At 40.7% G+C, this 144,179-nt stretch overlaps 4 protein-coding genes and 1 long non-coding RNA gene across 6 annotated transcripts in view; 4 read left to right on the plus strand and 1 right to left on the minus strand.

The window, feature by feature from the left end:
* Nucleotides 1-19,348: 19,348 nt before the first annotated feature.
* On the minus strand, nucleotides 19,349-84,617 carry tnk1 (tyrosine kinase, non-receptor, 1). Of its 2 annotated transcripts, none has more exons than XM_062066188.1 (14): nucleotides 84,320-84,617; nucleotides 61,688-61,862; nucleotides 60,687-60,754; nucleotides 55,815-56,006; nucleotides 49,084-49,236; nucleotides 48,739-49,016; nucleotides 44,007-44,133; nucleotides 43,770-43,916; nucleotides 43,600-43,694; nucleotides 43,281-43,526; nucleotides 43,136-43,203; nucleotides 28,297-28,787; nucleotides 28,128-28,223; nucleotides 19,349-20,180 (listed from the first exon to the last, which is right to left on the minus strand). In XM_062066188.1, the coding sequence occupies exons 2-14, from the start codon at nucleotides 61,842-61,844 to the stop codon at nucleotides 20,004-20,006; spliced, it is 2,295 nt and encodes a 764-aa protein (XP_061922172.1). In that variant the 5' UTR covers nucleotides 61,845-61,862; nucleotides 84,320-84,617; the 3' UTR covers nucleotides 19,349-20,003. The 2 variants fall into 2 exon arrangements, with proteins under 2 accessions (XP_061922172.1, XP_061922171.1); XM_062066187.1 differs by having other exon boundaries at nucleotides 19,350-20,180; nucleotides 61,688-61,866.
* Nucleotides 19,694-46,922, plus strand: LOC133662302 (uncharacterized). Its single transcript, XR_009828090.1, has 3 exons — nucleotides 19,694-20,183; nucleotides 43,297-43,365; nucleotides 46,599-46,922. It is a non-coding gene; the product is annotated as an uncharacterized LOC133662302 (long non-coding RNA).
* A 10,958-nt stretch (nucleotides 84,618-95,575) lies between the features above and the next one.
* trmt44 (tRNA methyltransferase 44 homolog) lies at nucleotides 95,576-117,222 on the plus strand. The gene is given in 12 exon segments (XM_062066189.1): nucleotides 95,576-95,960; nucleotides 95,962-96,149; nucleotides 96,216-96,333; nucleotides 98,240-98,459; nucleotides 102,115-102,183; nucleotides 102,252-102,359; nucleotides 103,669-103,740; nucleotides 105,424-105,530; nucleotides 105,633-105,816; nucleotides 110,343-110,625; nucleotides 115,522-115,638; nucleotides 115,703-117,222. Coding segments are annotated over 12 exon segments (1,818 nt in total). The 5' UTR covers nucleotides 95,576-95,838; the 3' UTR covers nucleotides 115,933-117,222.
* A 7,675-nt stretch (nucleotides 117,223-124,897) lies between these two features.
* On the plus strand, nucleotides 124,898-130,133 carry gpr78b (G protein-coupled receptor 78b). Its single transcript, XM_062067044.1, has 3 exons — nucleotides 124,898-125,562; nucleotides 127,425-127,538; nucleotides 129,899-130,133. The coding sequence occupies exons 1-3, from the start codon at nucleotides 124,898-124,900 to the stop codon at nucleotides 130,131-130,133; spliced, it is 1,014 nt and encodes a 337-aa protein (XP_061923028.1).
* Nucleotides 130,134-142,187: 12,054 nt separating this feature from the next.
* The window catches only part of LOC133662304 (carboxypeptidase Z-like), a 71,803-nt gene continuing 69,811 nt past the window's right edge, over nucleotides 142,188-144,179 (plus strand). Inside the window, exons 1-2 of the mRNA XM_062066190.1 lie at nucleotides 142,188-142,408; nucleotides 143,059-143,088. Coding sequence (XP_061922174.1) covers nucleotides 142,231-142,408; nucleotides 143,059-143,088 — 208 coding nt within the window. The 5' untranslated portion in view covers nucleotides 142,188-142,230. The remainder of the gene's footprint in view (nucleotides 142,409-143,058; nucleotides 143,089-144,179) is intronic.

Genomic DNA, 144,179 nt, shown 5'->3' on the forward strand with positions numbered 1-144,179 from the left:
ACCGTTATTTAGCAGGTGTCAGAAGGACGTGCAAATTAACGGACAGTTCAACGCACCGGTGCAGGATCAGTGCTGGCGCTGTGAAAGACGATGAACAAACGAGAATCCTTTTTGGTGGGCGGTCAGAAGGAAAAAAAAAAGACATTTACGATTCTCAACTTATTCAAGACAAAGCCACAAGCCAGGAAGAAAACGAGGATTTGTATCGGGGATGCCTTTGAAAGATGGAGACGACTGAAGGCTGAGAAGATTTTTTTCATCTGACACTAAACTTGCTAATTTCCTCCTTGATAGGTAAGTCAGGCATTTACATTTTCTTATTACTTGTAACAAATGGAAATGGACATTTGGTATGTAAACTATATTGTCCAATACAGTATATGATATTGTCTAACAAAGCTAGTATGTTCATGCAATGAATGCTTAGCATGCTAGCCCGGTCAGTGACACATCGACATACAGGCTAACGGGGGAAATATATGCCCGTTAGCCTGTATGTCGATGTGTCATCCAACCATACTTGCCTACCTTGAGACCTCCGAATTCGGGAGATTGGGGGGGGTTAAGGGGGGAGGAGTATACTTATAGCCAGAATTCACTGATATTTAAAGTATTTCTTATATATATATATATATATATATATATATATATATATATATATATATATATATATATATATATATATATATGTATATATATATATATATATGTATATATATATATATATATATATATATATATATATATATATATATATATATATATATATATATATATATATATATATATATATATATATATATATATATATATGTATATATATATATACATATATATATGTATATATGTATATATATATATATATATATATATATATATATATATATATGTATATATATATATATATATATATATATGTATATATATATATATATATATATATATATATATATATATATATATATATATATATATATATATATAGTACAGTACACAGTAATGAAAACACAGTTGTTCTACTAACTGTACTGTACTTGCTGCTTACTTAAAAAAAGCAAAAACACTTATCTTTCACTATTTGAGTAGCCTTTGTTCTGCCATTTGAGTACTGGCGAGCGATCTCTGAACCTGGAACATATCCTTCACGGATTTGTTGAAAACATCCGCAAATGAGAACGGGATGTTGCTTGCAATGTGGCCCATAATACTGTGTTGCCGCCGCATTGTGCTTCTCTGACCGTTCATGAGTGACAATATCCATTCGGCCATCGTGTTATGGCTTATAGATAAACCTATGGATAACGGAGACATATATAATAGTCTCTTTTTCAGGTGAGAGAGGACGCTAAAGTCTGTGCCTTTCAGGCACACCCCCAATATTGTTTGTCCGGCTGAAAATTTTGGACATTACTACTTGCCGTAGTTTTGAAGCAATGCATGATGGGAATCCGGATGTTGTGTGTCAGTGTATTAATGTGCCGGCTGGAATAAACACACGCTGAGAAATAGCTCCGTGCCTGCCTACTTTATGGGTTATAGATAAACCTATGGATAGCGGAGACATATATAATAGTCTCCTTTTCAGGTGAGAGAGGACGCTGAAGGCAGTGCCTTTAAGGCACGCCCCCAATATTGTTGTCCGGCTGGAAATCAGGAGAAATTTGGGAGAATGGTTGTCCCGAGAGATTTTCGGGAGCACTGAAATTCGGGAGTCTCCCGGAAAATTCGGGAGGGTTGGCAAGTATGCATCCAACTGACAGGTGGGGATGATGTTCGTTAAGAAATGATCATGTTCTAGCCCATTATCGAATCCTCTTATCGAATCTCTTATTGAATCTAGATAGGTTGAGTTCCAAAAGTCATAGATGTTATATGACTGGGCCGGCACGCCGTTTATATGGAGGAAAAAATATGCTGTGCCTTATTTATGCATTAAATACAGAAATAGCACCTGTAACTGACACGGCGCCTTTTAATACGGTGTGCCCTATGGTCGCGAAAATACGGTATAGTGGCTTCGATAATGGGAACCGGTTCTCAAAAAGGGATTCGAATCCATGGAATCGGTTCTTTTCTTATCGAACAATCGGGAGAACCGGTTTCAAACATCATCCCTACTGACAGGGCAAAATATATTTTCGACAAATAAAACCTACATGGAAATGGGTAGTGTCAGTAGCTATTTCCATCTCAATAGCTGATACGCTGAGGAAATGGGTTCCAACATTACCACGACTGTCATCATGGCAATGTGAAACGTATGGAGACAGCCAAATCACATGGTAAAATAATTCGTCATTCGTGTAGCCTATAGGCATACCTTGGTAAAATGTCTCCTCTTTAGTTTTGGGCGTACATTAGGCTGCTCTACTTATTTTCACCATTATAACCATTGCTATCGTTGGTTGTAGTTGGTTTTAGTCGGTTTTAGTCTTTGTTTTCTGTTAGTACTGACAATAACAATATGATTGCCATTTCTTGTGATATTGTACACTGCAGAAACTGAAATCTAAGTAAGATTAAATATCTCAAATACGGGTGATATTTACTTATTTTCTGTCTGATAAGATAATTCTTCTCACTAAGCAGGTTTTATGTTAGAGTGTTTTACTTGTTTTAAGGGTTTTGGTCCTTAATTATCTCAGTAAGATATTACAGCTTGTTGCTGAGATTTGAATCAGAATCAGAATCAGAATCAGAATAGTTTTATTGCCATTGTTTGAGAACGGGTTAACAAACTAGGAATTTTTCTTGGTGCAATCGTGCAACATAAAACACATATAACATATTTGGTAATAAAAAGAGCTGTAACTGAGCTATCAGATCTTGTTATAGACTTAGAAGGAATTCAAGGAATTCAAGGAGCTACTGTTAGGAGTTATTGTTCATGTGCCTGATGGCCGAGGGGCAAAAACTGTTCAGGTGGCGGGAGGTGTGGGTCTGGATGGAGCGTAGTCTCCTGCCTGAGGGGAGAGGGGAGGATAGTTTGTGTCCAGGGTGAGAAGAGTCAGCTGTGATCCGACCCACACGCCTCCTGGTCCTGGAGGAGAACAAGTCTTGGAGGGATGGGAGCTTGCAGCCAATCACCTTCTCAGCAGCACGTACGATGCGCTGCAGTCGATGCTTATCCTGGACTGTGGCGCCGGGGAACCACACGGTGATGGAGGAGGTCAGGATGGACTCTATGATGGCTGAGTAAAACTGCACCAGCATCTGGGTCGGCACCGTAAGTTTCCTCAGCTGCCGCAGGAAGTACATCCTCTGCTGGGCCTTCTTGATGAGGGAGCTGATGGTCGGCTCCCACTTGAGGTCTTGGGTGATGGTAGTGCCCAAAAAACGGAAGGAGTCCACAATGGAGACGGGGGTGGGAGAGTCAATCAGGGTGAGGGGGGATGGTGGGGCTGTGACTTTCCTGAAGTCCATGATCATCTCCACTGTTTTCTGGCCGTTCAGCTCCAGGTTGTTGAGGCTGCACCAGGGCGCCAGCCGGTCCACCTCTCTCCTGTAGGCGGACTCATTGCCATCCGAGATGAGCCCGATGAGGGTGGTGTCATCCGCAAACTTGAGCAGTTTTACGGACTGGTGACTGGAGGTGCAGCAGTTTGTATACAGGGAGAAGAGCCAGGGGGAGAGTACACAGCCCTGAGGACTACCAGTGTTCGTGGTTCAACTGCCCGAGACAATCTTCCCCAGCCGCACGTGCTGTCTTCAGTCTGTCAGGAAGTCATTGATCCAACTGCAGAGGGAGTCGGGCACGCTGAGCTGGTAGAGCTTGTCTTGTAGCAGTCCAGGGAGGGTGTTGTTGAAGGCAGAGCTGAAGTCCACAAACAGGATCCTAGCGTAGGTTCCTGGGGAGTCCAGATGCTCCAGGATGAAGTGGAGGACCAGGTTCACTGCATCATCCATAGACTTGTTGGCTCTGTAGGCGAACTGCAGTGGGTCCAGGAGGGGGGCGGTGATGTCCTTGAAGTGGGGCAGGACCAAGCGCTCAAAAGACTTCATGACCACAGACGTCAGCGCAACCGGCCTGTAGTCATTTAGTCCTGTGATCCGTGCTTTCTTGGGAACAGGGACAATGGTGGAGGTCTTAAAGCAGGACGGCATGCGGCATAGCTCCAGAGAGGTGTTAAAAATGTCAGTGAAGACAGGAGCCAGCTGAGCCGCACAGTGTCTGAGAGTGGAGGGGGAGACACCATCCGGCCCGGGGGCCTTCCGTGTATTCAGCTTCAAGAACTGCCGGCGTACATCCTCTTCTCGGATGGAGAGGGCCTTTACAGTCCTATGATGTTCTTGGAGTCCTGTGATGTCCTTGGAGTCCTTTAACTCCTTTAATGAAAAGCTGGCATTGGTGGGGAGGGTGATGGTGGGGGGAGCATGGCTTTTATGAGCTGAAGGCCGTTCATGACGACAGTAATGTGTGTTGAGACCTTGTGCGAGAGTCCGGTCATTCAGGGCCTGGGGGGTTTTGGGCTTATAGTTCGTAAGGGCCCTTAGCCCTCTCCAAACGGCCGCAGAATCATTGGAGCGGAACTGTTCCTGTAGACGGTTTGAGTACACAGATTTAGCTTTCTCCACTTCCCTGTTGAAGTGGTACTTCGCTTCTTTGTAGGTACTTCGGTCCCTGCTTCTCCACGCAGTCTCCTTCTTCTTGCGCAGCTGTCGGAGCTTGGGTGTGAACCAGGGCTTGTCGTCGTTATAACAAGCCCTGGTGCACGTTGGAATGATGCGCGCCTCATTGAACCGTATGTATGAGGTCACAGTGTCCGTATACCAGAGGTGTGGACTCGAGTCACATGACTTGGACTCGAGTCAGACTCGAGTCATAAATTTGATGACTTTAGACTCGACTTGACAAAATGTAAAGAGACTTGCAACTCGACTTTGACTTTAACATCAATGACTTGTGACTTCACTTGGACTTGAGGCTTTTGACTTGACATGACTTGCTACTTTCCCCAAAACCCAAAGCTTAAAAAGTTATTTGGGAGCGCTCCGTATCTTTCATTGTCTACGTCTGTGTCTATAAGCGTGTGTGCTGCTTGTCAGCTGGTGTGCTGTCAGTACAATAGCCAATCAAATTAGATCTACGTTGTTTTCATCACACAGCTCTCATCCAATCAAATTGCAGGACAACCACCGAACATGAGTTGTCAAACAACGCGGCAGTGAGAAACAATTATGCCAAAGTTGGTTTCGTTCGGGTATAAAAACTACGACTTGGTCAACAAAAAACTAATTGCCGTATGCAAATCACGCAGTTCGAATATTACAGACGGAGACGCAACAACTTCCAACTTCGTTCGACATTTGAAGTTGCACAAAGAAGGGTAAGTTTTGAATGTAAGATAACGTTTATTGGCTAAGTAACATGACTTTTATTTGCTGTGTAGTTAAATCAGTGAGGCTGTAAACTCACTGCTAACGTTATAACCATAGACATCTTATAAGGGTACGCAGCATTGAGCGCTACTGCCTATTGGCACAGACGAGACGCGGCACCGCCATCTTGGAGTGGTGATCCGCTCCACTCAGTGCAATTCATTTGGCAGGAGCAATGAACTGTCAGCGAATTTAATTCATCTTACCTCACTGAATACCACTGATTTTCACGCGGTTTTTTTTGTCAAACGTGTAGCTATGATAACGGACACATGCTTTGGCGTTTTTATTATTTATAGTTTGCTTAACAGTAATATAATATTCTTATACGCTATAAATGACCAGACGTCCGAGATCAAAACTGGGAATATAATCCCAGAGAAGGGGGAAAAAAACGGTCAGCTATTTTTAAGTTGAAGAAACAATATGATTAGGTTATCTATACATGCGTATATCCTACATAAACAATGTATGAATACATTAGATATCTATATATCTTAGGGACCTATAGACTGCAGCAGCAGAGAGTTTATTCTGTCTTGACACTTTGTATTGATATTTTCTATTACATTGTTCCCTTAAATGATAATGTTTACAGTGATTGTTTTATATGTATTTTTTATGTATGTCGCTTTGGATAAAAGCGTCTGCCAAATACTTAAACATATATAAACACCGAAAAGTCTTTATATCAGCTAAAACCACCAATCTGTTATACTGGATTCAGAATAAAACCAAATGCTGTCTTACCCAACAATGTTAGTATTTGAATATTGTTACTTGAAGACTTATTCCTGGTTACAATTATACTGTTAAGAAAGTATTGTCTTATATTTAGCCTAAAATGAGAATGCATCATAATCAGTGGCGGCTGGTGAATTTTGTTTTAGGTGGGGCTGAAAGTTTGTAAACCAAACCCCTGTAGTGGGGTCATCTCCCCCGGAAGATTTCTTTGTGATTTTCACATACAAATATTGAAGATCTTTGCTCCTTCTCAACTCTGTGGTTATATTATTTTCATAAAATACAACCAATAGTATGTTAATGTTTGTTTTTGCAAATGTGTTTATTCTGTAAAGGAATGAGTTAAATGTTTAAAATTGTTTAAACTATTAAAACGACTGGTTAATAGTGCTATTATGAATTGCAATGTCAGCACTATTTTTTTCCCTGCAATTTCAAATGCACTTGTTTTAATAAATAAATACAGCGTTTTAAAAGCATACACAATCTGTGTAAAAATATTAGTCTGTGGTTAAAAGGACTTGAAAGGACTCGAAACTCAAAATGCAGGACTTGGGACTTGACTTGAGACTTTCTAGTCTTGACTTTGGACTTGACTCGGGACTTGCCTGTCTTGACTCGGGACTTGACTCGAGACTTGAGGGCAAAGACTTGAGACTTACTTGTGACTTGCAAAGCAATGACTTGGTCCCACCTCTGCCGTATACTCGTCCAGATTGTCCGTGGCCGCTCCAATTGCCTCCCAGTCTGTCGTCTCCCAACATGCACGAAGCTCGTCCACAGACTCGGCAGTGAAACACTTAATGGTCCTCATAACAGGTATAGCTAGTTTCAGTCTCTGTCTGTATGAAGGGATTAAGTGCACCATCACGTGATCTGATAGTCCAAGAGCAATGTGCGGGACTGCATGATATGCCTTGCTTAATGTAGTGTAGCAGTGATCCAAAGTGTTCTCCTCTCTGGTCGGGCATTTAATAAACTGCCTATACTTTGGTAATTCCTGGCTCAAATTTCCCTTGTTAAAGTCACCAAGCACGATAACAAGAGAGTCCGGAAAAGACCGTTCCACATGTTGTAATGGCCATAGGGGTCCATCGATATATATATATATAATAAATTGCCAGTCACAGTTAACTTGTGCTCAGCTGAGAAAATAAATATATATATATACTTATTATGTCATCCATTTACTTATTATAAACTGTTACAGGCGTATTTAATAATCGTGTTAATATTAAATATGTACGTAAATAATATGTGGGGATATAAAAGGCATCCGGTTCTATCAGACCGGGCGGAAGCGGAAAGTGACGTCACTAACCACCTGGAGCACCTGTCAGACGCAGTGTTTTTTGCCACGGAGCCACTTCTTGGAATAATCTGCCTTTTTGACTTTTTTGGTGTGCTTTCCATTGGCCTGTGGAGAACCGGGAGAACAGGGACTCTTTCCAGGAGGACTTTGAGTTGGATGCGCAGTCTCGGTACCGTGAGTACACTGCTGCGGCTTTCAAACATTCATCGCTTGCCCGTACGTGCATGTCACGTACGTAACTTTTGGGACTTTGGGGAAATATATGTGTTGTATGAACTTTGGGCTGTGGGATTTAGTGTGTTGTGTAGGTGTTTGATTTATATTGGCGGGTTATATGGACGGGAGGGGGGAGTTGTTTGCTATGCGGGATTAATTTGTGGCATATTAAATATAAACCTGATCGTTTTGTGGCTAATAGTTATACATGTCTTGTGTTTATTTAATATATTAATCATTCCCAGCTGAATATCAGGTGCCACCCGTGACTCCTTAATTGCGTAGTGGCAAAGACACCCGGGGAACTTGGGTGCGTTTGTTACAATGTAAGATCTGTCCTGCAAGCGTGCACTGAGCGTCACGCACGTCCGCGCCGGGTGGGATGTAAACAGCCACCAGAATGAATGAAACAATCTCCCGCGGTGAGTAAAAGGGCTTACAGTGAATGAAAATATATTCCTGAGAAGGAGAGCAGTGTTTGGATATCAGTTGCTGTTGATAAAGAAGCAGAATCCACCGCCTCTTTTTTTGCCCGAGCGCGCCGCGTCTCTGTCCTCGCGGAGAAGATGAAAGCCCTCCAGTTGCACCGCGCTGTCCGGGACACATGCGCTCAGCCACGTCTCCGTGAAGCACAACACACAAGATGAGGAAAAGTCCTTGTTCCTTCTCATCAGCAACGCTAGCTCGTCCATCTTGTTGGCAAGTGAGCGGACGTTGGAGAGAAAGATGCCTGGTAGAGGCGTGCGTAATCCCCGTCCGCGGAGACGGACAAGGGCGCCCGCACGCTTCCCTCTTCGGTGCGGTCTCCCTCTTTTGATCACAGAATGGACCAAATCCGCAGCTGACGCAGATTGCTGAGATTTGATGACCTATATTGAGTAAAACATGCTTGAAACTAGAATATTAACTGTTGCAAAGCTGTGTTATCAACACTCACAAGTATAAAACTACTTTTTTTTAAAGTAATAATTTCTTATTTCAAGCATGAAATAAAAAAATCATGACTTTGACACAATTGTGTCTCATAATTAAAACAGATGGCAGCCAAATGGAATTTGCTGTTTTATTTTCAATGAAACAATAGAAAATACGTCCTCATATAGTAGTACAGTTGGCACAGTACAGTAAACTGACAGTTAATATTTAAACATTTATGTGACATTTCTAACAATTTTGAACAGAAATAGTTCATGCACATTCAGATGAATTCTTCAAAATTACAATGAAACATTTTTTGGCCGGGGTATATATATGTATATATGCGCACTAATTAACTGAAAGATCACGCACTTGGCGTGATGATGTCATGTTATCGATGGAAAAATGCATTTTTAGACCATATGATTTGCCTGAGTGGCTAGGAGACCCCGAGAGTAACAAGCGGTTGCCTTGTTGCCTTTCCATTAAGAACAATAAATTAGTTATTAGTATAAGTTTGCTGATTTCAAGAAATGTAATGCCTAGTGCATATCATTATGTCAAGATAATGGCACTAGCATTTACTTAATTTAAGAATATTTTTCAACATATTGAGCAAAAAGGTCTCTTTTTTTTTCTACCAAGAAAAGTGCACTTGTTATTAGTGAGAATGTACTTATTTTAAGGTATTTTGGGGTTCATTGAGGTTAGCTCATTTTACTTGTTTTGGAAAGTCTTGACAAGCAAAAAATTTTCTTGTTCTACTGGCAGATAATTTTGCTTAGTTCAAATAAAATACCCCTAATTTTTTTTTTCTTCTTGTTTTTGAACACTGACTTTTTGCAGTGTGCACCAGGCATGACGTACTTCTTCCTGAAAATAGCCTAATCTCTGTGTAAAATGTGTTGGTTAGAGATTTGTTATTGACAAAACGCTAGTCTATTCAGCTATTATGGTCCCAGCACCTCAACCCCTGGTAAGAGGCAGTGGAAGTTTGAAGTTCTTTGGAGTAGCCCAGTCCATCGAGCTGGGTTCGGCTGCATATCTGGCAACCTCAGTCAGGGAGAGAGGGAAGGGACTACAGAATTGTGACCCTGATTGCAGTACCATTTCTGGCCACAATATTACATATGGCAACTTTAAGTAAGATTTAAGTGTCCCTCGGGAAGTCCTGTGGGGAGTGCTCAGAGAGTATGGGGTATCGGACTGTCTGATTGTGGCGGTCCGCTCCCTGTATGATCAGTGCCAGAGTTTGGTCCGCATTGCCGGCAGCAAGTCGGACACGTTTCCAGTGAGGGTTGGACTCCGCCAAGGCTGCCCTTTGTCACCGATTCTGTTCATAACTTTTATGGACAGAATTTCTAGGCGCAGTCAAGGCGTTGAGGGGATCTGGTTTGGTGGCTGCAGGATTAGGTCTCTGCTTTTTGCAGATGATGTGGTCCTGATGGCTTCATCTGGCCAGGATCTTCAGCTCTCGCTGGATCGGTTCGCAGCTGAGTGTGAAGCGACTGGGATGAGAATCATCACCTCCAAGTCCGAATCCATGGTTCTCGCCCGGAAAAGGGTGGAGTGTGTTGCGTTGACCAGCATTCCTCCAATGGGGAATTCAAATGGCTAGTCTCTCCCAGATTCTTTTTATGGCAATACGCTGATGTTTATATTCAATCTCCAGGCAATAGTTGGTATTTTGTAGTTTATTCTCAAAGCTTGGAGGACAAACCTGAGACCAACCCAGCACCCAAGCGTTCCCTAGCCCGGTCCAGATCGGTCTAGCTCGGTCTAGCTCAAACCCCCGGAAGTCCCGTGATCTTCCGTCTGTCCCTCGCCCCCACTCTCTTTGTTTAGACTACTCCGAGTTATCTCTACTCTGACACATTCCAATCTAGAAGGCCAACACCTTACTATGAGACTCAAAAGAAGGAAGAATACTAGCTATTCTTTATATGACTATAGGAGTTTAGAAAGAAGTAACACTTAAATATGGATATGCTTCCAACAAGTCCCCCTTTAAGATCTTCTAATAAGATCTTTATTACTTGTACAAAACTTATAAAGCACGCCCCACATTAAAGTAGGTGTTTCCAAGGGGTGTTAATTTGGTGAGTGGGGTCACCAGTCTAACCATAGCACAAAGCCCAACGGCTGACGTCGGGATTCTAATGTACAATCTGTGCTTCCCACAACACCAGAATAAGTCAGCTCGTGCCTAAGGGCCTATCCTAGAGCCATCTATCAGTGTGGTGCACCAGTAACGGTTGATGTCACCCAATTTGTTGGGGGACGGAGAGGGTCCTGTAATTTGAAAACGCGTGTAATTCAGCTTTTGGGCCACAAATGGAAGAAGTCGGGTGGCATTGTCAACAGAAGGGTACACATGTCAGTCAACTTAAAAGGGGCGGGGTAAGTGTGGGAAAAGGGACGTCCAGCGGAAGAAGCAACACAGTCACCCAGGTTTTGGCATCCACCTGAGCCACAGGTTGTCTGCACCCGCTCCTAAGGTCAAAGGTCAAAGTTACCAGGCCTTCGGTGGTGATGTCATTAGCACGCACGGATGTGGGCCTTTGAAACACCACCGAGGTGGGGTGGTACTTTAGGTGCTACAGAGGGTGTAGAGGTAGCTAACGCCCTCTCAAGAACATTAATTTTAATAATTCCTTTAGCGTCTGTATCAGTCAGGTCAAGCCCCAAAACAACATAAAAGGGACGATGGGCACAACTTACCAGAATATGTTGTCTGCATCCGACACCAATGGTTCAGGGTTGAGTCGTAACAAATATAGAGGTTATTACCACGGTAATAGCTATTGTGTCCCCCGTAATTAATCACACTGCACAGGTCAAAAAATAAGTCTTGCTATCCCCTTTGACCCAGTCTATTTAAAATCCGCTGTATGTTCTTAGACACTTGTCAGTCACTGTCGTCAGGAAGGATGAACTGAGACACAAAGACAGTAGAACACGCCCAAGCACCAGTCCGTCAGGGAACACTAGTCGGGTGTAACATCCTGCCTTTCGTCTATCAATATCAGAGTAATTTAGGTAACAAAACGGGGATAAACATCAAACTTTTCACTTAATGTAACGACACATACAGTTATGCTGAAAACAAGCAAGTAAAACTAAGAAACATTTAGCATACTGGATTGGTCTCACACAAGGATATACAATATAGAAGTTGAAAAGAGTAATGTAGGTAGAAAATCTCTCTCGTCTCCTGGGCTGTGGGGCAGATGATGTGGCGATGTCAGCAATGACATCCGCTGGTAATCTGTCAGGTTCTTCAGCTGTAGTGCAGAGGGAGAGGTGGTACCAGGTGTCCCCTCCACCAGCCAGTCGAAGGGCGTGGGACGTCCGTTCTACGACCTAGAAGGGACCAGTCCACCTGGGCTCCGTCCACTTGCGTTTGATGACCTTGATCTTGACCCTCTCAGCGGGCGGAAGGGAATCTTTACAGAAGAACTGTGTAAAATACCATTTTGATTTTACGCTGAGTCCTCCTTCCATGGGGGGCTGCTGGTCCTGTGAATGGCTGACCTGTATGCAGCTCATAGGGTGAAAAACTCAAAGGGCGGTAAAACAGTTTTATTCACGGACCTTCGAATGATCATTAACGCTAATTGCAACATGTCAATCCAATTCAATTTGGTCTGTGCACAGATTTTAGCCAATTAGTTTTTAATGTTCTGGTCCATCCTTTCAACCTTACCTTGGGACTCAGGATGGTACCCCAAACCTGTGTTCTAGTCCGAAAGCCTTTTCGACCAAGGCTAAGTGAGTATTTTTAAAAAAAATTGTTGGCGTTGTCTGACCTAATCTTTTTGGGGAAACCATGTCGGGGTACTAGGTCATTCACAAGTCATTTAATTACTGATATTGCATCCTCTTTTGAGGTTGTTGTTGATTCCGGCCAACCACTGTGATTGTCAACACAAGTCAGTACGTACCTTTTCCCTTGTACCGTATTGATCATATCAGTGAAATCAAAGACTATACATGGTTCACCCTCACCTCCTCCATATTCTAAATTTGATCTACTAAACTACTATTGATGTGTAAAATCGTTATTTTCAAATTAAAATTAGTTATAAGTTCTTACCCACGGTAAAAACGTTAAAACTATGGAATGTGTCAGAGTCGGATGATTGTCGATTTTGTTCCAAGGAGTCTGTATCCACCCTCACTCACCCCCTTCTGTTTCTGAAAAAAAGGACTGTGTTAGTCATGCTATCACTTTCAGAAACATCTAAGAAAAAGGTCAGCTAATAGTCAAGTAGCGGAGGACAGGTCATGTTTGAGGTCAATGATTGTCTCTTCAGCCTCTATGGTCCACTGGGGGGTGGTGTTAGGGTAGGGGACCCCTTAGCAATATCACAATTAACTCAAACTCATCTGAACCCTAACTTTTATGTAACTTATTCAATATGGTGAAAGTAACAAAATATGCTTATATTTATATTGTCACCAATACTAGAAAAATACTACCCTTATGGCGGATGCTTTAGCAATAGTATTTTGAAATTTTACCACACCTGGTGGCCCCAATAATTCATTAAGTCAAGCTCATGTTGTAGAAAGTTGAATGATGCAGACACGTTTGTTACTGAATACTTTCTATCAGACTTCTGTCTTGACGACTATGTGTATGTAATGAGCAACTATAATTATTTGATATGCTTAAATGTGTAATGTGTCGTTTTAGCTCAGCTGTTGTGTAGCTGCTAGCTCCTCGTAGCCTACAGGTGTCTAAAGTGCAGCCCATAGTAATGTGTTTAACATAACCATGGGCTAAACCTAAACAATTGAAAATGTGGTATTTGGGTGTCGGTGTAATGTTTGGCAGCTACGCCGTGTCTTGTCATTGGACCTAAGTTCTTTGGTTTTGTAGGCGAGACAGAGAGCAAGGGAACAATGTGGGACACTATTGTGTCCATCTTAGACCATGCTAGCTGTTGCAAAGATAGGTCAACATGAGCAGCCACACCTTGGGTTCCAACATATATAAATAATCATAACATATTGCGAGTCGGGTGGCAGAACACACGGAAGCATCTCAGTCAGTCAGGGTTTTCACTGTTAGAGCAGTTGGATGTCAGCCATTCCTGTTGTTTCAGGCTGTGGTATGAGCTCCTGGAGGAGCCTTGGTAGTGGTGTCGCAGCTTGGTGGTTGAGCCGTCAGGTAACACCAGGAAGGTTCAATCTGTGCGATATTGAATGTCAGGGTACAGTCTGTAAGGGAGGTCATTACCAATTAGGCAGGGTGTGTGCAGGTCAATCACGAAGGGGTGCTTTAGTGTGTGTCCAGCAATCTGAACCGGAAGTGGTTTGGTGACAGGCAACCTTCTTGTGACCCCAGCGAAGCCTTCGACCTTTAAAGAGGAAGCACACAGTTTCTTTGGTACCTCTGCATTCAGAATCGAATGGGTGGCGCCAGTGTCAATCACGAACTGATAACATTGTCCGTTGACACTCATGTCCAGCAGGGGGCCAGTCTGTATCTCCTGCTGGGGCTCCTGCGGTGGGTATGCTTTGCCACGCCGGTATGATGTTCTGGCTGCAAACCGGGGCCTGTCTCGTTCAGAGGAGTTAGGACATTCACGTTGCCAGTGACCCGGCAGGTCGCAGATGTAACAGTTTCCACCCCGGACTGGCTTTGAATTATTGTGTTGTCCACCACCGGAGTCCAAACGTCTGGTCTCACGTCTGTTGAGGATTCTTTCCTCCACCTGTTGGAACTCAAAAGCAAGGTCACCCACAGCTGAATATACCCTATCTGATTTTTGACCTTTTGGTTCTTTTGACTTTTTATCTTCGGCGATCTGTAATTTAAGTAGTTGCTTCCTTGTTGCTCTGTCATTAGCCCTATTTTGCATGGATTGAATAAAATGTCCCTGCCATATGTTGTTTTTGGCACCGTGTATATCAGGGTTAACTTTGTCCAAAGTGTTTGGCCAAAGGTTCCCTCCCGGAGGTACAGGTGGGAAAGCAAGGTCAACAATGGCTTGCATGTATGCATCGGCAAGAGACTTATATTGTAGTATGTCCAAAGTGTTAATGTCATGTGTCAAAAATGTCTGCCGGAGAAAATGGTCAGACGTGTACAAGGGGTTAATTTTCGGAGGCAGGATTAATCTTAGAGGGGGCGTGTTAATACCTCCTTCTCTTGTCACTGGAGTAGGGGGCGGTGGCTTAGTCAAAGTCTGGGCGGGTCGTTTGAATTGTCTTGCGCATGCGCGGCAGACAAAAAACAATCAGTCTCTTCTGACATATTTGTCCCATTAATCATCGGTTCTTTTGCTGCATTTCGTTTTTCCACGTAATCCCCGCTTACTTTTATCATACGCCAAACTCTTAAATTCTCGAGCACCAACCTTGCTCCTTTTACTCTATCTCTGCGCGTTCCATTTTCACCAGCGCACACACACACACACACAAACTAGCACTCCCGCACACACACACACGAGCACGCGTAAGCACTCCCGCACACACACACTCACACTCAGCAGCACACTCTCTGCGTTTCACTTTACCATAAAACTTCCAGTTACTTTTTTATTTATTTTTTATTTTATTTTACCAGATGTTTGAGTTCACGACTTTGAGTATTGTAAACTCCCTCTTAACCCTTTCAAGGAACGTTCTCCTTTTTTTTTCTCTACCTGCTAGTTCCATTGTCGACAACCGTCCATTCAATTGATCATTACACAGTAATGATTAATCACATTCCTCCCCCGCTGCCATCACATTTCTGTTTTTCACACTCCAAGGCCATGTGTCTATATTTTCTTAATTCTAGTGCCCTTATCGCACTGGGATCTTCCAACCCGGGAGTCTTTATTGTACCTTTTACAAATGGCCTCCAGCCTTTTCCGTACGTTTCAGTGCCCTATTATCGTCACTGGGATCTTGCAACCCGTACTCATTAAGGGACGACCAAATTCCCAGGGTAAGCTACACCCAACTATTAGTTCACTCGTCAATGAAACTGCCCGTCACGGTAATCGAGACACAATGGCCTGAGTTGACCACTTATTTACAATTTTAATGCAATGGCAGGCTCGGCAAAAATGCAATCAATCTATCAAAATCACTAATCTGTGCCTGGGATTAAAAAACAGTGTTTGACTTACAGACTTCAGGACAGACTCCTAACGCAGATTTTATCTAAAAAGAAAGGTTCTGCTTACCTTGAATTGGCCAATTGAGTCTGTCCAGAAGATTGCAAGAAGTCATCAATCAACAGCGTGCCATCCCGGACGAGCCCCCAAATTGTTGCGTTGACCAGCATTCCTCCAATGGGGAATTCAAATTGCTAGTCTCTCCCAGATTCTTTTTATGGCAATACGCTGATGTTTATATTCAATCTCCAGGCAATAGTTGGTATTTTGTAGTTTATTCTCAAAGCTTAGAGGACAAACCTGAGACCAACCCAGCACCCAAGCGTTCCCTAGCCCGATCCAGATCGGTCTAGCTTGGTCTAGCTCAAACCCCCGGAAGTCCCGTGATCTTCCGTCTGTCCCTCGCCCCCACTCTCTTTGTTTAGACTACTCCGAGTTATCTCTACTCTGACACATTCCAATCTAGAAGGCCAACACCTTACTATGAGACTCAAAAGAAGGAAGAATACTAGCTATTCTTTATATGACTATAGGAGTTTAGAAAGAAGTAACACTTAAATATGGATATGCTTCCAACAAGTGCCATCTCCGGGTTGCGGAGGAGATCCTGCCCCAAGTGGAGGAGTTCAAGTACCTCGGAGTCTTGTTCACGAGTAAGGGAAGAGTGGATCGTGAGATCGACAGGCGGATCGGTGCGGCGTCTTCAGTAATGCGGACGCTGTATCGATCCGTTGTGGTGAAGAAGGAGCTGAGCCGGAAGGCAAAGCTCTCAATTTACCCGTCGATCTACGTTCCCATCCTCACCTATGGTCATGAGCTTTGGGTTATGACCGAAAGGACAAGATCACGGGTACAAGCGGCCGAAATGAGTTTCCTCCGCCGGGTGGCGGGGCTCTCCCTTAGAGATAGGGTGAGAAGCTCTGCCATCCGGGGGGAGCTCAAAGTAAAGCCGCTGCTCCTCCACATCGAGAGGAGCCAGATGAGGTGGTTCGGGCATCTGGTCAGGATGCCACCCGAACGCCTCCCTAGGGAGGTGTTTAGGGCACGTCCGACCGGTAGGAGGCCACGGGGAAGACCCAGGACACGTTGGGAAGACTATGTCTCCCGGCTGGCCTGGGAATGCCTCGGGATCCCCCGGGAGGAGCTGGACGAAGTGGCTGGGGAGAGGGAAGTCTGGGCTTCCCTGCTTAAGCTGCTGCCCCCGCGACCCGACCTCGGATAAGCGGAAGAAGATGGATGGATGGATTAAGTGTTCGCTTGTCGTCACCACGCGCTTCAGAGGTGACGTCGCCCTCAACTGGTCTAGGCGACAACAGCAATAACTCTTTTCTCGACCAACCTCGTGTTGGGAGGCAAGGCAAGGATGGAGACAATAAACTTACCCTCAAAGTGCTAAACAAGAAATACAAACTACAAAAATAATAAAAAGATAGCTTACTGTACGATGTCTGCTCGCACTGGGATGACTGACACACTGATGACATCTATTAAACAGACGAGAAGCAAGGAATCATGCAGAGACAGAGTTCAATTTGGCTCAATGAGGAGACACGTGCCTCGGGCTGTATTCTAGTTACAGATCCAAACTACGTTCTAAAAGTCCAGCCCGCATGCTTCCTCTATTTATTTGGGAGGTCCCTGTTACATTACTGAAGCTGTCGCTGAGGTAAGGGGGTAATCCAGACAACTCCAGTTAGACACAATATATGATTATACAAAAATGCAAATGTGTTGACGCTGGTGATATCGCCTTGTCTCTGCTCTGTCTGCGTCACGGCGGTGTTCGGCTTTGGCAGTCAGCAGGCCGTTCCTGGACACAAACACTGATACCAGACTGGCTTGCCAGCTTTGCACAGACAAAGAAAATTACCACTTCAGCACAATTGACAATAATTATAGCAACGGCCCTTAAGCATAAAAGTTGTGTGATAATATATACATAATTATTTTAACACTGACAGGATGTCCATGTCTTCCTGTTTATATGAAGAATTAATCATGATCCACACAAAGGGTTAACAAGGAAAAGTCTCCCTGCATACACTGTTTTCGGTTGTGTGTTTGTCTCCATCTCTGGGTATAAATTGAATGTCACAGATGACCAACTTCTAGATGTATGGCTAAATCCTCCTAATATCCAGATGAGAGGCATGATTTATAATCTAATATGACTTTGACGAGCCGAGATAATGCAGGAAGGAACTGAGGGAGTCAAAAAACGAAACAAACATGATACGGGCAACGGATCATTACACTTTTCTTTTTGTTTTTTTTTTAAATCAATTTTGTCCTGCATTGTTAAATGTTAGAGTATCAAATTTGATCAAAAGAACGATGAGAACGGCCCTGCGATGAGGTGGCGACTTGTCCAGGGTGTACCCCGCCTTCCGCCCGATTGTAGCTGAGATAGGCTTCAGCGCCCCCCGCGACCCCGAAGGGAATAAGCAGTAGAAAATGGATGGATGGATGGAACGGAGGGTTGTGATATTCACTAACAAACTAATGACTGGCTAATTAACATCAACGACAGAATTGGGACGTTAGTTGGGATTTATGTTAGCTTGACATGACAAATAAATATTTACTAGAGATGTCCGATAATATTGGACTGCCGATATTATCGGCCGATAAATGCTTTAAAATGTAATATCGGAAATTATTGGTATCGGTTTCAAAAAGTAAAATATATGACTTTTTAAAACGCCGCTGTACAGAGTGGTACACGGACGCAGGGAGAAGTACAGAGCGCCAATAAACCTTAAAGGCACTGCCTTTGCGTGCCGGCCCAATCACATAATATCTACGGCTTATCACAACACACACAAGTGAATGCACTACATACTTGGTCAACAGCCATACAGGTCACACTGAGGGTGGCCCTATAAACTTTAACACTATTACAAATATGCGCCACACTGTGAACCCACACCAAACAAGAATGACATACACATTTCGGGAGAACATCCGCACCGTAACACAACATAAACCCAACAGAAAAAATACCCAGAACCCCTTGCAGCACTAACTCTTCCGGGATGCTACAATATACACCCCCCGCGACTGCCTACCCCCCGCCCCCAACCCCGCCCACCTCAACCTGCTAATGCTCTCCCAGGGAGAGCATGTCCCAAATTCCAAGCTGCTGTTTTGAGGCATGTTACAAAAAAGAATGCACTTTGTGACTTCAATAATAAAAATATGGCAGTGCCATGTTGGCATTTTTTTCCATAACTTGAGTTGATTTATTTTGGAAAATCTTGTTACATTGTTTAATGCATCCAGCGGGGCATCACAACAAAATTAGGCATAATGTGTTAATTCCACGACTGTATGTATCGGTATCGGTTGGTATCGGAATCGGTAATTAAGAGTTGGACAATATCGGAATATCGCATATCGGCAAAAAAGCCATTATCGGACATCTCTAATATTTACATCTCGCTCTTTAAACATTATCGGACATCTCTAATATTTACATCTCGCTCTTTAAACTGAGGCGGAAACCGTGGCAGCTTTGCACACACACACACCTACACACACACACACACACACACACACACACACACACACACACACACACACACACACACACACACACACACACACACACACACACACACACACACACACACACACACACACACACAGACGAGGTGAGTAAGTGACCGAGGCTGTGACCAAACTCTGTGATTTATTTCACTGTGACAGAAAATAAACATTTACATTTAAAATTGCAGTCGAAACTTCCCGCTAGGAACTCGGAAATTCCGACTACAAATGGAATGCACCAAAAAAACTCCAGACGGCAACATGATCTGCACATCCGCGAACCGTTGCAATTCCCGCTTTGTGAGGGTCTCGTTTGTCACTAGCAGGTGTTCACAAAGAAAAAGTGGCCAAGAGGATTGGAAAGTGGCTAACACTGTGTTTATGCATAGGATCTGTGTGTCATGGTCACACAAGCTGCTTCACTTACATAGAAATTCCTATCAATGTTGTAATTTTACAAGAATATGTCGTGATTCAAGAGAATATTCAGTTGTATTCTTGCAAGAAATAAATTTTATTTTTTTTCAGTAATGTATGAAAGATCTTTTGGAACGCATTTATTGCAAGGAAAAAATTGGAATTGTACAAAACTCATCAGTCGATCAGATGAATTTATTGAACCTAATATTTACAACCAGTATGACATAAAATATAGCAAGCCAACAACAATATAAAAAAGTACCGTCTTTATAAATGTGTCCGATAAATTGTCATCATCCATCTTTATGTTGTCTTTTTTTCAGCGGCGCAAGTTGTCTTTCTTTTTGTTCTTACACTCGTCTCTCTGAGATGACAGTCGTTCGATCCCTCTCTCCGGAAGCGGATCGGTCGTCGCGCGACCACCGGATCAGGTAGCGGCTGGCCATCTGAAGGTTCCACTGGTACCTGGAGAGGATCCTTAGGCAGTCCTCTCGGGAACAAAGACTCAGTGAGTACAGCTGCTCCAACTGGTGAGTCGAGAGATGACACAAAATGAGACGTGAAGCGTTTTTGAGCCTTCAAATATTGTGGATCGATCATGTTTGTCTCAGTTTAATGTCTTGCACATTGAATTTGGACCTCATTGTTGGTCACATTTGACCCTTGGTGCTAGCTGGTAGGTTCCAAGTCAACCACAATTGTGGAATGTTGCTCAACTCCTCCTCATTGGCATGTTGCTGAATATTGGCAAGAACCGATTTTCTTGGTGTGCCACACTGATGTTCGTGTTATTGGGTTTCTTTTATCTATACATGGTAGTGCGCAATATGTAGTGTTTATTACTCATTTTTTGTTTTTTATTACTTTTTACCTCTGCTTACGTAAAAACCTGCACTGCAACAACGTAATGCCCCCATTGTGGGAGAAATTAAACTCTGAGAACACCTTGGACCACAAGGAGTCATATGATTATAATTTTTATTCTAAATGTAAAACACTTCCTTGTGGTCTAAAAAACATGTAATGGTGGTTCTTTGGTCAAAATGTTGCATAGATGATGTTTTACAGATCATCTTCAAGCAGCTTTCTAACAGTCGCTTGAGGATGCGCCGTTTTGTGGGCGGTCTTATTTATGTGGCTCACCTTCGGCAGCGTCTTCTCCCCGTCATCTTTGTTGTAGCGGTGTAGCGTGCAAGGACGGGGGTGGAAGAAGTGTCAAAAGATGGAGCTAACTGTTTTAATGACATTCAGACTTTACTTCAATCAATAACGGAGCAGCATCTCCTCATCTGTGGCTCACTAGTGCAACAACAACGCCGGAAATGTGTCCCGTGAAAAACCGTCCGACCGGAACTCTCTAATAACTAAAGTTCCTTGGGTGAATAATGTAAACTCACTTCACCGGTATGTTTTACCGCTTTCATGGCGAGTTTACTGACAGATATAAGTAAGAACTAGGGTTGGGCGATATATCGATTATACTCGATATATTGCGGGTTTGTCTCTGTGCGATATAGAAAATGACTATATCGTGATATTCGAGTATACGTTCTCAGGCAGTTGCTTTTAGCTGCAGGCATTACACGACAGGCGTTTCTCACTCTTTCTTGTCTCTCCTTCTCACAGAGACATAAAACAAGCGCACCTTCTTACATACGTCACATACTGTCACGCGTGCAACGTCACACGCCCTCGCGGAACAGAGAGGTAGCGGCATGGTAACGTTAGCTGTGATGCTAGTGGTGCGGTGCGAGTGTTAATACGAGAGAGAGAAGGTGCGAATCTGGTAACAAATGAAGGAAGAATTAATTCCCAAGAAAAACAGCACGGGGTCCATCGTCTGGCGGTGGTTTGGCTTCAAGCGGCAATATGTTGACCAATTATGCGGCAAAAGCGTTGCTACAAAAAGTAGCACCACTGCTAATTTGTAGCATGACTTGAAAAGTCCGCGACTGCGGATGTTGTGGATCGGTGGAGGGAATACTTCGAAGACCTCCTCAATCCCACCGACACGTCTTCCTATGAGGAAGCAGTGCCTGGGGAACCTGTGGTGGGCTCTCCTATTTCTGGGGCTGAGGTTGCTGAGGTAGTTAAAAAGCTCCTCGATGGCAAGGCCCCAGGGGTGGATGAGATCCGCCCGGAGTTCCTTAAGGCTCTGGATGCTGTGGGGCTGTCTTAGTTGACAAGACTCTGCAGCATCGCGTGGACATCGGGGGCGGTACCTCTGGATTGGCAGACCGGGGTGGTGGTTCCTCTCTTTAAGAAGGGGAACTGGAGGGTGTGTTCCAACTATCGTTGGATCACACTCCTCAGCCTTCCCGGTAAGGTCTATTCGGGTGTACTGGAGAGGAGGCTACGCCGGATAGTCGAACATCGGATTCAGGAGGAACAGTGTGGTTTTCGTCCTGGTCGTGGAACTGTGGACCAGCTCTATACTCTCGGCAGGGTCCTTGAGGGTGCATGGGAGTTTGCCCAACCAGTCTACATGTGCTTTGTGGACTTGGAGAAGGCATTCGACCGTGTCCCTCTGGAAGTCCTGTGTCAGAGTTTGGTCCGCATTGCCGGCAGTAAGTCGGACACGTTTCCAGTGAGGGTTGGACTCCGCCAAGGCTGCCCTTTGTCACCGATTCTGTTCATAACTTTTATGGACAGAATTTCTAGGCGCAGTCAAGGCGTTGAGGGGATCCGGTTTGGTGGCTGCAGGATTAGGTCTCTGCTTTTTGCAGATGATGTGGTCCTGATGGCTTCATCTGGCCAGGATTTTTAGCTCTCACTGGATCGGTTCGCAGCCGAGTGTGAAGCGACTGGGATGAGAATCAGCACCTCCAAGTCAGAGTCCATGGTTCTCGCCCGGAAAAGGGTGGAGTGCCATCTCCGGGTTGGGGAGGAGACCCTGCCCCAAGTGGAGGAGTTCAAGTACCTAGGAGTCTTGTTCACGAGTGAGGGAAAAATGGATCGTGAGATTGACAGGCGGATCGGTGCGGCGTCTTCAGTAATGCGGACGCTGTATCGGTCCGTTTTGGTGAAGAAGGAGCTGAGCCGGAAGGCAAAGCTCTCAATTTACCGGTCGATCTACGTTCCCATCCTCACCTATGGTCATGAGCTTTGGGTTATGACCGAAAGGACAAGATCACGGGTATAAGCGGCCAAAATGAGTTTCCTCCGCCGGGTGGCGGGGCTCTCCCTTAGAGATAGGGTGAGAAGCTCTGCCATCCGGGGGGAGCTCAAAGTAAAGCCACTGCTCCTCCACATCGAGAGGAGCCAGATGAGGTGGTTCGGGCATCTGGTCAGGATGCCACCCGAACGCCTCCCTCGGGAGGTGTTTAGGGCACGTCCAACCGGTAGGAGGCCACGGGGAAGACCCAGGACACGTTGGGAAGACTATGTCTCCCGGCTGGCCTGGGAACGCCTCGGGATCTCCCGGGAGGAGCTGGACGAAGTGGCTGGGGAAGAGGGAAGTCTGGGCTTCCCTGCTTAGGCTGCTGCCCCCGCGACCCGACCTCGGATAAGCGGAAGAAGATGGATGGATGGATGGATGGACTTGAAAAGTCACCCGCTAGAGAATGAAGAGTGCTTGAAACTCCGCATGTCAACATGTCTGTTCGGTGCCACACCAACAAAATGCCCAAGCAACCATTTCCCGATCAACACCGTATGAAACAAATGGTCAACAACCGAAGGAGATAACGTCCGCAGGAACCTACCACATAGCGAAGGACATACACTATTTGATTTCCTATTATGCAGCTCATTTTTATTTGACACTTATTGAAATATCTTGTGTGACATCATGCAGAAAAGTGCACTTTATTTGTTTTTAACTATTGTAGTGGCGTTCTGTACAAAAAGGCCATGTCATGATACACGATATATATCTCGATATTTTGCCTTAGTCTTGAATGAACACATGATGGATATAATCACAGTATGATGATTCTATATGTCTACATTAAAATATTCTTCTTCATACTGCATTAAAGGCCTACTGAAATGATTTTTTTTTATTTAAATGGGAATAGCAGATCCATTCTATGTGTCATACTTGATCATTTCGCGATATTGCCATATTTTTGCTGAAAGGATTTAATAGAGAAAATCGACGATAAAGTTCGCAACTTTTGCTCGCTGATAAAAAAAAGCCTTGCCTGTACCGGAAGTAGCGTGACGTCACAGGAGCTAGTATTCCTCACAATTCCCCATTGTTTACAATGGAGCGAGAGAGATTCGGACCGAGAAAGTGACGATTACTCCATTAATTTGAGCGAGGATGAAAGATTCGTAAATGAGGAACGTTACAGTGAAGGACTTGAGAGGCAGTGATGGACGTATCTTTTTTCGCTCTGACCGTAACTTAGGTACAAGCTGGCTCATTGGATTCCACACTCTCTCCTTTTTCTATTGTGGATCACGGATTTGTATTTTAAACCACCTCGGATACTATATCCTCTTGAAAATGAGAGTCGAGCACGCGAAATGGACATTTAAAGTGACTTTTATCTCCAAGACAATACATCGGTGACACACTTAGCTACTGAGCTAACGTGATAGCATCGTTCTCAAATGAAGATAGAAACAAAATAAATAAACCCCTGACTGGAAGGATAGACAGAAGACCAACAATAATATTAAACCATGTACATGTAACTACACGGTTACAAATTCTCAGCCTGGTAAGGCTTAACTATGCTGTTGCTAACGACGCTAAGGCTAATTTAGCAACTTAGCAACCGGACCTCACAGAACTATGTACTCTCTCCTTTTTCTATTGTGGATCACGGATTTGTATTTTAAACCACCTCGGATACTATATCCTCTTGAAAATGAGAGTCGAGCATGCGAAATGGACATTTAAAGTGACTTTTATCTCCAAAACAATACATCGGTGACACACTTAGCTAATGAGCTAACGTGATAGCATCGTTCTCAAATGAAGATAGAAACAAAATAAATAAACCCCTCACTGGAAGGATAGACAGAAGACCAACAATAATATTAAACCATGTACATGTAACTACACGGTTAAAAATTCTCAGCCTGGTAAGGCTTAACTATGCTGTTGCTAATGACGCTAAGGCTAATTTAGCAACTTAGCAACCGGACCTCACAGAACTATGTACTCTCTCCTTTTTCTATTGTGGATCACGGATTTGTATTTTAAACCACCTCGGATACTATATCCTCTTGAAAATGAGAGTCGAGCATGCGAAATGGACATTTAAAGTGACTTTTATCTCCAAGACAATACATCGGTGACACACTTAGCTACTGAGCTAACGTGATAGCATCGTTCTCAAATGAAGATAGAAACAAAATAAATAAACCCCTGACTGGAAGGATAGACAGAAGACCAAAAATACTATTAAACCATGTACATGTAACTACACGGTTAAAAATTCTCCGCCTGGTAAGGCTTAAAAATGCTGTTGCTAACAACGCTAAGGCTAATTTAGCAACTTAGCAACCGGACCTCACAGAACTATGATAAAACATTAGCGCTCCACCTACGCCAGCCAGCACTCATCTTCCCATCAACAGCCATGCTCACCTGCATTCCAGCGATCAACGGCGCGACGAAGGACTTCATCCGTGGGTTTGGCGGCAAGCATCGGCTAGGCGTAGTAAGTAGTCCTTGTTGTGTTGCTGTAAGTATTGTACTTAGACGCTAAGACACCGATCGATCCCACCTACAACGTTCTTCTTTGCAGCCTCCATTGTTCATTAAACAAATTGCAAAAGATTCACCAACACAGATGTCCAGAATACAGTGGAATTTTGTCGAAGAAAACAAGAGGCTTTTCTATCGGGTCTGATGGGGTCCAACCACTTCCGTTGCTTTTGTGACGTCACGCGCATAAATCATATCCAAAGGAGTTTTTCAACCGGAAGTGTGGCGGGAATTTTAAAATTGCACTTTATAAGTTAACCCGGCCGTATTGGCATGTGTTGCAATGTTAAGATTTCATCATTGATATATAAACTATCAGACTGCGTGGTCGGTAGTAGTGGCTTTCAGTAGGCCTTTAATATATGCTCATTTTAAACTTTCATGCAGAGAGGGAAATCACAACTAAGTCAATTTACCAAAACTGTATTTATTAAACAGTTATTAAGCAGTGGCACAAACATTCATGTCATTTCCAAAACAGAAAGTGCAAGATTGTCAGAGACATTTTAAAACAAGCTATTAGTGCACTTTTGTGCATGATGTCACTAAGATGACATATCAAAACAACACTAAATTAAAGTGCACTTTTTGTACAGAACGCCACTACAATAGTTAAAAACAAATAAAGTGCACATTTGTGCATGATGTCACACAAGATATTTCAATAACTGTCAAATAAAAATTAGCTGCATAATAGGAAATCAAATAGTGTATGTCCTTCACTATGTGGTAGGTTCCTGCGGACGTTATCTCCTTCTGTTGTTGATTTTTTTTTTCATACGGTGTTGATCTGGAAATAGTTGCTTCAGCATTTTGTTGGTGTGGCACCGGCCGGAGATGTTGACACGCAGGGTTTCAAGCACTCTTCATTCTCTAGCGCAGGGGTGGGCAATTAATTTTTACCGGGGGCCGCATGAGCTACCCGAGCACTGCTGGAGGGCCACATCGACAATATTTCAATTAAATTTTGCTCAATATTATTTTTGATATATACCGTAAGATAAATAATAATAATAATAATAATAATAATAGTAATACTTCAACATAGTGTGTGTAACAGCATTCCATGACTAATATATATAAATTAACATTAATAATAAATGACAGTAAAATAAGCACACGTATGACTGAGGAGTCATAGTGTAACTTTGTGTGGTGTTTGAGTTGTCTGACTTTTTGTGTGGCCTTAAACGCACCAGTGGTTCAGTGCTATGCGTGTTGGTGACAGATGACAAGTTGCTTTTGGCCTGGTTTGTACGGCAGAAAATGACTAGTTTTTCGAGATAGAATTGTTTTACTCATGTTTTTGGTGTGGTTATGTCCGAATATAAACAGTTTTGTTCAATAAAGTGATCGATATAATTCCTGTCCTCGAAGCATCTCGATAGACGTTACAATAATTGAACGGTGTTCAATTGAACGGTGTTGACGAACACCATTAGGGCCGCTTGTTGTCACTGTCACTCAAAGTTGCATTGCAAAATTACATAGAATAAATATGTTTATTTTGTTTAGAATTCAGATGGGATTTGATTTGGTGCGCGGCATATACTTGCTGCGCGCAGCGGACGCTTGAGCAGTGCGCAATTGCGCAGGCACGCACCTTAGGTGAGGGGACGTTGCTTTGCAGTTCATGTGTTGTTGAAAACACGGCATTCCTCATCAACTTTTCTCTTTTTAGCGTCTCGGGTGTAAACCGTGCATCACTTGTCGCTGCATGTGCACCTTCACTCGTAGGTTACACACGGACACACGCCCATAAATAATACTTTTCAAAATAAAAGCAGCACAGTTGTATTGCGCGCAGGACATAGATGTTTTTTCAACTTTATTTTGTAATTGCAGTTGTTCACATTCACTCACAATCACGCATACGTCCACACGGAAGTAATACAAATAACGATTTTCAAAACAAAAGCAGCACCGTTGTATTGCACACTCGACATAGATACTTTTTTACATTTATTTTGTAATTTATAATTGGCCTCACGCGGGCCGGACAGGGACGCACAAAGGGCCGGATGCGGCCCGCGGGCCGCAGAATGCCCAGGTCTGCTCTAGCGGGTGACTTTTCAAATGATGCTACATTAGCAGTGGTGCTACTTTTTGCAACAACGCTTTTGCCGCATAAATGTTCAACATATTCCCGCTTGAAGCCAAACCACCACCAGACAATGGATCCCGTGCTGTTTTTCTTGGGAATTAATTCTTCCTCCATTTGTTACCAGATTCGCACTTTCTCTCTCTCATATTACCACCCGCACCCCACTGTTAGCATCACAGCTAACGTTAAGGGAGCGTGTGACTTTGCACATGTGACGTATGTAAGAAGGTGAGCTTGTTTTATGTCTCTGTAAGAAAGAGAGACAAGAAAGAGTGGGAAACGCATGCAGTGTAATGCCCGCAACAAAAAGCAACTGCGTAAGAACGTATACTCGAATATCACGATATAGTCAATTTCTATATCGCAGAGACAAACCCGCGATATATCGAGTATATCACCCAGCCCTACTTGCAGGTCACAAGTAAGTGTCCAATCACAGGAGGCGTTAATTTCATTGCCTTGTGGCAACCTCGGTCTACTGTCAACAACTCTCGATCTGATAGTATATCACAACTGTATGTGCCCAGTTCGCCGACACTCTGCAGACCCCTGCCTTAGGGACTTATTCTAAGGGAGTGCAACATTTCAATAAAAGACCAGTGGCACTCAAAATGAAACATGGCGCAAAAGACGGCAATGTTTTGTATCTTTATTTGGGTTTTGTTGCGTAGGAGGCTAACAGCATCAATGATGTGGTAGTCTTACCTTGAGGTGCTGTTCAGCTCGCATTGGGTTCCACTCAGTACGTTGTAGAGCATTTCGAACCTCCTCAATGGTCACTCCATGAACGGAATCCATAACCTAAATCCAGAAAGACGGAGTCTCAATCCGCTCTAATTGCAGGAGAAACGTCTAGAACAGTTTCGTTCCTCACCTGCGAGACGAGGTTGTCTCGCGTGTACTGGGCGTAGGATGGCTTCTCCCGCTCTCTAACCCGTTCTCTGCCGTCCACGTGGTCGTCCAGTTGTGGGGTGGACCGTGCCATTTGAGACATTTTGCCCAGGTTGGGGTTTCCGGCGCTGGGCGGGGGTGGGGGTGGTGGTGGGTAATGAGGTAGAAGCGGCGGGTCTGAAGAAGAGGAGGCAACCAGCACCACCTGAGGAGGCCAAGAGGAACCCTGGTGCGACCCCGGGTGGGCCGTAGGTCGTTTCTGATTCTTCCAGTTGAGTCGCTTGTAATTGGGAGGCGGCGGTCTGGGAGGCGGTTGAATGCTGGCTTCGCTGAAGCGGCGGGTGTCCTGCTGCACCACCACGCTGCGGGCCGTCGGCACAAACGGTCGGCCCTGGTGGTCCGCTTTGGCCGAACCTATCGGCCGGGAACGTGACTCGTGGCCGTTTAAGACCGACTCCAGGCTTCGTGAAAATCCTAAAGACAACGTAAAGAAATTTACTCAATAGAAAAAGACGCCCTGTATTATGGAACCACCCTTACAGCTGGCTCCCAATTGAAGGACTTATTTTCTTGTTTTTTTAAGAATATTCCACTACTATTCTTTGTGTACACACCACATCACAAGATTCTTTGCTAAAATTACTAGCATTGAGAAGAGCATGTGCGGCAGTATAATAAAAAGTGACGCAAAAATCCACACATGGATCTGAGAAGAATTGGAGTCATGAACAGAATATGACCCGTTGTCAACCCACGACTCAAAAGTGACCCTGTGGGAGAATAGAGCTTCATCTTGACTTGTGTGGTCTTCTGTCCTGTGTGGTTAGGGTCAGGGTTATAAATTTTGATGTCTATTTTACTGTTTTAATTGGTTTCACCCTTTAAAATCGTTTTTAATCATATTTATTTTTTATATTGTCTCTGTATTGGTTTTCTATTCATTTATTCTTTGTTTTTATTCAGTCATTGGTGTAGCATAATATTGTTTTTAATATTGTTTTTAATATAGTTAATATTGTTTTTAATATTGTTTTTAACATGGCTGTGCAGCACTTTGGAAACATTCTTGTTGTGTAAATGTGCTATATAAATAAAGTGGATTGGATTGGATTCATCTTAGGTCTTGACTAGAGATGTCCGATAATGGCTTTTTTTACCGATATTCCGATATTGTACAACTCTTAATTACCGATATCAACCGATACCGATATATACAGTTGTGGAATTAACACATTATTATGCCTAATTTTGTTGTGATGCCCCGCTGGATGCATTAAACAATGTAACAAGGTTTTCCAAAATAAATCAACTCAAGTTATGGAAAAAAATGCCAACATGGCACTGCCATATTTATTACTGAAGTCACAAAGTGCATTATTTTTTTTAACATGCCTCAAAACAGCAGCTTGGAATTTGGGGCATGCTCTCCCTGAGAGAGCATGAGGAGGTTGAGGTGGGCGGGGTTGGGGTTTGGTGGTAGGGGGTAGCGGGGGGTGTATATAGTAGTGTCCCGGAAGAGTTAGTGCTGCAAGGGGTTCTGGGGGTTTGTTCTGTTGTGTTTATGTTGTGTTACGGTGCGGATATTCTCCCGAAATGTGTTTGTCATTCTTTGGTGTGGGTTCACAGTGTGGCGCATATTTGTAACAGTGTTAAAGTTGTTTATACGGCTACCCTCAGTGTGATCTGTATGGTTGTTGACCAAGTATGCCTTGCATTTACTTGTGAGAGTGTGAAAAGCCGTAGATATTAAGTGACAGGGCCGGCACGCAAAGGCAGTGCCTTTAAGGTTTATTGGCGCTCTGTACTTCTCCCTACGTCCGTGTACACAGCGGCGTTTGAAAAAGTCATGAATTTTACTTTTTGAAACCGATACCGATAATTTCCGATATTACATTTTAAAGCATTTATCGGCCGATAATATCGGCAGTCCGATATTATTACATTATCCCTAGTCTTGACAATTAATCAAATGTTGTTTTCGATTTCGATTATGGCTTATAACGATTATGAAAATATAATAATCGGAAAAAAATAACACGCCACAAATGCAAATTCCGTAGCTTGTAACGTGGAAACGCATGATGAGTGAATCAGTGAAAGAAAGGGCATGTCTACTACAAGTTTAGGATCTTGCTACTTATTTGACACAGCCTTAAGGTGCCTCGTCAACAGTGTTCTGGTAATTACTTTAAAAAAGTCATTAGTTATAGTTACTTATTACTCTGCCAAAAAAGTATTTGAATTAGTAACGGAGTTACTCCTAAATACATTTAATTAATTACTAGGAGACATGCACCTGGGGATAGGTTGGTTGGCAACACTAAATGGTGGGTGAATGTTGTGTTGGCTCTTCCAAGAGGTGCACACTTGTCAAGGGTGTACCCCAACTTCCGTCCGAATGCAGCAGGGATAGGCTCCAGCATCCCCGAGAGGGACAAGCAGTAGAAAATGGATGGGTGGATGGAACGTAACTAATACGTTACTTGTGTTACCGCTGGTTAATAGAGATTGAATGTGCTTCGATAGCTGTCATATCTCCTCGTCAACAAACGGGGTATTGTTTGGATGGCAAGTTTGTCACTTCAATCATTGATTTGTTGTTCAATATTTCCACTGCGTATGTTGTTGTCTGCTTTGTCACAGTGTGATGGTACCTCTTCCTGTTAGATATCAAGTTCATTTTAGTGCGGTGCTGCTTGTTGCTTTCACGAGTAAACATATATTTCCTGCATTGAACTTAAGAAGCTGTCTTATTGTCGACATAAAACCACATCAAAAGTAGTGTGCCACATTACATCAAGATATCGCTAATGGCGTTGTAACGGACCTATAATTAATTCATTAGATTACTCGTTACTAGTAAGAGTAACAGTGTTACTAACCGCGGACAAAGTCACATAATTAGCCAATAAAACGGAATCCGCTGTTAAATACAGGATATCAGGGAAATTTACATAAATGTGAGTGAAATGCTGTCATTGTGAGGAGAAGGACATTTTTGGTTGGGAAAATAATGTGTCCCTGTCCCACAGTGGAGACGGCCACTTAAAACAGAGACTAAACTATAAAGCTAAAGCTAGCAAGAACAATCCATACACCCAAGACATATCTCATCGGCTTGTGTTGTTGTGAACGACATCATTCGTGTGCTGTGACCTGGATGTGCAAAAAAATGTTAACATTTCATAAAACAAATTGCAATCACAGAAAAAACAATAGACGATACATTTTAGAATCTCAGGAAGCACAAAAACAAAAGCTGAAACAACTTACAATTTCAGAAAACAAATGAACAAAAGACGAAACACTTTACAATTTTAGAAAATACAAAAACAAAAAAACGTAAAATTTCAGCATACACAAAAACAAGCAATTTACAATTTCATACACTGGAAAGGGAATGTCCCAAAATTCGAGATTGACAACTAAATCAGCCAATAATTGTGTTCATGTCCGCACAGCTCTAATGAAGTCAAGACTCAGCGGCTGTGACAAAATGATTGGCTGATTTAGTTGTCAATATGTAATTTTGGAATTCCCTTTTCCGGTTTCGGCTTGTGTTTTTCTGAAATTGTAAAGTGTTAATTTGTTTTCTAAGATTGTAAAGTGTTTGTTTTTTTGTCAATTTGTTTTCTGAAATTAAAAATAGTATTTTGTTTTTGTGTTTTCTGTAATTGTAACTTGCTTCATGAAATGTTAAAGTGTTTCGCACTTCCAGGCCACCGTACTCATAGATGTAACAACAAGGTACGAACAGCAGTGGCAACTTGAGAGGCGCTCTCTCTTTTTTTCAGAGCCTCAAGTCTCCTTATTACTGGTGAAGCTGAGAACAACAGCATATCACACTTCCTCCCTTCACAATAATAGCGCAGTGCGCCACATTCGGTCTGACTGTGCTAACAAATGAAGGTTTCAAAAAAGTACTTTACACAAGCATAATGTGCAATTTAAGCAATACAATTTCATATGCTTTGACCTAAAATACTGGTCACAATTGTATTGCACCAATAAATATTTTTGCATTTAACCAACAAACATTTTGACACAAAAAGCACAAATTCTATGGTGGTAAAATAGGTGTAAATGTTAAAAAACGGAATTTAAAACCATTAAAAACAGAAAAAACAAGTTTTATTGTTATTTAAATGTATTGTTATTACTCTTATTATTTTACTTGTTGTGGGTTATTTGTTACTTAATAATATCCGTCCATCCATCCATTTTCTACCGCTTATTCCCTTCGGGGTCGCGGGGGGCGCTGGAGCCTATCTCAGCTACAATCGGGCGGAAGGCAGGGTACACCCTGGACAAGTCGCCACCTCATCGCAGGGCCAACACAGATAGACAGACAACATTCACACTCACATTCACACACTAGGGCCAATTTAGTGTTGCCAATCAACCTATCCCCAGGTGCATGTCTTTGGAGGTGGGAGGAAGCCGGAGTACCTGGAGGGAACCCACCGTTTAAAAAAACCCCCAACTATATTTAAAATTGAGTTTTGGTGGTGCAATAGATACTTTTTTTTAACGTTTTCAAATTAATGAATTATTATGTAATTAATCGTGATTACAATATCATTCAAAATAATCGGGATTATTATTTTTGCCATAATCGTCCAGCCCAAAACTCTGTCAATAAAAAAGGCCATCATTTGTTGTTGTCCTGCTGCCCATGTGACCAACGACAACTGATACACTTGGCCAAGACTTTCCTGATGGCAACACTGGCAGAGAATCCAATAGCGTTGCTGCAACCTTGCCAGCGCATAGTTCCTGCCACCATGGCCAACCTCCTGATGAATGTGTTGTATGATGAGGTTAGAGACATGCAGGTCTTTTTTAGGTATTATATCTCAGAGTTTAGACTCCATGGGCATGGCAGCCTTGCTCGGTCGTCTTCCAACTCTCAAAACTCCCTCCTCCAGTGTGGGATTGATATTATATCATGACTGTTTCCTTTCACCCACTCTCTCTTCTAGAGGCAAGCTCGTTAATCTGGGAACTTTTTCCTTTGACAGCTCCTAATTATGTTCTGTTCTGCTTCTCTAATCTATTTTACTGAGAGACAACCATACACAAAATAGCCTCCTGTTCTGAAGCACAGAGGTTATCAACATAAACATTTTGCATGATGATTTCAAACACCCATTGGCTAAAGAGCTCTTTGTTATCGTCGGTACATCTCCAGAATTCAAAATTAGCACGGTTTAGGGATAATGTCATCCCAAACAAATGGACGACCATCCTGTACTCTTTCATAACTTTAGTGAAGTCCATATTGGGCTACCAGAGAAAGCGTAGCAGGTCCGTATCTTAATTCTGCACCCAGACCTGGTGGAACATAGCCTCAATGTCAGACATCAGAACAGCGGGCTCCTTCCTGAACCTAGTCAAGACACCAATCAGCATGCTTGTGAGGTCAGGTTCTTGTAGGAGATGCACATTGAGCGGTGCATATTTGAATGACGCCCCACAATCAAATGCAACACAAATCCTTATTTCCTGGGGATGGTATACCCTGTGATGAAAGATGTACCAAACCTTGCTGTCACTGCGCTCCAGATCTGACTGTGGCACTCTCTCAGCATATCCATTGGCAATCAGCTTTTTCATGAATGCAGTGTAGTCTTTGGGGAACAGTGTGTACCTGATGAACTTCCTTTTCAAGCTGAATGTGCGTTGCACAGCAATTTTGCGGCTGTTTTGTGGACCATTTCCAGAAACATGTGGTCCTCCTTTGACAGCCCTGGTTGCTCATCCTGAATATGATCAGGTAAACCTGCCTTGAACTGTCGATTCTAGAGCTCGTCAAGTGTGACAGCAGAAATTCTGTTTACTGAAAGGCCAAACTGACACACTGTCATTTACTGTTCAGCCAAGCATTGTCTTCAGGGCATATGGTCCTGGTGAATTCCAGAGGCACCAAAGCTCCTGGCTGATTCATACAATTCAGAATCTTCACAGACATGTCTGTATCTGGCAGCAGTGTTAATTTTGTTGACTAAAATGTTTTGTCTTTGTTATCATCAACGACCTATTTTACCATGACTAAAATAGAACGATAACAAATCACAACAAATGCTCGTTGAAAAAGCAATGACAAAATTCACAATTCAACAAAAATGTTGACAGAGACGAAATCCAATCATATTTAATTTTGTATTTAGGCGGGTGGATGAGGTATCCAACCACAGTTGCATGTCAGAGAGGGGCAGAGGGTAAATCACAAAGGGGATCCAATCAGAGCTACTGGTTTTGTAAGGCACAGTGTTTTGATTTTTCACGGGGAAAACAGGAATGTATTGTTACACACCTCGATAAAGGTCCAACTTGAAGCGTCGTCTGCAGCTGCTATCAGGACATCTGCGCAACAGAGTAAGTAGGCCGAAGCGACTATTTCGAAATTACTGATACTGTACTGAATTACGGTTACTGTTAAAAATGGTAGAGCCGGAGCAAGACTGATTACTCTACCACTACATTTGTTGTAGCATGTTGAAGAGGTTCATTTAGCCTACTAATGTGTATTTATAAATGGTTGATTTATATAGGCTAGTAAGGTAAAGTTTTGTACCTGACAAGTTTCGGCTATCTTGCTTCTGCAGCCTTCATCAGAGGTGTCACGTGATGTTAGCGTGACGTCATCTGTGACGTGTTATATGATGAAGGCTACAGAAGCAAGATAGCCGAAACTTGTCAGGTACAAAACTTTACCTTACTATCCTATATAAATCAACCATTTATAAATATTTGTTGTAGCAGCTGTAGGCCAACTCGGCCACTAATTTAATAAGCAAGATAACTGTACAGCGCACACAATGTCCTCGGCACACTGTTCAGCTATTAATTGCACAACCTGACAACCTAAAAGACCAAATTTCTAATTTTTCAAGCTAACACACAAAGAAAGACAGGTATGCGAGATACGTTTTAGATTTATAACACTGGTTGTGGTTTTTAAACAAGACCTTGGCCAAGATGCCAATCGTGCACTCAGTGTAGTTGTACACAATATAGAATAAAAATAATTTGTTTCGTCAAATGTTCGTTTTAGTCATAAATTATTCAACATTTGAAAAAAGGCTTAATTTCAGCTAAAATAATAACACAGTGACGTTAGTGTGAAATGGACTTATTGATATATTCATGTAGTGTAGGTCTTCTTGTGAATTTAATTTTTGAGATGCTCTGTAATGATGAAAGCGGTTTCAAGACAATTAAAAAAAAACCACAACCATTCAAATTTTTAAGGTCGTTGCTTCAAGATTCCCCTCGAGGACAGTGCAGCGGAGATGGAACAAACTCCTTCCTTGTCAACAACACCTGGAGAGATGAACTCTGTTCCTTTGCCATCGCCTGCAGAGCAACTCCAGGCCTACAGACTTAACACACACACATGGATACATATGCCCACATACCCCCACCCCACGCTTTTGCCAGCGCTTAAACCCCCTAAGGGCGATGGACGGCTGGAGCAGCGCTAAAAGAGATGCAGCTTCGCCACCGGAGGGCACCCCCACTCCCCTCTTGTTGCAAGTCTTGTGGTTTCTGTGTCGTAACATGTTTATTTGTGCTTACCAGCTATCAATTTTTTCCCCCCCATAGGAGCCCTGCCCGGTTTTTGCTGACTAAGTGACTATCCTGAGCAACTTCGTCGGCGAGAGGCTGAATAGGGGATAAAAAATACCTAGCCCTACACGCTGGCTGTCGTTGCGTCAGTGAACACTGCTCCAAAGTATTTCCTTTTTAGTAGGTTTATTATTATAAATGTGAAAAGAAGAACATACAGAAAAGTAGTGAAACAATAAAACAAGGCAGTCAGCCAAAAAATATGACTTCTGCATTCACCCTCTCTCATTGCAAACACATTAAACCCGCTAAAACAGCTGATTTTAAACACTTCCGCCGCTGACGTACCACCTCCACAACATGACATGCAGCCCACGTTATCATACAATAAACCAAAACTATAGTGGCCACAATGCGAGTATTAGAGGCATAACAGCATAGCATGACCTGCCATGACCACCTTTTGTTCCTGACCCACAATTTGGATGCCCTGTACTAAGTGAAACCTGCTTCCCATGGCTTTACTATAACTCAGGCCCAATCCCAATACACCCCCTCACTCACTACCACTAGCCATCACCCACTACACCCTTAAAATGAAGCAACAAGGGGTAGAACTTTGTAATCTTCCCTAGGAGTTGGGACACCACTTGCTACGTTACTGCGAAGTTTACGTTCAGGCACTTAAGCGACTACATAGTTACGTTTGCACATACGTCCCACCTAGAGTTGTCCCAATACCAATATTTTGATACCAAAATCCATCCATCCAGCCACCCATTTTCCGCCGCTTATCTGAGTCCGGGTCGCGGTGGCAGCAATCTAAGCAGAGATGCCCAGACTTCCCTGTCCCCAGCCACCTCCTCTAGTACTACAGGGGGGATACAGAGGCGTTCCCAGGTCAGCTGTGAGACATAGTGCCTCCAACGTGTCCGAGGTCTGCCCCGAGTACCAGCTGGACATGCATAAAACACCTCAACAGGCGTCCAGGAGGCATTCGTAGTAGATGCTCGAGCCATCTCAGCTGGGTCCTCTCGACGTGAAGGAGCAGCGGCTGTACTCTGAGTCTCTCCCGGACGGCCGAGCTCCTCACCCTATCTCTGAAGGTGATCCCAGACAACCTGCGCAGGAAACTGATTTCTGTCGCTTTTATTTGCGACCTTGTCCTTTTTTGTCATTACCCAAAGTTCATGACCATAGGTGAGGGTAGGAACGTAGACTGACCTGTAAATCGAGAGCTTCGTCTTCTGGCTGAGCTCCTTCTTCACCACAACAGACCGGTGGGCAGACGTTGCACCAATCCGTCTGACCCTGACATACTTGAACTATTCCACTTGAGGCAGAACTTCACTCCCGACCCGAGGGGCGCAGTCCACCCTTTTCCGAACTGAGAACCATGGCCTCAGATTTGAACGTACTGATCTTCATCCCAGCAGCTTCACACTCGGCTGCAAACCACCCCAGTGAACGCTTAAGGTCCCAGCCGGATGCAGCAAACAGGACCACATCATCTGCAAAAAGCAGAGATGCAATCCTCTGGCAACCAAACTGGAAAACTTCCACACCCTGACTACGCCTAAAAATTCTGTCCATAAAGATAGTGAACAGGCGTGGGCATCGGGGGTGGTAACTCTGGATTGGCAGACAGGGGTGGTGGTTTCTCTCTTTAAGAAGGAGAACTATCGTGGGATCACATTCCTCAAGCCTTCCCGGTGAGGTCTATTCAGGTGTACTGGAGAGGTGGCTAAGCCGGATAGTCGAACCTCGGATTCAGGAGGAACAGTGTGGTTTTCGTCCTGGTCGTGGAACTGTGGACCAGCTCTATACTCTCGGCAGGGTCCTTGAGGGTGCATGGGAGTTTGCCCAACCAGTCTTCATGTGCTTTGTGTACTTGGAGAAGGCATTTGATCGTGTTCCTCGGAAAGTCCTGTGGGGAGTGCTCAGAGAGTATGGGGTATCAGACTGTCTGATTGTGGCGGTCCGAACCCTGTATGATTGGTGTCAGAGCATGGTCTGCATTGCGGGCAGTAAGTCGGACCCGTTTTCAGTGAGGGTTAGACTCCACCAGGGCCGCCCTTTGTCACGATTCTGTTCATAACTTTTATGGACATAATTTCTAGGCGCAGTCAAGGCGTTGAGGGGATCCGATTTGGCTGCAGGATTAGGTCTCTGCTTTTTGCATATGATGTGGTCCTGATGGCTTCATTTGGCCAGAATCTTCGGCTCTCACTGGATCGGTTCGCAACAGAGTGTGAAGCGACTGGGATGAGAATCAGCACCTCCAAGTCCTGAGTCAATGGTTCTAGCCCGGAACAGGGTAGAGTGCCATCTCCGGGTTGGGGAAGTGTTCCTTCCCCAAGTGGAGGAGTTCAAGTACCTCAGAGTCTTGTTCACGAGTGAGGGAAAAGTGGATTGTGAGATCGACAGGCGGATCAGTGCGACGTCTTCAGTAATGCGGACACTATCGATCCGTTGTGGTGAAGAAGGAGATGAGCCGGAAAGCAAAGCTCTCAATTTACCGGTCGACCTATGTTCCCATCCTCACCTGTGGTCATGATTTTGGGTTATGATTGAAAGGACAAGATCACGGGTACAAGCGACCAAAATGAGTTTCCTTAGAGATAGGGTAAGAAGCCCTGCCATCCGGATGGAGCTCAAAGTAAAGCCACTGCTCTTCCACATCGAGAGGAGCCGGATGAGGTGGTTCGGGCATCTGGTCAGGATGCCACCCGGACCCCTCCCCGGGGAGGTGTTTAGGGCACGTCCAACCGGTAGGAGGCCATGCGGAAGACCCAGGACACGTTGGGATCCCCTGGGAGGAGCTGGACGAAGTGGCTGGGGAGAGGGAAGTCTGGATTTCTCTGCTTAGGCTGCTGCCCCTGCGACCCGACCTCGGATAAGCGGAAGAAAATGGATGGATGGATGGATGGCATTAAGACAAATACAATCATTAGTAAATACTGAAAACAAAAAAGCTAAAACTATATGGACAAGACAAGTATTATGTAAAACACACATTGTTAATGATAAAACACAAATTAAATAGTGGGAATTTGTTACAAAATTGAGTCAATTAACTTGCATTATTTTACGTTTCGTGTGCGGTTTGGACTGTGCTAATAATTTTCAACAAGCCAAACAGCATGTCTCGTATCTACTGTATATAAGTGCAAGTGGGAAGCTGTTAACTATATCGCCTGCCACACTTTAAACTCCTTGCGCACGTGTCAATGTTTTTTATTTGAACCTAAATTTAAAGCAATGATGGTCATGCTGTATTGACACATTTGGCGAGGCATGTTTTAAAGCATTCATATCCCCTACCCTTCGTTATGCACACTGCCCCTACATGCAAAGAGTCATTGGGACACCACTACTTTAACGGGAACGCGCACAATGTAGGGATTGGGCTAAAAAGTAGGGTAAGGGGGTGTATGCTGATTATCGGTCCTGCTAGACACCAACATCTATTTAATAATACCACCTTAACATTTGACAACCAAACAATTACACAAGGCGACTCGGTAAAGAATCTGGGTATTATCTTCGACCCAACTCTCTCGTTTGAGTCACACATTAAGAGTGTTACTAAAACGGCCTTCTTTCATCTCCGTAATATCGCTAAAATTCGTTCCATCTTGTCCACTAGCGACACTGAGATCATTATTCATGCGTTCGTTACGTCTCGTCTCGATTACTGTAACGTATAATTTTTCGGGTCTCCCTATGTCTAGCATTAAAAGATTACAGTTGGTACAAAATGCGGCTGCAAGGCTTTTGACAAAAACAAGAAAGTTTGATCATATTACGCCTATACTGGCTCACCTGCACTGGCTTCCTGTGCACTTAAGATGCGACTTTAAGGTTTTACTACTTACGTATAAAATACTACACGGTTTAGCTCCAGCCTATCTCGCCGATTGTATTGTACCATATGTCCCGACAAGAAATCTGCGTTCAAAGAACTCCGGCTTATAAGTGATTCCTAGAGCCAAAAAAAAGTCTGTGGGCTATAGAGCGTTTTCTATTCGGGCTCCAGTACTCTGGAATGCCCTCCCGGTAACAGTTAGAGATGCTACCTCAGTAGAAGCATTTAAGTCCCATCTTAAAACTCATTTGTATAATCTAGCCTTTAAATAGACCCCCCTTTTTTTAGACCAGTTGATCTGCCGTTTCTTTTCTTCTCTCCTCTTCTCCCCTGTCCCTTGCGAGGGGGAGTTGCATAGGTCCGGTGGCCATGGATGAAGTGCTGGCTGTCCAGAGTCGGGACCCCGGGTGGACCACTAGCCTGTGCATCGGTTGGGGACATCTCTGCGCTGCTGACCCGTCTCCGCTCGGGATGGTTTCCTGTTGGCCCCGCTGTGGACTGGACTCTCGCTGATGTGTTGGATCCACTGTGGACTGGACTTTCACAATGTTATGTCAGACCCACTCGACATCCATTGCTTTCGGTCTCCCCTAGAGGGGGGGGGGTTACCCACATATGCGGTCCTCTCCAAGGTTTCTCATAGTCATTCACCGACGTCCCACTGGGGTGAGTTTTTCCTTGCCCGTATGTGGGCTCTGTACCGAGGATGTCGTTGTGGCTTGTACAGCCCTTTGAGACACTTGTGATTTAGGGCTATATAAATAAACATTGATTGATTGATTGATTGATATTGGGATTGGGCCTTTCTGTAAAATTACAATGTATTTACCTCGAACAGTTAGACTTAGACTAACTTTATTGATCCACAAGGAAAATTGTTTCTAGTTACTTTTTTGTCTCAATATTATGACTTTCTTCATGAAAGAATATCAACTTCTACCCATCCATATATTTTTCTATACAGATTGTCCTCATTAGTGACACTGGCAAGCTGGAGTCTATCCCAGCTGACTTCAGACTGGTCGCCAGACAATTGGTGGGCACAAATCATCCATCCATCCATTTTCTACCGCTTGTCCTGTTCGGGGTTGCGGGGGGTGCTGGCGCCTATCTCAGCTGCATTCGGGTACACCCTGGACAAGTCGCCACCTCATCTCAGGGCCAATACAGATAGACAGACAACATTCACACTCACATTCACACACTAGGGCCAATTAAGTGTTGCCAATCAACCTATCCCCAGGTGCATGTCTTTGGAGGTGGGAGCAAGCCGGAGTACCCGGAGGGAACCGAAACAGACAAATATTCACAGCCACATTCACACCTGTGGACAATTTAGAGTCCTAACACGCATGCTTTTGGTATCTGGGAGAAAGCTGGAGTTACCAGAGAAAACCCACGCATGCATAAAGAGGACATTCAAACTCCACACAGATGTGCGGCTACCAGGTAGCAGAATAACAACTTATTTACTTGAAATATTCGCTCATTAAAAATGTAATTTCATTTCCATTACATTTGCATCATTAGTTGTCTTTAAATTCCAATACTATTACTTTTCCCCACACATTATGGCTATGGTATTTACTTAAACCATTTTTGTCAAGATATTCATTGACACTTGTTTTGTTGTTGTTTTATTCAACTCCTAGCAATTAAATTCAGCTTTAAATATGCTCTTTGTTTTTTGGGGTTCCATAGCTTTCAAACCAAATTAACAAATCATTCCATCTACAGACGCCCCGTTTTTTGTTTTGTAGTTTTTCAGCTTTCCGTCCATCCATCTATCCATCCATCCATCCATCCATTTTCTACCGCTTGTCCATTTTTCCGTCCAACTCCAAGCAAATCATTTCAGCGCTACAGATACACCGTCTTCAGTTTTGCAGTTTTCTACCCAACTCAGAGCAACAAATTTTAGCCTTACAGACACCACATCTTCGGTTAGGTTGTTTTGTAGCAGGAGAACCTGTAATCCAACTTGGAAACGTCCCAAAGACTAGCTACTTATTTCGGCTTTACAGATGTCACCTGCTATTCAGGAGGACATACGATGAATTTGGGCTTTTCCGACTTAAAAATGTTGTTACAAATGTTGGATACTTGTGTTAAAATCATAAGGTTCATGCATTTTAGTGTGCAAGTGTACCTAAAGTTGTGACCGGGTGAATCTCCATCCATCCATCCATTTTCTACCGCTTATTCCCTTCAGGGTCGCGGGGGGCGTCAGGCTCTGCTTTTTATCGATAGATTTATCAGATTTAATTTTTTATTATCTATAGCGGGGGTGTCAAAAGTGTGCATTTTTGTAACATTTTCCTTGTTTTATTTGGCAAGTTGAAAGAACATGGCGCCAGTATGCTGGTTTTTTTCCCAATAAAATACTGGAAAGGATAGAAATGTAGTTTGTCTCTTTTATCCGATTATTAATCGAAGTAATAATCGACAGATTAATCGATTATCAAATTAATCGTTAGTTGCAACCCTAACACACACATATATATATATATATATATATATATATATATATATATATATATATATATATATATATATATATATATATATATATATATATATATATATATATATATATATATATATATATATATATATATATATATATATATATATATATATATATATATATATATATATCCATCCATCCATCCATCCATCCATCCATCCAGCCATCCATCCATTTTCTACCGCTTGTCCCTTTTTGGGGTCGCGGGGGGTGCTGGAGCCTATCTCAGCTGCATTCAGGCGGAAGGCGGGGTACACCCTGGACAAGTCGCCACCTCATCGCAGAGCCAACACAGATAGACAGACAACATTCACACTCACATTCACACACTATGGCCAATTTAGTGTTGCCAATCAACCTATCCCCAGGTGCATGTCTTTGGAGGTGGGAGGAAGCCGGAGTACCCGGAGGGAACCCGGAGGGAACCCACGCAGTCACGGGGAGAACATGCAAACTCCACACAGAAAGGCCGGGATTGAACTCACGACTACTCAGGACCTTCGTATTGTGAGGCAGACGCACTAACCCCTCTTCCACCGTGCTGCCCCCGGGTGAATCTATTTACTGTTAAATTTTGACGGGTGTCTGGAAAAACAATAGTGATGAAGTTTGTCTTCAAGACATACATTTAAACAGTGTACATTTTCAAAAGATGAACTCTGATACTTTTGGGGAGGGTCATCTTGAGTGTCATCAAACTAACATCTTGCTGACAGACTCAAAAAACGGCTTATAAAAGTGACTGCAGAGGAAAATTTACGCAAACTTTACACCAATTCATATTCAATACATATTGTCTAGACCCCAAGCGAGTGTTTTGAATGTAGATTCCTTTAAGGTAAAAAAAGTCGCTACCTGACATTTTCTGCAGATTGGATCCCTCCTTCTCTCTGGTAGTGCCTTGTCTCCAGCTGCCACCAGTGCTGCAGACATGAAAAAACAGTTAATACCATATTTTGGATATGTACTTGTTGTCTCGCTGTAAGAATTTGTCACTGACTCTTCCAGTTTCTCAGGTGTTCCCCAGTTACGATCCGGATGGATGTCCCCGTGACCAGTGTGCTGCAGACTCCCCTTCACCGGAGGTGAGATGTAATTTACGGGGCCTGGGTGACTGGAGGTGCTTGTAATAGAGGAGGCGCTGGCCACAGATGCCACAGGGGTTGGCGGCACTATGATGCTTGGGGGGAACCATCCGACGGTTAGTGTCCTCTGGTTCTGGCCCCGCCACTCGCTTAGCTCCAGACTGCATAGGATGAAGTCAAGAAGTCAAATTTGCACATTTTTCATTATGATCACCATTTTTTTTTGTTTGTTACCCGTGTTCTACAACAGTCACAAGGTCGTTTGGCAGGAGCGCAAGTTTCCGAGGTTCTGCGAACTCCCTCGTGGCTTGGACTTCCATTGGTTTAGCCTGCAGAAAAAGAATGCAGTGAAAAAAACAGTCCTGGTTTTTAAGCAATAAGTGCTTCTATCTTTGCCGGTTTACCTCTGCCACCATTGTAATGAGCTGGTCAAAGTTGGGTCGGTCGGACGGGTTGCACTGCCAACATCTCCTCATGATGCCGTACATCTCCAGGGGACAATCTGGCGGTTTTTCCAAGCGCTCCCCCTCGCGTTCCACGCGCCACAGGATCTGGATTCCAGAAATATTTTCACTTGGAGCTAAAACCGGGGTGGGGTGTCGTTCCAGGTTCTGTTCCAATTAATGCGGACAAGCTCATACCTGTTTTCCCGACAGACCGAACCACGGCTCGTCACAGTAGGTGAACATTTCCCATAGGGTGACGCCAAACATCCACACGTCCGAGCAATGAGAAAAGGAGCCCACACGGAGACTCTCCGGAGCACACCTGAAACCCATATGGTAAAGACCCTTGAATTTGATTTTAGATCTCAAAAATAAGGTAGTGGCCTTTCAGGTCAGGGCTGGTTGTATATACGAGGGGTCAGTGAGAAATGTGAAGGGGGCCTCGTGGACACGCTGCTTTTTCCTGTGCTAAAACAGTAGTAACATTGCCTTCTTCATTGACTTTGGTTGTTAGCTATGTGTCCAACTCCAACCTGGAGAAGTTGATTGCGCTTTGAGGACTCTACCTTCAGACGTGTACAACTTTGGTGTACCGCCTGAGCTAAGCTCCTGCTAGTACAGCTCTTAAGGTCACTGAGGTACGCAGCCCCCTGACCACAATAACGTGGCAATCCCTCAGGGGGGGGAAACAAAACAAAGTATACACAATTAAAGTATCCTTCATCCACATTTTATAAACAATCACAAAACTTATTTTTTTCAACTAGATGGCCTAATATGTGTGATTGCTTTGGAGCAGTCACACATATGGTTTTCTACACCAAAATTAATCTATTTATTCTTCTTCTCCAGATTTTGGCACGCTCTACCTTCCACATTTTTCACCCGATTCAAACCGTTTCAACTTCAAACTGTTCAGCCTATTCGGGAATCGCGGGCTTTCCCTTGACAAATTCCAAACATTTCCAGATTTTCCAGAAATCCAGGACATTTTTCCCATCCAAAATGAACTCGCCATTTTTAAAACTTCCACCATTTCCACATTTTTCAACCGATTCAAACCATTCCACCTTCAACATATTCCACTCATCCTGGACATTCAAACTATCATTTTTTTTAAATTCCAGGAATCCTGAGAATTCACGTTTTTTTCAAACCATTTTTTCTGTCGACTCCTCCTTCCACATTTTTCAACCCACTTCAACCGTTCCTCCATCAAAACATTCCTCTTAATCAGGAAAAAAAACAAAGTTATTTTTTGAACTGGAAAAATTCCTGGTTTTCCCGAAATTCCGTAATACCATTTCACAATAAACATTTTTACAACTTTAACATTTCTCGACCGATTTGAAAAATTCCAACACCGACCATTCAGAACATTAATTTTTAGCATTTTCAAAAAAAATCCCGCTTTTCCCAAAATTGCCAAATTTCAATGAAATTCCCATTGAAAAGAATGAGACATTTTTCAAAGTTCCACAACTCACACATTTTTTGTCCGATCCAAACCGTTCCAACTTCAAAATATTCAGCCTGTTCAGAAATTGTGTGCTCCCTTTCAACAATTCTAAAAAATTCACAGATTTCTTAGAATTCCCAGTCTTTAGGGACATTTACCCCATTCAGAATTAATGATCAAGGGGATGGGTCAAATGCAGAGGACAAATTTCACCACACCTAGTGTGTGTGTGACAATCATTGGTACTTTAATTAAAATTAATTATCCATTTTTTAAATGTCCACAATTCCCACATTTTTCAACCGATTTAAACCATTACACCTTAGACCAGGGGTGGGCAATTAATTTTTCCCGGGGGCCGCATGAGCCACCCGAGCACTGCTGGAGGGCCACATCGACAATATTTAAATTAAATTTTGCTCAATATTATTTTTGATATACCGTAAGATAAATAATAATAATAATAATTAATAATAATACTTTCATTTAACCTAACTAAACTTTATACAAAAGTAGATTGCTTTTGATGGTTTTATTTTTAACACTGTCTTACACTACACTTCCTAAAGTATAATACAATGCAAAAATGTCAATTTCTGCACAGGGTTAATTTAAAGTTTATCCTGCATCCTCTTTAAAAGTCCAACATTTTTCCCCGTCAGATTTGGACAACCATCTGATGTCACACCTGCCAGCTTGTCCCATTTCAGTCCTAACATGTCCAAACACGCATTTACCTATGTGAACAAGTCATTACCTGTGGTTGTCCCTTTTAATTGACTGCATGGCTGCCAGCTACTCCGTGATTTGAAAGTTATCCCACGTAAGAAGATGAGCAGCTAGGCTGTGTCACGTACATTGCAGCTCTCATCCAAAGCCAGCGAAAAACAGTCAAAGTCAGCCGTTCTGTTCTTCAGCTGAAGCTCCAAGTTTCTGGGCATATCAGCGCAACAGAGTCCAATAAGCACTCCTTAATAAACTCTCCGTCAGAAAACGCCTTACTTTTTCTGGCGATTTTGTGAGAAATGACAAAACTGGTCCTGACGGCTGCATTCTGGGGGTGTGAAATATGGCAAAAAGTCCTTGTTGGGTTTGCAGTTTTACCATCAACACATCGGCCTCCCTTGCGTGCTCTTCATCGGACAGATTCCGGTATTTTTCCTCGTGCTTCGTCATGTAGTGGAGATTAAAATTATATTCTTTAAACACAGCAAGCTGTGTACCACAAATTAAGCACACAGCTTTACCTTTAATTTCTGTAAAGAAACACTTGGCAGTCCATGTCTTGTTGAAAACATGGCATTCGTCATCAACTTTTCTCTTTTTAGCGTCTCCGGGGTAACCGTGTGTGGGGAGGCGGGGCCGGCGGACCGACGGCGCCCGCTCCAAGATGGCGGCGAGGAGGTGTGAACGAGGGAGCGGCAAGGTAGGGCGCGCTGGGAGCGACGCCGCAATCAGCATAAGGTGCGTGTAGCGCGCAGCTGAGGACAGTGCAATCACCCTCTCGGACCGTGTAAGAGGGCGAGAGATGTGAACATCAAGAGAGAGACACGGAGAAAGACGGCGGACAGGAGGAAACCATCCTCTGCTACCACGCGAACGACGGCGACGTGCTTGGAAGCAGACGGCGGACGGAAGGAAACCATTCCTGTTCTCACGTAAGAAAAGGCAGCTGCTGAAAAGCACGCAAAAGACTCTTATTGAAATAATAAAGAAGTCTAAACCGTCGCACGACAATGTCTTCCCTGGATGATCCTGAGAACCCGCACGGCAGTTAGGACTGTCACACCGTGCATCACTTGTCGCTGTGCACCTTCACTCACAGGTTACACACGGACATACGCCCATAAATAACACTTTTCAAAATAAAAGCAGCACAGTTGTATTGTGCGCACGACATAGATGTTTTTTAAACTTTATTTTGTAATTTGTGATTGCCGCTGTTCACATTCACTCACTCACAATACGTCCACACGGAAGTAATACAAATAACGCTTTTCAAAACAAAAGCAGCACCGTTGCATTGCACACTCGACATAGATACTTTTTAAAATGTATTTTGTAATTTATGATTGGCCTCACGCGGGCCGGACAGGGACGCACAATGGACCGGATGTGGCCCGCGGGCCGCAGAATGCCCAGGTCTGCCTTAGACACATTCAATTCATCCTGGAAATTCAAACAACCCTTTTTCCACGTTCAACAAATTTTCAGGAATTCCTGTTTTTTTCTAAACATATTTCCAACTTTTTTAGTGCGATGAATGCAGCTGAGATAGGCTCCAGCGCCCCCGCGACCCCGAAAGGGACACGCGGTAGAAAATGGAAGGATGGATGGACTCCTTTCATATTTTTTAAACCATTTCAACCGTTCCACTGTCAAAACATTCCTCAGGAGAAAAAAACAAGTTGGTTTAAGAATTAGAAAAATTCCGGTTTTCCCGAAATACAATTTTTCAATTAAAAAACTTACTAATTCAACATTTCTTGACCGATTTAAACAATTCCAACACCAACCAATTCAGCTCATTCAGGACATTCATGCTCCTAATCATTTAAAAAAAAAAAAATCTCCAGCAAGTTCCCATGAATGGGCCGTTTTTCCAAATTGCACAATTCCCACTATTTTTTACCCTTTCAAACCATTCCAACTTCAACACATTCCACTCATCCTGGACCTTCAAACTAACACATTCCCAAGTTCCAAACCAAATTCCGGTTTTCCAGGGAATTCAAACTCTTCAACATTCAAACCATTCAATCGGCATTTCAGTCCAAATTCAGCATTGGAGCATTCACACGCAATTCCTTCAGAAATTGCCTCATCTAGTTCTTGAATTGAATTTAACCTTAAGTAGGACTTTACATACAATAGTTTGAATATATGAATAATACAAAATCAATAATACAGAAACATTCTCAAACTACTTTATCATCAGGTCAGCTGCACCATGCCTCAAAGTTTCTGCATTCTCCCCTCATTTAAACAGAAAAACTTAACAGCACTGCCCACACTCTACACATAGTCATGTTTTTTTTTTCCCAAGTTGTGTTTTACCAACTAACAAGGAGTCAACAGTTCCCCTTGTAGCCTATCTGCTTTTGTGCTGAGTCCATACAGGTGTGGCTGTATATGTTTGTAGCACTTTGGCTCTTTCAAGTGCTGCTTTCTATTTGTTAAAAGCAGTTCAGGTAAAAACAACAACACTCACATTAACAGTGCAGCCATATTTCCAACGGGAAACAGAAGCAGGCATCTCCCACTTAATGTCAAAGTTAGCTGATGGTACAATGCGTGGAGTCCAGGAAGCAGGGGCGGTCACCCAGGGCCCTAAATTTTTGACATTATTATTATTAGTTAACTTTGGCATGTATGCACAGATGTACACATCTGTGCATAGTGGTGACCGCCGCCTTGCCCCTAGTTTTAAGGGTGTGCCCAGGAGTGACACAGTAACACAGTCCTTACCATGCAAACGGGATCCGTCTATGCGCTGACATGATGTAGTGGTCCACTTCTTGACTCAGGCCCCTCATCAGGCCGAAATCGCCGATCTTGACCATCTCTTTGGAAGCCAAAAGAACATTCCTGGCTGCCAGGTCCCTGTGAATGAAGCGGCGGGTCTCTAGGTAGTCCATACCCGCCGCAATTTGTGTGGCAAAGAGCCACATGCGCAGCAGCGGGTACTCGAACTGACGCAAGCGTAGTGTGTCGTATAGCGAACCCAAGGGGGCTAGTTCTGTGACCTGGAAACGGTATAAACCAGCTTTATGTATGTTGCATGCAAAATGGGGTTTGGATGGGCAGTCCTACCATTTTGAGGGGCTGGGTAAGCACCACACCGTACAGTCGAATAATGTGTGGGTGGTCTAGCGACTGCATGGTGGTCACTTCTAACAGGAAGTCTGTTAACATATCCGTCTGCTTGCTCATGCTGCTACGTAGGGACTTTACTGCCACAGGAAGCTGAGGGAGAAAGAATAGAAAATGCATGTTTTTTTATTATAACATTCAAAACCTGTATGTACCTTTCAGCATTAATGGTGCCTTCACAGATGTGTAAGTTACCCATGCCTTGGGCACTAATACACCCCCATACCATCACAGATGCTGGCTTTTGAACTTTGCGCCTATAACAATCCGGATGGTTCTTTTCCTCTTTGGTCCGGAGGACACAACGTCCACAGTTTCCAAAAACAATTTGAAATGTGGACTCGACAGACCACAGAACACTTTTCCACTTTGCATCAGACCATCTCAGATGAGCTCGGGTCCAGTGAAGCAGGTGGCGTTTCTGGGTGTTGTTGATAAAAGGCTTTCGCTTTGCACAGTAGAGTTTTAACCTGCACTTACAGATGTAGTGACAAACTGTAGTTACTGATAGTGGTTTTCTGAAGTGTTCCTGAGCCCATGCGGTGATATCCTTTACAGACTGATGTCAGTTTTTGATGCAGTACCGCCTGAGGGATCAAAGGTCTCGGGCATTGCCACTTACATGCAGTGATTTCTCCAGGTTCTCTGAACCTTTTGATGACATTACAAACCGTAGATGGTGAAATCCCTAAATTCCTTGCAATAGCTCATTGAGAAATGTTGTTCTTAAACTGTCGGATAATTTGCTCATTTGTTCACAAAGTGGTGACCCTTGCCCCATCCTTGTTTGTGAATGACTGAGCATTTCATGGAAGCTGCTTTTATACCCAATCATGGCACCCACCTGTTCCCAATTATCCTGTTCATCTGTGGGATGTTCCAAATAAGTGTTTGATGAGCATTCCTTAACTTTATCAGTCTTCTTTGCCACTTGTGACAGCTTTTTTTAAACATGTTGCAGGCATCAAATTCCAAATGAGCTAATATTTGAAAAAAATAAAGTTTACCAGTTCGAACATTACATATCTTGTCTTTGCAGTCTATTCAATTGAATATAAGTTGAAAAGGATTTGCAAATTATTGTATTTTGTTTTTATTTACATTTTACACAACGTGCCAACTTCACTGGTTTTGGGTTTTGTATTTCACATCAATTACATTTGCAATTGTGAATTGTTTGCAAAAACGATTGATAATAAAACAGGATTAGTCATTACAAGATAGGGTTCATAATCGTCCTTGCTTTCAAGTCCTTCACCCAGTAGTCTGCTACAAGCAGACTACATTTATAGCTTTTAATGTAAGTTGCTGTATACGCTTGGAAAAAAGTAGTTCTCAATGATGCTTAGATGACCTGAAATTATAGAAACAAATACATTTGTACTTGATTGCTTATACTGACTGCTATTTGTCATTATAGAAGAAACTAGTGGGTATAAAGATCAGATGTCGCTAGTAAAAAAAAGTTAACTTGTCCCAGATTTTAATCATTGCTCTTTTCACTTTTGACAAAGGTTTGTCTTCCAAGACATCACAACATCCAAGTTCTGACCAGAACTGTGACATCAGTGAAAACACTGTTGTAGGAGCAAACGACACGATGCATCGTTATATTGACATTTTGTCCCAAACCTGGTATCATATTGCATTTTAAAACATAATAACATTATTTTTAACCGAAGACCGACATTTTGTTCTACCCCTAGTACTAATACTGTATTGTTAAAGATAACAATAACATACATCACAATTAGGGATGTCCGATAATGGCTTTTTTGCCGATATTCCGATATTTTCCAACTCTTAATTACCGATACCGATATCAACCGTTACCGATATATATAGTCGTGGAATTAACACATTATTATGCCTAATTTTGTTGTGATGCCCCGCTGGATGCATTAAACAATGTAACAAGGTTTTCCAAAATAAATCAACTCAAGTTATGGAAAAAGTGCCAACATGGCACTGCCATATTTATCATTGTAGTCACAAAGTGCATTATTTTTTTAATATGCCTCAAAACAGCAGCTTGGAATGTGGGACATGCTCTCCCTGAAATAATCCTGATACCCACTACAACTATGGGAAACACTGTACTTTGACTTTCACAAAGTGCTTTTTTTTTTTTTTTAAACATGCCTCAAAACAACATCTACAAAAACAATGAAGGCACACAGCTTCAGTCCAAAGTATACTATAAACTGGGCTCAATCTGCCCTGTTCTTAACGTATTCGTATGAGTAACAAAAATGTGCAAATAAAAACAAGAAAGGCACAAAAATAAAAAACTGCTTTAGTCTAGACTAGTAGATAACACAGCCGTCCTTTAAAGTTTCTCCATGTCATCACGTGTGAGAGGTAGATTTTTCTGAATGAAAACAAGCATCTGCAAGGGGTTCTGGGTATTTGTTCTGTTGTGTTTATGTTGTGTTACGGTGCGGATGTTCTCCCGAAATGTGTTTGTCATTCTTGTTTGGTGTGGGTTCACAGTGTGGCGCATATTTGTTACAGTGTTAAAGTTGTTTATACGGCCAGCCTCAGTGTGACCTGTATAGCTGTTGGTCAAGTATGCTTGCATTCGCAAGTGCGTGTGTCAAGCCGTAGATAGTATGTGACTGGGCCAGTACGTAAAGGCAGCGCCTTCAAGGATTAATTGGCGCTCTGTACATCTTCCTGCGTCCGTGTACACAGCGGCGTTTTAGACAGTCACACATTTTACTTTTGGAAACTGATACCGATAATCTTGAAACCGATACCGATAATTTCCGATATTACTTTTTAACGCATTTATCGGCCGATAATATCGGCGGTCCGATATTATCGGACATCCCTAATCACAATTTAAATATTTGTCCTTCCTCTGGCATTAATACAGTATTGCAATAGAGAATGATACCATAAATTGTAATATCTGTTATCCATACTTTGTTTTACCCTAATTTCGCCGTTAAACTGCTTCCCAAAAAATATCAAAATATTTTGTAAAGAAAATTTAGTCCAGTGGTTCTCAATGATTTGCTGTCATGACCAATGTTCCCTCTGATTTTTCACGTGTGTGAGAAAACGCAAAAACTCCTTGAGCATTCAGTGGAGCACATGTGAGCAACATCAGACGTGCACACTGTGGCCACACCAGCAGCACACCTGTCCCAAGGCTGACTAAATAACAAGTTAAATGTTTTATTATTATAATCAAATGACAGCAGTCCATTCCATTCAGTCCATTCCAGTCCATGAGATTATTTTCTAATATAAGTGTTTTGGGTCACTTACAATGACAATAACAAAAAATATTGTTTTTCTTGAGCTGCGGACTAGTATTGTATGTCTGGGTGGAGGTCCTGCTTTGGAAATAATTTGTACACCTTTCAGACATTGCATTTCGTTCCCATTAAAACATTCACATGTTGCACAATGAGATGTTCGTATGGGATCATGTGTACAATCATGTAACTTTCTTTTTGTAAAACATTAGTTTTTATTATTATTTCTTTAATATAGTAACAGCATTTCAGGATTAGCACCATACTCGCCAACCCTACCGAATTTTCCGGGAGACTTCCAAATTTCAGTGCCTCTCCCGAAAATCTCCCGGGACAACCATTCTCCCAAAATTCTCCCGATTTCCAGCCGGACTTAAGGCACGCCCCCTCCAGGTCCGTGCGGACCTGAGTGAGGACAGCCTGTCGTCACGTCCGCTTTTCCTTCATATAAACAGCGTGCCGGCCCAGTCACGTTATAACATCTACGGCTTTTGGAGAGTGCACAACTCTACACACAACAAGGAGACGAAGCAGAAGAACGGAGAAGAGGCAGTCATGGCGACGACGAGTGACAGAGAATAGAATGAGGATGGACAATTCAACCCTAAACTCACTCCTTTCCTGCAAATTAATTTTCACAGATGTTGCCCATACCTATGCTCCTTCAAAGGCTGTGCTACTGGCTGCAAAGCATTGCACTTTCAAATACAACAATGAGTAGAGGAGTGTGTATATGTGTAAATTAATGAACACTTAAATTCAAGTATTTATTTTATTTATATATATCTATACGTATAGATATATATTATATCTATACATATATCTATACATATATATATACCGGTATGTATATATATATATATATATATATATATATATATATATATATATATATATATACATATATACATATATATATATATATATATATATATATATATATATACATATATACATATATATATATATATATATATATATATATATATATATATATATATATATATATATATATATAAGAAATACTTGAATTTCAGTGAATTCTAGCTATAAATATACTCCTCCCCCCCATTAACCCCGCCCACCTCAACCCCCCCTCCAAATCTCCCGAATTCGGAGGTCTCAAGGTTGGCAAGTATGATTAGCACACATTTGATTGGTAAATCATAGTGTAACGACCTGGAATTACACATTATGTGTGGTGTTGGAGTTCTCCGACTTTTTGTGTGGCTGTAAATGCATCACTGGCTAAGTGCCATATGTGCATGTGTTGGCGCAAGTGAGAAAGTGCGAGCGGCTGCTGTTGATGTGACAGATGACAAAGTTGGTTTTGGTCTGGTTTGTACGGCAGAAAGTGACCAGTTTTGCAGGATATAATTTTTTTACCAATGTTTTTGGTCATGTGTTTATGGCCGACAGTAAAGAGTTTTGCTCAATAAAGTGATTGATGGAATTCATGTCGTCCTTAACACGTCTCGACAGACGTTACAATAATTGAACAGCGAGGACGAAAACGGTTTTCTCTGTTGTGGCCGCTTGTCGTCAGTTACTTTCAAAATTGTGATGCGCTTATTTTTTTAAATTTGATTTTGTGCGTGGCATAGATTTGCCGTGCGCAGAGGACGCGTGAGCAGTGCGCAATTGCACAGACGCGCACCTTAGAGGGAACTGAAGTTTTACCACAACCTCCCTGAATTGAGTTACTAGAGAAAACTTGACAATATTTATCTATTTAGCCGTGTGTGTGACATTATGTTATGCTACTGACGACGACTCCATTTTTCACAAAAATTCTCAATTTCTCTGCCTTCGTTAGCTCTCTGTTTCTGTGTACTTAGTACAAAACCCAAAACCAGTGAGGTTTTGGGTTGAGGAATGCTAATCAAACACTTATTTGGACCATCCCACAGGTGAACAGGCTAACTAGGAACAGGTGGGTGCCATGATTGGGTATAAAGGCAGCTTCCATGAAATGCTCAGTCGTTCACAAACAAGGATGGGGCGAGGGTCACCACTTTGTCAACAAATGTGTGAGCAATTTGTCGAACAGTATAAGAACAACATTTCTCAACGAGCTGTTGCAAGGAATTTAAGGATTTCACCATCGAAGGTCCGTAATATCATCAAAAAGTTCAGAGAATCTGGAGAAATCACTGCACGTAAGTGGCAAGTCCGTGACCTTCGATGCCTCGACTGCATCAAAACCTGACATCAGTGTGTAAAGGATATCACCACATGGGCTCAGGAACACTTCAGAAAACCACTGTCAGTAACTACAGTTCATCGCTACATCTGTAAGTGCAAGTTAAAACGCTACTATGCAAAGCGAAAGCCATTTATCAACAACACCCAGAAACGCCGCCGGCTTCGCTGGGCCCGAGCTCATCTAAGATGGTATGATGCAAAGTGGAAAAGTGTTCTGTGGTCTTACGAGTCCACATTTCAAATTGTTTTTGGAAACTGTGGACGTTGTGTCCTCTGGACCAAAGAGGAAAAGAACCATCTGGACTGTTATAGGAGCAAAGTTCAAAAGCCAGCATCTGTGATGGTATGGGGGTGTATTAGTGCCCAAGGCATGGGTAACTTACACATCTGTAAAGGCACCATTAATGCTGAAAGGTACATACAGGTTTTGGAGCAACATATGTTGCCATCCAAGCAACGTCTTTTTCATGGACACCCCTGCTTATTTCAGCAAGACAATGCCAAGCCACATTCTGCACGTGTTACAACAGCGTGGCTTCATAGTAAAAGAGTGCATGTACTAGACTGGCCTGCCTGTTTTCCAGACCTGTCTCCCATTGAAAATGTGTGGCGCATTATGAAGCGTAAAATACCACAACTGTTGAACAACTTAAGCTGTACATCAAGCAAGAATGGGAAAGAATTCCACCTGAGAAAGCTTCAAAAATTGGTCTCCTCAGTTCCCAATCATTTACTGCGTGTTGATAAAAGGATAGGCCATGTAACACATTGGTAAAAATGCCCCTCTTTTGCAATGTGTTGCTGCCATTAAATTCTAAGTTAATGATTATTTGCAAAAAAATTAATTTAGTTTCTCAGTTCGAACATTAAATATCTTGTCTTTGCAGTCTATTCAATTGAATACCAGTTGAAAAGGATTTGCAAATCATTATATTCTGTTTTTATTTACCATTTACACAATGTGCCAACTCCACGGGTTTTGGGTTTTGTACTTTTACTGGGTAGAACAGGGAACCTATTGATTGGATTTAAACTGATGCCACCTAGCTGCAGGCTTGTGGATCATTCTAACATGAATACTAGAGTGTAGACAAAAATAATTAAAATCTTCCCACTGCTTGCTATCTTCCAGTTCGTCGTATTTTACGCACTTTAATATAAAAATACTGCATCATATCAAAATACTGTCATGTTTCTTACGATTTTTCCAGTAGGTGTATGCCACTCTCCCCTTTTCACCACACCAAAGGACCCGGAGCCCAATTTCTCTCCCAGAACCAGCTCACTATCCTGGATTAAACTGGGCAAGGCCCGGCTGCTGCCTTCCTGGATCTGGGCAGGACCAGAGCTGCTCCACTGCTCCCCTCCATCTGGACCTCGTCCGCTGGGAGCCTGTGTGAATGGAAAACTTATGTATGATCACAGCATACCATATTGTAGATGCTAGGGTTTGTAGCTATGCCATCTTCATTTCTTCACAAGCCACCACCTTGGATTCATAAAAATTCTGATTATGCGGAGAAATCCTCTCACGTAATTAAAAGAAAAATACGCCACTGGAGTCTAAAATTTCAAACAGCTCATTTGGAGGAGGTATGAAGGAAGGCAAGATTGTTTTATAAACGTCTCCGCCGTCCCTCCATGATTTGATTTCAAATTTTCGGGATTTATGGAAATCCCAAATACACAAAAACAGGTAGAAAAGTTGGTTTTGCATAATAGGGCCCCTTTAAGGCTGAGAAAAGTAATAGCACTTCTCTCCCAAACTATTCACACATTTTGTTCATTGATTGTTTTGAACAAGATCGGGTGAGTGTGTTGCTATTTAGCGCCATAAACTGGATTTCAAATGCATACACTCAACAAAACAATATAAACGCGACACTTTTGTTTTTGCTCCCATTATTCATGAGTCAAAGACAAAGATGTAAAACTTGTTGTATGGATGTAGACAAAAAGCTTATTGTTCACAAATCTGTCTAAATCTGTGTTAGTGATCACTTCCCCTTTGTCGAAAGAATCTGTCCACCTCACAAGTGTGGTGTACGTGGTTATAGTACGTGGTTATAGGCTAGGGCTGCAACTAACGACTAGTCGGATTTTAAAGCGTACACCTATTTAATGGCTCTAATTTTTCCATCGACTTTTAAATGCAGCTTAAGTTATTTTAGACATGTGCTTACGGACAACAAAGATGACTAATTCATTCATAGATATGTTTTTATACTGTAACTGTGCTGCTCATTCAGCTGTTACAAAACTGACTATTAATATGTTGTCCATTTAAAAGACGGGAAAGGCAAAGTGATAAAAAAACAATTAACCTTGTTTATGTATGAAACCCGCCCAGTTAAAATAGCAGCAATAACAACAAAATACCAAATTTAACTTTTTTTTAAAAGAGGAGCATTTTGTGGTGTTTGAAAAGCTGCTCATTGATACATTGACTATTGATTAACTCTTGGCAGCTTTAGCACTCTTAATAGACTCCATCCATCCATCCATTTTCTACCGCTTGTCCCTTTTGGGGTCGCGGGGGGTGCTGGATCCTATCTCAGCTGCATTCGGGCGGAAGGCGGGGTACACCCTGGACAAGTCGCCACCTCAACACAGGGCCAACACAGATAGACAGAAAACATTCACACTCAAACTTCGTAATTGTTATTGTGTCTTTTTTTACTACACTACTTTAAAAACTACTTCAGTTGATGCAGACAAAGTTTAGCTGGCTGACTTTGGCTAAAATGATAGTTAAAGTAAATTTTTACACAACTTCATCTCACACTTGTTTGCTAGTAGAGGTTCAGTCCGTGTCCTACCTCCAGACGTCCGACATCATGGTAGGTAGGTAGGTAGGTAGCTCTTTTTTGTCATTGCACAAGTACAACGAAACTTTGTTTTCAGCACAAACCCGTTCAAGATTAGACAAACAAACAGTGTACAGGGTTACAGAACAGGAACGCTGATGGGTCGCCACAAAGCACCCCGTAAAAGATGGGAAAAAGGTCAACGCTGGGGGAGGATGAGGAAAAAAAACCAATCTAGACTGGGCTCCTAAGGGGGCCTAGTCTGGAGTGGGAAAAAAACTCCATAGCAAAGCACATATACATATTACAACATACAACTGGAGACTTGCAACAGAGGGGAGGGAGTGGGGGCTACCGTGGCAGGCTGCAGCTCTTCAGGCGCTGCCCAGCCATCCATCACCCCTAAGGGATTTGCATCAAGAACTCTGGATGGGGGTTGGGGTATGTGTGTGTGGCGTATATCTATCATGGATGCATGTGTGTGTGTAAGCCTGCCGCGTGTCTCTGTTCCACGGCGTTGGTGTTGTCGCAGCCGCCAGTCAGTCCAAAGTCAACAAAAACAGGTGTGTGTCCATGAGAGACAAGAAGGGAGTTTGTTGTGTCTTCGCTGCACTGTCCTTTGGGAGAGTCTCGACCCAGGGAAACAATCCAAGTTAGAATGTTTTGTGTGCGAGTGAAAATAAAATTTGCTTTTCACTCTAAATTGTCTATTGCTGGTCCTCAAATTCATCCTGCACGGCATGTTATCCAAATCACAAAGTGTCCACAGTTCTGCCCGCATCCTCCAATCATTTGTGGCAGCTTTGGGGTACTTTGAAGACTGCCAGCATCTTCCAATTTGTTGACAAACCAGAGCAACGCTTACTCCAATCAGCAGATGTCCTGTTGTCATAATTCCGAATAAGTGGATATCTTTACGTCCTCGACTGAAAGGGTCGCCAGGCACGCGGCACTCCTTCTCCTCCCAAGAGTCCGTTGTGTGTGCAGCAACAACCGCTTTGTCAAGACAAGCAGATTACCCCAAACCCAAGATCTTGCCAATTCCGTTGAGGCCAGTTAATTAGTTCCAATGTTTAGATTTGGAGAGCAGTGCAAAAAGAGGCAACAAGAAAGTTAAGATAAGACAAGACAAAGAAGCAAGCAGGAGAGATAAGGGAGAGGAAAGGGGAGCGTCCGCCCTCGGTGAGTGCCAGTGAGAAAAAATAATAATAATAAAAAATACAAATAAAACCTTCGCTTTAAATGCACAGATGTGCTGCCATAAAAGATAAGGTCAGCCTGCAAAATGAGCAAGGTATTCACGTCTTGTACAATTATAGGCAATGCTTTTGCAAATGGTGGCGTGATTATCTTACTTGCCAACCCTCCCGAATTTTCCGGGAGACTTCCGAATTTCAGTGCCTCTCCCGAAAATCTCCCGGGACAACCATTCTCCCGAATTTCTCCCGATTTCCAGCCGGACAACTATATTGGGGGAGTGCCTTAAAGGCATTGCCTTTAGCGTCCTCTCTCACCTGAAAAGGAGACTATTATATATGTCTCCGTTATCCATAGGTTTATCTATAACCCATAAAGTAGGCAGGCACGGAGCTATTTCTCATCGTGTGTTTATTCCAGCCGGCACGTTAATACACTGACACACAACATCCGGATTCCCATCATGCATTGCTTCAAAACTACAGCAAGTAGTAATGTCCAAAATTTCCAGCCGGACAAACAATATTGGGGGCGTGCCTTAAAGGCACTGCCTTTAGCGTTCTCTCACCTGAAAAGGAGACTATTATATATGTCTCCGTTATCCATAGGTTTATCTATAACCCATCACACTGTGGCCGAATGGATATAGTCACTCATGAACGGCCAAGAATCACAAGGCGGTGGCAACGCAGTATTATGGGCCACCTTGCAAGCAACATCCCGTTCTCATTTGCGGATGTTTTCAACAAATCCGTGAAGGATATGTTCCCGGATTCAGAGATCGCTCGCCAGTACTCAAATGGCAGAACAAAGGCTACTCAAATAGTGAAAGATAAGTGTTTTTTTTTTTTTTTTAAGTAAGCAGCAAGTACAGTACAGTTACTAGAACAACTGTGTTTTCATTACTGTGTACTGTACTACATATATATATAAGAAATACTTTAATTTCAGTGAATTCTAGCTATAAATATACTCCTCCCCCCTTAACACCGCCCCCCGGCCCCACCCACCCCCCAAACCCCCAATCTCCCGAATTCGGAGGTCTCAAGGTTGGCAAGTATGGTGATCACGTCACGACTATTGTGGACAAATATAATTGTTGGCGACAAATTTTATTGTCGACGTTTGTCGAGAATGTCTAAATATCGTTGCACCCTTAACCTTAGGCTCGACACTATAAAAGGGCACCACAAAATGTTCAGCACAATACCACAGATGTTGTAAATGTGGAATGCTGACTGCAAGAATGTCCACCAGAGACGTTGGCCATGAATGTTCACATCTGTTCCATAAGCCTTCTCCAAAGATGTATTTTAAAAGGTACATTCAACCAGCCTTACAACTGCAGACCACATGTCACCACACCAGCCCAGGACCACCACATCAAGCGTCAAGCTGATGTCAACGTTGTGGATCGAGTGGTCCGTGGTTGGGTTATAGCTGGTATGGTATAGACAGGCGTGTGTTAAGGATAACAAACACAGGTGCATCTTATTGATGGCATACCGCGACAAGATCCCGGGATCCATGATTCATGTTGCGACATGATAACGCACAGTCCCATGTTGCAAGTATATGTACACATCTCCTGGAAGCTGAAAACATCCCAGTTCTTGCATGGCCAGAATACTCAATGGACATGTCACCCACGGAGCATGCTTGTGAATCTTTGGAACAGCACATATAGAATCTGAGGCAAATGGTGGTCACACCAGATACTGACAAGTTTTCTGACCCCTCGAAATCCCCACCATCATACAGTACAAAACTGCACAATTTTATAGTGTCCAGCCAACGGCATATCTGTGCAAAAGGAATCAGCATCTTGATATGCCCCACTTGTGAGGCGGTTTGATTATTTTGGTACACTAACAAATTTACACAGATATGGAATTGAGTATATGGTACATATTTAGATCTTTGACTTTAACTCCTGAAAGAAGGGAGCAAAAATACAAGTGTTGCGTTTATATACTTTTTTATATTTGATATTATTTTTTGTAAAATTTCAACAGAGTCCCATGTAACCTGCCTAGCAACCAGTAGGTTGGTGGACAACATTTCGTACCTTTGGCATCCACGACCGCATTCGTGAGGTCTTGTAGCGTTTCAGAGCATCCCATAATCGTCTTTGTGCTTAAAAAAGAAAAACAAAAGATGAAACAATACTAATGTGATTTGATTGATATCCTGTTATCAACATTTTGTCTTTGCATCATAAGTGATGAACATGTATCAATATGTGTCCCAGTACCATAGGAGCTAACAGAACAATACATGAGGATGTTGATATTTTGGTCTAACTGTGGTATCAATAGCTGATGGAATAATACTGTGTGTTGCGATATTGATATTTTGCCTCACCCTTGGGATCATGTATATTGTAAGTGAATATCTGACATAGTGATATAATTATTTTTCACCTATGGTATCGATATTGTGCCATAAAAGATAATGATACAATACATTGCAATATCTATAACACATATTGCATCGTAACACATACTGTAATATTATCATGCATCTAGTATCAATATTATATCATAAGAAACAATAATACCATAGATAATGATATTAATCAATCGCTAGTGTCATTACTGTCAATATTTTGTCCCAACATCCATATCAATACTAACACCACTAATACCAATAACAGATACCAAAAAACTATATTGTGATATCAATACTGTATCCTAAGAAATAATTATTACCACCCTTAGCATCAATACGGTATCATAAGAGACAATGATACCAATATTTGGTGCCACCCAAGGAATTAATCCTGTATCACAAACATAAACAACCATGATATTGTATATTGATATACAGACGCTAGCGATATCATATGTTATATTATTTTCGATGCAATATATTGCAATATTGATATTTAGCTCCAGCCTTGGTATTGAAAACTGTATCGTAAGTGCTAACGATACCACACATTGCAATATTGCTATATTTTTTCACTTGTGGTCTATAGCAACTCGTTTAAGATGTGATACGATGTAATGGAATTAGCTGCAACATGTTAGGACACAATGTACACTATGGAGCACCACAGAGCCTCACCAGGTTTGCTAATCCCAATCTGCTCGAGGTCGGCCTCTTTGACATAAGCGAAGTGCTCGACTCGCGTGATATTCAGGCCATCCCTGACACGCAGGTAGAACTTCTCCAGCTGCACGTCAGTCAGGAGTTGGTACAGCCATTGAGTGTCCTGGTCCATCAGCAGGACACTGCCAATCTGGCTAGAAAAAGAAGAACAACTTCAGCTTCTATAGTAGGCCCCTACTTCCATGGTCACCATAAAACACCTAGCAAAGAGCTATTACAATCGGAGTGTGCCTAATAGGGAAAGAAAACAAGCTTTAAAACTGGCCGAGTCCTTTCAGTGTTTCTGTGTTGGTTTTGTGTTTGGGGGGGTGTGATGACATCACATCCACATGTGACATGGGCAGGAACAGGAAATAAACAATAAAGCTGTAACTATACCATACAGACAGTTAGGGGCGCCGAAAAGGGGGGGGGGGGGGGGGGGTGTAAAGGAGACGGATTCTAGGGGCCCATGATGGAGGGGGCCCAGAGAGGCCCCTAATGATGATGAAATTATAATACAGGGGGCCCCTGTAAAGATTCTTTTCATGGGCCCAAAATCCCTAGCGGCGCCCCTGCAGCCAGTATCCATACTCAGGGCCGTAACTCGGACTTGACAAATACTGAGGTCAACAATTGGTGGTGCAAGAGGCGCTTTGAAAGACTGAAATCATGTTTATCCCAGCATCATATGAATAATATTACCTCGGTCAATTTCCAGAATAACAGAAATTATAAACTTTGCTATATTTTCAATTTTGAGCGGGGATCAGACTCAAAGTTTGTACATGCACACACACATTCATTGTACAGACATACATATACTGTGCATATGCAAGCACATATGCATACATACAGTCACGCATATAACTTTGTTTCGTCAAACATAAATTAACATTTCCCTAGGGCAGGGGTGTCCAAAGTGCGGCCCGGGGGCCATTTGCGGCCCGTAGCTAATTGATTAGCGGCCCGCCACACATTCTGGAAATGCCATTGCAAAAATCAAAAAAACATTAAAAAAGTGTAATGAGGTGAAATCTAACTAGAAAACGTTGCAATGTTGAAACAAAGCTGCCATGCTGGCTGTTTTTTTTTTTTAATTTTGTCTATCTTTATTTTCCTTTTTTTGCCATTGCTCAAAAAAAAAAAAAAGACAAAAAATCAATAATAATGAATTATTGACATCTTCAAGGCTCCAATTACTTCAAATATTTTACATTAAAATGTTTTATGTGGAAAAATATTGCATTTATTGTGTGGTTGCCATATAAAAACATCCAAGTTTTCTTTGACAAAAGAGCATAAAACCAACAAAATAATAGTTCAAACGTAAAATCTGATTTGATTTTGTAAAATCTGAAGTTGATCTCGTAACTTAAGTGTTGAAAGTAAAACAAATAATAATAAAAATGTATCACTTTATGAGTGGGGTACCTTTTGGATCCCAAATATATTTAGTGGGATTTTATTTATCTTTTCACTGTGATTAATCAAAAATAATAATGAAAATAAAATCAATGGTGTCATGCATTACTGATCTTTTCAGGGCTCCAATTACTTCACATCAAACATTGCTTTCTGAATGTTTTGGGCGGTGGGGGAAATACTGCATATTTCAGTTTTACTATAAAAAACAAAGATGTCTTTGACAGAAAAGGCATATATAATAATAGGCAATAATAATTTGACTTGTTTTTAACATTTTAATGACTGAGACCCTTTACGGGCCCCAGTAGTCCTAATTGTTAAAAAAAAAATCTATATAGTTTGTTATGGTGGAAAAAGTTTGGACACCCCTGCCCTAGGGGAAACTGGGTAACTCACGGCACACTGACAAAGCTTAACCTATTGTGGCTATAACAATCTACAAGGTTAATACAGTTTGCTTCTCTTTTTTCCCCTACATTTATCTGCTTTCTTAAAGACCTACTGAAACCCACTACTACCGACCACGCAGTCTGATAGTTTATATATCAATGATGAAATCTTAACATTGCAACACATGCCAATACGGCCGGGTTAACTTATAAAGTGCAATTTTAAATTTCCCGCTAAACTTCCGGTTGAAAACGTCTATGTATGATGACGTATGCGCGTGACGTCAATCGTTGAAACGGAAGTATTCGGACACATTGTATCCAATACAAAAAGCTCGGTTTTCATCGCAAAATTCCACAGTATTCTGGACATCTGTGTTGGTGAATCTTTTGCAATTTGTTTAATGAACAATGAAGACTGCAAAGAAGAAAGTTGTAGGTGGGATTGGCGTATTAGCGGCTGGCTGCAGCAACACAACCAGGAGGACTTTGACTTGGATAGCAGACGCGCTATCCGACGCTAGCCGCCGACCGCACGGATGATCGGGTGAAGTCATTCGTCGCTCCATCGATCGCTGGAACGCAGGTGAGCACGGGTGTTGATGAGCAGATGAGGGCTGGCTGGCGTAGGTGGATAGCTAATGTTTTTAGCATAGCTCTGTGAGGTCCCGTTGCTAAGTTAGCTTCAATGGCGTCGTTAGCAACAGCATTGTTAAGCTTCGCCAGGCTGGAAAGCATTAACCGTGTATTTACAGGTCCATGGTTTAATAGTATTGTTGATTTGCTGTCTATCCTTCCAGTCAGGGGTTTATTTCTTTTGTTTCTATCTGCAGTTAAGCACGATGCTATCACGTTAGCTCCGTAGCTAAAGTGCTTCGCCGATGTATTGTCGTGGAGATAAAAGTCACTGTGAATGTCCATTTCGCGTTCTCGACTCTCATTTTCAAGAGGATATAGTATCCGAGGTGGTTTAAAATACAAATCCTTGATCCACAATAGTAAAAGGAGAGAGTGTGGAATCCAATGAGCCAGCTTGTACCTAAGTTACGGTCAGAGCGAAAAAAGATGCGTCCTGCACTGCACTCTAGTCCTTCACTCTCACGTTCCTCATCCACAAATCTTTCATCCTGGCTCAAATTAATGGGGTAATCGTCGCTTTCTCGGTCCGAATCGCTCTCGCTGCTGGTGTAAACAATGGGGAAATGTGAGGAGCCTTTCAACCTGTGACGTCACGCTACTTCCGGTACAGGCAAGGCTTTTTTTATCAGCGACCAAAAGTTGCGAACTTTATCGTTGATGTTCTCTACTAAATCCTTTCAGCAAAAATATGGCAATATCGCGAAATGATCAAGTATGACACATAGAATGGATCTGCTATCCCCGTTTAAATAAAAAAAAAATGTCATTTCAATAGGCCTTTAAGTATTTCAAGTTATCATTACATATATGTATTGTTGCATTTGAAAAAATTGTATTGTTGATAATAAAGATAATTATTGTTATTATTCGTTATCAATAGTGCTATTTCTATTGGTATTTGTATTGCTCCATTTTTAGTATAATAATGTTCATTGTTATTTCTGTGTTAATATTTACTTCACTAACTGCTTCTCTGCTTTCACTTTTACGATCATATTTGTATATATCGTATTTGCTGATGCTGTTCTGTTGTTGTTGTTGTTGTGGTGGTTGTTATAGTTTTGTTTGTTGTTGTTGTCGCTCTGTCTTATCCCCCTCTTGTCCCCGCAATGTCTTCCTTTTTTCTCCTTCTATCCCTTTCTGCTCTGCCCCGGCTCCGCCAAATAATAATATAAATCCATTTAATAAAGACAAATACAAATAAGGCAACAGGAGAAGTATCTCACACTTGTCTTTTGTATAATACATTTGTACAGCGAGGATCGAACCCACGACCTTCTGTTTGATCAATGACGCACGCCACGAGAGCTACCAAAAGTCATAAGGGGGAAATTTGTGACTATATTCTTATCAATAACAGAGCATGATGTGGCCAGCAGTACGCTTGGTCTAAAATGTGATATCCAGTGCCTTGTCATCCAATAATTGACATTTGACTAGAGCTGCAGCTATCGAATATTTTAGAAATCGAGTATTCAATCGAATATTCAGATCGATTAATCGAGTAATCGAATAAACCATATTTTTGCTTAATTTTATTTTATTTTTTGTCCTGTTCAGCTTCTCAGGCAAATCATATAGTTGATGTAGATGCCCATATCGGCTGTACACATTTACTTTAAAAAAGATAAGTGTGGGATACTTCTCTTGTTGCCTTATTTGTACTTTGACTTTATTAAATTGATTTATATTATTAATTGGTGCAGCCGGGCCGGAGAAATATTTTTGTTTAATTATACATGTTAAGATGTGCCCTCAATTACTGTGTTTGGCCTAATTGTCTTTTATTTCTTAAACGCCTGTTTTCATTATTGAAGGCTGACATGCATAGCTGAAATGCCTCGGTGGTTGATTGTGCCAACTTGTGTGTGCTAATAAAAACAGGTGCACTCACAGCCCTATGTGCTGTGTGGTGTGACAGCATAAACAAAGTTCTTGTCTCTCGTGCGTTTTTGATGATTATTATACGGTGCCGTTTGAATGGTGGTTTCTCCACGCAAATCCGCTTAGCTGTTTTCAACCTGCCAACAATACATAAACAATATAAAAAGACAAACCACTTAATAATGACAACAACAGTTTTAAATTTTAAGAATGCAATGCAGTTCATTGCATCCTTTGCATGTAAAATAGTAATCAATGTTCATTTTTCCATCTAACATGTTTGCGATGAAAACACATATATATAAAATGTGTTCAAAATGAACATTCTCTGAGAAAGTTAAAATAAAACTATATTCTTAGTATCAAAAATAAAACAATAAAAACACTTTTCATTTTATCAAACATAAAAAGTGAATTAGGTAGTGCCTTTAATACTGCATTTGAAATGTGCAACCAGTGGTGAGTCACTAGCGTCAGATTTACCGCCCGTCCGAGCACCCACTGGCAGAAATGTAGATCGGCGCCTATGGTATACAGCAGTGTTTTTCAACCACTGTGCCGCGGCACACTAGTGTGCCGTGAGATATTGTCTGGTGTGCCGTGGGAAATTATGCAACTTCACCTAATTGGTCCCAAAAATATTTTTTGCAAACCCATCCATCCATCTATCTTCTTCCGCTTATCCGAGGTTGGGTCGCGGGGGCAGCAGCCTAAGCAGGGAAACCCAGACTTCCATCTCCCCAGCTAATTGCTTTGTAAAAGTCGGAATGTGTCGGGTGAGATGACGATGGTTTGTTGTGATCCCAATATGCAGACCACAGCGGGAGGCAGCGTGCAGCTAAAAAGGTATGTAATGCTTAAACCAAAACTGAACGAAAGGGAAAGGAAAAGGCAATGGCTATGCAAAACGAAAGTAAAACTGAACTGGCTACTAAGTAAACAGAAACAGAATGCTGGACGACAGCAAAGTACATCTGTACATGACATGACAATCAACAATGTCCACACAAAGAAGGATAGCAACAATGTAAATAGCCTTGCTTGCTAACACAAAGCAGGTTATATTATGTTATGTTATTTTCATTTATTATGCGCCCCCCAACCAACTGTTACATCAGCCCGGGGCGCAGCCCGAATGGAGAAACAAAAAAATATGCAGCCTGGAGCCGCAAGACATGAAACTGCTACAGGAAAACACCAAAATAACAGCGCAAGACAATAACTAAAGCACTACACACAGGAAAACACCAACAAACTCAAAATAAGGCACAACGACCTGGTCGAGTTTCATTTTTGAGCGTTTTCTGCTGGTGGTGTGCCTCCAGATTTTTTTATGAAAAAAATGTGCCTTGCCTCAAAAAAGGTTGAAAAACACTGGTATAGAGACTATAGTGGGTGCATGTGCAAGGTATCCAAGTAGCATGTGGTTGCATGACTTAAATAACCCAAATAACTTTGCAGAACTCCTTTCGCGTTGTTACTAATTAAAGGCTAATTGAACACGACAGCTCGGGAAGCGTTGTTAGTTTTCAAAACCTTTTGGCGGCATTTGATGACTTTGCGGGAGTGAAAGAACACATCCTGGTTATCATAATGAATAAGATTTATTTTACTAACACAACTTTTGCGTTTACACATAATAGATGACTTACCTCGCCTCTGGACTTCCCTCAATCGGATGCTTTCTCGAAAGGTGCTGCAGCATCGAACTTGTGCTATTATGGTATACGAGCTCCACTTTGCAATGTTTCCATACGACTGCGTTTTCCTTATATTTTAGTGTGAAGTGTTCCCACACCTTAGACAACTTTTGTCGCTTCTTAGTTCCCTCGTTTTGCTATGGCTCTTGTCCACTGCTTTCTGCGGCGTCTGCCATTGCGAGTTGTGTCAGCGAAAAATTTAAAGGAGCGGTGTTGTGCAGTGCAGGGAGCGTATGATCTGACGTAAACACGCTGTGCAATACCTAAACAGTCCGTGCAAAACGTGAGCTTTGACTACTAAACGAGGCAAAATGGCGTAATAAACTGAACTTAACGACACCTCGAGACAGCGAAAATTCCTCGAATATATTTTGTAATCGAATTACTCAAGGAATCGTTTCAGCTCTACATTTGACATGTGCTTCTTTACGCAAAACGGATCGCCAAGACCTGCACACAGCTAAGACAGTCATAACATCTTCTTTTTGTCACTTAAAACAAATACAGAGGAAATGACCAGTGTCCTCAATGGTAGTTACGGCCATGTCCATACTGCATTGTAAAAGATGGCGATACAATCGCTAATTTTTCCCCACTTCTAGTACTGATATGATATCCAACTATGCAAAACCAACTTTTCTTTACTTATTTTTGGGATCCCATAAGTCCTGAAAATGTTTAATCAAACCATTTTTCATGGAGGCATGGCGGACATATCTATAAAACAATCTTACCTTCTTACAAACGTGCCTCAAACGAAATTTGAGACTTTAATGATGTATTTTTGTTTTAGTCACATCAGTGGATATCTCCATATATGGTACCAGTTTACCCAAATAACTTTGCTTGAGTCCGAAAATTTTATCCAGTTGCAGTCCAAAGCTATCCTCTTATAGTGGGTCAGACTAGTTCATACTTTGTATGCTAAAACCCTCCGCTGATGCTATTTCTAATAAAAAGTAGCGTATAGTTCTAACTTATATCTGTCAGTAGACTCTATGGAAGCGCTAAAAAAACACAACAAGGCTGACGGGGTGGAGACGCGGTCAAAGGGGGTTTGGCCTGGAGGAAGACTTCGGGAAGTAAATAAAACCGCTGACAAAATGGCAAAGTTGGAAAGCGGCTGGAAAATTGTCTGTAAAACAAAATCTATGCACAATTTTGACCATTCCATGTTATGTAGACCACAAGAAAGAGTTTTAAGTGTAGGAAAAAAAAATTATACAACCCCTTTAAGAGCGTTTCGCAGTTACCACGGTAATTGCTTAACTTACCTTTTTTTCTAGAACGGAAAACCCTGAATGTTCCTCATCTCAGGGTCTACTCTACATACTCAAGAATTTTACTGTCCTTTTGTTTTTGCTTCTTATTTTTCTTGACCTAAATTCAAGATCCAAAACTTTTTAATGTACACATATTTTCAACCACCAAACACTAACTCTTTGCGCTGTGGCTGCATTTTCTTTGTCAGTTTCTGCATTGGGCAACAATGGGGCCGTCGCCAAAGTTGAAATTTACAAATGCAATCAGTTCGCAGCTACAAGCAATAAACAAGCACGAGAGCAGCATTGTGTCCTTGTCTTGCATTCTTCCCTCCTAGTTTATGTACACACAAATTAATCTTTAACTTGCCAAGGTACTGAAAACAAGAAAAAAAATATTCTCGCACACACACACACACACACATACATATATATATATATATATATATATATATATATATATATATATATATATATATATATATATATATATATATATATATATATATATATATATATATATATATATATATATATATATATATATATATATGTGGGGGGGAAAAAAAATCACAAGACTATTTCATCCCTACAGGCCTGTTTCATGAGGGTTTTCCGCAATCCTCAGGAGATTTCTCCTGAGGATTGAGGAAAACCCTCATGAAACAGGCCTGTAGAGATGAAATAGTCTTGTGATTTTTTTCCCCACACATACATACTACGCTCTACCACGGTATCGAGCACTATTTTTTTTGGATAATCTAATTAAGACATATATATATATATATATATATATATATATATATATATATATATATATATATATATATATATATATATATATATATATATATATATATATATATATATATACACATACACTACCGTTCAAAAGTTTGGGGTCACATTGAAATGTCCTTATTTTTGAAGGAAAAGCACTGTACTTTTAAATGAAGATAACTTTAAACTAGTCTTAACTTTAAAGAAATACACTCTATACATTGCTAATGTGGTAAATGACTATTCTAGCTGCAAATGTCTGGTTTTTGGTGCAATATCTACATAGGTGTATAGAGGCCCATTTCTAGAAACTATCACTCCAGTGTTCTAATGGTACAATGTGTTTGCTCATTGGCTCAGAAGGCTAATTGATGATTAGAAAACCCTTGTGCAATCATGTTCACACATCTGAAAACAGTTTAGCTCGTTACAGAAGCTACAAAACTGACCTTCCTTTGAGCAAATTGAGTTTCTGGAGCATCACATTTGTGGGGTCAATTAAACGCTCAAAATGGCCAGAAAAAGAGAACTTTCATCTGAAACTCGACAGTCTATTCTTGTTCTTAGAAATGAAGGCTATTCCACAAAATTGTTTGGGTGACCCCAAACTTTTGAACGGTAGTGTATATATATAGCTGAGGTTACTGTGGTTTATCTGAGGTTACTGTGGTTTATCTGTTAGACCAGGGGTCGGCAACCCAAAATGTTGAAAGAGCCATATTGGACCAAAAATACAAACATCAGCCTGGAGCTGCAAAATATTAAAAGCCTTCTATAAGTGATATAATGAAGTCAACGCATGATATACGTGCCTATATTAGCCTACTATCAAAATGACTATGTGTCGCAGGCTGACACAAATCTTCGTTGACAGAAATATTGAAATGTAATATTTATTCTACTCATTTTTACAACATTGGAAAACATTAGTAAAACGCAGGCTCCTCAGAGGGTGAGATAACTCCTCTAAATTACTGGCTTAGAATGGCCAAAGGTATAGATGTGTGTGTCCAAGTAAAGGATATGGCGGGGTGTCTTCTTCGAATGGATTTATAACAATCTATGCAAGCTGACTTTGCTGTTGTCTATAACGGCACACAAACCACTATCAGAAATGCAGGCAATATTACATACAGATAATATGTCATGAGAAATGCAGATATACAGTAAATTAAATACACAGAGGACATAGGAAATTAAATGAGCTCAAATATACTTACAAGTGAAGCATAATGATGCAATATGTACATACAGCTAGCTTAAATAGCATGATAGCATCAATTAGCTTGCAGTCATGGACTGACCAAATATGCTTGATATTGTAAGTACTCCACACAAGTCAATAACATCAACAAAGTTCACCTTTGGGCATTCACACACAGCATAAAAAGATTGGTGGACAAAATGAAACAAAGAAGGAGTGGCATAAAATATGTCTTTCTCTGGCATCGTTGAAGAAAGTTATACATGTAAACAAACTATGTGAGTTCAAGGACCGCAAAAATTAGTAGGATAAAACGGCGCTCGCCAAATACTCTCATCAGAGAATCATGCTTAATATAAACAGTGTGATTTCTAACAATTAGAGAGGTGTGTGTCATGTTGTCCTCCAACAGAAACCATATTAAAACAAAAATATTTGTTTCTATTTTCATAATTTTTTTAAAAAGCTCCAGGGAGCGACTAGGGCGGCGCTACAGATCCGCAGGTTGCAGACCCCTGCGCTAGACAGTGCTCAATACCGGGGTAGAGCGGAATATTCGTTAGGTCAAGAAAAAACACGGAGGCTATTTCATCCAACCCTGCCCCCTCCGTGCGTCGAGTGAGGTGGGCGGGATTTGGTGGTAGCTAGTGTGTATATTCTAGCCCGGAAGAGTTAGGGCTGCAAGGTGTTCTGGGTATTTGTTCTGTTGTGTTTATGTTGTGTTACAGTGCGGATGTTCTCCCGAAATGTCAATCAATCAATCAATGTTTATTTATATACCCTGTAGCCCTAAATCACAAGTGTCTCAAAGGGCTGCACAAGCCACAACGACATCCTCGGTACGGAGAAATGTGTTTGTCATTCTTGTTTGGTGTGGGTTCACAGTGTGGCGCATATTTGTAACAGTGATAAAGTTGTTTATACGGTCACCCTCAGTGTGACCTGTATGGCTGTTGACCAAGTATGTCTTGCAGTCACTTACGTGTGTCTGCAGAAGCCTCATGCAACATGTGACTGGGCCGGCACACTGTTTGTAAGGTTAAAAAGCGGACGCGACGACAGGTTGTAGAGGACGTTAAAGGCAGTGCCATCACGGCACATCCTTAATACTGTTGTCCGGGTTAAAATCGGGACAAATTTGGTAGAATGGTTGCCCCGGGAGATTGTCGGGAGGGACACTGAAATTCGGGAGTCTCCCGGAAAAATCGGGAGGGTTGGCAAGTATGTTGCTAGGGCGGGATAGCCATCCAAAGAAGGTGAATTCATTAAAAAGTGCATGTTAGATTTTTTTAAGAAATCTTTTCTTGCGGCCCAGCCTCACCCAGTTTCTGCATCCAGTGGCCCCCAGGTAAATTGAGTTTGAGACTCCTGCTGTATAAGCTATACCATATGGTGTCAGATTTGTACCTCTCGATTGGTTCCGTTCTTACCTATACGGAAGGCAACAATGTGTATGCGTCAATGATCATAACTCACCCTGTATGACCATAAATTTTGGGGTTCCCCAAGGATCCATTTTGGGGCCTCTCCTTTTCATCCTATACATAAATGATTTCGTAAACTCCTCCGAAACTTTTCATAAAATAATTTTTGCTGAAGATACAAATTTGTTTACCTCAAACAGGAGCCTTCTCGATCTGTGAAAGTGGATTCCTGGTTCAAATGTAATAAGCTCTCACTTAATGTTAATAAAAAAAATGTTATTTTATTCTATTCTAATAAAAACCGGACAAATACTGAGCACTGCCATATCAACATCAATGGGCAGGAAATACAGCGAGTGAACTCCACAAAATTCCTGGGGGTCATCATTGATGAATACCTCAATTTCAAATGTCACATTAGCCATCTGTTAAACAAATTATCCAAATACGTTGGCCTGTTCTTTCACATTTGTCATTATCTTCCTCTTTATGCTATACTTACTCTATACAAAACTCTCTTTGAACCACATCTAAACTACTGTAATGTCATCTGGTGTAACACTTTCCCTAGCTACCTTCACAAATTAGAATCCATGCAAAAGAAAATCATATGGGCCCTGTCATGGTCCAAGTTTAATGCCCCCACTCGACATCTATTCCATAATTATCATCTCTTAAGACTGACAGAGTTCAATATTTATCACAATGCTTGTCTAACCTATCAAGTCATCCACAGGCTGAATCTCAGGCTCTGTAGCTTGGTTCCTATCTATCGTCCCCAGCATGCCCACAACACTCGCAACTTTGACCTGATATCAGATAAACATCGTCTAATGGCTTGTACTGCTCGAAGTGTTGTATGCAGGGGACCGAAGATCTGGAACCGGCTTGATGAGAGCCTCAGGATGCTGTATTAATTCTCCAACTTCAAAAAGAAACTGAAATCATACCTATTAACCACCTATCTCTAATGCCCCATGTGGGATAGACTACTGTTGGGTTGTGCGTGGTTGAATGAATGTATGTATGTATGTGTATGCTTGCTTTAGTGCTCCTATTTTGTGTTTATCATATAGCGTTTTTGTGCTTGCCACCATGTTTCAGGGGACCCTTTCACTTACCACCATCCTTAAAGGCCTACTGAAACCCACTAGTACTGACCACGCAGTCTGATAGTTTATATATCAATGATGAAATCTTAACATTATAACACATGCCAATACGGCCGGGTTAACTTATAAAGTGACATTTTAAATTTGCCGCTAAACTTCGAAACGCCTCTGAGGATGACGTATGCGCGTGACGTAGCCCGGCGAACACGGGTATGCCTTCCACATTGAAGCCAATACGAAAAAGCTCTGTTTTCATTTCATAATTCCACAGTATTCTGGACATCTGTGTTCGTGAATCTGTTCCAATCATGTTCATTGCATTATGGAGAAGGAAGCTGAGCAAGCAAAGAAGAAAGTTGTCGGTGCGAAATGGACGTATTTTTCGAACGTAGTCAGCAACAACAGTACACAGCCGGCGCTTCTTTGTTTACATTCCCGAAAGATGCAGTCAAGATGGAATAACTCGGATAACAGAGACTCTAACCAGGAGGACTTTTGACTTCGATACACAGACGCCTGTAGAGAACTGGGACAACACAGACTCTTACCAGGATTACTTTGATTTGGATGACAAAGACGCAGACGTGCTACTGTGAGTATGCAGCTTTGGCTTCTAAACATTTGATCGCTTGACCGTATGTGCGCAACTTTTTTTTGCGTATGTACGTAACTTTTTTAAAATATATAAGCTTTATGAACCTTGGGTTAGGTGAACGGTCTTTTGGGCTGAGTGATTGTGTGTGTTGATCAGGTGTTTGAATTGTATTGGCGTGTTCTATGGAGCTAGGAGCTAGCATAGGAGCTAGGAGCTAGCATAACAAACACGCAGGTGTTTTTATGCAGGATTAATTTGTGGCATATTAAATATAAGCCTGGTTGTGTTGTGGCTAATAGAGTATATATATGTCTTGTGTTTATTTACTGTTGTAGTCATTCCCAGCTGAATATCAGGTACCGTGAGTATGCAGCCTTGGCTGCTAAACATTTGATAGCTTGACCGTATGTGCGCGTCACGTACGTAACTTTTTAAAAATATATAAGCTTTATGAACCTTGGGTTAGGTGAACGGTCTTTTGGGCTGAGTGATTGTGTGTGTTGATCAGGTGTTTGAATTGTATTGGCGTGTTCTATGGAGCTAGGAGCTAGCAGAGGAGCTAGGAGCTAGCGTAACAAACACGCAGGTGTTTTTATGCAGGATTAATTTGTGGCATATTAAATATAAGCCTGGTTGTGTTGTGGCTAATCGAGTATATATATGGCTTGTGTTTATTTACTGTTGTAGTCATTCCCAGCTGAATATCAGGTACCGTGAGTATGCAGCCTTGGCTGCTAAACATTTGATAGCTTGACCGTATGTGCGCGTCACGTACGTAACTTTTTAAAAATATATAAGCTTTATGAACCTTGGGTTAGGTGAACGGTCTTTTGGGCTGAGTGATTGTGTGTGTTGATCAGGTGTTTGAATTGTATTGGCGTGTTCTATGGAGCTAGGAGCTAGCAGAGGAGCTAGGAGCTAGCGTAACAAACACGCAGGTGTTTTTATGCAGGATTAATTTGTGGCATATTAAATATAAGCCTGGTTGTGTTGTGGCTAATAGAGTATATATATGTCTTGTGTTTATTTACTGTTGTAGTCATTCCCAGCTGAATATCAGGTCACCCCCGGCTCTCACAGCATCTTCCCTATCTGAATAGCTTCAACTCCCCACTAGTCCTTCACTTGCACTTTACTCATCCACAAATCTTTCATCCTCGCTCAAATTAATGGGGAAATTGTCGCTTTCTCGGTCCGAATCTCTCTCACTTCATGCGGCCATCATTGTAAACAATAGGGAACTTTGCATATATGTTCAACTGACTACGTCACGCTACTTCCGGTAGAGGCAAGCCTTTTTTTTATCAGATACCAAAAGTTGCAATCTTTATCGTCGTTGTTCTATACTAAATCCTTTCAGCAAAAATATGGCAATATCGCGAAATGATCAAGTATGACACATAGAATAGATCTGCTATCCCCGTTTAAATAAAAAAAATTCATTTCAGTAGGCCTTTAAATGGATATTCACTACTGTTGTAATTGTAATATGGTATTGTGAATAAACTCGAAACTTGAAACATAACAGGATAATGCATACATTTACCATTTGTTTTCAAAACGGTTACAAAAAAGTGGGACCCCAAAAATGTACTGTGGGATCCCATTTTTATGACTTTGAAAATTCCACTGAGTGATGATTGTGCCACACAATACCTCATTGCTAACAAGGGTGATTCCATTCTGATGACAGATGTGTTGCATCTTTAAAGTTGTATTCTACACCTAATCCACTCGATTCTTGCCTGGGCATGCGCGCCTTCTCCTGTTAGAGTATAAATTGTGTGGTATTTGGCACCAGTGCTCAGACTGGCTCTGACTAATTTAAGTCTATGAGCATAAACTGATGACGCCTGGATATAACCCCATCACAGTCAGCTATTTCTTGATGATACATGACTTGTATATTTGGACTTCAAGTGAAAATTCTGAGTGCCTCATCCATGCTATGAGGGAAATATACGTTTTTTTCATTTCAGATTTGGAGTCAGTTAGTATACTCTGTTTACCTAACCTGCTCGCTGGGAGGTTTTCTTGAACAAACTGACGTTTTATGTCTCCTCCTTCCTGATAAACATGAAGGAAGCTGTCAGACATGATGTCTATGTTCCTGCGTAACCCAATAGATGTCTAAACAGAATTATTCCTGTAGCCTCATGTCGGGAGAGGATTCTGAGGTCATGGTTAGTTACATATACTATCATTATACAAGACTGCTAAGAAAATTATATCTTGTTAGTCAATAAAAAGATTTAGATTTTAGAGATTTAATATTAATCAGATTTTCTGGGATGAAAAAACATTTAACAAAGAAAAATATTTTTTAATTTTCATTTTTGTAAATATAACTAAAATCTGTGCTAAATTCTGCTGAAAACCGTAGCATCCCCGAAACTGATTCATATGTCCACTGTGTAGGACGCTGGCTCTCAGGAAAATATTATTTAAATTAAAGAATTGGTCTAACAAAGAATGAACTGGTTAGAAAAAAATATCTTGTAAGCAAAAAAACATCTTTTTTTTTTTTAAATCTCGATTTCTTGCAGGCATTTGCTGCAGTGACGTCGTCTCGGCGAAAAATAGTATTTTCTTGTCGGGAGAACAAGTTGCTTTGGCTTTGAACCTGATATATCCACAATGTGCCCTTTTCTTTGTCCATTTCTGCTCGCTAACAAGTGAACTGTAGCCAAGTCCCCCCCCCCCCCCGCTACGGCACGGCCCGAGGGTCAAAAAGGACGCGTGTTAAAAAACGAGTGCCTTTATTGAAATTTATATTTTGCTCAAATTTTGAAAATGTGAGCAGAAATTGTTTCCTCTTGTTAATTCAATCTTAAAGGCCTACTGAAACCCACTACTACCGACCACGCAGTCTGATAGTTTATATATCAATGATGAAATCTTAACATTGCAACACATGCCAATACGGCCGGGTTAACTTATAAAGTGACATTTAAAATTTCCCGGGAAATATCCGGCTGAAACGTCGCGGTATGATGACGTATGCGCGTGACGAAGTCAGAGTAACGGAAGTTATGGTACCCCGTAGAATCCTATACAAAAAGCTCTGTTTTCATTTCATAATTCCACAGTATTCTGGACATCTTTTGCAATTTGTTTAATGAACAATGAAGGCTGCAAAGAAGACAGTTGTAGGTGGGATCGGTGTATTAGCAGCGGACTACAGCAACACAACCAGGAGGACTTTGTTGGAGAGCAGACGCGCTAGCCGCCGACCTCACCTTGACTTCCTACGTCTCCGGGCCGCCAAACGCATCGGGTGAAGTCCTTCGTCCTGCTGCCGATCGCTGGAACGCAGGTGAGCACGGGTGTTGATGAGCAGATGAGGGCTGGCTGGCGTAGGTGGAGAGCTAATGTTTTTAGCATAGCTCTGTGCGGTCCGGTTGCTAAGTTAGCTTCAATGGCGTCGTTAGCACAGCATTGTTAACCTTCGCCAGCCTGGAAAGCCTTAACTGTGTATTTACATGTCCACGGTTTAATAGTATTGTTGATTTTCTATCTATCCTTCCAGTCAGGGGTTTATTTTTTTTGTTTCTATATGCAGTTAAAGCACGATGCTATCACGTTAGCTCGTAGCTAAAGCATTTCGCCGATATATTGTCGTGGAGATAAAAGGCACTGAATGTCCATTTCGTGTTCTCGACTCTCATTTTCAAGAGGATATAGTATCCGAGGTGGTTTAAAATACAAATCCGTGATCCACAATAGAAAAAGGAGAGTGTGGAATCCAATGAGCCAGCTTGTACCTAAGTTACGGTCAGAGCGAAAAAAGATACGTCCATCACTGCCTCTCAAGTCCTTCACTGTAACGTTCCTCATCTACGAATCTTTCATCCTCACTCAAATTAATGGGGTAATCGTCACTTTCTCGGTCCGAATCTCTCTCGCTCCATTGTAAACAATGGGGAATTGTGAGGAATACTAGCTCCTGTGACGTCACGCTACTTCCGGTACAGGCAAGGCTTTTTTTTTATCAGCGAGCAAAAGTTGCGAACTTTATCGTCGATTTTCTCTACTAAATCCTTTCAGCAAAAATATGGCAATATCGCGAAATGATCAAGTACGACACATAGAATGGATCTGCTATTCCCGTTTAAATAAAAAAAATCATTTCAGTAGGCCTTTAAGTGTTGGTTGCACTTTATTCAGATAAGATTTGAATGGCCATTAATTGTTGCTTACTTGCTGGTTTGTATCCATACTTCATTTATACCTAATTCCCTTACAAGAAATAACAGGAATATAGGAAACTTCACCTGTGTCCAGTATTTATCTCACAGTCACACTGATTGATTTTTTTTTCTAAAAAGTTACTAGATCGATTTCAATTCACTTATTTGTTTCAGATCGAATCGTTCTCAAAAAACAAAATCGTTCCTGAATCGTATCGTCAACAACAAATATGGAATCGAATTGTTGTTTAAACGAATCGTTACACCCCTAAAGCCACTCAACGATATTGACTTAGTGGAAATGGTGGAAGTTTGAAAAATGGCCAATTCATGTTGAATGGGAAAAATGTCCCGACAAACCGGGAATTCTGGGAAATCTGGGAATTTTTGGGATTTGTCAAGGGAAAGCCCGCGATTCCTGAACAGGCTTAACAGTTTGAAATTGGAACAGTTTGGATCGGATGAAAAATGTGGAAGGTAGCGCGCGCCAAAATCTGGAGAAGAAGAAGAAGAATAAATAGATGAATTTTGGTGTAGACAACCGTATGAGTGAATGCTTTGGCCCATTTACACAATAATAAATAGATTAATTTTGGTGTAAAAAAAACCATGGGTGTGAATGCTTTGAAGCATTCACACAATAATTGAGTAGCTCTGTCAAAGTGAACAAAACAACCCCAAAAAAGCTATACCTCTCTGATAAACAAATAAACAAGGTAAATAGACGACATCAAACTTGACTAATCATAACCAAGTTTCCGTATGTGAACCTGCTGAAGGATCATCACCTTTACCAGCAAAAAGACCTCTGGGGAGAGGCGGCGTGTCCAATTTCTGGTGAGTTCCACCAGGGCGTATAGTGGGATTTGGCCGGCCAGAAGTGGCGCGGTGGTACGGAGCGATCGCTTTCTAGTGACAGCCAAAATTGTAAGCAGATAAGAATGATCTCTAAAAACTATTTGTCTGCACACAAGAGTCTCTTACTAATGAAGAACGCAATGGAGCCACTCTCCCAACACACCTGCTGCACACCAGCTGGTTCTTAACTCCGCCTCCCTGGACTGCAATGTTGATAGTCAATCAGACTCCTCCGAATCGAGTCGTCGAATCTTGGACTGTTTGAAGAGGCCCTAGTCTTAACTCCGGGTTAAATTACTCAGGACTGATCGAACCACCTCAGATCAGCTGTTCTGGCCTGCTCAAGGTCGCCATATTGAAAGTTGAGTTGAGTTTGACTTTATTTCAAACATTCATGCATACAGCATTTCCAGTTTCTCTATTCAACATGTTCGAAAAGGAGTAGGAAGAAGCAGAGTTTATTTAATCCTACCCCTTTTCCTTTACATAGCAACTGCTAACACTTTTGTTCACTTCCTGTTCTCAATTTATTCACAATATACTCCATAAATAACAATAAAAATAGATAAATAAATATTAATTAGTGAAGTAAGTTATATGTCATATGGTGAGATAAATAAGATTATCTAGAAAATGAATGGATGGATGAAATTAATTCAGTATGTTTATCATGGTTCTTTTTCTTAGGCTAGCAGGCTAGCAGGGGACGGCGTGGCGAAGTTGGTAGAGTGGCAGGGCCAGCAATCGGAGGGTTGCTGGTTACTGGGGTTCAATCCCCACCTTCTACCATCCTAGTCACGTCCGTTGTGTCCTTGGGCAAGACACTTCACCCTTGCTCCTGATGGCTGCTGGTTAGCGCCTTGCATGGCAGTTCCCGCCATCAGTGTGTGAATGTGTGTGTGAATGGGTGAATGTGGAAATACTGTCAAAGCGCTTTGAGTACCTTGAAGGTAGAAAAGCGCTATACAAGTATAACCCATTTATCATTTATCATTATTTGTAATTTGTAAACACTAAGTTTGAAGAGTTTCTTGAATTGGATCATTGTTTTATTTGTTTGCTTAATCCATTCCATAATTTAATCACACATACTGATATACTAAAGGTCTTAAGTGTTGTACGTACATATAAATGTTTTAAATTACATTTGTCTATAAGGTTATATTTCTCCTTTTTTGTTGAGAAGAATTGTTGTATATTTTTGGCTAGCAGGTTATAGTTTGCTTTGTGCATAATTTTTGCTGTTTGCAAATTCACTATACTGTGGAATTTCAGTATTTTTGATTCAATAAATAAAGGGTTTGTATGTTCTCTATATCCAACATTATGTATTATTCTAACTGATCTTTTTTGTAACACGGTTCATGAATGAAGTACTTTTGTATTTATTTCCCCATATTTCTGCACAATCACTCAGATATGGTGACACTAGCGAGCAGTAGAGAATCTGGAGTGATTTTTAGAGTTTGCCATCCATCTGACGTCTAATCACATGGTTGTAACCCAGCTATTGGCTGACCACCCAGTTTAGCTGAGATAGACCCCAGCATTCATGGTATAGATTCATAATGTTTCCACATTTTCTGCATGGATGCTCCATTTTCAACACATGAATCAATGATCAGATTTCTTAAATCTTACACTTTTTGTATTACAGGATTTGATTCCAAATTAATACTTACATTTATAACATGTACACACTTTTAATCAAAAAATACAGACACATTTATTTTTCTTATATTTTGTTTTCGATGTCATATTTTTAGTACATACTTTTAAATATAGAGGCAACTTGTTTTTCTATTATACTGGTACTTTCGACGTATGCATTGATGCTAGCATTAAATGTTGGTAACTTCAGTCTAACATTATTTTACTGTATTAAAATTTTTTTTTTCCTAAAAAAAAATAAGAAATTGTAAATCGTAAAAAAACGATGGCAATAGGTGGCTAAAATGGAGGTAATGGAGATTCAATCTATTCCGCATATAAAGCCCTTTAAAAACCTTGTTCAACGTTTTATATACATGGTGTAAGTATGTACCGTAATGTAGTAACAGGCACAGTCACAATAACATGTAATATTTACATTATTTTGGTCATTTTAAGCATTGTCGGTACATTTATTTTTGGTGGCACATCGAAAGGTTCGCCATTTCCTTCGACAACAACACTACTAATCATGACAGACCTTGGGAGAGCAAACAACCACTACTTTGGGACAAATGATGATCCGCAATCTTATATTTTTGAGTCTGAATTAGGGCTGGGCGATATATCGATATACTCGATATATTGTGTGTTTGTTTGACTGAAAGTAATTCGTGGAAAGTACAGACAAGCAGTCGACGCAGGTGGAAGAAGTGGTTATGGTAGAGTTGTTTTGCTGTACTTCCAACTAGGGCTGGGCGACATATCGATATACTCGAAGTCAGCAACACAACACAGCCGGTGTTTAATTGTTTACATTCCCGAAAGATGCAGTCAAGATCGAAGAACTCGGACAACAGAGACTCTTACCAGGAGGACTTTGACTTTGATACACAGACGCCTGTAGAGAACTGGGACAACACAGACTCTTACCAGGATTACTTTGATTTGGATACACAGACGCAGACGTGCTACCGTGAGTATGCAGCTGCGCTTCCAAACATTTGATCACTTCCCCGTACGTGCGTGTCACGTACGTAACTTTGGGTAAATATATAAGCTTTATGAACCTTGGGTTAGGTGAACGGTCCTTTGGGCTGAGTGATTGTGTGTGTTGTGCAGGTGTTTGAATTGTATCGAAGTCAGCAACACAACACAGCCGGTGTTTCATTGTTTACATTCCCGAAAGATGCAGTCAAGATCGAAGAACTCGGACAACAGAAACTCTTACCAGGAGGACTTTGACTTCGATACACAGACGCCTGTAGAGAACTGGGACAACACAGACTCTTACCAGGATTAGTTTGATTTGGATACACAGACGCAGACGTGCTACCGTGAGTATGCAGCTGAGCTTCCAAACATTTGATCACTTGCCCGTACGTGCGTGTCACGTACGTAACTTTGGGTAAATATATAAGCTTTATGAACCTTGGGTTAGGTGAACGGTCCTTTGGGCTGAGTGATTGTGTGTGTTGTGCAGGTGTTTGAATTGTATCGAAGTCAGCAACACAACACAGCCGGTGTTTCATTGTTTACATTCCCGAAAGATGCAGTCAAGATCGAAGAACTCGGACAACAGAGACTCTTACCAGGAGGACTTTGACTTCGATACACAGACGCCTGTAGAGAACTGGGACAACACAGACTCTTACCAGGATTACTTTGATTTGGATACACAGACGCAGACGTGCTACCGTGAGTATGCAGCTGCGCTTCCAAACATTTGATCACTTGCCCGTACGTGCGTGTCACGTACGTAACTTTGGGTAAATATATAAGCTTTATGAACCTTGGGTTAGGTGAACGGTCCTTTGGGCTGAGTGATTGTGTGTGTTGTGCAGGTGTTTGAATTGTATCGAAGTCAGCAACACAACACAGCCGGTGTTTCATTGTTTACATTCCCGAAAGATGCAGTCAAGATCGAAGAACTCGGACAACAGAGACTCTTACCAGGAGGACTTTGACTTCGATACACAGACGCCTGTAGAGAACTGGGACAACACAGACTCTTACCAGGATTACTTTGATTTGGATACACAGACGCAGACGTGCTACCGTGAGTATGCAGCTGCGCTTCCAAACATTTGATCACTTGCCCGTACGTGCGTGTCACGTACGTAACTTTGGGTAAATATATAAGCTTTATGAACCTTGGGTTAGGTGAACGGTCCTTTGGGCTGAGTGATTGTGTGTGTTGTGCAGGTGTTTGAATTGTATTGGCGCGTTATATGGACGGGAGCTAGGAGCTAGCATAACAAACACCTAGGTGTTTGTTATGCGGGATTAATTTGTGGCATGTTAAATATAAGCCTGGTTGTGTTGTGGCTAATAGAGTATATATATATCTTGTGTTTATTTACTGTTGTCGTCATTCCCAGCTGAATATCAGGTCCCACCCACCTCTCACAGCATCTTCCCTATCTGAATTGCTTCCACTCCCCACTAGTCCTTCACTTGCACTTTCCTCATCCACAAATCTTTCATCCTCGCTCAAATTAATGGGGAAATCGTCGCTTTCTCGGTCCGAATCGCTCTCACTTCTGGCCGCCATCACTGTAAACAATAGGGAACTTTGCGGAAATGTTCAACTGACTACGTCACGCTACTTCCGGTAGGGGCAAGGCTTTTTTTTGTCAGATACCAAAAGTTGCGATCTTTATCGTCGTTGTTCTCTACTAAATCCTTTGAGCAAAAATATGGCAATATCGCGAAATGATCAAGTATGACACATAGAATAGATCTGCTATCCCCTGTTGGTGCACTAATTGTAAGTGTATCTTGTGTTTTTTATGTGAATTTAATTAAAAAAACAAAAACAAAAAAAACCGATACTGATAATAAAAAAAACGATACCGATAATTTCCGATATTACATTTTAACGCATTTATCGGCCGATAATATCGGCAGACCGATATTATCGGACATCTCTAGCTACAAGTTTTAGAAGCTGAGTGATATTCAGATCCGGCTCTAAGCATCTAGCACTAGTGATAAACAATAAACAAGAAATACAAACTACGAACATATTAAAACAATCCCTCACTGTACAATGTCTGCTCTCACTGGGATGCAGACTATTGGGAATTTTACTCAGGTAAAAAAAAAATCGAAAAGCAAAAAAGCATCTTGTCGTGTCTTCCTACAGATGTCTGCCGGGCATACATTGAATTTCAAAGTTGACCAACTTCTCGGCTTATGGCCACAACCTGAGAGGCACGATTTACAATAAAATATATATTTTTGGTACAGATTATTCAATAAAGTGTTTCAATTAACCATAACCTAAATTAATCAGTTAAATTATCATAAAAATACTTTTATAAAATTGTATTGTGCAGGGATTAAAAAACACGCATATTTCCTAGAAAATATTTTCAGCTAATATTGACATTGGTTCTATTTGACACTAATTGCTAGGCTAACGTCTTACCAAACAAAGTGGGGCTAAACTACAAAAAGTTTTACTACGTTGGCTTACTTAAAAACTTACCTTTCATCCAAGAGTATGTGACCTGCGAGCTGTTGACAGCGAGTTCTCAACCAAACACGCCCTGTGACAACCGACCCATGACTGCAGGAAAGGTCCACGCCATACGTCCCGGCAGGCCTGCCACTTCCGGGCTGACAGAACTCTTCTCAGAATTCCCGGGAAAGTCTTCTATTAGCGCGAAAAGCACTTTCTTCCCCAATGAATAATAGCTCCCAAAAATAATTATCTTCCAACTCCAAGCGAGCAACAACAAGCGACTTTCACAGGGGAATCTACCTGTGGACGAGTGGGTTGTTTTTTTTTTAAGACCCCGCCCATTTTGGTGACAAGCCACGCCTTTTCCTGTCGTAATTACCATGACTTCTTCCAATCATAAAACACTTCCATTTGAAAAATAAATCAACTTTATTATTTAACTCATTCCTTTCCACAACCCCCCTGATATATGAGGAAAAAAATACTTTTCAAATCTAAATGTTTAATGTTTAAAAATATTTCAAATAATAGAATACCTAATTAAACCCAATATATGATATAATATAAATGTATATACAGTATCTTATACACGTACAAATGCATATATATGTATGTGTGTATATATTTATATATATATATATATTTATTTATTTATTTATTTATTTTATTTTTATATATATATATATATATATATATATATATATATATATATATATATATATATATATATATATATATATATATATATATATATATATATATGTGTATATATATATATATATATATATATATAAAAAAAATAAAATAAATATATATATATATATATATATATATATATATATATATATATATATATATATATATATATATATATATATATATATATATATGTGTATATATATATATATATATATATATATTAAAAAAATATATATATATATACATATACATACATATATATGCATATGTACATGTATAAGATACTGTATATACATTTATATAATATCATATATTGGGTTTAATTAGGTATTATATTATTTGAAATATTTTTAAGTTAAAAAAATTAATACTATGAAATACTGTAACTGCGATGAGGTGGCGACTTGTCCAGGGTGTACCCCGCCTTCCGCCCGATTGTAGCTGAGATAGGCTCCAGCGCCCCCCGCGACCCCGAAGGGAATAAGCGGTAGAAAATGGATGGATGGATGGAAATACTGTAAATTATTGTAGAAAAATTATGTATCACTACAATATACTAGTAATAATAGCTAGAAAAAATATCCCCCCGTGAATAAAATACTATTCAAAAATATCATATTATTGTTTTTAGCATTTCAATAAGCATTTTAAATAAATGTTAATTATTTTATTAATTTTTTAAATACTTAAAAAAATATGTGAAGGTATAACAAAACAATACAATGTACTGTTTTGCACAGTACATTATTTTGTAGTTATATATTTTAATTTAACTCTATTTCAGTTAATCACAATAGGGTTTTTTAATTTTAATTTTATTGTTTTCTATATTTAATCAGGATTTTATGTTCCTATTTTACAAGATTTCATGTTATTTTACATGTCTTTCCAGAGTTTATACTTCCAAACGACTTGCAGCGCTTGCACATATAATAAACAATACAAATAAAGATAAAAATGTTGATCATGGTTCTAAAAATATAAAGATTATACACAAGTACATAATTTTTCCGTTACTAATTTATTATGTAATATGTATTACTATTGTATTGCATTGTAATATCAGATCACTATCATTTGAAAACTCACAACATTTATTTATGTTCTATAAACCGTTGAATAATTTCTACCATGACTCATTACAAAATGTTTATATATATCTTCTGTTCCTTTGTTCTCATCTGATTTGAAATATATATTGTTTGAATCTCGAATGTCTTGAGTGGGTTTCTCCCAATCCATACTTACTGTTGCATGGCAGGTTTAACAGGATGGTTGTTCCTGTTTGTGACGTCTCTGTTTGTGATGCAAATGCACAGAGGCACTGCCTGCCTGCACTTTGCACTTCCTGGTACAGTTACTCCTCCTTTGCTCAACTCGGATTAGTCACCAAACAATCTGCTTCAGTTCATCTGTCACCTTCCTTCCAGCAGTGTGGGAATTTTGAGTGGGTGAGGATGCAATGGGGATTTCTGTTGTTCTGCACACTGAGAAATATGATAGTCTTTGTATAATTTTGACATGATACTAGTGCCACAGGTCTGGGTGGGATTGTATTTTTATAAATAAATATAAATAAATAAATGGGTTATACTTGTATAGCGCTTTTCTACCTTCAAGGTACTCAAAGCGCTTTGACAGTATTTCCACATTTACCCATTCACACACTGATGGCGGGAGCTGCCATGCAAGGCGCTAACCAGCAGCCATCAGAGGCAAAGGGTGAAGTGTCTTGCCCAAGGACACAACGGACATGACTAGGAAGGTAGAAGGTGGGAATTGAACCCCAGTAACCAGCAACACTCCGATTGCTGGCACAGCCACGCTACCAACTTCGCCACGAAACTTGCTCAATATTCATTCTAATAGATCAATTTCACTTGTTATCAAGTGTATTTTTAGTTTCTTGTATTCAGACAAGTTTGTTAGTTATAATAGATTAATTTAGTTTTACCTTAGGTGAAAGTAAAATCAACCGACTACTGTACACTGTTGCGCGTAACCAGTCTTCCCCTCAGGGAATAAAACACACTGGTCAAGTTCTTTTGGATGGCATATATGTTGAGTAAAAAGGACCCCAGAGACAGAATGGTACTTGGCCAAGTTTTACTAAAGCTTTAGGAGACCGGCTCTTACAACGCAACAATAGCATCAGCAAGAAGAGGTCTAAATTCAAACAAAAAGAATCAGCTTATATAGAGCGAAAACAGCCCCTCTCGCCCAAAAAGAAGCACAGCTGCTTCTTCAAAAGAGATAAGAAACTGGCCAAAACAGCTCTGTAAGCCGAGAAACAGGAGCCCCTTAGACAAAACAAAGAGTTTACTAGCGGACAAAAGATAAAAGCAAGGAGGTCATGAGAAGACACACTACATGGGAAAATACTAGCTGCTTTAAACATGACTATGGATTAAAAAAGAACACTTAAAATTATATCTTTCTCACAACACCTAACTAACTTGTCCAAATACAAGAAACAAAACATATATTGCACAATATAGTATTTAGCTATTGTTAATTATTTATCCTGTTTTACATCTAAAACATTAACACAATGTCTTTTTATTGCAGTAGTATAACCCCTTGATAAAATAATATGGAATTAAGATTTGTGTGATGTTCATTTCGTAGTTTAATTTTGTAGAACAAAAGCAGAAATCAGACATGACATAAAAGTAATTTCAACTTGAAGTATTAATCAAGAATATACATTCTGGTAGTCATGAACAGTTTCATTATTAGATCAAGCAGAGTGAGAAAAATATGGAATCACTCAGTTCTGAGGAAAAAATGATGGTACCACCCTGCAAATGTTCATTTCCAAAGCTTACACTTGCATCACATTAGATCTGTTCATTAGTCTGCAGTTAAAAAGGGTGTTCACACCTTGGAGAGCTGTTGCACCAGGTGGATTAGTGTGAATCATGGCTCCAACACAAGGGATGTCAATTGAAACAAAGGAGAGAATGATCAAAATTATTCAAAAAGGTAAATCATTACTCCATGTTGCAAAATATGTGTATTGTTCACAGTCAGCTGTGTCTAAAATTTGGGCAAAGTACCAACAACATGGGAAGGTTGTCAAAGGCAAAAAGGTTGTCTTTGGTAGACCAAAGAAAATAATGAAAGCGTCAAGACAGAAAACTTCAAGCAATATGTGTTGAAAACAGAAAATGCACAGCAAAAAAAAAGAAATGAAGAACAAATGTGAAGAAACTGGAGTCACCGTCTGTGACCGAACTGTGAGAAAGTGTCTAAAAGGAAATTGGATTTACATCAAGGAAGGCTGAAAGAAAGCTGTCATGAACTACTAAACAGGAAAAAAACAAGTTAACATGGGCTAAGGAAAAGCAATGGTGGACTATGGATGAAGACATTAATCGCAAATCAGATCCATTGAGATTGATGCTCATTTCCACAGTCATTGTTGATGCGGGGCTGCATGCCAGGTAACGGCACCGGGGAAATGGCTGCCATTACATCTTCAATAAATGCACGTTTACATTGGCATTTCGGACACTTATCTTATTGATAATGATTTTCAAGATGATCATGCATCCTGATATAGAGCAAACACTGTAAAAAGTGTATTTGAAGACAGATACATAAGGTCAATGTTAGGGCCTGCAAATCGAACTGAAAGTCTGTGGTGGAAATTGAAGAAGTTGGTCCATGGCAAAACTCCAACCTGCAAAGCTGATCTGACAACAGCAATCAGAGAAAGTTGGAGCAAGATTGATGAAGAGTATTGTAGAGTGATGTACTTGTTCATGCTCCAGAAACTGCAAGCTGAACTAAAAGCCAGCAGTGGAGCAACAAAGTACTAGTTAGTGGTTTGTTGTAATGTTTTTTGTTTGTTTGCTTTTCAGAATGGAGTGATTACATTATTCCATAGTTTATCACTCTGTTTGATCTAGAAATTAAGATTGTTACTGACCACCCCAATTTATATTCTTGGTTTCTAGTGTTTCTTAAAGTTGCCTTTTGAAATGACAGTAGTTTAGTGTCATGTCGGTCGCCTGCTGTTTTTTTGCAGAATTAGACAACTGAATTAACATCTTCCAACATTTTTGGCCAGGGGTGGGAGACTTGGTAGTAGAGGTCGCGACGTTCATCATCATACGTCATTAAACGGCGACAATGTTATGATACAATCATAGCTGTCCTTTTCGGGCTTAAAATTATCAATTAAATCTTGGAAAATCATTAAAAATACAAAAAATTTCGTCATTGCAGGAATTTAAAGTGATTTGGATTAGCCTTTTTTGTCTGTTTGAATTTTGTATCCCATCCTATTTTTAGGGTCCGCACGGACCATTGTTTTAAATTAATATTCATTGTGTTTTTTATATTCTATATGTATTTGCTTTAGTTTTCTTTCCTTTACATGTTTTAAGAAAGACAGTATTTGCTCAACCTGATGTATGTTTGAAATTGTTGAGATTTGTTGAAAGTTTTTTTGTACATTGAGAATATAAGTTTGTATGTACATTGTTCAATAAAAAAAAAAAATTAGAAAAATAGGAGAAGAAAAAGCTGTCATGTTCTTTACCATACATTGACTTCAACGCGATTCTTATCACCACAACAGAACCTATTAACAATTATTTACAAGTTATTGATAGAGTTTATCATATTTAAAGGCCTACTGAAACCCACTACTACCGACCACGCAGTCTGATAGTTTATATATCAATGATGAAGTCTTAACATTGCAACACATGCCAATACGGCCGGGTTAACTTATAAAGTGACATTTAAAATTTCCCGGGAAATATCCGGCTGAAACGTCGCGGTATGATGACGTATGCGCGTGACGAAGTCAGTTTAACGGAAGTTATGGTACCCCGTAGAATCCTATACAAAAAGCTCTGTTTTCATCAGTGTTGGGTTAGTTACTGAAAACCAGTAACTAGTTACAATTACTAGTTACTTAATTTCAAAAGTAACTCAGTTACTAACTCAGTTACTTACATCAAAAAGTAATGTGTTACTGTGAAAAGTAACTATTTAGTTACTTCTTTTTGTCTTCTTTTTTTTTTAAAGCTCCCATTAATGGCCTTTTAGCCTTCATTTCAGTACTGTTATTGCACTGGAGAATAATACAATCTGTTGATCAACTTGACATGCATTTTTATTTGCATTTTAACATAATTAATGAAAAACAGTGCAACATAAAAAAGCATTTCTCCGTTCTTTAAACTTGGACCAATGACCATTAATAAAAAAACAACTGAAAGTGCAACATAAGAAGGCACATCATCTTCCTTGAAACATAGATAGTGAAATAAAGCCTGACATCTGGAGTGATGCTGCTGTCTTCCACACTTGGAGTCATGGATTGTAGAGTCCTTGTTTTCAGTGGCAGGATCATAGACACAGATGGTGAAGTTTTAGATGTAACACTTTTGAGGGGTTTAAGCACCTGGAGGACCTCCTCTGCCACTCTCACATCATCATCAGACAGGTTGATGATGTATTTGACATTTTTCTTCTGGGTCTTGTGGGTCAATGCAGAATATATAGCTGCCTGCTGCTGCAACATATCATAAGTGGAGTTCCACTTCGTTGGGACATCATGTATGAGCTTTATGAGTAGGCAGCTTTAGTATTTCTTGCTTTGTCTTTAGCACATGAGCAGCTGTTGTGCTAGGAAACCTCCTTTCTGATCCATCCTATTGACTGAGATGTGATGCCAAATTCACTACATGTGCAAAGCACCTACCTGTGGTCCCAGTCCTGCCTCATTCACTGCAATTATTAGATTTTTGGCATTATCACGTGTGACTGGGAAATCTTTATCTTCCATTCCTCCACTGCTTGTGTCAGTACCTGCGCAAGGTGACTCTCGTAGAGGGGGCGTGTCTGCTCATCTGCCAGTCTGCTGTGATGAAGTGAGCGCTTATCGTCACATAGTTTCCCTGGACGTGCACCAGTCTGTCATGAGCGCAACTGGTGATGCTCGGGATAGTTCATCCACAACTTTTTTCTTCTCATGCTCATAAAGATCTGGCACAATCTTAGCGCTGAAGTGGGTGCGCGACGGGATGTCGTAACGTGGCTCAAGCACGTTCAGCATGTGTTTAAAACCCTCGTTTTGCACAATGGAGTCTGCTCCTATAAACACACCGATTGAATGGCGCGGGGCGTTCAAGCTCTTTCGTTACTCCGCTCGCCATGACCACGCTGTGTGTGGACTGAACGTGCATGCGAACAACATTTTTGTTTTGTTTTATATATCAAACCGCGGATCACGTGTGTGCCTCCCCTCCCTACACCCAGACACACGCCTCTTTTCTTCTCTCCGGCGTGTGACAGGGGAAGATTTAGAAGAAAGACACCGCAGCGCATCTGTTTCTAGCCGATACTACATAAAAAATAACGTAAAATAACGCAGTAACGCATCATGTAGTAACGGTAACTGAGTTACTGAATATAAAAAAATAACGCGTTAGATTACTAGTTACCGCCGAAATTAACGGCGTTACAGTAACGCGTTACAGTAATGCGTTACAAAGTAACGCGTTAGTCCCAACACTGGTTTTCATTTCATAATTCCACAGTATTCTGGACATCTTTTGCAATTTGTTTAATGAACAATGAAGGCTGCAAAGAAGACAGTTGTAGGTGGGATCTGTGTATTAGCAGCGGACTACAGCAACACAACCAGGAGGACTTTGTTGGAGAGCAGACGCGCTAGCCGTCGACCTCACCTTGACTTCCTACGTCTCCGGGCCGACAAACGCATCGGGTGAAGTCCTTCGTCCTTCCGCAGATCGCTGGAACGCAGGTGAGCACGGGTGTTGATGAGCAGATGAGGGCTGGCTGGCGTAGGTGGAGAGCTAATGTTTTTAGCATAGCTCTGTGCGGTCCGGTTGCTAAGTTAGCTTCAATGGCGTCGTTAGCACAGCATTGTTAACCTTCGCCAGCCTGGAAAGCATTAACCGTGTATTTACATGTCCACGGTTTAATAGTATTGTTGATTTTCTATCTATCCTTCCAGTCAGGGGTTTATTTTTTTTGTTTCTATATGCAGTTAAAGCACGATGCTATCACGTTAGCTCGTAGCTAAAGCATTTCGCCGATGTATTGTCGTGGAGATAAAAGGCACTGAATGTCCATTTCGCGTTCTCGACTCTCATTTTCAAGAGGATATAGTATCCGAGGTGGTTTAAAATACAAATCCGTGATCCACAATAGAAAAAGGAGAAAGTGTGGAATCCAATGAGTCAGCTTGTACCTAAGTTACGGTCAGAGCGAAAAAAAATATGTATTTCACTGCATTCTAGTCCGTCACTCTAACGTTCCTCGTCCACAAATCTTTCATCCTCGCTCAAATTAATGGGGTAATCGTCCGAATCGCTCTAGCTGCGTTGAAAACAATAGGAAAATATGAGGGAGTGAACAACTGACAACGTCACGCTACTTCCGGTAGGGGCAAGGTTTTTTTTTATCAGAGACCAAAAGTTGCGAACTTTATCGACGTTGTTCTATACTAAATCCTTTCAGCAAAAATATGGCAATATCGCAAAATGATCAAGTATGACACATAGAATGGATCTGCTATTCCCGTTTGAATAAAAAAATTTCATTTCAGTAGGCCTTTAAGTGAATAAATGGGTGAGGGCCGACATCCGGGCAACTGAGCTACATACGGGTTCTTCGAGCCATAGCAACCAGACTGGCGTTGAAAACAAACCGTTGCCATTACTCTTTAACCTGTCGACCTACGCTGGTTAAACCCGTCATTCTGCCTCCAAAATGCCGAAAAACTGTGTTGTTTTTGGTTGTGCTAACCACAACCGGAAACAGGGAAAACAGAGGTTGTATTTTGTTCTGCCAAAGCGTGATAAAAGCCCACAGAGACGAGACAAATGGCTCGCAGCTTTACACTGGGAAAACGAGGACGGTTCTCACTGGAGTCCCCCAAAGTCCCGGGTTGTGTGTTCGGATCACTTCGTTTCTGGTAAATCTAAGGAACAAAAATCCCCCTTCTTAACCACAACTTGGCTATACGTCCGTGCTAATGTTGTACTTGTTGAATTTGTACCTTATAACGTTCGACAGCTGAAGTTGTTGTTGTACAAAAATAACATGCGGTATATACTATATAGTCTATAGCCTAGCTAGCTATTTTCGAAAACCGGACAACGAGAGGATACCAAAGGCAGCGTTAAGATGGACACCACCGGGAAAACGTAAGCCAGGGCGGCCAAAGAACACCTGGTGAAGAACAGTTGAAGGGGAGCTGAAAGAGATGAAGCTTACATGGGGCGAGGCACAGAGACGAGCACAGCAGCGAGATGAATGGCGTTGAGTCGTCGAAGCCTTATTTCCCATCCGGGAAGAAGAGGATTACGTTAAGTAAGTAATATACTATATAGTCTATAGCCTAGCTAGCTATTTTCGAAAACCGGTTTCGTTTAAATTTGCACTTAACAGTTGGGTTTTTAAAAACCAATAAACCCTATAATTTTCATGTTGCCATTCAATACATGTAACCCTCAAATCTCTCAATATTTTATACACTAACACTTGATCTTGTTGTTGATAACTTCCACGTCTCTTTCTTAGTAGCGCGCAGGCTAAGCTAACTAGCAAGCTAAGCTAAGCCTGAGAAGCTTTAAAGTTCACTGAGACGAGTCTGACGCAAATAATACATTTTCGTTTTTTCACACGATATGCGAATAAGTAAAAATGCGTAAATGAAGGATTTAACGCCGACTTCCAAGCCACAACGCTTGTTAAATGCTTTTTCGGTCAATGCTGTGTTCGCTGTGAGCTGGTTTGTTTTCAACGAATTCCCGGTTGCTAGGGGATTGGTAGGCGGAAGTGACGTAGATCCGCCCTCACCCATACGAATAATACGGAACCGGAAGTTGTAGTTTAACGTCTCCAGTGTTGTTCGTCGTTCGAGCGCATGAATATGATGCTGTGTTCCAAACTTGGATTATTTACGGAACTTGTGTGAGCCTTTGGCCTTACATTTTGTTACATATATATATTTTGCAATGCATTTTAGTTACTTTATTGAGTCTACAACTCCGTGGCGCTGTTTTGTACTGTTTCTGTATTTGTTTTGATTATTATTGTAGCCGAGTGTCCTGGGTTCGCCTATACAGTGTACTAGTGATGGGTCCGGCAACACAGATGCATCGGCGCATGCGTCGAGCTCATAGAGCGATACCCTGTGTCGGTGCGCGTATCGCTTTTAGAAAGTCACGTGACCGAACACGAGCTGTTTTGGTCACGTGATCGTTCATGAGCTGTTCTGGTCACGTGACCGCTCATGAACTGTATCGCACTGACGCCTGCGCGCCAAACTGTGTTTATTAGGAAGCGGCGCAATGCGTGTTGTTGACGAACACCGTTAGGGCCGCTTGTTGTCACTGTCACTCAAAGTTGCATTTCAAAATTACACAGAATAAATGTGTTTATTTTGTTTAGAATTCAGATGGGTTTGATTTGGTGCGCGGCATATATTGGCTGTGCGGCGCACGGTGTGCGCGGAGGACGCTTGAGCACTGCGCAATTGCGCAGGCGCGCACCTTAGAGGGAACGTTGCTCACAGGGCACAGAGGAGGCGTCAGTGCGATACAGTTCGCGTATCGGTCACGTGACCAAAGCAGCTCATGATCGGTCACGTGACTTTCTAAAAGCGGTACGCGCACCGACACAGGGTTTCGCTCTATGAGCTCGACGCATGCGCCGATGCATCTGTGTTTTAGGACCCATCACTACTGTTACTAGAGAAGGTACAGGAATGACGGCGTGGCGAAGTTGGTAGAGTGGCCGTGCCAGCAATCGGAGGGTTGCTGGTTACTGGGGTTCAATCCCCACCTTCTACCATCCTAGTCACGATACATGTTCACATTACTTGACACATCTAAAAAAGATAGAAATATATTTTTATTTAAATGAAGATATGAAATAATCCTAAATGAAATACAATGACTTGGTTTATATTATTGTATATACTAGGTCATAAAATCAGTGTCAGTTGAGTCGGTCCATAGGTTGCCTGTAGGGATTTTTAATGTCCAGCAGATGTCAGTATTTAGTGACACAGTATCGACACAGTATCAATACAGTTTTGCAATGTGTCGAAACGCTTCATGAGGCCTCATCAACCCATCACTACAGTGTACTTATATAAGAAAATAATAAACGGGAGACATTAGAACAGGTTCGGTAGCCACCGCTTCTTTAATGTAAACTTCACACACATTCTTCCACTACTGCACGCACCCCACGTCACGCCCTACGGTAACTCTGGAGGGACAAAACTCCTCCTCCTTACCTAACACACTCCGGTAACTTGGGACACCCTGAACTGTTTGTTACATTATTATTCTTGATTATATGTAAATATTGCATCTTATAAATAAAGGTTTATAAAATAAACATTTTTTATAAAAAAATACAATAAAATAAAAGCACAGGAACTACATTATTCAAAAATAAAAATAAATATTTTTTATGGATCACTATTGTAAAATAATATTGTGGTAATTGTGTATTTACTTCCTAAATAAAGAATCTCATCTAAATTAAATAAAAAAACCCAATTTGAAATGTGATTAGTGAACAGTGTTTCGCCTCGCTTACGTCATCAGGGAGCGACAATGTTTTTGCCTTATTTTGGTACTTCAAACGCACCAAATTGTGGATTTTACACTGACTTTTACGACCAGACTAGGGTTAGGTGATTGAACTAAAAAAAACTCTGTTTTCTTCAAATCAAATATATACTTTTATATTGGAATACGAGCTCCAAGGGCCGGAAAGTTAGCTAGCGAGCTAACTAAAGTTACGCACGTTTGGTTGTGCGTCTCTTCATCTTAAAGATGCCTAAATTATTCGACATTGAATTCCCAGAAGAGTGTCAAACCAACCCCGATAGGTTCTGGTCGGCTGTTGACGTGTGGTTAAAAAAGCCTCATGTCGTCAACAAGCGGCTATGCGGGGTAAGAGACAGAAAGTCAAAATGTGAACGGCGCAGTATTGAGTTTGGTGCTAGGCAATGATGGACTTCCTAAGGACGTGTTAAACTTCATCACCACGGCATGTACACACACACTTTCCTACAATATAAGGACTTTTATTCCAAAAGTTAACATTTATGGGACCCACCTGCACAAAGAGATTGTTGTTAAAGGTAAGTGGTTCAATCAAATTCCATTTAAATGTTTTACGTTTTTTATTAACTTGTTATTTTCTTCAGATTTTGAATGCCAGAAAGTGACATTTATTCCATTTGAGGAGGACGAAGAAGGGAAAGTGTCTCTGAAAAAGTGCAACGTTTACCAGATTCAGCTGCGCCTTACAGACTACATGCAATTGTGAGTGTCCACGTTTACTCAACTGCAGAATGTATCCTTTCATCCAATTGTCTATGGAAGTGGTTCTCAACCTTTTTTCAGTGATGTACCCCTGTGAACATTTTTTTAATTGAAGTACCCCCTAATCAGAGCAAAGCATTTTTGGTTGAAAAAAAGAGATAAAGAAGTAAAATACAGCACTATGTCATCAGTTTCTGATTTATTAAATTGTATAACAGTGCAAAATATTGCTCATTTGTTGGGGTCTTTCTTGAACTATTTGGAAAAAAATATATAAAAATAACTAAAAACTTGTTGAAAAATAAACAAGTGATTCAAGTACAAATAAAGATTTCTACACATAGAAGTAATCATCAACTTAAAGTGCCCTCTTTGGGATTGTAATAGAGATACATCTGGATTCATGAACTTAATTCTAAACATTTCTTCACAAAAAAAGAAATCTTTAACATCAATATTTATGGAACATGTCCACAAATAATCTAGCTGTCAACACTGAATATTGCATTGTTGCATTTCTTTTCACAGTTCTTTTTGACAGACATTTAAAAAAAATCTCACGTACCCCTTGGCATACCTTCAAGTACCCCCAGGGGTACGCGTACCCCCATTTGAGAACCACTGGTCTATGGCTTGTCCCTCTGAGGATATATATATATATATATATATATATATATATATATATATATATATATATATATATATATATATATATATATATATATATATATATATATATATATATATGTATGTATGTATGTATGTATGTATGTAAGTGTATATATGCGTATGTATATGTGTATGTATATGTACAATACAGGCCAGAAGTTTGGACACACCTTCTCCTTTCAATGCGTTGTCTTTATTTTTATGACTATTTACATTGTAGATTGTCACTGAAGGCATCAAAACTATGACACCTGTGAAGTGAAAACCATTTCAGGTGACTACCCCTTGAAGCTCATCAAGAGAATGCCAAGAGTGTGCAAAGCAGTAATCAGAGCAAAGGGTGTCTTTTTGAAGAAACTAGAATATAAAATATGTTATACACAACAAACTCCCTTCTTGTCTCTCATGGACACACACCTGTTGTTGTTGACTTTGGACTTATCGGCTGCACAAGATCAAGGCCGCGGAACAGAGACACACTGTAGGCTTACACACAAACAACATGCATCCACAAAAATATACGCCACACATACGCACCCCACCACTTCCAACCCAACGCCCTCGACGCAAATCCCATAGGGGTGATGGAAGGATGGTCAGCGCAGAGAGCTGCGGCCTAACACCATTACCCCGCAGTCCCTTCCCTCTGTTGCTAGATATCTCGAGATGTACGTTGTAATATGTATATGTGCTTTGCTATGGAGGTTTTTTCCCACTCCAGACTGAGCCCCCTTAGGAGCCCAGTCTAGATTGTATTTTTTTTACTCATCCTTCCCCAGCGTTTTACCTATTTCCCCATCTTTTACGGGGCGCCTTGTGGCGACCCATCAGCGTTCCTGTTCTGTAACCCTGTACACGGTTTGTTTGTCTAATCTTCAACGGGTTTGTGCTGAAAACAAAGTTTTGTTGTACTTGTGCAATGACAATAAAGACCTATCTAATCTAATTTATTTCTTTTTGGAATTTAACTTTGTTTTTATAATATTATGTATTTTTTGAAAACTTTATTTTCGCTATTTTTTCACTTTTTCTCCCTTGTAATTTTCTAGAATTAACCATTTTATCTCTTTGTAATTACATAAATTTTTTTGTAGTTAATGCCTCAAACATTCTTGTAATTTTATATTTTACCATGTTAATATTTCAATGAGTATTTGAGTTCTTTGCAGATAATTGTGGCACAATTTGAACAAATAATATTTTTCTTCTGATGACCTTTTTTTTTGTCTTCATGTAGGCTGTTGGAGCTGCACGTGTTGACCGTGGATGGTTGGCACTGTGACGGCGTGGCCTACCCGAAGCTGGGGTGGCTGTCGACTGAGCTGCTACCAAAGCTGCTGCGCTGGTCTGTGGACTGCAAGAGCAGCGACTTTACGAGCACACTGTCTCTGCTGCCGGTGGAAAAGTACAGCTTGACATACCAGCAACTCAAAGACAAGTACAAGGCCATGGTCAAGGTACAGTAGCACTCCAAAATCAACACTCTATTCACATTTTATTACATACACTCAAGTTATATATAATTTGTATGCATGTGTATAGTTGTACCAGTGACGTGCGGTGAGGTTCATGGCTGGTGAGGCACTGACTTCATCACAGTCAGATTTACAAACATATGAACCCTAAAGAGTATCTTATTCACCATTTGATTGGCAGCAGTTAACGGGTTATGTTTAAAAGCTCATACCTGCATTCTTCCCTGCTTGGTGAGGCTCAACTGGCTGGTGACTCACCGCAAATGTGAAAATTCAGCGATTTTGAATAAAAATAATCTAAAACTGGTGAAGTTAAATGGAAAATAACTCTATAGTATAATCACTGGATACATATAACAATTTAATTAATTTTTTTTCTTTTTACATTTTTTTTCTTTCCATGATGGCACGTGAGGCCCCGCCTCACCTGCCTCCCCTGCCTCCCTTGACTGCACGTCACTGAGTTGTACCTCAACTTACAAGCTCAATTAGTTGAACTACAGAGCTTGTAACTCGAAACACTCTTATCTTAAACCCCCCCCCCCCCCCCCCCCGTTAAAATGAAAAAAAAAATATATATATTTTGTGATTACACCCTTTAAAACACCACAATGTAACATTGTAACATGCCGAAAGAAAACAACTAACTTTTAGATGATAAACATTGTTCGAAAACACAGTAGTTTTATGCAATGATAATTTACAGTATTCACTTTAGCTAGCGGATTTCTGCTTTAGTTGTTGTTGTTGTTTCTGTTGCACACGGACGTCTTTGATGGACAGTCTGTAGACAACAAGCAATATGTGTGTCTGTCTGCCAAGACTAATGCTTGATCGTCCAATTTGTAGAGTCAGGAGAAATAATTAAAACACGTTGGCCACACCATCGTCAGCAGCTCCATATTTTCATGGATAAAAGTCAGTTTGGACTTTTGGCGTCTTTGGCTGCTTGGCATGGAGGATCCCTCCTGATTCGGTGTGATGCGGACCGACGGTCCTCTGCGGCGGGCTGCCTCGTTGGGCTGGCTACACTGTTGGTCATGTTTTTAAAGGTTTATTTTTCTGATTCGGTAGTTGTTGTTCGCTTTCCTCTTTTCTCTGCTCTTCTTCGCACTGGCTTTCTCTGTTCCGGTGGTTGGAGGGCAAGTTTGAAAACTAACAACTCAGAACTCAAATTTATACTCGCAGCTTAAAGGGTAACTACACTTTTTTTTCCTCGTAATTTTGCCCATCATTCACAATCCTTATGTAAGACAAGAAAACACATTTTTCTTTTTTACTGTACTCTAGAAATTAAATAAATGGGATCAAAAGTCCACTTACAATGGAGCCTTTGGGAGTCGCTTTATTCTGCCTATAAAGCCCTTAAAAAACATCTAAACACCTCCATTAATGTTTTATATACATTATGTAAGTATTTATGTTATGTAGTAACAGGCACATTTGTAAAAATATTTGATATTTAAGTTTATGCGGCGAATGAATTTCAACAATACATCACAACGTTCGCTTTTTTACCCCACCACTTCAATGATTTCTACTCGCTGCAGACTTCATGAGAGCCAACAAACATAATAAAACATCACTTACTGTACAACGTCTGCTGTCATTAGGATGCTGGCTGATAGAATTTTGTTATATTCCCATTTAGATGAAAAATGACTCGTAATCCTCGCGAAGAAAAGGGAAGCAAGCGTCTTTTCGTGTCGTTCTCGCCATTCGTAGGTCTAAATTGGCTGTCAAAGTGTACCAACTTGTCGGAATACGCTCTCATCCTTCTACTATCCAGGTGAGAGGCATGATTTATGATCTAGAATAAACTTCCACAAGCAAGGAAGCGAGGAATCACCTTACTACACACATTGGCACGCAAGCTCGTGATCACGGCGCCGCTATAAATAGTTTGTCTGCGTTAGCGCCTATAATAACCCATCCATCCATCCATCTGCTTCCGCTTATCCGAGGTCGGGTCGCGGGGGCAGCAGCCTAAGCAGGGAAGCCCAGACTTCCTTCTCCCCAGCCACTTCGTCCAGCTCCTAAAATTCTAGTCACCAAATGTAAATGGAGTATTGTTGGCGCTTTTTGAATGTTTTTTTATTGGGTTTTATGGGCCGGATGGAAGAGCTCTTTGGCTCAGCTGCAAGCAGACTTTTATTCACGAGTTAGAAAGGATTTTTAAAAAATCCATCCGTCGTCATGTCTTTCATAATGATGGTGAACAATAGGCAAAATTCCAAAAAAAGTGCAGTTTCTCTTTAATGCATAACAAAAAGCAAAGAGACAGCTTGTATCACAAAACACTTGCAATTTGAGGTACTTTTAAGTTTTTTATTTTCATTTTAATTATTGTAAAACTGTGATGCATTACTGCTCTTACAGTGATACTGCTAATTTCTTGAAGAAGCAGCTAGCGTGCTAATTGCTAACATGAATAAACACAAGGCACATTAACATTCTAAACGACACACTGCAACTTAAACTTTTACAAACACATTGCTGTCTGAGCAGCTAAGATATTCAGTTGTGCACATTGAACCTACATGCTGTGTTCTCTTAGGAACACAGTAATCGTTAGGAATATCCATAAACAGACGTATCAGGAGGAAGTGAACCCACGGGACTTCACATAAACCAAAAGTTAAGCACGCTGTTTTGCTTTTATTATTTCGGAACACTTTTCAAATTAAAATGGAAGATACAAATATTTGAACTCTCAAATAACAATACTATTGCTGTTAAGAAACTATAATATCATATAATTTGTTTTCTCCCAAGGATATATATTTTATTTTTATTTTTTTGTAAAAAAAAAGAAAAAATACAACTTGGTGAAGAAGTACTTTTTGAGCACATTCAACAATACTGTGATAATAATGATGACCGTGATCATTTTGGTAACAATAACCGTGATGTAAAATGTTCATATCCCTAATGTTACCAATGTTAAAAGCTCAAAAATCGGGAAAAAAAGACAAATTCAAGCAAGTCCACCCATCTTTTTCTTTACCAGTTGGATCTTTTGCTTGTTTGTTTCTGAATTAATCCCACACACTGCGTTGGTATGTGTAGAATAACTACATTTCACAGTTTATGAGTGAATAAATAATATGAAATAATAACACATTACAAGTATTTATATATAGATTCTAGGGCTGCAACAACTAATCGATTACATCGATTAAAATTATCATTATAAAAAAATTATAAAAATAGTTGGCGATTCATTTAGCCATTGATTCGTTGGATCTATGCTATGCGCATGCGCAGAGGCTACTTTAATTTTTTTTTTTTTTTTTATAAACCTTTATTTATAAACTGCAACATTTACAAACAGCTGAGAAACAATAATCAAAATAAGTATGGTGCCAGTATGCTGTTTTTTTTTCAATTAAATACTGGAAAGGATAGAAATGTAGTTTTTCTCTTTTATCCGATTATTAATCGATTAATTGAAGTAATAATCGACAGATTAATTGATTATCAAAATATTTGTTAGTTGCAGCCCTAATAGATTCTGGTGTTTAACATGTATGTTTGGTAACAGCTCCAAATGAAATGAAAATGCGTATCAAGCTACAAACATATGACAGATCATAATATGACAACTTTATATGTGGTATGCTTTATATATGTTTAGGTTTGGCCCGAGGTGACAGATCCAGAGAAGTTTGTTTTCGAAGACGTCGCCATCGCCACTTATCTCCTGGTGGGCATTGACAGTCATTTTATTGTGGGTGTTCTATATGACTGTGTGATAAATGCATTTGACTGCAGGTGCTTTGGTCCGAGGAGCAGACGGAACATGATCTTAAAACAAAACAATCCTTCGTAGATTTGGGCTGTGGAAATGGTCTTCTGGTGCACATTTTGACGAATGAAGGGGTGAGTCATAAATGTACGCTATAGCTAGTCACCATGGGGCCATTATTGGATTGTTCCCGTTTTAATGTTCAAATACTACTTTTTCTCAGACATTTTTACTTCTGGTGTACAATTTCTAAACCAAGTTTGTTTATCCTTGCAAAATCTGTAAAAAGAGCATCCATGATTAATTTATTTTAGTAATATTACATGTTCTTGCATATTATCACTTTTTTTTTTTTTTTTTTTACAACATTTCTAAACTTATTGACATTAATAATGATAAAACTCCTTCAAATATATTCCACCATTGTATTGTCACAACTTTGTTTCATGTCAAATTGGACTTTTTTTCTTGCTATTACACCTAGCTTGGGGACGCTGAGGTGCAGCATAATTGACAGATTTCCCATCCCTCTCAACGTCTTAAGGACAGGCACCCAAACAGCCATTTGATGCTGAAATAGGTTTTATTTCACATATTCCATGCAGCATCAAAGCCTAACTTGATTTTTAAATATAAATCCAAAGGCTTCCGGGTGAGTCCTTTTTACCAAAAATAATTTTCTAAAGAAAATAAACCTACCCTATCAAGAAAAACAAAAGACAAACTCTTAACTTCCTACTTTAAAACAGGAGAAAACAGAAGCAAATAAAATGTGGCTCTTACCCTGACTCAAGAAGAATCTGAAGACATGTTTAGCGAATATTTCTGAGGCTGATGGAGGATAGAGATTGTACTAATGTCTCCTCCTGTCCCTCAGGTCTATCTTTTAAAGGAGCCTGGTTCTCTGCCACAGCCAGTGTAGCGAGGCCTCATGTGCCCTCACCTGCATGAACCTTACTCCAAATTACAACTACCCCTTACGTTTACAGGCGTAAGACTTGCATATTATACATTTGTGCATAAAATGTCAGAACTGACTTATTTTTGCAAATATCATACAAAAAACCCTCCATGATGGTATTGTTTTTTCCTCACATTTTATAATTTTTCTGTAAAATTTGTAAACTAAGTTTTAAAAAATTTTTGTAAAATTTTTAAACTTACTGAAGTTATTCTTGTAAAAGGTCTTCCATGATTTTATTATTTTAACCTTTTTCATGTAAAAGAACAGCTCTTCTCTATATAATTACAACATTACTTTTACTACGACTTAATGATTATTATACTGTATTTATTTCATGATTTAAATGTATTAATGTTACATAGTCAAGGATTTTTCATTTCGTAAATGACCAACTTTTTTTTGATATACCTAGCATATTATGACTATTCTCATACAATTGCATATTATCTGTTGAACTCACCTTTGATTGTGTATTGCAGCACCCGGGTAAAGGCATTGACGTTCGTAAGAGGACTATTTGGGACATGTATGACTCCAACACGCTGCTGGAGGTGAACATATAGTAGCATTTCAAATAATACTAATACACACAAACACAACATTTCCACAGCCTGTTGCTAGGCATAAGTGATTTCATGCAAAACAATTTCCAGGATTGAATCAATCAAAGGTGTAATGTTCTACAGAATTGTGGCAATTCTGTAGACTTATTATGATCATGATACTTTGATTATTTTCTTGTGCAATTGCAACTTTTTTCATTTAACATTACACCTTTGATTGATTCAATCGTGGAAATTATGAGATTATTCTAATTAAGTGACAACTTTACTCTTACAAAATGACAACTTTATTCTCAAAACATTAAAACTTTTAACCCATACTTTTGACAAATCGACACTTTCTAAATGGTACTGGTGCTTAAATGATGCCCAAGCTGGTACTTATTAAAAGGAAAGCATAAAAAATGTGTTTAAATACAATGCCTTTTTATTTTTAAGGAATTTTGTGGAGTGCAAGTTGAACAAAAAAATAACTACTGCAATAATAGAAGTAAAATAACAACGAAGTGCATGACGGATCCTTTCTGCTACGTCTTATTCTCTGGAAAACCAGGCGTGTGTGAGGTGCGTTGCCAAGCAAAGTTACGTCACACGTACATTGCCATTGTTCTATTAGAGGTTTTTTATGAGGGAGGGCAAACGGGAAGCACCAAATACACACAAATCTTTTAAAGTTAGCAGGCGTTCTTCTCTGGCACACGAACCAGGAAGTGACGTGGCTTGCTAAGGAAAAAGTGTTGTACAGTTTTCGGTACTGATGCCTGCAATCTGCTGCTGTGATCACGATCTACAATGGTCCGAGAGCCTTTGTACTTAAATATTAATACTTCATATATTCATAGACTTTAATTGGTTGCAGGAGGGCAACAGACCGAGGTTGCCATTCAGTGATGGCTGCTTTTGTCTAATACAACTACTAATTCATTCTAAATATTATCATGAAATTAAGTTGAGAAAAATTTAATAATTTCAAATGTAATAATTTCCCTTCAATACAATTAATTCTCAACATGATTACACGGCTGCCTGGAGAGCGTTGTCTCACCCTCTATTTTCTTCGAGCATGTAAGCTACCCCCGGTGTAACACACACACACACACACACACACACACACACACACACACACACACACACACACACACACACACACACACACACACACACACACACACACACACACACACACACACACACACACACACACACACAGGAGATCCCAAACAATTGATGTTATGCTACAAGTGCATTATTTTGAAAAGCGTATGAAACCAGTCATTTCATTCGGGCCGGATGGCAATTTTTTATTCAAAGTTAAAATGTTTCATTTAATTTGGAATTGCGAAAAATTGTGCCCGAATGCAGCTGGGATAGGCTCCAGCACCCCCCGCGACTTCGAAAGGCACAAGCAGTAGAAAATGGATGGATGGATGTAACATATGATAACTAGTGATGTTTTTCTTTCTTGTTTTTTTAGTACATTTTTTTGGAGCCAGTGACATACACTAGTTTTAAGACTATTCAAATTTTAGGAAATGCATTACCAGATTTCTTAAAATGTAAAAATAAAGAAAACACAGAAAAAAACTAATAGGGAAACACAGGCAAATTGTGTTTTTTCTTACAATTTATTTTCTTTCATGATTAATTAATGTATGTAATGTATCTTTCTAGGAGCAAGCTATCACTCCCAGCGATAGCTTTTTATTCCCAGATACTGACTGGCTAATTGGGAACCACTCTGACGAGCTAACACCATGGATCCCTGTCATCGCGGCCAGGTACGGACCTATTCATGCTGTTTCTAAAGCCACCACCAGATGGCACTGTTCAAATGCTGTTTTCCGCTGCATATACAGTATAGTATGTCCTCCTTTGGACAGGTCGTCTTATTCCTGCCGGTATTTTGTCCTACCATGCTGCTTCTTTGACTTCTTTGGCAAATACCAGCGGCGTCACAGCCAAAAGTCGCAGTACAAGGAATACATTGACTTCATCACAGACGTTAGCCGAGTCAGCGGCTTTGACACACAGATGGACTGCCTCAGAATACCCTCCACCAAACGGGTAAGGATGCTGTTTACCCAGAATTATGGGCTTGGTTGTCCAAAGTGAAAAACAACAGCAGCAATGATCATTTGTGCAGAGGCTGAATTTTCATTATTGAAGTTCTTGGAAGTTTACGACCTAATTCTCTTAAGATCATAACTTTTTTGCATGCATTAACTATTTTTGTTACTCAACGACTTAACTCATTAAATTACAACGTTTTGTGCATACAAAAACTACTAACTTTATGATATTGTTCTTGTAAAATAAATCTCTGCATATCAATATTTTTGTAACTATAACTCAGTTTTCCTGAAATGATGACATTTGGGCATTTGTTGTCTGTAATGAGTTGAATTCTGATTTTTTTTGTATATGATGACCATTTTTGTGTGACTTAACGACTTCTTCTTTTAAAATCCCAATACATCTGATCACTTGACCCGTGAAATTGCAACTTTTTTGCATATACGGTTAGTTCTTCTGGTAAAATTACAACTTTTATTTAAGGAAAAACATTTTTTGTGTAATTTCCTGCCTGCTGAAAATCCATTCATAATTTTAAACAAAAAAATGTTTTTATTTTAGATTTTACATCATGTGTGGTGTAATATTCATAGCTATGTTTTGTGATTTCTTGGATTTTTGGTGCTAAATTAATTTATGATTTAATTGAGGCTTTAGAGCAGTGGTTCTTAACGTTGTTGGAGGTACCGAACCCCACCAGTTTCATATGCGCATTCACCGAACCCTTCTTTAGTGAAAAATATATATATATATATATTTTTTTCAAATTCAAGACAAAGTTATATGTTTTTGGTAACACTTTAGTATGGGGAACATATTCTAAGTAACAAAGACTTAATTTAGAGTTATTTGGTTAGGGACCCCGACTTAAAGAAGTTGAAAAACTTATTCGGGTGTTACCATTTAGTGGTCAATTGTACGGAATATGTACTATACTGTGCAATCTACTAATAAAAGTTTTAATCAATCAAAAAAAGGGTTAGGGTTATAATAAGGCCATGCAGAATAAGGCATTAATAAGTACTTAATAATGACTGGTTAAGAGCCAATATGTTACTAATTTGCATGTTAATAAGCAACTAATTAATGGTGAATATGTTCCCCACACTAAAGTGTTACCATGTTTTTTTGCTGGTGCACAAAATGAACCGTGTATGAACATCACCTTGTTCAAAGAACAAAACCAACACAGTGCATAAACTAACAACAAATTACACACCTGCAAATCAGTGTGACTTCTGCTGTTGCCGTATCCGTAATACGCCGATAGGGAAATGTTTTTATTTACACGATGAGTCGGGTGTGTCTTGATCTCCGCCCGACTCACCGAACCCCTAGGGTTCGATCAAACCCAGGTTAAGAACCACTGCTTTAGAGTATGTACACCACATTAGTTATGGCATTTAGGAAATCAGTGGTCTTTCTCTGTAATGCAGAGGAACATCTTGCAACTGAAGCATCTCATGTACTTCTTGCACTTGATCTCAGCATCTGTGTGCATGGCTGCTGCAGTCGACCATCTCTGGCATGTTCTTGGCCCCATATTTTCTTAACGAAGCTTGTAGGTGTGGAATTCTCTTTTGAAGCGGTGGTTCATACTTTTCTTCACTCTCCTCACTGTCATCTACTCCCTTGCCTGTGTTGAGTTGAGTTTGAGTTTATTTCGAACATGCAAGCATACAACATGATACATCACAATTTCCAGTTACTCCTTTCAACATGTTCGAAAAGGAGTAGGAAGAAGCAGACCTTATTTAAACCTACCCTTTTTCTTTTACATAACAGTTGCTAAAACTTTTGTTCACTTCGTGTTCTCAATTTATTAAAAATATTATTATTATAAGGCATTATTTTTATTATAAGTAATTATAATAAAAATAAATAAATGAATAAATAATACTCGGTGAAGTAAGTTACATTTCATATGGTGAGATGAGTAAGATTATTTTGAAAATTAATGGATGGATTAAATAAATTCAGAATGTTTATCATGGTTCATCTTCTTTGTACTTTGTAAACACTTTAAGTTTGAAGAGTTTCTTGAAGTGGATCATATTAGTACATTGTTTGATTGCTTTGCTTAATCCATTCCATAATTTAATTCCACATACAGATATACTGAAGGTCTTAAGTGTTGTACATGCATACAAATGTTTTAAATTACATTTTTCTCTAAGATTATATTTCTCCTCTTTTTTTGAGAAGAATTGTTGTATACACTTGGGTAGCAGCTTATAGTTTGCTTTGTGTATAGTTTTAGCTGTTTGCAAATTCACTGTGTCGTGGAATTTCAGTATTTTTGATTCAATAAATAAAGGGTTTCTGTGTTCTCTATATCCAACATTATGTATTATTCTAACTGATCTTTTTTGTAACACCGTTAATGAATTAAGTGTACTTTTGTAGTTATTTTCCCATATTTCTACACAATAAGTCAGATATGGTAACACTAGCCTCAGCCTTCCCGGTAAGGTCTATTCAGGTGTACTGGAGAGGAGGCTACGCTGGATAGTCGAACCTCGTATTCAGGAGGAACAGTGCGGTTTTCGTCCTGGTCGTGGAACCTTTGACTAGCTCTATACTCTCGGCAGGGTCCTTGAGGGTGCATGGGAATTAGCCCAACCAGTCTACATGTGCTTTGTGGACTTGGAGAAGGCATTCGACGTGTCCCTCGGGAAGTCCTGTGGAGAGTGCTCAGAGAGTATGGGGTATCGGACTGTCTGATTGTGGCGGTCTGCTCCCTGTACAATCAGTGTCAGAGCTTGGTCCGCATTGCCGGCAGTAAGTCGGACACGTTTCCAGTGAGGGTTAGACTCCGCCAAGGCTGCCCTTTGTCACCGATTCTGTTCATAACTTTTATGGACAGAATTTCTAGGCGCAGTCAGGGCGTTGAGGGGATCCGGTTTGGTGGCTGCAGGATTAGGTATCTGCTTTTTGCAGATGATGTGGTCCTGATGGCCTTATCTGGCCAAGATCTTCAGCTCTCACTGGATCGGTCCGCAGCCGAGTGTGAAACGACTGGGATGAGAATCAGCACCTCCATGTCCGAGTCCATGGTTCTCGCCCGGAAAGGAGTGGAGTGCCATCTCCGGGTTGGGGCGGAGACCCTGACCCAAGTGGAGGAGTTCAAGTACCTCGGAGTCTTGTTCACGAGTGAGGGAAGAGTGGATCGTGAGATCGACAGGCGGATCGGTGCGGCGTCTTCATTAATGCGGACGCTGTATCGATCTGTTGTGGTGAAGAAGGAGCTGAGCCGGATGGCAAAGCTCTCAATTTACCGGTCGATCTACGTTCCCATCCTCACCTATGGTCATGAGCTTTGGGTTATGACCGAAAGGACAAGATCACGGGTGCAAGCGGCCGAAATGGGTTTCCTCCGCCGGGTGGCGGGGCTCTCCCTTAGAGATAGGGTGAGAAGCTCTGCCATCAGGGGGGAACTCAGAGTAAAGCCGCTGCTCCTCCACATCGAGAGGAGCCAGATGAGGTGGTTTGGGCATCTGGTCAGGATGCCACCCGAACGCCTCCCAGGGAGGTGTTATGGGCACGTCCGACCGGTAAGAGGCCACGCGGAAGACCCAGGACACGTTGGGAAGACTATGTCTCCCGGCTGGCCAGGGAATGCCTCGGGATACCCCGGGAAGAGCTGGACAAAGTGGCTGGGGAGAGGAAAGTCTGGGCTTCCCTGCTTAGGCTGCTGCCCCCGCGACCCGACCTCGGATAAGCGGAAGAAGATGGATGGATGGATGGACAAAATGCTTGTGTCAATGTTGTTGTTGTCCTAATAGTTATTCACTTAACAGTAAGATCTGTGGTAAACATTACAGAACCTTATAAATATATCTATTTTATTGTCAGAAGACTTAACTTTTAATGACTTGTGATTGATTGAGTGAGAAAGAAGGGGGAAAAGAAGTTGCCGCATGTAATATAAGCAGAATACAAGGTTTCAAAATAAGATTCTCCACAAAAACACATTTTAAGTTCTCACGGGCCACACACAATGACATTGGGCCTTGAGTTTTACACTTGTGCTGCATAGCCTTTCTCTCATAAAATATTTTTTGCTTACACTAAACATTCTAATTATCATGGTCATCATATGCAAAAATGTCCTAAGTTCACGACTGTTTTTATTTTTTCTAAATGCAGAAAGTCATTCAAACTTGTCTTTTTATTCATAACATTTTTACAGCAAAACTGCACATTTTTAATGAATTTTACATGTATTTATTATTCTTTTTAGTATTACTTATATTTTTTACTACTATTATTACTATACCTACTATTATTAATATTGTTATTAATCTGTTAATACATGTATGCATTGCATATACTATATACTGTAGGTGTATAAATGTATATTATGTATTTACAGTATATGTATATGTATATATGTGTGTATATGTATATATGTATGTGTATGTATGTGTGTGTCTATACAGTATATATATATATATATATTACACACGAATATAGCGTATGTAGTATATTTAGTTTTGTGTACTTTCCTGTTCCAGGTTTGTCTGGTTGGTAGGACCCGTAACTACCAGGCGTTTGACGAGGCGCAGGTGGAAGACCGGAGAGCTCAATACATACAGAGCCGAGGGTCGGCGGTCAAGAAGGATCACATGAGCAGCAGCTGGGGATCGGGGTTCCATCCCCGAGAGAAGGTGGAAGTCGTACGAAACTGCGGCACTCTTTCTCGGGACTTTGTAGACAACGTGGTCATACGTGTCGCTGATGCTCTGCTGAGGATGACGGCGGATGGTGGCCAGAGTTCTTCTAGCTGGAACACAGGAGGTAAACACATGAAGTGAATTTATATTTATATAGCACTTTTCTCTAGTGACTCAAAGCGCTGTACATAGTGAAAGCCATGATATAAGTTCCATTTAAACCAGTATGGGTGGCACTGGGATAATGTGGGTAAAGTGTTTTGCCCAAGGACACAGCGGCTGTGTCTAGGATGGCGGAAGCGGGAATAGAACCTGAAACCCTCAAGTTGCTGGCACGGCCGCTCTACCAACCGCCCCACATGATAGTGTTGTCTTATCTATGCTCATCACAGCATCTATAGGGTAGTGTTGCATATTATTTCATAATACCTTTACATTTTCGGAACTTATACATGTAAAATGAAATGTTTTTTTCTTGTAATGTAACAGCACTCAATGCAGACTCGAAGAAAGGAGAGTCGGACACTCACAAAGTTGTTAATTTTTGGGTTTGTTATATAAATAAGTAAATTTGATTTTTTTTGGCAAGCATTAAGAATATTTCATCTTAAAATTTTATTGATATAGTGTACTAAACAAGAGCTATCTTTTTGCGCGCTGCTTTTTACTAATAGTACATTTTCTGAGCTATGAGCCCTTAATATGTTCCTTGACTGGATACACTGACGAGTACTATATGTGCAGTTACTTATATTTGTCAGTGAATATATATCACGCACTATGGTTGGATAAGTCAATAGAAATAGCTGTTGGGGACCCTCATCAGTCTGCTAACTGAACGTTGGCTAAAAACTCCGGGTTCTAGGTACAAACAATGCAATGCAATCTTTGGGATCAATCTGTCCATCTTCTGCTAGTGAGCATTCTAACAGGCTTTATTCCTCACTTTTGTACGATCAATTTACTGCAGCACAATAGTTGTTGCTGTAACTCACTTTCACACCACTCTGGCACAGGTCCTGATCGGGTTGTGTACATTCATAAAGGGACAACTAAGGCGGACATGCTCTTCTGTAAAAATGTACCCGAAAGACATGATATAATTATATAATAGTCAATGAAACTGCTGAGAAATAATTCAAAGTCCAATGTTTAATGTGTGCTTAAAGACACTTGTTTTGTTTAAGTGTACATAGGGTTGGGTATCGAGTATCGATTGGAACCGGGACTAACTTTCCGATTCTCCCGGTATCGTTCAAAAGTTTAAAATTCGATTCCTATTTTCGATACCCAGTCCGCCGACCGGAAAAATAAAAATAAAAATAAAAAAGATGTCCGCCGAACCGGAAGAAGAAGCAGCTGAGCACCAACGAAGAAGCGCCCACCGCCGGAAGTGTTAGCATAGCCGAGCGAGTCAGTCAAGCTCAAGCATGGATAGCGGGCGTCGGCGGTCGAAAGTGTGGCTTTAATTTACAAAAAAAAATGAAATAACCGCGAAATAACAGAGCTCCATGTCCATCAAGAAACAAGTGGAGAGAGAGCTGCAGATGTACCAGGACGTTCCACCGATACTTATGTCTGACGACCCTGCTGCATGGTGGTGGTCCGGTGGAACCAACAAAAGACTTATCCTTTGCTGTCAGATCGCGCTTTCTCCTATTTATGCGTTCAAGCTTCTTCCACACCCAGCGAATGTGTATTTTCCACAGCAGGAGACACTATCTGTCCAGAACGCTCACGCATCCTGCCTGAGAAGGCGGATATGGTAATTTTCCTAAACAAGAACTGTCTCTGATTTTATACTGTACCTGCTGCTAATCTGGACTGGGTTTTGCAAGTTGTTTCTTATTGTTTATTTGCTTTTCTGCACCAGGTTAGCCCATCAGTGGGAGCACGGTAACATTTTTAAGTACCTGCAGCATCCTACACTTGTGTGTGTAAATGTGTTTTCATGAGGTTTTCAAAAATAAAGCTCTCTTGAGGAAAGTGTACCCCTGGGACAATGTATTCATAATTTATAATATTTATATTCAAGTTCATAGATTTGATATTTATATTCTAGTTGAAAACAGCCCTGTGAGGAATTTATAGTAAAGTTCATAAAAAGTTAATATAATTAAAATTGATGGAGAATGTCAGACTATTTCATTCAGAAAGACTGTAGGTTAGCTTGCTCATTTAAAATATCCTAAACATTTTTTTGACCCTGCCTCTTAAAAGAATCGGAACCGAGAATCGTCAGGAATCGGAATCGAAACAAAGAACCGGAATCGGAATCGTTCGAATTCAAACGATACCCAACCCTAAGTGTACAGGAGTAGGGGCCCCAGTCAAAGTGCGAACAGTTTTGGGACCACCGCTGTTCTGTTGACACAGTGTTGTGACAATGTATTTGCCCCCTTTCTGGTTTCTTACTTTTTTTGTCAGACTGAAATGTTTGAGATCACAAATAACACTCAAATATTATGCAAAGATATTCCAGATAAACACAAAATGCAGTCGTGTATAATGTAAGTTGAAACCCATCTCCAAATAACCGACATGGCAGTTTTGCGTTGGTTTAAAGTACTAATTGTCAGTTGTTGTTTTTTTTTGTTTTTTTTTATTAATCGCACTGCTTTAATGCTGAGAAGCAACAAGTGCAATTCAACACTTGCAATAAATGACAGTGAGTCTTTCACATTGCTGCGGAAGAATTTTGATCCACTCTTTTTTTTTTTAGAGAATTGTTTTATTTCAGCCATAATAGAGGGTTTCCGAGCATGAACTGCCTTACTTAATGTCATGCCACAGCGCGTCTAAGAGATTCAAGTCTGGACTTTGACCAGCCAATCCCAAAACCTTCATTTTGTGCTTTTTAAGCTATTCAAATGTATTTTAGATCATGTTCCTGCTATGGACACCAAGTGTGCTTCCATATTTCACAAGCTCATGGCTGCACATTGTCCTTCAGGATTGTTTGTTAGAGAGCAGACTTCATTGTTCCAAGTTGTCCAGGTCCTGAAGCAGTAAAGCAGCTCCCCATCATAATACCTACACCATCATTGATACTTTTAGTATGATTCTTTTTCTCACATGCCGTGTAACTTTTACCACAGATGGAACTTGCTTGACACACACCTTCCAAAAAGTTCAACCTTTTTTTCCGAATAATATTTTCCCAAAGTTCTTGGCTGTCATACATTTTTGGGGGGCAAAAGTTCATAATATTTTGAAACATCAGTGGTTTGTGCCTTAGAATTCGGCTAAGCATAACATTTTTGACTAGAGTCAACCTGATGTTTGAGTGAGGCATGCAGTTCTTGATTTTGTTCTTGGCTCTTTAGGGACCTCTTGGATAAGTCATTGCTGTGCTCTTGGGGTGATTTTATCAGCTGCCCACTCCTGGGGAGGTTCACCACTGTTCCATGGTTTCTCCATTTGTGGCTAATGGCTCTCAGGACGGTTCGCAGGAGACACAAAGCTGTCTTAACGATTTTGTAACCTTTTTCAGACTTACAGATTTCAAAGACTTTGTTTCTCGAGTTTCCCTGAATCTTTGAAAGGTTATATTCAGGTGATCTCTGGATTTGACAGAACTGGCAGTAATCAAGCCAGTGAAATTAAAACTCAGCTTAAAAAAAAGTTGATTTATCACAGTTACTTCAAGATTGAACTTTTTCACATATGGCCAAGTAGTTTCGAAAATGTGTTTTCCCTAAAAAGAGAAAAATATTTTCCTCTTTTCTTAATTATAAATGTTGTTACAATGTTGGATACTCATGAGGTTCATGGGTTTAGGTGTGCGCTTACACGCAGTTTTGAATGCCCCTAAATGTGCTTTTTTTTTGACAGTGGGTCATATTGTCTCTCACAATGATTGTGAACCATAGGCAACATTTCAAAAAACGTGCAGTTCCCCTATAAGGAAAACAGGGTGGTTAACAATGTAAAATGTTTTACGCAAATCCAAAAACACTGCCCCTACAGTCCTTCCCTTATGAAGTTCTTCCTTAATGGTCTCTAAAAATTGTTTTCTGTGGAATAATAATGTAAAAATAGTAATCAAGTAAAATCCCACTATAATACAATTTTACAACACAAAAAAGATGTTAAACTTCTTTTTAAATTTTGAGTAATTGTATTACAAGATAAAACGTCTGAATTGTAGCCTACCAGAAATTAATAAAAGAATAAAGTTGCAGTTTTATACAACAAAGTAGTGATGTTTGAAATTAAAATGTAACCGCATTCTCTTTCCCCGCAAAACTCATAGAATGAAAAATGTTTAAGTTTTAATTCTGAGTTGAAATTCAACAATTTTACTGAAGTTTGTAATTAAGACAACAAATGTATTCTTGTAAAATCATGAGTTTATTGCCGTAAAATCTTTTTCATCGTAGTACTCGGGCCTACGATTTTTTCCCTGTGATGTTTACCCACGTAAAAAACACAACTTTATTCGAGTAGATATGACTTAATATTTATATAAACATGTTTTGACTTTTTCCCGTCGTACTCCCGTAGTACATTAGTCTCCGAACACTATGACACTTTTCATGTATTATATAATACATCCATTTAATCAAGTCAAATACAAATAGGACAGCAAGAGAAGTATCCAACACTTCTTTTTTCTAAAGTAAAGGTGTACAGCAGATACAGATCATCTACATCAACAATATGATTTGTCAGAGTGGCTGGACAGGACATGTTTAAAAAAAAAAAAGAAGGTACAATTATATCGTAGCAAAATTCCAATGTTTTCTTGCAATGTTTTGACTTTTTTTAACCATGAAATTACAACTTTATTCTTGTAAAATGTTTACGTGAATGTTTCTAGCAATATTTTGACTTTTTCCTCATAATGTTCTAATATTTTGCCACATAAAAGTACAATCTTATTCATGCATAATTGTGAATTTATTGTCATTGAATCACATTTGTCTTGTAAAATTCAAACTTGATTTCATATACTTTGACAATTTTCATCACCTTAAAATACAACTTAGGATAAATCTTGCTGAATTCTGGCCTTTAGGCAGCTTGTCATTGGGCGAGGTGGCATTGTTGTTGCGTCAGGAGACGCTCCAGAAACTGAAAAAGGAATGTGGCGGCCTCCAGACGCTCCTGAAGAACAACCATCAAGTTTTTGAAGGTAATGACACGGTGCTTTTATTTTGAAAAAAAGAAGAAAAAAAGCTGTATTTCCTTTTTTTTAGTGGAAGGAGGAAGCGTTCACTTACGAGATTGGCGGGACGGAAGGCACCCGAGGGCGGGCTCCAAGAAAAGGCCTGTGGCCCTGGGTGCCCTCAAAACACGTCCCTGCTGGTTTTACAGCCACCACCCTCAAGGCTGCCCCCTGCTGGCACAGCAGTGCAGCTTTGCTCACGGACACGATGACCTCCGACCTTCTAACAGATCTTCGAAGAAAAGCAAACGTGACGTTTGACTATTTTATTCATCAACACTCATGTGACTCCTAAACATCAGAATTTTTTTTAGTAACAAAAAAAGTCCTCTTGGTTTTTGTAAAGTTGTGACTTCATTGCTGTTAAATTCCCAAAATGGTTAGTTTTTGGATGAAAAAACAATGAGTCTTTCTGGTATGATACAAATCTAGTTTTGGAATTACATTTCTTATGAATTACAACTACCGCTTGTGTAGAAAATGGATGGATGGATGGATGAATTACAAATGTATTCTTATTAAATTATTTTTTGATTATATAAATGTTTTCAATCTTACAAAACCACAACTTTTTTTTTTTTTAACTTTAATATTTTTTCAACTTAATTTAAGGACTTTCTCCTAATTTTGCAATTGTTTTTTTTGCATAATTTTTGTTGTCAATTTCACTTACAATAAAAACCTAATATTATATTTATGATTTATATCAATTTGTAATTTTATGACACTAAGGTATTGAAATCTGAATATCACCAGAAGAGACTTTGTGATAAAATCAGGAAAAACTTAGATTTACAAGAATAAAGATGCAATATTAAAAAGCCTATTATGAGGAAACGTCACATTATAATAAAATGTTAATATTCAAAGATAAAAGTAGGCATACTTCAACAATAAATTCATAATTACATGAGAAAGTTTTAACTTTATTTTTGAATATATTTTTATGATTTATTTTAAAAATTGCAAATATTACAATTATGACAGCGAAAATGTATCAAATCAACATTTTATGAGACAAAGTCGGAACCTTACCAGAGCAAACAGACTAAAAAGATGAGTCATAACAATACAAAATATAAGTTGTAGTTTTCTGATTGTTATAATAAACTATTACAAAAGAATACATTTTCTTGGCTCATCAATTTGAGGGTTCCTGGTTCGATACCTAACTTTCTGCCACCCTAGTCGCGCAAGTCTGTTGTGTCCTGGAGCAAGACACTTCACCCTTGCTCCAGATCGGTTGTGGTTAGGGCCTTGCATGGCAGCTGCCGCCATCAGTGTGTGAATGTGGAAATAGTGTCAAAGTGTTTTGAGTACCTTAGAAAATCTATAAAAGTATAACCCATGTATCATTTATTTACCAATTGTGGGAAAAAAATCCCCCGATTTGCAAAGACCCCCACCAGATTGCACGCTAGTAGCTAATGGGCACGTTCATATATTATAAAGAATTCTACTCTGTATTAGATATAAAACACAGAAATTAAATAATGGCAAAACGGTGCTATGTAGGGATAAGAAAATATAATCTTTTAATAAATGTCATCAAGCTACTCTACTGTATGTTTTTTTTTTCCAGGAACCAGTGGGCTACATTTAAGACTGCCGATATTATCGACCGATAAATGCTATAAAATGTAATATAGGAAATTATCGGTATCTGTTTCAAAAAGTAAAATGTATGACTTTTTAAAACGCCGCTGTACGGAGTGGTACACGGACGTAGGGAGAAGTACAGAGCGCCAATAAACCTTAAAGGCACTGCCTTTGCGTGCCGGCCCAATCACATAATATCTACGGCTTTTCACACACACAAGTGAATGCAACGCATACTTGGTCAACAGCTATACAGGTCACACTGAGGGTAGCCGTATAAACAACTTTAACACTGTTACAAATATGCGCCACACTGTGAACCCACACCAAACAAGAATGACAAACACATTTCGGGAGAACATCCGCACCGTAACACAACATATACACAACAGAACAAATATCCAGAACCCCTTGCAGCACTAACTCTTCCGTAACTTGAGTTGATTTATTTTGGAAAACCTTGTTAAATTGTTTAATGCATCCAGCGGGGCATCACAACAAAATTAGGCATAATAATGTGTTAATTCCACAACTGAATATATCGGTATCGGTTGATATCGGAATCGGTAATTAAGAGTTGGACAATATCGGAATATCGGATATCGGCAAAAAAGGATGGGATAAAAATAGGATCGGACATCTCTATTTAAGACTTATGAATCAATGGCTGCATGTCAGTCGTAATTAAAGATTAAAAGATTGTTTTTTTTTATCATGACTCAGTCTTACGTAATGCGTTAAATTCTGAATGGAGCGCAATGAAAAAGTCATGACACCCGCCATGCACTGAAAAGTCAAAAGTGTGTCGTTTGTCCCTCTGCAGGCGTCTGCAAGCCCCTCTTTGTTGTCCCTTTCATGTGCAGAAGGGGATGGCTTTGAGCCAATGAGAAGAGAGCAGTCCTTTTAGTATTTTATTTATGGCTCACCAGTGGGTGGTCTTCTGTCTCTTTCATTGAAGCCCCCAGACAACATAGCTCCGAGGATCATTGGGACACTCAGGCCATGTCCACACAAACACGGAGAGTTTCAAAAACACATATTTGGGGTTAAAACAATCTCCAGCCACACACGTTTAGTATCTAAACTAGATATGTCCGATAATGGCTTTTTTGCCGATATCCGATATTCCGATATTGTCCAACTCTTAATGACCTATTACGATATCAACCGATACCGATATATACAGTTGTGGAATTAACACATTATTTATTATGCCTAATTTTGTTGTGATGCCCCGCTGGATGCATTAAACGGTGTAACAAGGTTTCCCAAAATAAATCAACTCAAGTTCCATCCATCCATCCATCCATTTTCTACCGCTTATTCCCTTCGGGGTCGCGGGGGGCGCTGGCGCCTATCTCAGCTACAATCGGGCGGAAGGCGGGGTACACCCTGGACAAGTCGCCACCTCATCACAGGGCCAACACAGATACACTGACAACATTCACACTCACATTCACACACTAGGGCCAAATTAGTGTTGCCAATCAACTTATCCCCAAGTGCATGTCTTTGGAGGTGGGAGGAAGCCGGAGTACCCGGAGGGAACCCACGCAGTCACGGGGAGAACATGCAAACTCCACACAGAAAGATCCCGAGCCCGGGATTGAACTCAGGACTACTCAGGACCTTCGTTTTGTGAGGCAGGCGCACTAACCCCTCTGCAACTCAAGTTATGGAAAAAAATGCCAACATGGCACTGCCATATTTATTATTGAAGTCACAAAGTGAGGAGGGGGTGGGTGGGTAGGGGGTACCGGGGGGTGTATATTGTAGCGTCCCGGAAGAGTTAGTGCTGCAAGGGGTTCTGGGTATTTGTTCTGTTGTGTTTATGTTTGTCATTTTTGTTTGGTGTGGGTTCACAGTGTGGCACATATTTGTAACAGTGTTAAAGTTGTTTATACGGCTACCCTCAGTGTGACCTGTATGGCTGTTGACCAAGTATGCATGCATTCACTTGTGTGTGTGAAAAGCCGTAGATATTATGTGATTGGGCCGGCACGCAAAGGCAGTGCCTTCAAGGTTTATTGGCGCTCTGTACTTCTCCCTACATCCATGTACAGAGCGGCGTTTTAAAAAGTCATAAATTTTACTTTTTGAAACCGATACCGATAATTTCCTATATTACATTTTAAAGCATTTATCGGCCGATAATATCGGCAGTCCGATATTATCAGACATCTCTAATTATAACATGTTTAATCAGCAACATGGTGATGTATTACAAGTGTAGTGAAGTGTACATTATTTCTAAAATCAGCACGCACTAACGAGCAAAGGAAACCATTTTGCATGTTAAAGGGAATTACAAGGCATTTAATCATCGATATAGTGATATGGTACATGTGCAATGAAGTGTATATTGTCTTTAACATCAGTACACACTACAAGGAGGATGCTACATTGGGTTTTTTTTTTAGTTGCTTGGTCTCTTTCTACGCGCGAGCACGGTTGCGCCTAGCTCCATCTACAAAAATGGAAGCAATTTAGTAATAATTTAGTCTGCTGACATATCGAGTAACATATTGTGTCATTTTCCATTCTATTATTTTGTCAAAATTATTAAGGACGTGTTACAAAATGTATTATTAAAGGCCTACTGAAATGAATTTTTTAAATTTAAACGGGGATAGCAGATCCATTCTATGTGTCATACTTGATCATTTCGCGATATTGCCATATTTTTGCTGAAAGGATTTAGTAGAGAACATCGACGATAAAGTTGCAACTTTTGGTTGCTGATAAAAAGCCTTGCCTGTACCGGAAGTAGCGTGACGTCAACAGTTAAAAGGCTCCTCACATTTCCCCATTGTTTTCAATGCAGCTAGAGCGATTCGGACCGAGAAAGCGACGATTACCCCATTAATTTGAGCGAGGATGAAAGATTTGTGGATGAGGAACGTTCGAGTGAAGGACTAAAATGCAGTGCAAGACATATCTTTTTTCGCTCCGACCGTAACTTAGGTACAAACTGGCTCATTGGATTCCACACTTTCTCCTTTTTCTATTGTGGATCATGGATTTGTATTTTAAACCACCTCGGATACTATATCCTTTTGAAAATGAGAGTCGAGAACGTGAAATGGACATTCACAGTGACTTTTATCTCCACGACAATACATCAGCGAAACACTTTAGCTACGGAGCCAACGTGATAGCATCGTGCTTAACTGCATATAGAAACAAAAGAAATAAACCCCTGACTGGAAGGATAGATAGAAAATCAACAATACTATTAAACAATGGACCTGTAACTACACGGTTAATGCTTTCCAGGCTGGCGAAGGTTAACAATGCTGTTGCTAACGACGCCATTGAAGCTAACTTAGCAACCGGACCTAACAGAGCTATGCTAAAAGCATTAGCTATCCACCTACGCCAGCCAGCCCTCATCTGCTCATCAACACCCGTGCTCACCTGCGTTCCAGCGATCGGCGGTGCGACGAAGGACTTCACCCGATCACAGATGCGTTCGGCGGCCCGGAGACGGAGGAAGTTAAGGTGAGTTCGGCGGCTAGCGCGTCTGCTATCCACCTCTCAGTCCTCCTGGTTGTGTTGCTGTAGTCCGTCGCTAATACACCGATCCCACCTACAACTTTCTTCTTTGCAGTCTTCATTGTTCATTAAACAAATTGCAAAAGATTCACCAACACAGATGTCCAGAATACTGTGGAATTTTGACATGAAAACAGAGCATTTTGTATTGGATTCAATGGGTTCCGAATACTTCCGCTTCAACAGTTGACGTCACGCGCAAACGTCATCATATCGAAACGTTTTCAGCCGGAAGTTTGCCGGGAAATTTAAAATTGCACTTTATAAGTTAACCCGGGCGTATTGGCATGTGTTGCAATGTTAAGATTTCATCATTGATATATAAACTATCAGACTGCGTGGTCGGTAGTAGTGGGTTTCAGTAGGCCTTTAATCTACTTGTTCATTTACTGTTAATATCTGGTTATTTTCTCTTTTAACATGTTCTATCTACACTTCTGTTAAAATGTAATAATCATTTATTCTTCTGTTGTTTGGATGCTTTACATTAGTTTTGGATGATGCCACAAATTTGGGTATCCATCCGATACCAAGTCGTTACAGGATCATCTACAAAAATGGAAGCAAGACACGTAAGTTAACTTCATGATTTGTCGTTAAACAAGGAATAAAAACATACGATAATGTTGCACCTTTCTTATGACACAGAGCAAAATGTCTTGCTTGTCAAAGTTGTCCCATCAGGTGGCGGTCCGACAGCGAACGTATCCAAAACAGCTGACTGTCATTTGCGCCGGCGGGAGTGTCGCAAAGCCCATTTTGATGTCTTTTTTTATTAACATTGACTGAAAATAGCTGCATGTTTACGTTCAAACATACAGTAAGTCCTCTTACAGTGTGTTTGAAGCCAGCAAGGCAGTGTTGTTGAGCTTGGAAATGACAGCGCACAACAAGTCTCCGTTTGTGCCGTGTACACGCACACGCTGAGCGGGGAGTTTTGGATCTCTACACTTTGGCCATGGTTTGTAAAAGTCTGCGTTTTTAAAGACCAAAGTTTGCGTCTGCGTGTGGACGATTGGCCGAAACGCAGAGATACAGTCGTGGTCAAAAGTTTACATACACTTGTAAAGAACATAATGTCATGGCTGTCCTGAATAATTTCTACAACTCTTATTTATTTGTGATAGAGTGATTGGAGCACATACTTGTTGGTCACAAAAAACATTCATGAAGTTTGGTGCTTTTATGAATTTATTATGGGTCTACTGAAAATGTGAGCAAATCTGCTGGGTCAAAGGTATACATACAGCAATGTTAATATTTGGTTACATGTCCCTTGGCAAGTTTCACTGCAATAAGGCGCTTTTGGTAGCCATCCACAAGCTTCTGGCAAGCTTCTGGTTGAATTTTTGACCACTCCTCTTGACAAAATTGGTGCAGTTCAGCTAAATGTGTTGGTTTTCTGACTTGGACTTGTTTCTTCAGCATTGTCCACAAGTTTAAGTCAGGACATTGGGAAGGCCATTCTAAAACCTTAATTCTAGCCTGATTTACTGTTCCTTTACCACTTTTGACACGTGTTTGGGGCGATTGTCCTGTTGAAACACACAACTGCACCAAGACCCAACCTCCGGGCTGATGATTTTAGGTTGTCCTGAAGAATTTGGAGGTAATCCTCCTTTTTCATTGTCCCATTTACTCTCTGTAAAGCACCAGTTCCATTGGCAGCAATACAGGCCCAGAGCATAATACTACCACCACCATGCTTTATGGTAGGAGTGTTTTAAAAATAGAAAACACATTAATGTCACATCTTATTTTTGTATAAGAGTGTTAAAAATATTGTGAAAAAACAAATTTAACACAAAAATTCTGGCAACTCAGCTGACAGCTTTTTCCGTAAAGCCCCTCTCCCTCCCAAAAAAACAGTGGTACTGTTTTTCCATTTACCATAAAACGTTGTAAAAATAACACAAAATACACTATGTTTTACAGTAAAATTGTGTAAATGTAACATTTTAACTGTTAAATCGACACTCTACTTAAACCCATTTATATAATTAATATTGAAATCCAGAGGCAAATTCCTACATTTGCTGTTACAAGCGGCCCTCTGATGGCAGCCATAACTGTGATGTGGCCCTCAATGAAATTGAGTTTGACATCCCTGGGCTAGAGGAATACTTTTGCCTAAAACAGGGGTCCCAAAACTTTTTGACTCGGGGGCTGCATTGGGTTAAAACGCTGGGTATTGTAGCCAAACAGCTAAATTTTTGTTTCATCAGACATCACATGGACAAAGATAAGACCATCTGAAGGAAAATTCTGTGGTCGGATGAAACAAAAATTGAGCTGTTTGGCCACAATACCCAGCAATATGTTTGGTGGAGAAAAGGTGAGGCCTTTAATCCTAGGACCACCATGCCTACCGTCAAGCATGGTGGTGGTAGTATTATGCTCTAGGCCTGTTTTGCTGCCAATGGAACTGGTGCTTTACAGAGAGTAAATGGGACAAGAAAAAAGGAGGATTACTTCCAAATTCTTCAGGACAACCTAAAATCATCAGCCCGGAGGTTGGGTCTTGGGCGCAGTTGGGTGTTCCAACAGGACAATGACCCCAAACACACGTCAAAAGTGGTAAAGGAATGGCTAAATCAGGCTAGAATTAAGGTTTTAAAATGGCCTTCCCAAAGTCCTGACTTAAACCCCATTAAGAACATGTAGACAATGCTGAAGAAACAAGTCCATGTCAGAAAACCAACACATTTTGCTGAACTGCACCAATTTTGTCAAGAGGAGTGGTCAAAAATTCATCCAGAAGCTTGTGGATGGCTACCAAAAGCGCCTTATTGCAGTGAAACTTGCCAAGGGACATGTAACCAAATATTAACATTGCTGTATGTATATTTTTGGTCACATTTTCAGTAGACCCATAATACATTCATAGACGAACCAAACTTCAGGAATGTTTTTTGTGACCAACAAGTATGCACTCTATCACAAAAAAAAAAGAGTTGTAGAAATGATTGGAAACTCAAGACATCCATGACATTATGTTCTTTAAAAGTACATGTAAACTTTTGACCACGACTGTATGTATATATATATATATATATATATATATATATATATATATATATATATATATATATATATATATATATATATATATATATATATATATATATATATATATATACATATATATATACATATATATATATATACATATATATATATATATATATATATACATATATATATACATATATATATACATATATATATATATATATATATATATATATATATATATATATATATATACATATATATATATATATATATATACATATATATATATATATATATATATATATATATATATATATATACATATATATATATATATATATATATATATATATATATATATATATATATATATATATATATGTATATATATATATATATATATATATATATATATATATATATGTATATATATATATATACATATATATATATATATATATATATATATATATATATATATATATAATATATATATATATATATATATATATATATATATATATATATATATATATATATATATATATATATATATATATATATATATATCACGTTATCGATAGGAAAATGTATTTTTATACAATATGATTTGCCTGAGCAGCTAGGAGACACAGAGAGTAACAAGCGGTAGATAATGGATTAGAAAGGACAGGTTTTAGAAAATAATAATAATAAAAAATAAAAAATAAACATTTTTATTTATTTTTTAACTTGGGACATATCGTATCTGGCCCGCGGGCCGTAGTTTGGGGACCCCCTAGGCTGAGGAATACTTTTGCGTAAAATGAATAACTGACACCTGACATGCGCTCCACGTCAAACGTGGATGATATATACGCACAGCGCGTTTTGACCTTAGGGAGAGCAGCCCTGGGCCCCTGACCCCGGGACAGACCGGGGGGGGGGGGGGGGGGGGGGGGGGGGGGGGGGGTGACCACGTGTGTCGTCACCCTAGCTTCAGCACGCTGGCCAGCACCCATGAAAGTCTCCGTCCTCCAGCAGCTCATCCTCTTCGTCCGCGCCGGGTTGGGACATCATGGACCTCCCGGATGTTCTCTCCGCCGCCTTCCTCGTCGCGGTGGCTCTCGTCTCGCTCCTCTCCAACGCGCTGGTGCTGCTCTGCTTCCTCCACAGCACCGAGATCCGCCGCCAAGTCCCCGGCGTCTTCGTCATGAACTTGTCTCTCTGCAACATCCTGATCGCCCTGCTCAACATGCCCGCCACCACCGCCGGCATCCTTCGGCGTCAGCAGCCCTTCGGGGACCGCTGGTGCAGCACGGTGAGCTTCATGGACACCTTCCTCACCACCAATGCAATGTTGAGCACGGCGGCGCTCAGCATCGACCGCTGGATCGCGGTCGTCTTCCCGCTGAGCTACTCCACCAAAATGCGCTACAAGGACGCGGCGGTGATGGTGTGCTACTCCTGGATGCACTCCTTCACCTTCTCCCTCACGGCGCTGCTCTTCTCCTGGCTGCGCTACAGCGACGCCTTTGCGTCGTGCACCCTGCAAAGAGGCGGCGGCGACCGGCTGAAGTTCGCCGTCTTCACCGCGGTCTTCCACGCCGGAAGTTTCGCGCTGTCGCTGCTCACGCTGTGCGTCACCTACCTGAAAGTGCTCCAGGTGGCCAGGTTCCACTGCAAGAGGATCGACGTGATCACCATGCAGACCCTGTTCCTGCTGGTGGACGTCCACCCGAGGTAAGTCCTGCGCCAGGGAGGGACTTTTGGTCACTTTTGCGCAACTTGTCACCTCAATGACGTCATCAACATATAGCATTAACTGAATGCAGCTGAGATAGGCTCCAGCACCCCCGCGACCCCGAACGGGACAAGCGGTAGGAAATGGATGGATGGATGTTTTGCCATTTGGAGTTCTATAATTGTTTGTATGCAGAACATTGCTAAAAAAATAAATAGAGAAAATGCTACGTTTTTTAATGTTTACAATGATACAATTACAAAACGTACAACTAATAAAAAAAGAAAAAACGAATCTCTTCCATATAAAACAATACCAAAAAAAAAAAAAAAGAATCCAAATTTACCCCCAAAATATGTGAATACAACCTCCACAATCCAATTTGACAGAAATGTATCTATTTGTAAAATTAATCACCAAAAAAGTTTAAAAAAAACACAAAAAGTGAGCATTTTTGTAATATTATTATTATTATCCATCCATTTTCCTACCGCTTCTCCCTTTTGGGGTCGCGGAGGGTGCTGGAGCCTTATTTTATTTGATTATTTTTTTTAATTTTTATTAATCAGTCCAATAAAATAACACACACCAATACCATCCATCCATCCATTTTCTACAGCTTGTCCCTTTCGGGGTCGTGGGGGTGCTGGACCCTTGTTTTGTTTTATTTATTTTTTTATTTTTTTAATTAATCAGTCCATCAAAATAACACACAACAATACCACAATAATACAATTCCAATTCCAAACCCGGTTTTATAGCAACATTCAGAATAGCAATCAACAGAGCAACTGAGAGGACACACAAACATGACACAAAACAATCCAAAAGTAGTCAAAGCAAAAATGAATAATATCAACAACAGTATCAATATTAATAATATTAATAATAATTCCAACATAACAGTGATTACAAATCCCCCATTGACATTATCATCACAGCCATTTATAAAAAATAAAATACAAACATTTAAAAAATGAACAATAGTGTGGCAGTGGCTTACACTTGCATCGCATCTCATTAGATTGACAACACATCGTGTCCAATATTTTTTACAAAGATAAAAAAAAAGAAGTAATATTTTAGGTTCATTTAATAGTTAGAACACATATATGATGCATTATTATCTAAACTAAATGCAGTTTTTTGTACTGATATCATTTCCATAGCTTGTGTATACCAGTCAGTATGTATTATGTGTGTATACCAGTCAGTATGAGTTGGACTATCAACATCTATCCATTTTTGTAGTATTACCCTTTTTGTTATGATGCATATTTTTTACATTTTCCTGAGGGACCTCTCTTGCAGGAATCAATAAAGTACTATTTATTTATCTATTGAAATAAATGCATTTTTACTCTTTGATGACACGTTACTAAATTGATGCAGATCACCAAGAATACAAGTTTGTAGTGTCATTGGGGTGCTTATATTTAGGAATGTGATTGCATTTTTGTAACATTAATACTGCATTGTTGGGCTCAAAAATAGACATTTAGTGTAAATATAGAACAAATAAAATCCTTTACTAATAAATAATGTAAATATAAAATGTACAACTGAATTAAAATCTAAATAAACACAGGCAAAGTTCTGATCTACATTAGAATGCACAATCATTTGATTTGCAATTGAACTCAAACAATTTACAAAATAAGAACATTTCAGGGCTCAATGGTATTTAAAAAAAACTATACTGTATACAATTCTAATAAAACTAGACGTTTCCCCCATAATATCTCAATTAAAACCTGTACAATTAAATTAAAAAAACATTAGTTTTTAAATACATGCCATAGAGCAAGTGTAAGTCCAAGTGTCTTCATTTGAGTGTGAATTATAAATCCTATTTTTTCAGAGTGAAGCAGCGATGTGTTGCGGAGCAAAAGAGGCGGAAACTGAGAGCCACCAAGAAGATCAGCATCTTTATCGGCTCCTTCCTTGTCTGCTTTGCTCCCTACGTGATCACCAGGTACCATTCAAGATTTGGATTGTTCACTATCTAGCAAAAAAAACCATGCAAAAATGTGCATTTTTCCTCAAAATATTGGGGTCTTTTTCAAAATTCAATTGAGTTTACTGGGATTAATCACAATTCAAAAAGATTTTAACAGCACTTGTATTTACTGAATTTTTCGGACTATAAGGCGCACTTAAAATACTTTCATTTTCTCAAAAATCAACAGTGCGCCTAATGTACGGAATAATTCTGGTTGTGCTTACCGACCTCGATGCAATTTTATTTGGTACATGGTGTAATGATAAGTGTGACCAGTAGATGGCAGTCACACATAAGAGATACGTGTAGACTGCAATACGATGGCAGTCAGACATAAGAGATATGCGGAGACTGCAATATGACGCCAGTAAACAACACCAAAACTTTAAATGTTCCATTGAAAATATAGAACATTACACACGGCACTCAAAAATCTGTCAAAACGTTTTAGTATGACTTTGAAGCCGCACCGTTTGATGGATTGTCTGCCCATTACGGCTACCATAGTCAGAGATACAAATATTACTATGGTGTGTGTATAAGGACCGCAAAATGGCACCCATTAGCAGACATATTATCTGGTGTTTTGTTTCACAATATTATGCAAAACCAACTTTTCTTACCTTCTGGTACCTGCTGATGTGTATTTGAGATCTGCTTAAGTCCTGAATATTTGCGCACGTGCGCCACTGCAGTCCGTGTTGACACCGTAGTCGATAAGCTTCTTCTTTTTCACTATCTTCTTGTTATGGGACATTCACCCTCTGCTGTTGCCATTTCTAATATAAAGTAGTATAAAGTTTAGGGATGTCCGATAATATCGGACTGCCAATATTATCGGCCGATAAATGCTTTAAAATGTAATATCGGAAATTATCGGTATCGGTTTCAAAATTATCGGTTTCAAAAAGTAAAATTTATGACTTTTTAAAACGCCACTGTGTACACGGACGTAGGGAGAAGTACAGAGCGCCAATAAACCTTAAAGGCACTGCCTTTGCGTGCCAGCCCAATCACATAATATCTACGGCTTTTCGCACACACAAGTGAATGAAAGGCATATTTGGTCAAAAGCCATATAGGTCACACTGAGGGTAGTCGTATAAACAACTTTAACACTGTTACAAATATGCACCACACTGTGAACCCACACCAAACAAGAATGACAAACACATTTCGGGAGAAAATCCACACCGTAACACAACATAAACACAACAGAACAAATACCCAGAACCCCTTGCAGCACTAACTCTTCCGGGACGCTACAATATACACCCCCGCTACCCCTCCCCCCCCACCCCCCACCTCAACCCCGTCCCCCAAATCCCGTCCACCTCAACCTCCTCATGCTCTCTCAGGGAGAGCATGTCCCAAATTCCAAGCTGCTGTTTTGAGGCATGTTAAAAAAAAATAATGCACTTTGTGACTTCAATAATAAATATGGCAGTGCCATGTTGGCATTTTTTTCCATAACTTAAGTTGATTTATTTTGGAAAACCTTGTTACATTGTTAGGGGCATCACAAGAAAATTAGGCATAATAATGTGTTAATTCCACGACTGTATATATCGGTATCGGTTGATATCGGAATCGGTAATTAAGAGTTGGACGATATCGGAATATTGGATATCGGCAAAAAAGCCATTATCGGACATCTCTAATAAAGTTGTAACTTATATCTCGCTATCAAAGCGCTAAAAACTACCGGTGTAGTGAGTTTACATAATTCACCCACAGAACTTTAGTTATTAGAGAGTTCCTGTCGGACGGGTTTTCACGGGACACATTTCCGGCGTTGTTGTTGTACTATTGAGCCACGAATGAGGAGATGCTGCTCCGTTATTGATTTAAGTAAAGTCTAAATGTCATTAAAACCATTGGCTCCATCTTTTGACACTTCTTCCACTCCCGTCCTTGCACGCTACACGGCTACAACAAAGATGACGGGGAGAAGACGCTGTCGAAGGTGAGCCACGCAAATAAGACCGCCAACAAAACGGCGCATCCTGAAGCGACTGTCAGAAAGCGGCTTGAAGATAATCTGTAAAACAAAATCTATGCAACATTTTGACCAAAGAACCACCGTTACATGTTATGTGGACCACAAGGAAGTGTTTTACGTTTAGAAAAAAATCATAATATGACCCCTTTAATGCGTCTTATAATCCGGTGCACCTTTTGTATGAATAAAGACCTGAATAGACGTGCTCATCGGCAGTGCGCCTTTTAATCCGGTGCGCCTTATGGTCCAGAAAATATGGTAGCTTTATTTTACCAATTGAATTTTCGAAAATGTACTTTTGTCCAGACTGACTCGGTTCCTTTCTTTTCAGGTTAGCGGAGCTCCTCCCCTTTGTGGACGTTAACCGTCGCTGGGGCATCATCAGCAAGTGCCTGACGTACAGCAAGGCCGCCTCAGACCCCTTCGCCTACTCCCTCTTGCGCCAGCAGTACAAGAAGGTAGCGATTCGTGTCTTCAACCGCCTGCTCCGTCGCAACCTCCCGTCATCGGACCATAACAACTCGCTGGACACGGAGAGCGACTATTGCCTGCAGAGGGTCAGCTAGCATCCCGTAGCTGCGTGGCGGTAAAATAAAAACAAACCCCTAGTGGGTAGCGAGGTGTTCGTGGGAGTCGGCCAAGGCCAGACTGATTGCATCGAAAGGGCGAGGCAGCTTTAGAAAACAAGGGGGGGTGAGTCTTTGGCCTGATGATGAATCCATTCCACCAGACAGGTTATGGGATTGTTCTCCAAGTTTTTGGACTTTTGGGACGACCAATTTTGGGAGCTCCTATGAGGAGTCAACGGTCTGTAGCTTTCCGAGAAAGACTTAGGGTTCGTCGGCTGGCTTTTTAGTCACTGTTCAGTCCAAAATTCTCTTGAACAGTAGCTGTCTTGTGATGTTTTCATAGGATCTGATATTTGCTCCAAATTGGACATTTTTAAACAGTGCTTAAAGGCCTACTGAAATGACATTTTCTTATTTAAACGGGGATAGCAGATCCATTCTATGTGTCATACTTGATCATTTCGCGATATTGCCATATTTTTGCTGAAAGGATTTAGTAGAGAACATCGACGATAAAGTTTGCAACTTTTGGTTGCTGATAAAAAAAGCCTTGCCTGTACCAGAAGTAGCGTGACGTCGCAGGTTGAAGGGCTCCTCACATTTCCCCATTGTTTACACCAGCAGCGAGAGCAATTCGGACCGAGAAAGTGACGATTACCCCATTAATTTGAGCCAGGATGAAAGATTTGTGGATTAGGAACGTGAGAGTGAAGGACTAGAGTGCAGTGCAGGACGTATCTTTTTTCGCTCTGACCGTAACTTAGGTACAAGGGGTCATTGGATTCCACACTCTCTCCTTTTTCTATTGTGGATCACGGATTTGTATTTTAAACCACCTCGGATACTATATCCTCTTGAATATGAGAGTCGAGAACGCGAAATGGACATTCACAGTGACTTTTATCTCCACGACAATACATCGGTGAAGCACTTTACCTACGGAGCTAACGTGATAGCATCGTGCTTAAATGCAGATAGAAACAAAAGAAATAAGCCCCTGACTGGAAGGATAGACAGAAGATCAACAATACTACCAAACACTGGACCTGTAACTACACGGTTAATGCTGTACCACCGGACGAAGCCTACCAATGCTGTTGCTAATGACGCCATTGAAGCTAACTTAGCTACGGGACCTCGACAGAGCTATGCTAAAAACATTAGCTATCCACCTATGCCAGCCCTCATCTGCTCATCAACACCCTTGCTCACCTGCGTTCCAGCGATCGACGGCGCGACGAAGGACTTCACCCGATCATCGATGCGGTCGGCGGCTAGCGTCGGATAGCGCGTCTGCTATCCAACTCAAAGTCCTCCTGGTTGTGTTGCTGCAGCCAGCCGCTAATACACCGATCCCACCTACAGCTTTCTTCTTTGCAGTCTCCATTGTTCATTAAACAAATTGCAAAAGATTCACCAACACAGATGCCCAGAATACTGTGGAATTTTGCGATGAAAACAGAGCTGTTTGTATTGGGATACAATGTGTCCGAATACTTCCGCTTCAACCATTGACGTCACGCGCAAACGTCATCATACCTAGACGTTTTCAACCGGAAGTTTCCCGGGAAATTTAAAATTGCACTTTATAAGTTAACCCGGCCGTATTGGCATGTGTTGCAATGTTAAGATTTCATCATTGATATATAAACTATCAGACTGCGTGGTCGGTAGTAGTGGGTTTCAGTAGGCCTTTAAACTCTGCTTCAACCAAAAAAAAGGACAGTGCACATATTTTACCCCAAAACCGTGGTTTTGTGTTTTTATGTCATTTTGATTAGTAATCAGATTACTTCAATAATATAAATAGCAAATATAACTGATTTATAAATACACCAATTTGAAATGATCATGATTATCACCGTTGTCATTTCGCATGTATTTTCATTATATTTATGATTTTATAAAGAAAAATACATCAAAACATGCTTTTTAAAAATTCCTTAAGGGTCATTGACTGGCTTTTAAGTCACTGTAAGTAAAAATGTTAATCATACGCACAATAAGGTTATTATGGTTGTTTGTTGATATTGTTTTCCTAAATATTTTGATTATAGTATGGATTCTGTCAAGAAAACCTACCAAACTGCTAATATAATAGCATATATAATACAATAGTTCCTTAAAAGTAGGCCATTCAAGGCTATGTTGAATGTATTATGTATTGTCAGGAAACCCAACCAAAATATCCTCCAGGTCAATTGGCCAGCTTTTTAGTCACGGTTTATTATTATTAGGTTTGTTATTATGCTTCTTGGTATTTTTGTCTTAAGGGCATTAATGTATCATCTGTAATTCAAAACTGTTTTAGTGCCAGATTGAATATGAATATCAATACCGTTTACTGTTCTTTGTACATGTGACTAGGTAACAGGGCTAATGTGCAATAAAACCTGTTGATTGGGTAATTATTGTCATTTATTCTTACTTAAAAATAGTTTTTTATTTAGATAGTACTGTATGGACATGAGTCACCATGATACCGTAGTTTCCGGACCATAGGGCGCACCGGATTATAAAGCACCCTGCCGATCAATGGTCTATTTGCGATCTATTTTCATATATAATGCGCTCCGGGTTATAGGGTGCATTAAAGGAGTCATATTATTATATATTTTTTTTTATATTGAAAACACTTCCTTGTGGTCTACATAACATGCAATGGTGGTTCGTTGGTCAAAATGTTGCATAGATGGGTTATACTTGTATGGCGCTTTTCTACCTTCAAGGTACTCAAAGCGCTTTGACAGTATTTCCACATTCACCCATTCACACACACATTCACACACTGATGGCGGGAGCTGCCATGCAAGGCGCTAACCAGCAGCCATCAGGAGCAAGGGTGAAGTGTCTTGCCCAAGGACACAACCGACGTAACTAGGATGGTAGAAGGTGGGGATTGAACCCCAGTAACCAGCAACACTCCGATTGCTGACACGGCCACTCTACCAACTTCGCCACGCCGATGATGTTTTACAGATAATTTTCAAGTCGCTTTTCTTACACTCGCTTTGGTAGCGTCTTTTCTCCGTCATCTTTGTTGTAGCGGTGTAGCGTGCAAGGACGGGAGTGGAATAGGTGTCAAAAGATGGCGCTAACTGGTTTAATGACATTCAGACTTTACTTAAATCAATGACGGAGCAGCATCTCCTCATCCGCCGGAAATGTGTCCCGTGAAAAACGGTCCAACCGGAACTCTCTGATAACTAAAGTTCCTTGGGTGAATAATGTAAACTCACTAGACCGGTATGTTTTAGCGCTTTCATGGTGAGTTTACTGACAGATATAAGTAAGAACTTTACACTACTTTATATTAGAAATGGCAATAGTGGAGGATGAATGTCCCATAACAAGAAGATAGAGAAAAGAAGAAGCTTATCGACTACGACGGACGCGCGCAATTTTTCAGGACTTATGCAGATCCCAAACACAGATCAGCAGGTACCAGAAGGTAAGAAAAGTTGCTTTTGAATAATATTGCGAAACAAAACGCCAGATAATATGTCTTACCTTATACACACTCCATAATAAAACTCCAATGTTGAAGCACAGCACAATCCATCAAGCGCTGTGCCTTCATAAATATATAGATTTAATAGGCAGTGGACCAAAGTTGTACTAAAACATTTTGATAGATTTTTGAGCGCTGTGTGTAATGTTCTATATTTTCAATGGAACATATAAAATGTTGGTGTTTATTTGGGTCATATTGCAGTCTAGACTAGACTTAGACTTCCTTTTTATTGTCATTCAAATTTGAACTTTACAGCACAGATAAGAACAAAATTTCGTTACATAAGCTCATGGTAGTGCAGGATAAAAAAAGCAATAAGGTGCATATATAAATAAATAAATATATATAAATAATATATAAATATATATATAAAATAAATAAATATTTATAAATATATATAAATAAATAAATAGATTACTGTACAGATAAATATATTGCACTTTCTCACATGCGTCCACCTTTATGGATGTATGTTATATTGTCTTTTTTATTCCAGCGATAATTTTATTCTACATTATCTCTTGTGAGTGACTGCCATTATATTGCAGTCAACATGTATCTCTCATGTTTGTCTGCCATATACTGGTCACACTTATCATTACACCATGTACCAAAATAAATAGCTTTGAGGTCGGTAAACAAAACCAGAATTATTCCGTACATTAGGCGCACCGTTATAAGGCGCACTGTCGAGTTTTGAGGAAAAAAAAGGATTTTAAGTGCGCCTTATAGTCCGGAAAATACGGTAAGAGAACTAAATGTTACTATTATCGTCTAAAGGAAATAACTTGATGGACTGCTTGACACACAAACAGTAGCTTTCTGTTAGCCAAAGGGAATGACAGGACGAAATAGTGAAAGTCAACAACTCGGCAGCAGTTTAGCGTAAATGTGTGAGATTGTGAGAAATGGTCATCAAAGAACTCTTAGTTTGGCTGTAGGAAGGAAGCTGTGCAATATTTAATCACTAGAAGCTGACAAAGAGACACGAACAGGGAGCTCTCTACACAAGACACCAACCACAGTTATGGTGTATAATGTACAAATTAAATACAAAACCCAAGATCATTTCTCGATGCTGTCTGCTTTTTAACATGAGCATAGCCATTAAAGACCTAATATTTGTAATCTGTGCCAATATTACAGCGGACATCACAAGAAACAGGTTGTACGGATTTGCTAATCCTCGTGTGATGTCATAGGTCAACCGGAAAAGTAATTCAGTTATCCACGCTAAAATGAAATAAGTGCCAAAACTCGCATTTCAGAACATGCATGGAGACTTGGACTTCACACGTAGGTGTGAAAATACAAAAAAAAAAAAAAAAAGACAATAAGTAGGTTATAAATTCTGTGAATCAGTTGTTGTGTATCTAGCTTAGCCTTCTACTGTGACAATAGCATCACCGTCCACCGGCAAAATAAATAAATATTTTTTTCTAAAAACTGCTGTTGATCGTAGCGTGGTTCTGTTTGAGCCGCCATTGTTTACAAGTTTTCAAAGCAGCAGCAGTGATTATATTGTGCGATATATATGATATATTGACATGATATAAAATAGAAAAACATTTTACTGTTGATATACACATGGATATGTCCAGGATTTAGCATAGGAGCAATACAGACTTTGTAGAAGTTTAACCTTAGTGTACAGTTACAGACGTGTAGCCTGGCGCTCTGATTCCTTTTTTTAATCCGCCCGTATGGATGGGAATCAAAAACTGTTTCTTTGTTAGGAACCGGTTCCCAGTGTATCGGTTCCTTGGAACCGCTTGCCAATTTTTTAATCGATTCCCTTATCGATGCCAGTGGTTGGTAATGACCTCTTTACGCACTTTGCATAGTGACGTTAGAATGCAAAATGGCGGTGCCCTGGCGAAACATACGCTCTCGAGTTGACCACATCTAACAAGAAATGATTGCAACAGCGCTACTTGTAAGAACTGCAAGATTGCTACTTCATACGGACAATATGCTGGAACATACAACGACAATAAATGAACGTTGCGTTTTTGAACCGTGTCGATCTCATCCCAGCAGCAATAACGCTAGCACGTCATCTGCCGTAAATACAACAGGTACTAACTATTATGTTAGCACTATCACCTGTTAAATTGAAATGAAAGCCTTCTCAATTAGATGAGCAAGATGGTAGACAGATTATGACTGGCTCCGAGGTGGGCAGTAAGTACTAGTGAAGTGTATTTCTGGTCTTGTCACCCCCTCCCGGGCAGGAGGGCAACACGGCAGTGCGGCTGGATCAAAAGAGATGTCGGAGACGCTTTGCTGAACAAAAAGTTGCTTTATTACAAGAGAGCGTCAGTAAACAGGTCTGCAGTACCCGGAAGAGCCTAGGTAAAAAATATAAGGACTCCTTAACTGGAGAAGCCAAACCACCAGCACAACCTGACCATGTAAGGAGATGTTTGTGTGTAGTGACTGGGAAGACAACAGATGTATACCATAACTTGTAGGTTTGACGTTTAAGATAAACATGGAACCTCTACTCCAGGAGAGAGCTATAACTTTTGCATTCAGAAGCCTGGTTTTATTGCTTCTTCTCGTGAGAGAGCTAATTCCAGTCCACATGCAAATGTCCAACTAAGGCTCCTTCTCAATCATTATTTACTTAAACCTGGTGGTTCGCTTTCTCCAAGTTGGATATAAACATTCACCATACGTTGAACATAATATGAGTCAATTAATTAACTTCACTAGCTCCAGTTCATGTCTGACGCCTGGCGCTACAGCGTCTCCGTTTCACCAGGCCAATGTTCAATTGTAGTCGGAGAAAAGTTGCATGTTTTCCTGCAACCGCATTTTCACTCGGTCATTTTCATGATGGTGAAACTCATACAATTAGAATATTGTATAAAAGTCTGTTCATGTCAGCAATTCAACTTCAAATGTGAAAGTTAACAAAGTCATGCAAAGTGAGACATGTCAAGCGTATATTTGTTATAATTTTAATCATCATTTTGAAGACCCCACATTTTCTACAATGTTCAATTCACGATTTTCATAAACTGTAGGCCATGATAATCAAAGAAGGCTAAAAATATATTGTGTCGCATGTTATGGATATGATAGTTTCATCTTGTCAATCTAAACAAACCATTCTAATATTTTGAGTTCCACCAATATATTTTCTCGAGAGATGACACATTTTTTAAAGAATGTTAATATAAATGTTACATTCTTAAATACCGTATTTTCCGCACTATAAGGCGCACCTAAAAACCTCAAATTTCCTCAAAAGCTGACAGTGCGCCTTATAATCCGGTGCGCCTTATATATGGACCAATATTGAGCCACAACAGGTCTCGCAACTACGGTAACTACGCCGACTTAATTTTCACCCTTCTACGGCTGCTTACCGTAGAAGAAGAAGCGCTTCTTCTTCTACGGGGGAAAATTAAGTCGGCGGCTGATTACCATAGTTGCGAGACCTGAACTTTATGTAAAGACTCAAAAATGACTCCTATTAAGAGACACGCTTACGACGCAGAGTTTAAACTCAAGGCGATCAGTCACGCAGTAGAACACGGGAATAGAGCAGCAGCGAGAGAATTTAACATTAACGAATCAATGGTGCGGAAGTGGAGGAAGCAACATGATGACCTGCGCCAAGTAAAGAAGACTAAACAGAGCACTTGTACGCTGGCCGCGAAGCCGGTATCGTGGGCTGTTGGGCTATTTGGTGCACCTTTCACAGTCGGTCTTGCAGTTTGCCGTAGTAGTCCAGGCCAAGTTTGCCCTCCATCTCTGGCTAATGGTGATTGCCCAAACAACAAGTCGACAGGTGTGCAGAGCTCTCGTCTGAACATAAGGGCAGCCGGTTGCACTTCGTCAACTCTTGGACTACCGTTTAGTACGCCGACAGGACCAGTGACAGATGCAGGTTCCAGTCCTGCTGCTTGCAGCTGTAGAGGATCGCGAGCTAAGGCCAGGGTGCCATCTCAGGGTTGGGGAGGAGAGCTTTCCCCATGTGGAGGAGTTCAATTACCTTGGAGTCTTGTTCACGAGTGAGGGAAGAGTGGATCGTGAGATCGACAGGCGGATTGGTGCGGCGTCTTCAGAAATGCGGACGCTGTATCGATCCGTTGTGGTGATGAAGGAACTGAGCCGTAAGGCAAAGCTCTCAATTTACCGGTCAATCTACGTTCCCGTCATCACCTATGGTCATGAGTTTGGGTAATGACTGAAAGGACAAGATCACGGGTACAAGCGGCCGAAAGGTGTTTTCTCCGCCGGGTGGCGGGGCTCTCTCATAGAGATAAGTTGAGAAGCTCTGTCATCCGGGAGGAGCTCAAAGTAAAGCCGCTCCTCCTTCACATCGAGAGGAGCCAGATGAGGTGGTTCGAGTATCTTGTCAGGATGCCACCCGAACGCCTCCCTAGGGAGGTGTTTAGGGCACGTCCGACGGGTAGGAGGCCACGGGGAAGACCCAGGACACGTTGAGAAGACTATGTCTCCCGGTTGGCCAGGGAACGCCTCGGGATCCACCGGGAGGAGCTGCTGCCCCCGCGACCCGACCTCGGATAAGCGGAAGAAGATGGATGGATAGATGGATAGATGGATAGATGCCTCTCCAAGTATGCAGTGGTGTCCTGTGTTGCCAACTCCTTAGCAAGGGAAGTAGCTATTGGCTGTCCTAAAAGTCGCTAGATGACGGCATCGCCTCATTTGCATAATTTATGGAAATGGACGCTGTAGGGAAGATACAAAAGTGAGTTTTAAAAACAAGATAATTATGATTAAAAATGCATGTTACCTTTCTTCTTTTGAGTCTTAGTTGTTTTTTTAATCAAATTTGTTCTGCATTGATAAATGTTAGAGTATCAAATTTGGTCAAAAGAATGGAGGATGGTGATATTCACTTACGGACCATATCTAATGACTGGGTCATTAACATGAACGATGGAATTGGGACGATGCAATGATTTTATACTAGCTTGACATGCCAGTGAAGGAATGTTTACATTTACATCTCGCTCTTTGAACCAAGGCAGAAACAGTGGCGCATATTCACATGCACATGCACATTTCATTTGCAGTCCAGAGGCGTGTGGGTCTCCTCTCTGCACTGACATGAAGCGCTAGCTCGTGAGATGTTTACCTTTTGTCACAGAGAGACACACGCAGACGATTTTGAGGTTAATAAATGACTGAGGCTGTAGGCAAATCAAATTAGGTGATTTTTCAAATGTGGCAATAAAAAAAAATTTGCATTTAAAATTCCAGTAGAAACTTCCGGCTAGGAACTCGGAAATTCCAACTTCCCACTACAAATGGAACGCACCATAAAAGTCCAGACAACAAATGATTTCCGCATGCGAGATCAGCTGCAATTCCCTCCCGGTGAGATTCTCCGCTCCTCTCGTAGCACCAGCTGACCGGCAGCACCCGTCACTGCTCGTTGATGAGGCTTTCACCTCAAAAAACAAGTCTCAAAAGCACAAAAAAGTCTCCAATAACACCGGAAGAAGTCGCTAGATTTGTCGCTAGTAGCTGTTAACCAATAAAAGTAGCCAAGAAGATTGGAAAATTGCCAGATTTAGCGACAAAGTTGCTGAGATGGCAACACTGGTGGTGTCATCCAATTCTCTATCCCCAGGTGGTAGCAGACCTCACCGAAAACATAGGCCTCAAAGTTCCAATCTTGGTCCCTGTGAAGCTCCTTTTGTCTGCCGAACCTGCAGAACATCACATTGACCATGTTCTCAGCAGCGTTGTATGCAGCTCCACGTCTTGACGACATCACGGCCAGTAGAACCTGGAGCAAAGGCACTGCAGAGACTAAGTAAAGCTGAAGTGGGACATCCCTGTTGAGCCGTGGACCAGCTGGAGCAACTGCATTCCCAGGTTGCGGGGCATTCAGAGCTGAAGGATGTCACAGTTTCCTGACAGGTTCTTCTAGCGACGGTGGAAGAGGTGGTTGTGGATGACAAAGCTTGACTGTTGCGAGTGGAGGACTTGTCTCATTGTCCAGCATGGAGATGGCAGAGACTTTACTTATCCCACAATAGGGAATATAGCGACTAATGCTGTCAGACTCCACCCACTCTTGAACACAACCGGTGACAATGACTCTGTGCCGGGTCAACTTCTTCCTCCGACGGAGCGCGGTGGCGATGCAGACCTGTTGGTGGTGGCAATGCAGGCTTGCTTCTCTGGACTTCTCATTCTTTGAGGCCCAAATGCAGCATGGCCTTGGATATGTCCTCTACCGCTTTCCAGACCTGCTCAGTGGCCTTGTGGTTAGAGTGTCCGCCCTGAGACTGGAAGTCATACCAAAGACTATAAAAATGGGACTGCCTCCCTGCTTGGCACTCAGCATCAAGGGTTGGAATTGGGGGTTAAATCACCAAATGATTCCTGAGCACGGCCACCTCCCAGGGGGTGAAAATGGGTCAAATGGGATGGGTCAAATGCAGAGGATAATTTCACCACACCCAGTGTGTGTGACTATCGTTGGGACTTTAACTTAACTTTAAACTTTATTTCATAAGCAGGTCAAGTCCAATGATGCCAGCCAGCCAGAATCCCTCTAGCCCAGGGGTCGGCAACCTTTACCACTCAAAGAGCCATTTTGGCAAGTTTCACAAATTAAAGAAAGTAATGGGAGCCACAAAAATTTTTAAAAAATGAAAAACACTGCATACAAAGCTTAAATGCTTTGTGCTATGTTAACCAGGAGTCTCCGACACACGCACCGGCACGCACTTTAATGTGGAAATTTGATGTTAGTGCAGCCCGCGAGTTATAAACTAATGGCGCTTGATAGCGTCATACTTGCCAACCCTCTCACTTTTCCCAGGAGACTCCCGAATATCAGAGCGTGATGACACTGCATTTGGCGCCCTCTACAGTCTGCCCTAACAGTGTACCTGCTCGACCACACGTAGAATGCAATTTCAGCTTGCTCACGTAAGTGACAGCAAGGCGTACTAACTCAGCAGCCACACATCTTACACCAATACCCAGAATCCCATGCAGCCCTAACTCTTCCGCTCAACCAACGCACGGAGAGAGGGGGGGTGGGGTGGGGGGTGGGGTTGATGTGTGTGGGGATTTGGTGGTAGCGGGGGTGTATAATGTAGACCGGAAGAGTTAGGGCTGCATGGGATTCTGGGTAATGGTTGTGTTGTGTTTATGTTGTGTTACGGTGGGATGTTCTCCAGAAATGTGTTTTTCATTCTTTTTTGGTGTGGGTTCACAGTGTGGCGCATATTTGTAACGTAACAATGTTAAAGTTGTTTGATACGGCTACCGTCAGTGTAAGCTGTGTGGCTGATGAGTAAGTATGCTTTGCTGTCTCCTGTGTGTGCAAGTAATAACAACATGCAACATGTGGCTGGACTGGCACGCTGTATGTAAATGCTATAGAGGACAATTACTGCAGTGCAATTAGGGCACGCCCTTTATTTAGTAATTAGAGTGTAAATAGGATTATTTTTTCCCTGGGAGTAATTTATGAGAGACACTGACATCCATCAATCTCCTGGGAAAATCGGGGGGGGGTCGGCATGTATGTAGCTGAGCCGCATCAGAGTGGTCAAGGAGCCGCATGCGGCTCCGGAGCCGCGGGTTGCCGACCCCTGCTCTAGCCACTGTCACTGCAAGGGTCTTTTTGCCTGATGTTTTGGCCCTTTCTTAGGTGACAGTGGTGATCTGAAGCCTGATGTGCTTACCACCTGGAGGTTGGGGCCTCGCAGTGCCAGGCAGTGTACCAGGATCAGTGAGATGGTGGACCCAGTCTCCACCAGGGCCCCGCACCATCTCCCATCAATGTCGCAGTGCACATGTAGTTCCAGATCCAGTCCTAGAACACAATCGTGGTATTTTTTTTTGGGCAGTTTTCTCACTGTGCCACCCGGTTCTAATTTAATAGGCAGTAAATGTATTCTTTGGGAAATTGCGTGCGGTGTGCCCCAGTATTCCTGCGTCGGGGTTGTTTTGGGGGTGTGCTCGCAGCTTGGCAGATTGCATCCTTGTTGCTCTCCTCAAAGTTGGTGTGGCAGGCCGCCATTTTTTTCATTCAGGATATGCTCAACTCACTCTGCTCTGCTTCACCCTCCGCAACCCCGAAAGGGACAAGCGGTAGAAAATGGATTGATGATTTAGATTTAAGATTTAGAATTACATTTATATTTATATTTAAGATTTAAATTTAACTATAATATTTAGAGTCAACATTTATTTAAATATGAATATGATGAAAATTTGCTAAATGTGAGAAAAGTGAGCTAAATGATAAATCTGCTTGAAAAGTGTAACGGAACTTTCTCATTTGGCACCCCATGCGCACCTGCTTGCTACTTGGATTCACATTGGCCCACGGGTGTGACCAAGGAATATGGCCAAGTACGTCGTCCAAGTTACTTTTTAGTCAACAGTCAAGAGGGTAAGAAGTATTTGCTGTTTAGCATGGAGTCGCTTCTTGTCAGTGTGTTATCCGCTCAAATAAAAAAGTTCCACATCTTTGTAACTTGACCCCAAGTGCCTTAATGCTTCCAATAAAGTGGCAGCCAGAAGCAGAAGGGAGGGGAGTGCACGAAAACTTCCAAGCAGATTTGTATGACTTCTTTTAGGGAAACGTGCACTCGGTCTGCCTGCTTTGGCTGGTGTGTGGGCATCAGACACCACAGCTGCACCATGGAACACAGACGGTGGGAAATAAGTCTTTTCTTGCTGCTGCACGTGCAAAGTCTTCTTGTCTCAGCTTGGCCTCCCAGATGTGACGCACGGATCCGAGGTAAATGGCTTCTGAAGTTTTCCTTACTGTTAGATTTCGCACTACCGTACTTTTCTACAGTTTTAAAACGTTTTGGGGGCTCAAGAAAGTACTTATGTTATTTTTTCAAAATATTTTCTTGTGTTCTTTTATTGTGTGTGTGTGTGTGAGTGTGTTGATATGGAAGTGTGCATAATTGTGTTTGTATGTATTTTTTTAAACTCAATTTTAAAATGTTTTTTTTTTTACACATATTACTATTTTTTTGGTGTTTTATTAATTGAGGTTACACTCCAGCTGCAATATTACTTCGTTTTCTCACAGAAAAAAAAAATGGCAGTAGAAATGCTCTATTCCAGGAAACCTTTTAAAAAAACATCGAACATGCGGATAAATATGAAAAATAATAAGACAAAAAAACAACTTGACACTATTGACTTTTCACTGTACAGTGTCCTTTTTGAAAGGTGCTTTTAAATCAATTATTATTTTTATTATTATTATAATTAGATGCTTTTAACAACAATTTTTGCTATCAGTAATTTAGAATAGTGCAGGATTTGGAACTATTTGATTAAATGATACAGATATTTCTATTTGAGAAAGTATATTGATTGTACTTTGTACTTTCTGCTGCCTAACAAAGGTGCTAACACTCCACTGTCTTCCAGGTCACTGCAGTCCAATATTGGAAGAAAAACGTAAGTAAAGTCTTCCCATTGCAATTCCTCCGAAAACGGCCTCCTTGTTCCAATCCGGGCCTTTTTTTTTTTTTTTTACCAACATAACTCAGCCTAATGGAATGTGAGTCATAAAAGCGAGCGTGTGTATTTTTAGATGATCCATGGCTGCCATATGAAATATTCACATTCTAATTTCCAACACAGCGAGGAGCCTCCGGATAGATTCAATGCCCCCCCCCCATAGGAATGATCCGTTCCTAAGTCAAACTGTGGCCCCCATAATACTTTTAAGGGACATTTGAAATGACATACAAGCAGGGGAAATTGGGGCCCTGAGCAGAATCGTATTTTGAGGTGCCCTCATTGCAAATTTTTTCCACATTTTATTAATATGCACTTTTTTAATCAAATTTGATGCATGTTTTGTTTTTTCCTGAATTCCCAAGAAATAAATTGTTCAATAGTATATTATTTTAGTGCAAGAAAAACGTTTCACCAAGTTGCATATATTTCTGGCACATCCGCAGCCGAGATTCAGTTCCAGTCATACTTGCCAACCATCCCGATTTTCCCGGGAGAATCCCAAATTTCAGTGCCCCTCCCGAAAATCTCCCGGGGCAACCATTCTCCCGAATTTCTCCCGATTTCCACCCGGACAACAATATTGGGGGCGTGCCTTAAAGGCACTGCCTTTAGCGTCGGGAAGGGGTATGCTGCCTGCACAGTTTGTAGATCAGTCTTCTCCATTGAACACAGTGGCCGAACGGATATACTCATTCATGAACGGATTATATATATATATATATATATATATATATATATATATATATATATATATATATATATATATATATATATATATATATATATATATATATATATATATATATATATATATATATATAACGGACAGTGAGAATATCTGTGGGAAATGTGCAATCATATTCTTCAAAAATAGAGGAATATGTTTGTCACAGCTGGTTACACCACCGTTTTGTTAGTATTCTCCGGTGTTTTGTGTAAGTTCCTGTCCTGTGCTTTTATTTTGGCTGCTTTTTCTGGTTTTGTTGGTGTTTTCCCCCGGCTGCTTCACTTCTGTCCTGGAGCAT

Source organism: Entelurus aequoreus, linkage group LG12, assembly GCF_033978785.1.
Source record: "Entelurus aequoreus isolate RoL-2023_Sb linkage group LG12, RoL_Eaeq_v1.1, whole genome shotgun sequence".
Classification (NCBI taxonomy): Eukaryota; Metazoa; Chordata; class Actinopteri; order Syngnathiformes; family Syngnathidae; genus Entelurus; species Entelurus aequoreus.

Coding starts and splice junctions, on each gene's coding strand:
- tnk1 (XM_062066188.1), bottom strand. CDS start 61,844: ATGGACCAGGACACTCAATGGCTGTACCAACTCCTGACTGACGTGCAG. Junction 43,917..44,006: donor TCGGTCTGTCGGGAAAACAG/GTATGAGCTTGT, acceptor TCTGGAATCCAG/ATCCTGTGGCGCGTGGAACG. Junction 28,788..43,135: donor CAATCTGCAGAAAATGTCAG/GTAGCGACTTTT, acceptor CGTTGTCTTTAG/GATTTTCACGAAGCCTGGAG.
- gpr78b (XM_062067044.1), top strand. CDS start 124,898: ATGGACCTCCCGGATGTTCTCTCCGCCGCCTTCCTCGTCGCGGTGGCT. Junction 125,563..127,424: donor CTGGTGGACGTCCACCCGAG/GTAAGTCCTGCG, acceptor CTATTTTTTCAG/AGTGAAGCAGCGATGTGTTG. Junction 127,539..129,898: donor GCTCCCTACGTGATCACCAG/GTACCATTCAAG, acceptor CTTTCTTTTCAG/GTTAGCGGAGCTCCTCCCCT.